At 49.2% G+C, this 106939-nt stretch overlaps 3 protein-coding genes across 19 annotated transcripts; 1 reads left to right on the top strand and 2 right to left on the bottom strand.

Annotated features, from left to right (window-relative positions):
* The first annotated feature begins 36397 nt into the window (after window positions 1-36397).
* On the top strand, window positions 36398-52145 carry ROBO3 (roundabout guidance receptor 3). 9 transcript variants are annotated; one of them, XM_049109815.1, is made up of 28 exons: window positions 36406-36675; window positions 39723-40049; window positions 40325-40482; window positions 40951-41071; window positions 41168-41306; window positions 41799-41926; window positions 42203-42327; window positions 43532-43703; window positions 44017-44225; window positions 44445-44526; window positions 44668-44833; window positions 45042-45208; window positions 45760-45881; window positions 46063-46288; window positions 46503-46624; window positions 46868-47039; window positions 47148-47333; window positions 48124-48147; window positions 48224-48266; window positions 48463-48602; window positions 48918-49112; window positions 49266-49404; window positions 49575-49787; window positions 50161-50312; window positions 50452-50559; window positions 50764-50940; window positions 51425-51621; window positions 51911-52145. In XM_049109815.1, exons 1-28 carry the CDS (start codon window positions 36516-36518, stop codon window positions 51920-51922), a joined length of 4182 nt encoding a protein of 1393 aa, XP_048965772.1. In that variant the 5' UTR covers window positions 36406-36515; the 3' UTR covers window positions 51923-52145. The 9 variants fall into 9 exon arrangements, 8 of the variants coding, with proteins under 8 accessions (XP_048965773.1, XP_048965768.1, XP_048965767.1 ...); XM_035716434.2 differs by having other exon boundaries at window positions 36408-36675; window positions 50776-50940; XM_049109816.1 differs by having other exon boundaries at window positions 36403-36675; window positions 46868-47333; window positions 50293-50312.
* Window positions 52146-54155: 2010 nt separating this feature from the next.
* Window positions 54156-68656, bottom strand: ROBO4 (roundabout guidance receptor 4). 3 transcript variants are annotated; one of them, XM_049109809.1, is made up of 18 exons: window positions 68341-68656; window positions 67388-67717; window positions 67019-67176; window positions 66717-66837; window positions 66334-66461; window positions 66005-66233; window positions 65634-65746; window positions 64780-64948; window positions 64431-64613; window positions 64276-64318; window positions 61775-61911; window positions 61404-61658; window positions 57673-57780; window positions 57364-57517; window positions 57045-57266; window positions 56546-56904; window positions 54954-55160; window positions 54156-54818 (listed from the first exon to the last, which is right to left on the bottom strand). In XM_049109809.1, the coding sequence occupies exons 2-18, from the start codon at window positions 67635-67637 to the stop codon at window positions 54808-54810; spliced, it is 2847 nt and encodes a 948-aa protein (XP_048965766.1). In that variant the 5' UTR covers window positions 67638-67717; window positions 68341-68656; the 3' UTR covers window positions 54156-54807. The 3 variants fall into 3 exon arrangements, with proteins under 3 accessions (XP_048965766.1, XP_048965764.1, XP_025320880.3); XM_049109807.1 differs by lacking the exon at window positions 68341-68656 and adding an exon at window positions 68004-68199; XM_025465095.3 differs by lacking the exon at window positions 68341-68656 and adding an exon at window positions 68004-68197 and having other exon boundaries at window positions 57364-57502.
* A 10042-nt stretch (window positions 68657-78698) lies between these two features.
* On the bottom strand, window positions 78699-94570 carry HEPACAM (hepatic and glial cell adhesion molecule). 7 transcript variants are annotated; one of them, XM_025465082.3, is made up of 7 exons: window positions 93716-94570; window positions 83594-83935; window positions 82635-82916; window positions 82251-82350; window positions 81482-81768; window positions 81269-81336; window positions 78699-80862 (listed from the first exon to the last, which is right to left on the bottom strand). In XM_025465082.3, exons 1-7 carry the CDS (start codon window positions 93798-93800, stop codon window positions 80560-80562), a joined length of 1467 nt encoding a protein of 488 aa, XP_025320867.1. In that variant the 5' UTR covers window positions 93801-94570; the 3' UTR covers window positions 78699-80559. The 7 variants fall into 7 exon arrangements, with proteins under 7 accessions (XP_025320867.1, XP_025320866.1, XP_025320871.1 ...); XM_025465081.3 differs by having other exon boundaries at window positions 81269-81339; window positions 93716-94569; XM_025465086.3 differs by having other exon boundaries at window positions 81638-81768; window positions 93716-94567.
* Window positions 94571-106939: the final 12369 nt, after the last annotated feature.

Genomic DNA, 106939 nt, shown 5'->3' with positions numbered 1-106939 from the left:
TTGGTATATTTTTTTAACACTCTTATAAATGGTATTGTTTCATAAATTTTATTTTCTAATTGTTTACAGTTACAAAAATTACAACTGATTCTTGCATGTTTATTTTCTATCTAGTAATCTTGATGGAACAGTCTTATAAAATTGTAAATATCATTGCACATCCTTCCTTTGCTAAAAACCCACCAATGGCTTCCTATTGCGAAAATATAATCCAAATTCTTTGCAATGACCATGATGATTTTAAAAACATATTCACACATTATTTGACACTCTTCCAACAAGAAATTGAGTCTGTGTTCCCTCCCCTTTGGACCCAGGTGAATCTTTGTCACGATTTCAATGAACCAAATGTGGTGGAAGTGATACTGTGTGACGTTCAAGGCTAGGTTTGGAAATACCCTGAAGTTTCTGCCTGTTTCTCTTGATGTACTTGCTCTGAAGACCTTTAGCCATCATGTAAGAAGTTGGCTAGCCTACATCCATGTAGAGAGACCTTGTACATATAGAGAGAAAACCAAGGAGTCAGAAATGTTCCAGTCTCCAGAGTTTGTCTACCTAGCCACACATGTGAATGAAGAAGCTTTGAAATAATCCTAGCCTCAGCCACCACCTGACTGCCTCCTTGTGAGATACCCTTAACCAGAGCTGCCTAGCTGACCCTAGGTACCCCCAGATTCATGAGCAAAATTCATGATTGTTGTTCTATGCCACTGATTTTTAGGGTGTTTTGTGAGGCAGTGATAGGTAATTGAAACAATGATGTTCAAGATCCTTTCACTGTAATCTCAGCCTGTCTACTGCACCAATCCCACCTCCCCCCTCAGATATGCTCCAGCCACGCTGGCCTTGTATATGTCCTATCAAACAAGTCAAGCTTATTTCTGCTTAGGGGCCTTTGGAGTTATCACAAATCCTTATCTTAGAACACTTTTAACTCTTCACGTGGCAGCCTCCTTCTTATAATCCATCCCCTCAGATGCCATCTCCCCAGAGAAGCCAACTGCCTCTCTAATCACATTACCGCCTTATTTTATCAGTGCACATTTTCCAAAATCATTTATTTATAATATTTCTTTTTCTTTCACGTATTTATTGTCTACCCTCCTCCTCTGGAATGTAAACTGTTTGAGTCCAAGTATTGTCCATTTTGTTCGCTTCTAATAGATCCAGCCCTTAGGATGGTGGCAGGCAGGTTCTCACCATCAACAAAAATGGAGTAACAGGGACTAGATATACCCTCCTATCTCAAATAACTAGAAAACCAGACAAAGCATATGAAACAATGGATTTCAAGACAATGGTACAACCACTTAACAAACCTAAACATAGTTTTTTACAGCAGTGGTGCCTGTGTGCCCACAAAAACCTGCATATGGGTGTTTGTAACTGCTTCATTCATAATTGCGCAAGGCAGGAAGCAACCAAGAAGTCCTTCAATAGGTGAATGGAAAAACAAACCGTGGTACATCCACACAAACAAATAAAGGAAATAAGCTATCAAGCCGTGAAAAGACAGAGGAATGTTTCTGAAAGTGAGAAAAGCTAGTCTGAAAAGCTACATAATGTAGCTTCAAACTACATAATGTAGGATTCAAACTACATAATGTTTTGGAAAAAGCAAAACAATGGAAACAGTACAAAAAGAAAGTGGTTGTCAGGCTGGGCAGGGGGGAAGGGAAGGATGCATAGGTGGAACACAGGATTTTTTGGGGCAGTGAAAATAATGTGTGTGATACTGGCGTACACATGGATACTTACACATTGGTCAAAACCCATACAACTGGGATCCCTGGGTGGTGCAGCGGTTTGGCGCCTGCCTTTGGCCCAGGGCGCGATCCTGGAGACCCGGGATCGAATCCCACGTCAGGCTCCCGGTGCATGGAGCCTGCTTCTCCCTCTGCCTATGTCTCTACCTCTCTCTCTCTCTCTCTCTGTATGACTATCATAAATAAATAATAAAAAAATTAAAAAAAAACCCATACAATTCTACAACATAAAGAACCCATACTAATGTGAACTATGGCCTTTAATTAATAATAATGTATCAATACCAGTTATCAGTGGTAACAAATATACCACAGGAAAGTAAGATGTTAGAAAAAGGAGAAGCAGCAGGATGGGAAGGACTCTCCAAACTTTCTGTTCAATTTTTCTACGAACCTAAAGCTGCTCTAAGAAAATATGTCTATTAATAATTTATTGGAAAATAGGCTTCCATTACAATTTATTAATTTTTAAAAGGGTTGAAATAATATGCAACAAGTTTTAATATTGGTTATATCTCAATTCTGGTTTTTGTTTTGTGGTCGATCTTTGTTTTCTCACCCAGAAATGATGGTGTTGTGATACTTGAGGAATATTTCAGTGATTTTATTTGTATTATTTTTTAAACTAATTTTTTTATTTGAGTGTAGTTGACACACAATGCTACATTAGTTTCAGATGTACAGCATAGTGATTCCACAAGTTTTAACATTATGCTGTGCTCACCATGAGTATGGCTACCATCCGTTGCCAACCAACACTGTTACAGTATGATTGACTGTATTCCTTAAGCTGTGCCTTTTATTTCCATGACTTACTCATTCCATACTTGGAAGCCTGTACCTCCCACTCCCCTTCACTCATTTTGCCCATCCTTCCACCCTACCTCCCCTCTGGCAATGATCAGTTTGTTCTCTGTGTTTACAAGTCTGATTCTGCTTTTTAAGACCCGGTTATTTTTTTTTTCATTTTTAAAAAGGATTTTATTTATTTATTCACAAGAGATAGAGGCAGAGACACAGGCAGAGGAAGAAGCAGGGTCTCCACAAGGAACCTGATACAGGACTCCATCCCAGGTTGCCGGGATCATGCTCTGAGCCAAAGGCAGCCACTCAACCACTGAGCCACCCAGGCATTCCAGATCCAGTTATTTTAAAAAGAAGTGTTGGGGTGACTGGGTGATGGGCACTGAGGTTGCCCTTGATGGGATGAGCACTGGCTATTATGCTGTATGTTGGCAAATTTAACTCCAATAAAAAAATATACAAAAAAAAAAAAGAAAGAAGTGTTGGAAGAAATAATGCAATAATCTTCCCTCTCCCACTGCTGTAGCACCTGTGGGACACTGTGACACTGAAGATGGACTGTGTCGATTTGTTCCCAAATGGGGACATAATACCTACCTCTTAGGAAAGTACAAAGCATAAATAAGATAATGATGAAGTCCCTTAATAAAAGATAGCTGATAAGGAAATTTTCCCACCCCAAGCCCTGACCCAACCCAACAGCAACAGCCTTGCCACCACTATTTGATTTGGGACTATGAGGACTAATCTCATTGTGCCCCTTCCTTGTATAAGTCACCCCACCTGCCACAGGAAGCCCCAGAATACAAAGACATCCTAAATGCATTCGAATTTAATAACCCTGGGACTCTGTAAATTCTCTTTAATGATTCCGCCACCACCCCCTTCAAACTCCCGTGTCCCTTGTGTTTGTGATCCGTGGTAAGAAAAGCTCCCTATGTCCTCAGCTCCTTCTTTAACGCTTCTCTGTGCCTTCTTGCTCTTACTCAACCTTGACTGTCCCCAGCTTCCCACTTCAGCCTGTTATCTTTCATCTGCTTGTTCCTTTCTGTCTTTGTAGCCCTTATTGGCAAAAATCACAATCCTGTTTAAATCCAACTGTCTCCCTGTGCACCCTGCGCTGTGCAACTGCTGGTGGTTGGAGGAAAACACAAATCAGGCTGACTGGTTTGCCTCTCAATCATGCTGATTGCTGACCTCAAGAGGCCCCTTGATATGGTTGAGCAGCCATTTCATTTTTCTCATTCATTCTCTCACCCTCCTCTATGACTAGACTTCAATCCTTTTGTTCATCTCATATTAAATATTTGTGAGAAAAGGGTCCAACTTTTTTTTCCTTCTTTCCCTTTTTTTGCACCTAGATATCCAGTTGTGCCAGCACTGTTTGTGGGAAAGACTATTCTTTCCCAGTCGAATTGTCTTGCTCCGCCCCCCATCAGATATCAATTGACTGTAAATGTGAGATTTATTTCTATATTCTCCATTCTATTCCACTGATCTGAATGTCTATCACTTTGACATAATCACAATGTCTTCATTACTGTAGTTTTATAGTTTTTTAAAGATTTTATTTATTTATTCATAAGAGACACACGAGAGAGAGAGAGAGAGAGAGGCAGAGACACAGGCAGAGGGAGAAACAAGCTCCATGCAGGGAGCCTGATGCGGGACTCGATTCCTGGTCTCCAGGATCAGGCCCAGCTGAAGGCGGCACTAAACCCCTGAGCCACCAGGGCTGCCCTTTATAGTAAGTTTTGAAATTGTGAAGAGCAAGTCCTCCAATTTTATTCTCATTTAAGATTGTTTCAGCTATTCTGGGTCCCATGTGAGTACATGTGAATTTTAGCATCAGCTTGTTAATTTGTGTTCCTACCCCCCCCCCCCACCAAAAAAAGCCAGCAAAGATTTGATAGGGATTGATTGGATCTGTGCATCAGCTTGCCATCTTAACAATATTAAATCTTCCAATCAATGAACATAGAATATCTTTCCATTTATTGAAGTTTTTTTTAATTCCTTTCAACAATTTTTGTGTTTTTCAGAGTAGAAGTTTCATACATTTTTTGGTTAAATATATCCCTGATAGTTTATTCTTTTGGATGCTACTCCAAATGGGATGGTTTTCTTTCTTTTTCTTTTTTTTTTTAAGGTTTTTATTTATTTGTTTGACAGAGAGAGAAGCCAGAGAGCACAAGTAGGGAGAACAGCAGAGGGAGAAGGAGAAGCAGGCTCCCTGCTGAGCAGTGGGCTCGATGTGGAGCTTGATCCCAGGACCCTGAGATTGTGACCCGAGCTGAAGGCAAACACTTAACAAACTGAGCCAACCTCGAGCTGTTAATTTTGTTTTCAGATTGTTCATTGCTAGTGTCTAAAAATTCTATTGATATATGCATTGATCCTGTAGCCTGCAACCTTGTTGAACTTGTTTATTCTGATGATCTTTTAGTGAATTCTTTATGATTTTCCATATGCAAGATCATGACATCTAAAAATAGAGATATTTGGGGTGCCTACCTGGCTCAGTCAGGGAAACATGGGGCTCTTGATCTTGGGGTTGTGAGTTCAAGCCCCACATTGGGTGCGATTATTTTTTTTTTTAACTTTTAATTTAAAAAAAATAGAGGGGGCACCTGAGTGGCTCAGTCATTGAGCATCTGTCTTTGGCTCAGGTCGTGATCTGGGGTCCTGGGATCAAGCTTCGTGTCAGGCTCTTCACAGGGGTGGGAGGTCTGCTTGAGATTCTCTTCTCCCTCTATTCCTCCTCCCACGCACTCTCTCTCTTCTCCCTCTCTCGAAAATAAGTAAATAAATATTTAAAACAAAAAGGAATGAAGTACTGTTAAATGCTACAACATGGATAAGCCTTAAAAAAGAAACTATGCTAAGTGAAAGAAGCTAGATGCAAAAGGCCACATATGTATGATTCCATTTAAATGAAATGTCCAGAATAGGTAAATCCATAAAAACAGAAAATAGGTTAATGACTTCCAGGGGATAGGAGTAGGAGGGAACTGCATTAACTACCATGAGGTATAGAGATATTAGAAATGTCCTGATATTCCTGGGATGTTAGAAATGTCCTAGAAAAAAAAAAAAAGAAATGTCCTAGAATTTGATAATGGTGATGGTTTTACAACATAGTGAATATACTAAAAAAAATCACTGAAGCATTCATTTTAAAGTAGTGAATCATATGTTATGTGAGGTATATCTCAATTTTAAATGCTATGAAAATAAAATTTAGGGATGCCTGGGTGGCTCAGTGGTTAAGTGTCTGCCTTTGGCTCAGGGCATGATCCCAGGACTGGTCCCCCATCGGGCTCCCTGCAGGGAGCCTGCTTCTCCCTCTGCCTGTGTCTCTGCCTCTCTCTGTGTGTCTCTCATAAATAAATAAATAAAATATTTAAAAAACATAAAAATAGAGATTTTTTACTTCTTCCTTTCCATTCTGAATGTCTTTTACTTTATTTTCTCACCTAATTACCTTGACTAGAACCTCCAGTACAATGTTGAAGGGAAGTGGCAAGTGTGGGTATCCTCGTCTTATATGTGATCATAAGGGGAAAAGCGTTCACTATTTCACCATTAATAATGATGTTAGGTGTGAGTTTTGGTAGATGTCCTTTATTAAGTTAAGGACATTTTGTACTATTCCTAGTCTGTTGAGTATTTTTATCATGAAGGGCTACTAGAGTATTGGATGTTGTCAAAGTACTTTTTTAAGCCTCTATTGAGATGATCATGTATAAGATTTTTGTCTTGTCTCTATTGATATAGTAAATTATAAAGATGTTTACTACTTTGCATTTGGGGAATAAATCCTACTTTATTATGAGTTATAATCCCTTCTCTATGTTGCTGGATTCAGTTTATTAGTATATATTTTTTAGGATTTTTACATCCATATTCACACTTGACAGTTAGGCTCCACTAATCGTCAGCTGACTGTTCTCTACTGTTTTCTTTCATCAAATGGGACACAAATTGTCCCGCAGTGTAAACCAGTTAAATCTGGTCTGCTTTGCAGAGGTAGTTTTTTTGTTTTTGTTTTTTTGAAAGATTTTGTTAAGTAATCTCTACATCCAGGTGCCTCTACAGCCAGGCACCCCTACAGGGAGTAGTTTTTGAGGTTTGTCCTGACCCCAGGAGTGCTGTTCTTAGCTGACTTTTTCCCCTGTTCTCTCTGGTAAACTTATTGGCCTACAGCTTAGCCTATTGTCCTCAGGAGCTACCAACTTTTCAATTGCTTACCACCAAAATCTCCATTGTTTTCAAGAGGGCCTTTAGGCTTGAACCTCCCCACAGTCTGTTCCAAATCAAGTCAGTTCCCTTGGCAAAAGCCTTGGCACTCTATGTTCTTATGGCCTACCTCTCCCTGTGGGCAAAATCTTTGCACCACTGCTTTAGAGCTGGTAGCAGGGACAGTAGTCCAAGTGTCTCAGAATGACACACCTCTCCAGGGCACAGGATGGGGGTAGTAACTATCTGGTCTTCGTGGCTTGCCTCTGGCTAAATGGAGCCTCTGTTCTGAGTGAATTGGGCTGAGAAAGATTGAGATCCCAGTATTCTAGGCCTGTTACCGCTAGGTAGAGCCTCTGACCTACAAATGAGGGTTCAGTGAAGAAAGAGACTCTAACTTCTTGGGAGCACTTCCCTATAATTTAACGTCTGCAACACAGAGTTTGGAGGTGTGGAAAATGCTGGTGGCCACACTGCACAGGGAGATAACACATCTGTGATTGGGAGGTGGGGGGAAAAGAAGCCCTGTCTTCATGGTCACTGCTACCGTGATGAATTTCTATCAAGCAGAGGTGGGAGAGTGGTCAAGAGAGGCAGTGGGTTGTGGCTGAGGTGCTACAGACTCTATCTGTTCAAACAGACCTAATAAATTTTTCTTGGATAAATATTTCTTCATTTGCTATATGCCCTTAGGACAATTTCCAGGGACTGAAAGTTTGTTTTTAAAGAAATAATTTTCACCAGTTATGGCTGTTTCACTGAAGAGAGGATCCACAGGGCTCCTCATACTACCATTCCAGAAGGGATTCTCTCTCCTTCCCTCTGGAGCAAAGCTTCTCAAAAGTGTTGTCAATGCTTCCATGTTCAATTCCTGTCTCCTTCTCTCTGACCCCTGCCAACCTCTTTCTTGAACCAACTCCAATCAGGCTTTGGTCCCCCACAAAGTCAATGAAAATACTCTTGTAAAGGTCATTGATGCTTTCCATGTTGTTAAATTCTATAGCCAGAATCTCATTTTCGTCCTCCTTGACTTGGCAGCCGTATTTGACACGATCGATCTCATCTTCATCCTTCAAATGTTTTCATCACTTTGCTTTCAGAACACTACACTCTCTTGGTTCCTAGTTTTCCTCTGACCACCTTCATTGTTCCTCCTCTATCTCCTTTGCTAGTGTCTCAGAACCAGTCCTTAGACCTCTTGTCCTTGTTATCTACACTCATTTCCTTGGTGATCTCCTTTGGTCTCACAGTTTTCAATAATTCTCCATATACTGGCTTTCAAACATCATTTCAAGCCCAATCTCTCCAGGCCAGGCCTCCCTCCCAAACTGCTCACTCATGTAATACACTGTCTACTTGATGTTTTCACATGATCTCCAAATGGGCTTCTCAAGCTGTATGTACAAAACAGCTCCTGATCTTCTCCTACAAACCTCTTCCTTCCAATCTTCTTCATCATTCCAGTTGCTCAGCCCAAGAACTGTGGTATAGTCATTGACTCTTTCTCACTCTAGGTCCAAGCTATCAGCCAGTCCTGTTAAGTCTACGTTCAAAATTATTCAGAATATGACTTCTTACAGCTCCATTGTCATTCCAAGTCACTAGTATCTCTTACCCAGATTATTTCAAGAACTGCTTGAGTGATCTTCCTGCTTCCATTTGGTTACCTCTCTGACCTCACCTCTTACTGCTGTCTCCAACCTCCAGTCACACTGACTTCCTTGCTGTTTCTTAAATATACAAAGCATGTGGATGAGTGTCTTGGATTGGCAATATTCTGCATATTACCACACATCAATGCCAGGAAGGAAACACATTCTTTTTTTTTTAAGATTCTATTTATTTATTTGAGAGAGAGAGACGATGAGTGAGAGAAAGGGCAAGCAGGAGCAGGGGGAGGGACAGAGGTGGAGGGAGAAGCAGACTCTTTACTGAGCAGGGAGTCAGACATGGGGCTCAATCCCAGGACCCTGAGACCATGCAGAAGGCAGACACTCAACTGACTGAGCCACCCAGGTGCCCCAGGAAACACATTCTTGAAGACACAAGGGGTTGCATTTGGAATCCTCTCACTTTTATTTTTTTAATTTTTTATTTTTTTCCTCTTACTTTTAGATTATGCTGTATATATCTTTTCCTCTGGCTGGCTCTAATTTGTATCCTTTTATTATAATAAAATTACAATCATAAGGCCTGAGTTCTGTGAATCATTCTAGCAAATTATTGAATGGTGGTCGTGAGAGCTCCCTAATTTGTAGCCAGCCAGTCTTAAGCAAGGATGATCCTAGGGGTTCCCAAACTTGCAGCGGGTGCCTAGAATCTAAGACACACTTGACAGCATGGAGGACTGTGCCCTTAACCAAGTTTGGCTACTCATGGTAGCCTTAGAAGAGGTTAGGCAGGAATATCTAGTATCTTGAATTCAGAAAGATTGTGGTGTCCTAAAGGCAATGATGGTTTAGATCACTGAGATTCCACATCCTGCACTGGATCCCGGATGGCATCTAGAACCTCTAGGTAAACATCATAATACCATATAGTTTTTTATCTTACCTTTGCAAATTGCTTTCCTATTTGAGCTTCAAAACAGGTAATACCACCCTCCTTTACAGGTAAAGAAACTGAAGTGAAGGGGAAGACACTTGTCCAAAATCATTAGACTCAAGCACGGGTGTCCTACTTCAATGCAGAGCTCTTCACACCAGGGCCCACTGTGGAGGTCAGTTACGACATGTAGGCAACAGATATCTTTATGATCAGTTCTCCTTTAACACCTTTTTTATTTTATTTTATTTTTTCATTCATGAGAGACAGAGAGAGAGAGATAGAGAGAGGCAGAGACACAGGCAGGAGAAGCAGGCCCCATCCAGGGAGCCTGACATGGGACTCAATCCCAGGTCTCCAGGATCAGGCCCTGGGCTGAAGGCAGCGCTAAACCACTGAGCCACCTAGGCTGCCTTCCTTTAGCACCTTTTAGGAAATTGAAGCAACTGAGTCCCTCCAGACTTAGGACTCAGGATTCTCTCCCACCATGTGATTTTCTTCCTTGGGGGGCAGTGAGATTTAGGGGAATATCTAGAAACCGGGGTCTTCTTCAGTTAGAGAACTACATATTCCTTTAGAGCTCATTGTGGTCTCCTCATGCTAATGGCCCTTCCCAACGGATAACATTTGTTACCCTCAGCAAGACCAAAATTGAGTACGTAAGGAATCTTTTAGTTCAGAGACTCAAGTGAACCTGTCCAGGGTTGGTGTCCAAGCATCCAACTATGAACATGTGCAGGTTCTCAAGGGCATTGCAAGATGATAAGTCATGCCTACAAACCAAATGGAAAATGGCAAACATATGACTTGCTGGTTTCCAGAAAAGAAAAACACAATTGGCTCTCAATAAAATATGCCCAACCTCACTCATCATGTGCAAAATACAAATGAAAAGTACAACAACCTGTCATTTTTACCTGTCAGGTTGGCAGAGAAAATAATTTGGAAAACACATTGTGGTATGAGATCTGGGGAAACCTCATCTGGCATCATATGTTGCTGGTGAGATTCAAAATCTGTATAACCTCTGGGAAGGTTGGCAGTATTTCACAAATATGTATTTGCATTTGACTCAGCAAGTTCACTTTTAGGAATTTATTCTAAAGATGTATCCACATGTTAGTGTAAAGATGTCTGTTGTAAAGATGTGCCACAATATTTCCCAACTCTTTCTGTTGAGAGATGAGTTTCTTTCCCCATCTCCTTAAATCTGGGATGGCCCTGGGATGGCGGCTTGCTACAATAAAATGTAGCAGAAGTGATGCTGTTCCAGAGTCTAACCTCAAGAGGCTTGTAACTTCCACTCTCATGCTCCCGGAATTCTGCCCTTGGACCAGTTGGTGGTTAGAGGCTGGAAAAACACCAAAGAGGCTGTTAGCAAAGCCTGGAGGAATGGTGGACAAACAGTTGCTGGAGGCTGGGAATGCACTGAGAAAATAGTTATCAGAAGCTTAAGAGAGAGGGCAACTTGTGTTATGTAGTGATGCAATAATTGGCAAAATGTCGCCTGTGAAAACTTGAAAGATAGGAAATATACCTAATAGCCTTTTTAAAAAAAATCTTATTTATTTATTCATGAGAGACACACAGAGAGAGGCAGAGACATAGGCAGAGGGAGAAGCAGGCTGATGTGGGACTCGATTCCAGGACCCCAGGTTCCCGACCCAAGCCAAAGACAGATGCTCAACCACTGAGCCACCCAGGCGCCCCTAAATTATGATTAAGGAGATTTTTAAAATATGATTAAGGAGATTTCCAGGTAGGATGTTGAAAGAGCCTTTTGGCTTCTTCTAACTGCATGATAATGGGCAGGAAGAAAAAGATGAGCAAAAGAAGAAACTTGGGAGAAGAATCTAGAGGATATCTAGAAGCCCGTAGATTTGCTAGTTTGGAAAATATAACTCTTAACCCAGTTCTCCCAGCTGGTAAACATTTCTAAAAGCTCAAAGAGTCCAAGGCCAAAACCAAATCAAGGGTATGGCTGTAAGGACCCTTGCTCAGACTCCCAAGTGATTTAAGGTAATGCCTAAAGGACAGTCTCAACTGGAGCTTCTGAGAACCTTAAGACTATCTCCAAGCCTCAAATTATTGCCCAGAAGACTGTACATATAACACAGAACACCAAGAAGTTCCCCTTTTCTGATAACAGTATGTTCATGGGATCACTTGAATACCAGAGGGGAACAAATAAACCCTAAAATGACTCAAGGGTCTACTTTATCAGTGAAGCTTTTAGGCGGCCAGTTGTCTGAAGAATGCCAGAGCATCCACACCAAGTTTGGGGACAAATGTCTTGCTTTTCCTACCACTCTGAGATACAGTACTGGTAGGCCTCTTTAGACCCTGGTGACACCAGGTACCACATTTAGGAATACCGCTCCGATCTATGTATAGAGTAATAAGTTTTCAGGGGGGCCCAGAGCAAGAATAGACTCTGCAGCAGGTTCTGACTGCAGTTTAAGTGGCCTTGCTGCTTGGGCCTCGTAGATTCTGGGGTCCTGGTTTTATTTGTAGTGGATGTCTATGCCATACAGTAAGCTCCATTAGGAAACCTGCAGTATAGACCTTTAGGGGTTCTGCTGTACATTCATTCTTTTTAATGTTCCCAGAAGCAGATCTTAACCAATGCTGGATGGAGAATTGGTAAATAAATATCCTGGGGCACCTGGGGTGGCTCAGTGGTTGAGTATCTGCCTTTGGCTCAGGTTGTCATACAGGAGTCTTGGGATTGGGTCCTGCATCGGGCTCCCCACAGGGAGCCTGCTTTTCCCTCTGCCTATGTCTCTGCCTCTCTTTCTCTGTGTCTCTCATGAATAAATACATAAAATATTTTTAAAAATTAATTTCAAAGACCAAATGTTGGTCTGAATGAGTCTGGATATTTGCCTTGATCAATAGTATCTCAGTAAAAAGTAGGGTTTTGTTTTGTTTTTAGCCTGGTTTCCTGGTATGAGAGTCAAGATGATAGGACATTCTGGAAGTGTTATGGATGGGAACACAATTTCATTTATTGGTGGCCACTAATGGCCTATAACCAGGGCATAACCTTCCAGGTAAACATTTAACTTTGGAGCATTCGTAGAAAATGATTCACTAACTTCTGAAGTTAATCTTCCCTCACATGAACACTATCCCATTAGGTTGGTAGCTTTTAAGTCCATATACTCAGATACAGGTGTGAATAAATTCACATAGATCATTTCACTGTGTGATGGTTTACATAAGACCTTCCTAGTACCAACGAGGCTGTTACCTTTGCATCTCAAATTAGTTCCTGCTAACCAAGCAACTAAAGCAAATTCCTTTGTGAAAAAAAGTTTCCAAGCATGACCTGGTAATTGCTTTAATGGATTTTCAATGAAGGGTGAAGTACCATGCTATGTGCCCTGAAGGTGTTCCATAAATATGTTTTGAGTGACTCCGTTAACCCACATAGAAAAAAAAACCCACAACAAATGTGTACTATTTAAATAATATTCATTTTATAGTCTCTATCTTTACCACCCATATCCATAAACATTGAAGGTGAACAAGGGAGCTGCCACAGTGGCAGAGAATTGGCCAATAAAGTACTCTGGGCTGGGGAGTTTTGCTTGGTTTGAGATTATCCATGTGTACCTGGGACCTGCCCACTCACTCCCAACGAGGGAGAAGGCCTATAGTTGGTCAACTGAGAGAAGCAATGACCTCTGCAGGCTGACAGGATAATATCCACCTATGTTAGAGAACCTGATAGTGGCATATACAATTTCCTCTCTTCTGTGGAAGGAACAGATCTGCTCTGACCTTGGCATTGCGGTGCACACCACTATATTCTCAGTATCTGTTGTACCCCCACCTGAGATGAGAAAGGTATATAAAACAGAAATCTTCACCTTCCCTTCTCCCAAAACTTTCCCTGAGCCCTCCTGTAAGAGATACATGCATATATTCTTCTTTTGTACGCGTGTAACTCTTGCTTTAGTTATTGTAGGATTGGGATCCTTGGGTGGCGCAGCGGTTTGGCGCCTGCGTGATCCTGGAGATCTGGGATCGAATCCCACGTCGGGCTCCCGGTGCATGGAGCCTGCTTCTCCCTCTGCCTATGTCTCTGCTTCTCTCTCTCTCTCTCTGACTATCATAAATAAATAAAAATAAAAAAAACTTAGTTATTGTAGGATTTAGGTTTTGTGGAATGTTGAGTATCATCCGAGGGGCACAAGCATTCCGGGGAGTAATAGAGACCATCCAAGTGTCCACTATATTGCAAGCTGGAATTTTGTAAGAAGGCCCCTGAGCAGACTCTAGAGTTCTAATGAAGCTTTCCTTTTTTTGTTTGAAAAGAGTTCAATATGAGCAACAGAACAAAGAACTCTTGGATGGTAGGAAATAGAGGAGTGCCGCTTCCCTGACAACGGCCGGGGAGAAAGAAGCCCAACAATGTGCCTAAAAGTGGCTGAGGGCTGCCGCATGTCTTTATGGCACCAGAAACCTCTGGTGTGAAGTTACATTCTTTGTATTTTTCTTAGTTAAGTAACCCATTTTCTTACATCTGCAAGAGGCTGTACCTCTTTTCCAGAAGGAAAAACTAGATCGTGTCATTGATCCTTTTCTGACTAATAAGGAAGCGCTGGGAATCATTCGAATACCTTGGCAGCAGTTACAAAAGTATTTATAAGCAATTGCTCTCCCTGCTTCAATTCTGGTCTTATAAGTAGAGAAACAGTCCTTTAGTCCTGGCTTTGATTTGAAAAAAGTAGAGTTTAGGTCAGGCTGCAAATGTAGGTTTATTCTCATTCCTGAGGAGAGGTCTGCCACCTGGTGGTAAGAGATAAAATACCACTTGCTTTTCTCCAATCTCCCTCCTTTCCTCCCTCCCTCTCTCCTCCTCTCTCTCAATTCAATTTTTGCAGGTTCTTCCTCAGTTTCTGACTTAAGGCTTGCTTGCTAGCCACCCGCCAAAGGCTTCTGACTGGTGACAAAGACAATGACACCTCAAAGAGAACTTTTCGGCAAATATCTGGAATTTGACCATGTTAAACCACCTTTTAATTGTTTTAGAACAGCTGGGAGAAGCGAAGAGAGAAAAGGAGGGGACTTGTAAGTGTTGGGGTTCTCCTAAAGAGAAAAAGAAAAAGCATAATTGGTTTATTCATGCACATTCATTGATTCACTACTGAGTGCCCAAAACCTATGCTAATCAGTTTGCAAACAGAAACATTTATGACAACACCCCTGCCCCTTTAGTGACAAAGAGATAAATGGATGACCAAATTAGGTTGGGAAAATTAATTAGAGTTCCTCTTGTTTCCATTCCTAAGGTGGAGGAAAGCGGAGAATTGTCACAGTCCATTAGGGGGAGTGCTGAGTCTCCGGGAAGGTCAGAGGCACTGGGCTAATTCTGGACGGTGCCCACAATTCCTTGGAGATTTAGCCCATCTACCCCTCAGAGAGAAGAGACCCAGGCACCCTTGGGAACGTGAACTGCCAATAACTATTTCCAGTACCCTATATACCATCCCTACTTACTACCGTTCCTACATATGGTACTTCAGTACTTCAGTCCCTACTTTTGCCTTCCATAGAGGCTGGGCTCAAAGTATGGTCCCAGGCATCAGCATTGTCATCACCTGGGAAACTTTTAGAAACCCAAATTGTCATACCCTACCACAAACTACTGGATCAGAAGTTGGGACTATTTTAACAAACCCTCTGGGTCATTGTGATGAAAGTGAAAGTCTGAGAACCACTAGTCTAATAAACCATAGGGGTGTGGACCAGTGAGACTGGTGAGAGTGGAAGGGGAGGGAAGGAGCGATGAATCCTACAAGCCACACGGTGTGAGCACCACAGTGTTAGAGGAGGGGGAGGGACAGCTGCAAGGAGGGACGACAGAGTCCTTGCAGAGGTTGTTGGCACCTATGTTGTGGACACTTACCCCCAACTTTACTCTAGGTCAGACTGGCCATGGTACCATGATCTTCATACTAGAAACATGGACTCAGCCTTCCATTCATGCTACTCTGGAGAGGGAGCCCAACAGTGTCCAGGCCAGGTAGGATAAACCAGGCCTGCGCCCACCTGTACTCATGCTCAGCTCCAACTCTCTCCCGGATCCACGGAAAGCCCATTGTACCCCCCCTGGCAGTGTGGTGCGGTGGTAAGCCCCCTCCAACAATAGCCCCCTCCCGCCATGAGTGTTTGGGATGCTTGGAAGAATACTCCCCCCAGGCCCTGGTGGCACTCTGCAGGCTGCTCCCTGTGTCGAATGGAGAGAATACTACTTGCTAAAGGAAATGCTGCTTAAATGTATGGTATCGCGGTGCGAATAGTAGGGCAGGCATTAGGCCTTAGGGAATAATGTGTGTGTGTGTGTGTGTGTGTGTGTGTGTGTGTGTGTTGCTATATTGTGTTGCTATATTTTCACACTCCTTCCACCACCACCCCCCTCCTGTCTGCCTGTGCCTCCCGACCTGGCATTTCTAGCACAAACTGGGCACTTGATAAAGAAGAGTGGAAAGCACAGCGAAGCTTCTGCTATTTCCCATATTTTCTTCTAGCTGCGGCCCGAGGTGCCAGCTGAGAGCCAGGGCCTCGGACTTTGCCTGTCTCTTCTGGAAAACAAAACTAAACAAAACACCCCCCCCCCCCCCGCCCCAAGCATCCTTTTTTAAAGTAGTAAGCGCACTGGGGCGCGTCCCTGACCTCGTCCCTCCCTCCTGCCCACCCGTGCGCGCACAAAGGGCAGAGCGCGGTGCGATCGGGGCGCTGGCTCCGCCGTCCCGGGTGCCCTCGGCCCCGGGTGCGTCTAACTCAGCTGCAGACTCGACGACCGGGCCTGGGAGGGGGGCGCGGAGCCCTCCCCCACCCCACCCCCACCCCCACCCCGGCTGGGTGACTGTCAGGCCGCATCTGCTCCAAATTTATAGCTGCTCCTGGGCCGCCGCGGTCCTCTCCACGGCCTCTTTACCAGGCGCAGCCCCAGCTGAGACCCCTCCCGCGGGGAGGGGGCCGGGGACACGCCCGCGCCGGCCCGGGGCTGGGGGCGGGGAGCAGGTGCGAGGCGGGGGCGGCGGCCGCGCGGTCACCCTCCAGCGCCGCGGAGACCCGGCCTCGCCCGGACCTGCACACAAAGGCGCGGGGCCCGGGGAGCGGCTGCTGGAAGCGGCGGGAGCAGGCGCGGCGGACGCGCCAGGCCCGCAAAGGGGACCCCGGCCCGGGCGCGGCGGGGAGCGACCTTCCCGGTGGCGGAGCTGGGCTCCCGGGCGGGGGGGGAGGAGCCAGGGAACAATGAGAGGCCGGCGGGCTGGGAGGACCCGAGGCCGCCCGGGCGCGCGCTCCCGGCGGGCGCCCCCCGCCCCCCGCCCTCCCGCCGCAGCCTCGGGGTCCGCTGATTGCCTATTGTCCGTCTGCCCCGCGCCCGCCTGGCGCCCCGCGTCCCCGGCCCCGCGCCCCGTGCGCTCCGCTCGCGTAATTCATCCTCGCAGCCCGCCTCTGCGCCTCTAAATGAGCAGTTAGCGCCGCAGACACGTGCCGGGGGAAGGGTCTCTACCTCCGCGCGGGGAGGGTGGGGGTGGAGGCGGTGGGGTGACCCGGAGGGACCGCGCACACACGCACGCACACGAGCTCCAAGCCTGGGTCCAACACTGACCCTCGCACCTGCCCTTGGATAAGGGGACTTGCACTCGCTCCCCACCCCCACCCCAAATGCTGGGTCACCCCACCTTGACAACTCTCTTCTCTAACCCCAACCGCTCCGAGGAGATTCCTGCTCGCTCTTTCTTTCTTTCTTTCTTTCTTTCTTTCTTTCTTTCTTTCTTTCTTTCTTCTTTCTTTCTTTCTTTCTTTTTCTTTCTTTCTCCTTCCTTCCTTTTTCTTTTCTTTCTCTTTCTTTCTTTCTTTCTTTCTTTCTTTCTTTCTTTCTTTCTTTTCTTCTTCCTTTCTTTCTTCTTCTTTCTTTCTTTCTTTCTTTCTTTCTTTCTTTCTTTCTTTCTTTCTTTCTTTCTTTCTTTCTTTCTTTCTTTCTTTCTTTCTTTCTTTCTTTCTTTCTTCTTTTTCCAGGGCAGTGGATACCTTTGTCTGGGTTCTGGAACGCGGAGGTAAAAGGTGGGAGGTCTGGCGGGGGCGGGGGGGGGGGTGTGTTGTGTGGACCTTTAAGGTGGGGATAAAAGGGAGGGATGCGGGAAGCGTGGAAGGGCGCACGCAGACGGGGGTTTCTGGAAGGCTGCTAGCTCGTGACAGCTTCTAACTTCCAGCTCCACACGCCCTAATCCTGTGTCTTCTGTCCCCAGAACTGTCCTAGGGTTTATGGCTTTCTCTAATGCTCCTCTCTGCACACCATCTCATGTTCCCTGGGAGATGGGCTCCTCTGGGGAAGGACCTGAAAAGGGACACAGAAAGGTTTGGGAAAATGAGGTCCACTAATAAAGGTTCTCACCACTAATGGTTTGGTTTATGGGCAGTTTAGAGGTGAATGAACCACAACCTGGCTGCCCATGAGCCCAATGGAGGCAACAGACATATTTTGGCCCAGAAAGTTTTTTTAAAAAAACGTTCGATTATGGGTAAGAGCATATTGTGGACAATAAACATATTCAAAATTCAAGAGAATAATAGAATGAAGCCCCATGTACCCAGCCTGAGCACTTATCATTCAAAGGCAATCTCCTGTCATCTATACCCCTACTCTCCACTCATGATTTAGGAGCAAATCTTGGAAATCGTATTTGTTCTGTAAATATTTCAATGTAGTTCCATAAAGTAAGGACTCATTAAATAGTGTAATGACAATAGCATTATCAACTTACAATATGTCATCATATATAATCAATACTCAAACCTCTCCAGTTGTCTCAAGTATTTTTCTTCATTCGTATTGTTGTTCAAATTAGAATCCAAATGAGTCTGTACAGTGCAATGACTCTTTTAACCTGATGTTCTCTGCTTAATCTTTTTTCCCCCTTGTAATTTATGTGGTGAAACTAGGTCGTTTGTTCTGTACAATTTTCCACAGTCTGGATTTTGTTGAATGTATCCCCATGGTGTCATTTAACATGTTCTTCTGCCCCTATATTTTCTGTAAATTAGTTGCTAGATATAGAAGTTAGATCAATTAATGCCTGATTTTTTTTTTGCTCAGATACTTCATAGGTAATATTGTGTGTCCTAAGAGTAATGGCTGTTTGTCTGTTTTGCTGTTGTCGTTGTTGTTGTCATCGTTGTTGTTGTTATATTAGCATCCAGCAATGATCATTGCTCGGATCCATTATTTCATTAGTGAATGCCAAATTGTGACAGTTTTTTTATTTTTTTATTTTTTAAAATATTTTATTTTATTAATTTATGATAGTCACACAGAGAGAGAGAGAGGCGGAGACACGGGCAGAGGGAGAAGCAGGCTCGATGCACCCGGAGCCCCACGTGGGATTCGATCCCGAGTCTCCAGGATCGTGCCCTGGGCCAAAGGCAGGCGCCAAACCGCTGCGCCACCCAGGGATCCCAACATTATTTTTTTTTAAAAAGATTTTTATTTATTTATTCATGAAAGAGAGAGAGAGGGAGAGAAAGGCAGACACACAGGCAGAGGGAGAAGCAGGCTCCATGCAGGGAGCCCTATGTAGGACTCAATCCCATGACTCCAGGATCACGCTCTGAGCTAAAGGCAGGCGCTAAACTGCTGAGCCACCCAGGGATCCCCAAATTGTGACAGTCTAATTCTGTGATTCCATCTTCATGTATTAGCTAGAATACTTCTTTAAAGAAAGTTGATCACTTAGTATCTATCCTCTAAAGGTGAGCAATGATTTAAAAAATCATTATGATTTCATGGATTTTGGTACATTTGATGTGGTTCACGCCAAGTATGTTTTTGATTGCATGGTGCTTGGGTATTTTTAAATGAGATATCGTATTAAGAATACTAAGCTCTGGCTTCTCCTGTAGATGATGTGGCAATCCTAAACCTCTTTCCAGCATGGCTGGAGTAGTCTGTGGTTGAAGGGCACTGCCCTCTTTAGTGGGCATTTGTTCTCGCCCTGATCTGCATAAATCTATCTATCTATCTATCTATCTATCTATCTATCTATCTATCATCTATCTATATTGCTAGGCCCCCACAGGTATGAGTTCAAAAGCCCTATCCAAGCCATGTTTCATCTTATAGATGAGAGTACTCATAAAGTAAATTACGTGGCACTAGAAGATAATCCTCCCATGAAGGGAGAGGTGGCTGGGCTCTTCCTTTCCTCCAGTTTGAGTTGAGTCACACACCTTGGAATAAACATCTCAATACCATCTCCCCCCGCCCCCCCCCCCCCGTTCCCCAAACCATCCTTTGCAGAGGAAATTTGGGAATATTTGAACCCCCCGCCCCACCCATTTCTCCTGCCAGACCCAGTCTGTCACCTAGCTTGCTAATTGGCCCCCCTGCCTCCATTCCTGTCCCCTCCAAATCATCTTCCTTGCTGGAAAAGAGGTTTTTCAAAACATGAGTCTCATCTTGTCACCTGCTGGCTTCAGACTCTGTCTGTAGCTCCTCATTACCTTTAGGTTGGATCTAATCAGCCTCCCTTGCATAGCCTAGGAGGCCCCTCTTCACCTGGGTCTTAGCACCCTGCCTCTTTACCTCCTGCTCCCTTCTGGTCAGGACCCTGTCCTCCAGCCAGATCACATCACCCACAGGGCTCTGCACACACAGTGCAGTCTACATTTTGTCCTCTGTATTCGCTATTGGCTTCTTTAGGCACCAGCTAATTCCGACTTTAGGTCCCACTTCAAGCTTCGATCCCCTTAGGAAAACCTCTTTTATTTGGCAAACCCTGAAAAGTCCCGCTCTGCACTTCTGTAGCATCCCGTGCTTTCTTTAAGAACATCACGTTGCCAGGGCTGCTTTTTGCTTTTCCAAGTTGGTTTGGTTTTTTTTGTTTTTTTTTTCCATTGGTCTCCCTCCTGGCGGGTGTGGGAACTCCCTGAAGCCACTCTGTCTCTGTCTTCCAACACCTAAAACCACAGGACACAGCAGGTAGCTCAGCAGGGGTTTGATAAGTAAATGAAATTAGACTAAAGAGATGAAGATTTGTGGACCTTTCCCAAAAGGGAAGGGACTTCATGCAGATGACACCTCCGGAGTACACTCCTTGGACAGACGACAGACGCCGCGGTGTAGACGCTAGAGCTACCTGGGGCTGATGTAGCGTCCCGGGACCCGCGCCCGGTGCCTGCTGCCCGGGCTGGGTCACCACCCAGGACCCTCCGGGGCCGGCCAGCCGCGGGCAGGTGTGTGCGCGCGCGCACGGGCGGATCGGTGGTGTGCACGGGGCCGGTGTGTGTGTGTGTGTGTGTGCCCGCGTGTGCCCCCGCGCGCTCGCCGCCCACCCCGCCTCCTCCCGCTGGGAGGATAATTAAAGCGCCAAACGGCGGAGCTGGCGGGCAGCGTTCCCGGGGGCGCATTTCATCGGGGCTGATTAATGAGGCCGGGGAGTTAATGAGGAGAAAGCTAAACGGAGGGAGCCGAGGCGCGGGAGCCGCCGCCGAGGCCCTGGAGGGGGGCCCTCCGAAGGCATCTCCCGCCCTCCTCTCGGCGGAGGCCTGGCGCGGGCCGCGGGGCCCGGGCGAGCGGAGCAGGAGCCTGCCCCGGCCGCCGCCCACGCCGCAAAGGACCTCGGAAGATCGCCCTTTTCTTTTCACCTCGAGGAGCATCGCGGGCGACGTCGCAGACCACCTGCCCATTTTACCCCCCCCCCCCCCCCCAATGAAGCAGCAGCTCGGTCCTTGCCAACCTCGTGACCTGAAGCGGAGGCCTAGTCATTGGGGCCTCAGTTGCTGCATCTGCCACCTTGGGTCCTACCCCTACCCCCCCAACCCCCCCAAAAAAGGCTAACATTGAGAGCTTGGTATATGCCAGACCTACTCAAAGCGTGTGGCGTGTGTAAGCGCATTTATTGTTCCGGGCAGACCCAGGAAGGAGGCTCTGTTACTATCATCTGTATTGCATAGATAAAGACACTGAGGCAGGAGGTGTGACACAACCTACCCGAGGTCATCCAGCTACCAAGCAGTGGAGCTGGCAAGTAAGTGTGCAGGGTGGCTCGGGAAACTGTGTCCAGAAGCTTCAAATGAGGGTGCCGGTGCACAAGGCGGGTGTAAGGAGCTAATCATATCACACACCAAAAGGACTTTGCAAACTGTAAAAACGCTAAGCAAAACTGAGAAGAAGCCATTATTATCAGTATCGATATTAATTTTTTTTCCTTCCCAGTTACAAACCCAGGGTAGAGGGGAGGCAGTGAGGGATGTAGCCCCTGCACAGAGAGAGAGTAGGCAGTATGATGGCCTCTCCAGCAATCTGGCCTTGTGTCCTAACCTATGCTGGTAGAGGAGAGCAGAAAATGACCTCTGCCGACCCCTCAGACCTAACCTGACATGCACACGCTTCTATGGTCAGACCAGGTGTTCCCTGTGTCCCCACCAAGTGTCCTCTGTGTCCCCACAAATGGCACAGGAGTAGTAGCCTCGATCTTAAAGGTTAGAGCATGGCACAAAGGGATGAGGCTGGACACAGAAGAACCATGTTCCCATGTGAATTTGCCATTGACCAGCCCTATGAAGCTGGGTGAGTTGCTCAAGGATTCCGAGCCTGCCAGTTGGAGTGATAACCACCCGGCCTAGCTCATGGGGCCCATGCAGAGGGACAGGTGCAAAGCTTTGCACTGAAGAGTGCTTGTAACCTGATGTGCTCTCTATCTGGAAATGGTTGGAAGGAGAGTCCCGGTCACTTCCCCGGGGTGTGCCAGGGGTTTCTGGCCCAAGCTCCCTAGTGAATACACCTCCCTTGCCCCAGTAATCTGACTTTGGGCTCTAACAACTCTATATTGATCTGCAGTCAAGAGATCTGATTTGAGACCAGAAGCCAATCAGTTCCAACAAAGTCTTGGCGAGTTTGAAATGAGGCAGTTTCCCCTGAATGAGTTTCTTCTGCGGAATTGGGGAAATTGAGACTGGCCCGGCTAACTGAAACCAAATCAGTCTGCCCCCTCTTGTCAGACCCGTCCACCTTCCCCACCACCCACGGGCCTCTCAAGCCCCCAGCCCTCACTAGAGCTCCACAGCCCCCCCCCACCTCCCCTCACTGTGGGAGCTGGCCAGCGCTGGCAAAAGGGGGAGCATCAGTAATTTTCTCCAAAGGAGCTCATGTCTAGAGAAACCAATATTTAACATCCCCATTTACATTGAAAGCGTGATTCTGATTATGAGATGGTAATGAGGGGATTAGCCAGAAAGAGCCCCCCTGCCTGCCGCCCCCTCCCATTCTTCTCTTCATCACCCAGCACGTGGGCTTATTCTCCGAGGAGGTGTGGGGGAGGGTGTGGGTACTCCCACTGGGAGAGCATGAGAGATGCCAGAGCAGGGCAGGGGTCCTCCAAGACCCCATCTGAGGACCCCTTGTTCATCTCTGGAATCAATTAGCCTTAGAAGGGGTGATGGGTGAGATGCGAGACACCTGACTCTGAGGGTCCTTCCTTTCTTTCCTCGCCACCCACCCCCAGCCTCTGCTGAGCTACCCGCCCCCCCCTCTGATTTTGTTTGGTATTTCAGACAGGTAAGCTTCTTATGTCACACTTTCCCTCTGAGGTAGAGGGGTGAAGTACAAAAGTCTGGGGGTAGGGGGTGAACTTTTGCTTTGGCTCCTGGCTTCTCTGACTTAATCTGAAACCCATTCTCCTCCCCTAAATTCCCTGCCTCTCTGGAATGGCACCCCCATCCCCCTTGTCCCAGACCCTGCCTTTTAACCAGGCAGCAGTTTATCTCTGGCTCTTCTTGTGGGGCGAGGGGTGGGGGATGGAGAGAACCCAAGGGGGTCACCCATCCTGAGGCCCCGTTTGTTGGTGGACAATTGCGCTCAGACGGGATAATTCAGTGTGTGATTGTGGTCACGCCCCCCCTTTTGTGCCCCTTTCAGAGCCAATCTCCCAGGCCCAGATGGGTTAATCCATAATGCAGACGAGCAAGTAATTGGCTGTCAGCCCGGCCCCCTGCACCCCCTCCCCTATTAGTGCCACTGCCCTAATGAAGCCCAGCTTGGAGAGCCCCCTTCTCAATGAGGCGCCAGCCCCAACCAAGCCAGGCACACATGTGTCTCCGCTGCTCTGCCTGAAGCCTGGCTCCCTTCAGGGACCCACAGCCCAGCCTCCCCGGGGTGACCCAGCTGCCAGGGCTGCAGCGGCCCGGGGGGAGGCTGTGATGGATGGGAGGGAGTTAGTTAATAGAGCCCAAAACACATGGGCCCTGTCCCCATACCGACCCTCCCCCTGCACACACACACACTTTTACAGCTTCCTCTGACAGCAGCCCTAGCCTTTGGAAATAGCCCCATAGAATATTTCCCACTCCCTTCTCCAACCTAAGCTGTGTCAAAATAGGACCTAAATGGGGGGCATGAAGCTGCTTCTTTGATGCTGCCTCAAGTCATTGCTGTCCACGCTAGCCCCAACCTCTGCCAACTTAGGTCTTCTTGTAGGTTTTGGGGAGAGATATCTCAAGGCGGTATTAAAAGGTGAGCTTGACCCTCAGTCTCCAATGTCTCAGCTAATATTAGAACCTTACCAAGAGATTTCTTTTCCTTGGCCCTCGGATTCCATCTCTGTTTCTTGATCCTGTATGTCTTCTGAACCACTGCCCAAACAATCGTTTAGCTAGAGCCGGAGCTAGAACTGTGGCAGATAACCACAGATAAGGGCTGTTCTCTTTGTTGGAGCTGCTGCCTCTTGTACTGGGCTTCCACGCCAGGTTTGAGCCCCTTTCTCTGGAAGGATTCAAGCCAAGACAGGATGAGATTTGTTTAAGATGTCATAGAGGGAGTTTTGGGAGAGGGTATTTGCAAAGGGACCTACCACTCTTTGATTCCCTTTATTTCCTGTTCCCACATCCTTGTCTCATCTTTTCCCCCAATGCAAAGAGTGATGGCCTTGCTGATCCTTTTTTCCAAACCAGTGGAAAAAAAGGTGAGACTGGCTGCTGCCTGGGCTTGGGCTGCTCCTGTGTGCTCACTGAAGTGACAACAGTCCTGGACACATAATCTGCCTGCCTCCTTCCTCTACTTAGCACCTTCAAAATGATAATTTTATATTTTCCACTATTAATGAACAAAATATTTTTAAATGGAGAAAAGATGGAAAAATTGTGTATATTCCCTCATACCTAACCACACATTGCTTATATTTTGGCTTATTTTTCTTTCCAATATAGGAAATCATTCAACACAATGAAAATATTTGCTACATGTCTTCTATGTGCCAAGCATGCTGCTTATAATTTTTCTACATGGATCATAACTCCAGATCCTGGTTTTCCTCTTCTCTTGCCCTACAACAGGCAAACTTCTCATCATGGAATATTTGAGAATTCTCACATTTAGAGATAGGAGTCTCAGGGCCTATCAAAGTTGGAGCCTATGAGGGGCTCCAAAGTCACAGTGGGCAATCCCTCTATGATTAAGATCATGGATAGGAAAATAAGGCCTCCATGCTGATAAGTGCAGGGCTCAGGGGGTGGAGGCAAGTGACCCTGAGAAAAGTCTAGTCCCATTTCTGATTAGATGAAAGAGTAACACTGAGCAGTGAAATATCATTCAGAGGTTGCTTCTAGGAAATGTTGAATATTTATGAGCTATGCAATCAAGACCTAGGAGGTAAGGCTTTAGAAATAAACAGGCAGCAGGTTGGGGGGAGGGAAGGATGGAAAGGGAGAGAGACATGGAGAAAGGAGAGGGCCCCATGAAAGGAAGGAAGGAAGGAAGGAAGGAAGGAAGGAAGGAAGGAAGGAAGGAAGGAAAGGCATTCTGACCATGACCATTACTGGTCAAAATAGTGACTTCTCTGCTGCTCCTAAAGTCTAGTTGAATTTCTACTCATCATGTAGATGGGGAATGAGGCTGAAGTTTTCTAGGTCAAACTGTGCTTCCTTCTGGGGGCCCACAGAGATCTCCGAGTCATTTTCACTCCAAGGAATTGAGCTCCAGGATATGTCATGAAAAGGAGCCCCTTATGGTATAGAAAATCAAGGATGGGCATAGAACAGTGAAAGGAAGCACTCCAGGCAGAGGGATCCCCATAAGTAGAGGAGATAGGTCTAGTATTCAGGGTAAATATAAACAAATCTTTGAATACACACAGGCAACCAAAGAAACATGGAAAATAAAGACTTAGTAATATAAGGTGAAAAACTGTTCACATGTATATTTAACCCAAAGTATTTCCATCTGAATGTAAATCGTGAGAGGCAAGGGACCAGTCCTCTTTAATTGAAAAATGGAACATCCTCTGTTGGATGCAGGGGGTTTCAAGATCTTAATTAGTCTCTTCCTTTGTGAATTTGATGCTCCGGTACAGATTGAGAGAGATAAAGAACAGAGTCCATTTCTGACTTCCTGAAACTATGAAACTGTCGGAAATTACAGAAATGAGCAAATACAAAGAGCAGTAGGTTTAGTAATGGTAGGTACCAGGGACTAAGGAATATAGGAACTAAAAACAAAATGGGAGAAAAGACCTGGACGTCTTAGTGGATTATACTCAACAAAGTGATGGTAGAAGTTATTCTGTTATTAGAATTATATATAAGAGTAGAATGTTGGGGGAGGAATGGAGGGAGTCTTCGACCTGCTGTCCTCAGTTGCAGGTCTTTCACAGAGATGTGGTACATGAAGCATATAGGTATAGGTTTAGCCTGAGTTTGAATACTGGATCCTCAATTTACTAACCAAGTAACTTTGGGAAAGTTACTTGACCACTCTGTACCTATGTCTCCCCCTCTGTAAAATGAGGATAATAACAGTGACTGTTTGTAGAGGTTTTTTTTTTTGTTGTTGTTGTTGTTGTTGTTGTTCGTAGAGTTTTTTTAAGAGAATTAAGTGAGTAAAGCACTTAGAACAGCCCTGGTGATCATAAGTTTACAATAAATGTTATCTGTTGTAATTCGTGTCTTCCTTAACATTAAATGAGCACTGACTATATGCTATGCATTAAGTAAGACACCAGGGGTACAAAGATAAATAAGATACATTCTACGGGGGAACTTGGAGCTTATGGGGGATGATAGGTGTAAGCAAATCATTAAAACATTTTATGTTAAATTATACAGGAGGGGAATAAAGTACATGGTGTGGGAGGATACTGCAGTCTATGTGGGAGGGTCGGGGAAGGCTTCATTAATCAGGTGACTAAAGCTGGATTGCCAGGATGAAAGGAATCCAGCAGGTGGAGAATAGAGGGGAGAGGCTTTTCGGGGAAAAGTCGGTGGGAAACACCACACCTGACAGAAATAAAGTTGCTTGGTGGTGGGGTATGGATGCCAGAGGGGTGAGGGTAAGTGGTGAGGTTGTGTAGAAGATCGTGGAAAGGCAGACAGCATCTGGACTATGGCTATACTTGGGAGCCACTTGTGTGGGGTCGATCTTGTAGGATTTAAGGGGCCATTATAATTCCTAACTGAGGGAGTGACATGGTCAGATTTGAACATTATGAACATTAGAGCTGAGCACGTAGCTCAGTACTTAGTAGGTGCTTACTAAATGGGGGATGAACAACTCTATGACAATTCCCCAAAGCAGCAGCAGTGTGGAGAATGGATTCTGGGTGGAAGACTGGAGGTAGGAAGTTAGTTTGTAACTGTTAGAATGAAACATAGTAAGGCCTACACTGGAGCTGGGCCGGAGGGGCAGAGCTGATAATACACCTCTCAGAAACTCACTGCAGTGGCATGCGCAGCTCAGAGTTTAAGGCGAATACGGAGAAGTTAGAAGTCCAAAAGAAAGATCCTGTATACATTTGTAACCCAAGAATATTAAAAATTGGAGTAAACAAATACGGGGTGTTGAAGATCTATATGATGAAAACCTTAAAATTATTAAAGGGCATAAACATGAGGCAGTCATATCACCTTGTTCCTTGCGGCCGGTTTTAGTTCTCAGTTAGCTGTCTTCCACCAACTCTTCCCCTGCTCTAATTCTTGATGGTTTTAATGACCACTTAGATGATCCATCCAATATCCTTGCTGCTTAGTGTCTTGACCTCTCCTACCACAATCTTGTCAGCTCTACCCTAGCCATTAGTGCCTGTGGTCATACCCTGGCCGACATTGTCATAACCAATAACTGAATGACTTCATGATCTTAATTTCAAGCATTTTCATTTCCAATCATCATCTTCTATTTTTTTCCTGTTCACCTCTTCTGGTATTCCAACTCCCACAAACTTTAGACCCCATCAGGACAGTCCTTTGATCAATTCTTTCCATTGATCTCGACTCCTTTTCACTGTCACTTTTTTCAGTTTATCAACTCATAGCTCTACTTCCCTTTTTACTCAACCATCAGAATCAGGTTTTTTGCGCACGTTCTCAACTTCCCTACCTCTCACTTCTTTAAGCTTGTCTGGCTCACCCACAAAGATGGGAAAATCCAACTCTCTACCTCTTCTGCACTTGCAAAAGCTGGTATGGACATGGAAAAAATGCAAACCATGTCTCACTTCTATTTTTATTTTATTCTTTGAGAGAGAGCATGCATGGGGGAGGGGCAGAAGGAGAGGGAGAGAGAGAGAATCTCTCCCCCAATGCAGCCCACAGCCTGGCTCAGTCTCACAACCCTGAGGTCATGAAGCTGAAATCAAGTCCGATGCTTAACCAACTGAGCCACTCAGGCGTAGCAGTTGTCTCACTCTTAATTCATGGTTGCTAACTTCAAGAAGGCCTCTAATCTGCCTAGCAATTACACTGTATTTTTTCAGGTGTTAAGTCTTCTGCTCCCCCACACAACTGTTACACACTCTCCTCTCTTCTCAGACCGTCAACACCTCTCCCTCTATCTTCATTCTTAGCTGATAACTTTGCTTCCTATTTCATGGGGAATCGAGAAACAATCAGAAGAGTACTCCCACTGGCTCCCGCCACATCTTATCACCTATTTGTATGTGTCCAGACATCCTACCCTTTGTTACTGTGGATGAGCCATGTTCCTAAGTGAACCTGTTCATCTATGGACTAGACTGCATCATCTCTCCTATATAAAGGACATTACTGCAGCAACTGTCCCTTCTCTTCTTTGTATCATGGATTTCCTTTCTCTATTAGATAATTTCAGTCAGCACATAAACATAAGTTTGTTTCTCCCATAGGGATATAAATATATTCTGATCCCACTTTTTTCAGCTATCTCCCTACACATCTGAAATCAAGTCATTTCTTTTGGCAAAATCAAGTCATTTCTTTCCATTTACTCTTGAATCCACTCCAATCAGATTTTGCCTCCACCAGATCCACCAAAACTACTTCTCACATGGCCAACAGCAGCATCCACATTACTAAATCCAGTGGTTGGGCAGCCCAGGTGGCTCAGCAGTTTAGCACCTGCCTTCGGCCCAGGGCCTGATCCTGGAGACCTGGGATCAAGTCCCACGTCAGGCTCCCTGCAGGGAACCTGCTTCTCCCTCTGCCTGTGTCTCTGCCTCTCTCTCTCTCTGTGTCTCATGAATGAATAAATAAAATCTTAAAAAAAAATCCACTGGTTAATCTTTGTTTTCATCCTAGATGATCTTACTCCACTTACTATGGATCCCTCCTCCATCACTTGGGTTCTCCTTCTTGATTTGGGTTCCAGGACATCATGGTCTCCCAGATTCTCTCTTATCTCTCTGACCCCTTCTTAGTTTTCTTTTTGCTTCATCTTCAACTTCCTAAATTCTAAATGTTAGAGTTCGCAGAGGCCCAGTTCTTGGGCCTGTCCATTTTATTCTATCTCCCTTGATGATCTCATCTACTTCTATGGCTTTACATACCACTTATATGATGAAGACTCTCAAATTTCTATCTCTAGTCTAGACTGCTCTTCTGAGCTTCAAGACTAATTCATCCAACTGCCCATGTGACGACACTACCAAGGTTCTTATCATCTCTCCTTTTTAAAAAAGACTTTATTTATTCATGAGACACACACACACACACACACACACACACACACACAGAGGCAGAAACACAGGCAGAGGGAGAAGCAGGCTCCATTCAGGAAGCCTGACGTGAGACTCGATCCCAGGTGTCCAGGATCAGGCCCCGGGCTGAAGGTGGTGGCGCTAAACCGCTGAGCCACCCAGGCTGCCCAGTTCTTATCATCTCAAACTTAACATGCCACAAACAGAATTTCCTAATATTATCCATTGAATCTAGGCTTCCCCATCTCAGTAAAATCTTGTAGCTCTAATTTAAAAATATATTCAGAATCTGGCTATCACTCATCACTACTGGTATCACGCTGGTCCCGTCACCATCACCACTTGTCTGTGTTACTGCAAAAGCTTTCCAACTTAAAAAAAAAAAAAAAAAAAGCTTTCCAACTGTTTTCCCTTCTCGACCCTTGCCTTATCGTCTGTCTGTTCCCATCACAGCAGCCAGAGAAATCCTATTAAAGAGAAGTCAGACTATGTCAGTCCTCTGCTCAAAAGTCTTGCTATGTGATTTTGGGGAGTTTATTTAGGTAAAATTACTTCAGTTACTATCCTTTCTTAGGCCCACTTTTCTCGTCTGAAAAATGGAGATAATAGTACCTACCTCATAAGGTTCCTGTAAGAAGTACACAAGAATATGTCTTCAACATGCTCAGACCAGATCCCTTGTCTATTTTTCTCACACAGGTTGTTCCTACCTGCAGAACTGTGTCTGGAATGTAGTTGGTACCTGGTAAACATCTGCTGGGGGGCTGAAAGAATAGAACCTCTCAATAAACATTAACTGTTCTCAGCTATTATTTACCTCTACAATTTCACTTCTAAGAATTTATCCTAGAGTTATGCATGTGTGCAAAGATATATGTATGTTTATTTGCAGCATTGCTTATTTAAAAATAAAAGATACGGGGATCCCTGGGTGGCCCAGCGGTTTAACGCCTGCCTTCAGCCCAGGGGGTGGTCCTGGAGTCCCAGGATCTAGTCCCACGTTGGGCTCCCTGCATAGAGCTTGCTTCTCCCTCTACCTGTGTCTGTCTGTCTGTCTGTCTGTCTCTCTCTCATAAATAAAATCTTTTAAAAATATAAATAAATAAAAATAAAGATACAATCCAGATTTCCATAAATAGGAGACTGATTACAAATGTATGATAAATCCATACAAGGGAATATTAGGCAGTCACCAAAGTTAAAAGAATGGAGATACATATACTGATATGAAACAATGCCCTAAAAATATTGATAAGTTAAAAAAATCAAGGTGCCAAACAGTACATACAACATGATTATATTTGTGTTTTTAAAAGGATAGATATATATATATGTTTTTTTAAAGTCTGGAAAGATACACAGGAAACCATCAGTAGACCCCAGACAAATGGGTCTATAGGATGAAGGACTTAAGAATGGTGAGGACGTTTGGAGCACCTGGGTGGCTCAGTTGGTTGAGTCTATCCAACTCTTGATTTTGGTTCAGGTCATGGTCTAGGGTCATGATATGGAGCCTGGCATCAAACTCCATGCTTGGCACAGAGTCTGCTTGAGATTCTCTCTCTCCCTCTCCCTGTGCCCCTCCCCCCCTGCCTGTGTGCTCTATAAATAAATAAAAAGTAAAATCTTAAAAATAAGAGAATGTGTGGGGACTATTCATCTTATACTCTCTTATTCTGCTTGGGTATTTTTGCATATGCATGTATTATGCCTATAATAACAAAACTATTTTCTTTTTTAAAAAATATTTTATTTATTTGAGATAGAGAGAGGTGGATCATGAACAGAGAAGAGGGGCAGAGGGAGAAGCAGATTCCCCGTGGAGCAGGGAGCTGGATATGGGACTCGATCCCAGGACCCCGGGATCACAACCTGAGCCAAAGGCAGACGCTTAACCAACTGGGCCACCCAGACATCTCCAAAACTATTTTCAAAACTAGCAAAATAGGGCCCCCAGGAGAGCATCAGGAATAATAGCAGGGGGAAGCGGGCAAGAAAAACAAGAAAAGAAGGCCTTTGTGTTGAATTGTATCCCCTCAAACTCATATCCACCTGCAACTTCAGAATGTGACCCGATTTGGAAATAGGATCTTAGGAGAATTAGTTAAGAAGAGATCACACTGGGATCCCTGGGTGGCGCAGCGGTTTGGCGCCTGCCTTTGGCCCAGGGCGCGATCCTGGAGACCCAGGATCGAATCCTACATCGGGCTCCCGGTGCATGGAGCCTGCTTCTCCCTCTGCCTGTGTCTCTGCCTCTCTCTCTCTCTCTCTCTCTGTTTGTGTGACTATCATAAATAAATAAATAAATAAATAAATAAATAAATAAATAAAGAAGAGATCACACTGTGTTGGTGTGGGCCCTAACCCAAGGACCACTGTCCTTATAAGACACACACACACACACACACACACACACACACACACACACGGAAGAATGCCATGTGAAGACAGAGGAAGGGACTGGAGTGCAAGCCGAGGAATGCCAGCACCCACGAGAGGCAGAGGCGGGAAGAGGTGAGGAAGGATTTCCCCTAAGACTTCAGACAGTGCGTAGCCCTGCCAACACACTGGCTTCAGACTTCTAGCCTCCAGAACTGTGAGGGAATACATTTCTGCTGTGTGAGGCCAACTAGTTTGTGGTGCTTTGTAACAGCAGCCCTAGGAAATGAATATAAGGAGGGTAGGGGGTAGGAAGAGAGGTTAGTGGGCTCTGAGGGGCAAGCTGTGAGGACTAACCAGATGTATTCACTAAACCAGTATTTATGGAGTGCTTGCTCTGTACCAAGTTTTACAAAAGGAACCAGGAAAGCTCTTTCTCCCCCACCCCTTGTTCCATCTGTACTGGGGTGTGGGTATTTCTACCCAGGTGCCTCCAGATTTCCGGACTTGGTAGAGTGTGTTGCAAAGTGTCTCCCCGCAGGCTCCCCCACTGGAACCCTGTGGGGAAAGGGGTACTCTTGGGTAGGGGGCCCTGGCTTATTATCTCAGCAGCTACAGGGGTTGAGCCAACAAACCCTGGCTCCTGCCGGGGCAGGCTCCTGCTGTCTGCTTTCCAGCCGGGTATCTGCTCTTTGCTCTCTGAACCCCCCTCCTGTTTGGCCCTCTGGCCCCTGCCGACAGGGTCACTGCCCCCTGGCATCCTCACTCTGAAGCCAGTAACCCTGCTGGGCCATTCACCAGCATAGCCTAGTGGGGGTGGGGGACAGATGTTCGTATCTTGCCTCCCCCCCCTTCCAAAACACACACATATGGTCAGAGTGAACCAGTGCCCTGGGAAGGGGTCCAGGCAGAGAGAGTAATGGGCGGCCACAGGCTCTAGGGGGATGTAAATGGACTGGGCGGTATGTCTGGGTGTGTGTGTGTGTGGGTGTGTGTGTCCGTGTGCACGCACTGGGGAGACAGTGACAGTAATCAGTGTGAGATGGGGGTTTGTCCTCAGACTGCCCTCCTGGGCAATTACATGCCAGCAGCTCCTTCCACTACCAGCTGGCATGCAGGCCTGGGACCACCAAGAAGCCTCCTGCACAGCCCCCAGCTTGGTCACTGAAAATTCCCACCCACATTCTCTGGCCTGTGTGCTGGCACCTGGCCAAGGGAGTTGGCTGGGGGTAACTATTCTCTCCCTCAACACACACACACACACACACACACACACACACACACACACACACTTCTTCCCCCTAGATGCCATAACCCTATCAGAACAAACTTTCCCCATCCTCCCTGCCTGCTGCTACTCTCTCTTCCTTCTGCCAACTTCCAAATCTCCTTTTCTCTTCCTCACTCTTTTAAAAATGCAGACTGTATTATTGATAAGACTCTGGAAATGATGTAGTCTCCTGAGGCAGTAGAAGAGAGGAGCCCTGAACTCAACTTTGATTCTTTTCTTCAGCCTAAGGTGGAAACTTATAAATCAATCGAATGGACCCCCAGACAAGGGCTCCCCGATTTCAGCACATACGCAGAGTATTTTAGGTGCTGCACGAGCATGTACAGTCTACAGGTAAGGAAATGGAGGTAGATGTAGGGAGTGATTTACTCTGTGCAAGAAGTAGAAGCCAGAGTTGTGTTGGTATTCTGCGGGAGGGAGGCACGGCTAGTGAGGAGACAAATAGGAGGCAAACTGCTTCTAGAATGGTCTATGGGAACAGTCCAGAGAGATGCTGGACTTGAAAATGTACAGGGCCAATTTCCAGGCTGCTCATCTGATTTTACTATATTTTTAAAAACTTATTTATTTGTTGGAGAGGTACAGAAAGAGGCAGAAACATAGGCAGAGGGAGAAGCAGGCTCCCTGCAGGGAACCGATGTGGGTCTCAATCCCAGGATCCCAGGATCACGCCCTGAGCCATAGGCAGATGTTCAACCAATGAGCCACCCAGGTGCCCCTGCCCATCTGACTTTCAATAAAGGAAAGAAGGGAAAGCCAGGGCTTCTGAAGAACCGCAAGGTGTAACCCCTGCTGGGCCTTCTCTGTCTTGTCTCTGTCCCAGTGTCTCCCAGGCCTAGCGCTCTAGGAGCCCTAGGGCAGGAGAAGGGAACTTGGGAGGTGTTTATTCTCCAGAATAGCTCTAGTTGAGTACTTGTCTTCTTTTTACATTAGGTCTGAGTTGGCTTAAAGGGAGAGTATTCTAGAGACATGACATATCTAGAGATATTCTTCTGTTCCAAGAAGGAAGGAACAGAGAAATAGGAAGAGAGGTGGGGTAGGAAAAAGAACATACCAAGGGGTGAGGTGTAGAGGAGATTCAGGCCAGGGGAGTCCCAGGAAGGAGAGTGGCCCCATTATTTGTCCAGGCTCCAAACCAGGATGACTGGGATTAGGAAGCAGCCTCGCCCATGGGCTGAATTGAAGCCTCCGCTCAGGGAACCCTGAGCAAATACGCCCTGATCCTCACATAAAGGGCCAATTAACTGCGTTGTCTCTGGGAACAAATCCGCTAACAGGGTGACAAGCCCCTAGACGCTGGCAGGCCCTGTGTTTGCTGAGAGGCCGACCGGGAGCAAATCAGGGGATTAGGATGGGGCAGGAGCCACATGGTGGGATGCAGTTTACTGTCTGCCGCAGCCCTCCGAGCCAGCAGGGGCCAGGTGCCAGGACCCCGGGTTTCTGTCCTGGCTTAGCCTCTGGTGTGATGGAAGCTGGGTGACCCCGGTCAGCGGGAAACAAAGCAGAGGGCCCCAGACCCGGAAATCTGAAGGAAATTTAAGTCCAGAGTGGTGAAGTCTTGGAACGCCTTCTGGGCTGGTCATTCATTCCTGAATGCGTTGATTTCTGGTGAGGGAAACCTATCCCGTGCGGGCTCTCTGACCTGAAGGCAGTGTGGCCCTGGAGCAAGGGACAGCGTCAAATCCCATGTTTTAGAATCCTGACTTGTCAGAGAGGATGTTCGCTAGCCCCTCGTGGTCTACCCGAACTTAGGTCAGCCTCAAGGTCTGCTCGGATTGAAGCCCTTTGTGGGGCGTCAGGCCCCAAGTTCAGCCCGGCAGACCAGGTGCTGAAAGAACAGCTCCCAGGGCTCTGCCCCCGCGCGGCTGTCTCCGCACCCCACACCCCTTCCAGCCTTACAAAGTCCAACGCAGAGCTGACTCGAGGTTGGGGGATGAGGGGTGGGTAGGGAGTTGCCTAAACATGTTGGTTAGTTTGAGGCCCCAGGGGCCCACATGTGGATTGAGGGTGGAGTTTTGGGACAAGCCATCCAGCCTTTGTGACAAAGTGTCCATCTAGTTCCCTTGAGCGCTCCCTGCCTGAATACTTCAACTCCTGAATGTGCTAACTGTGGGCTCTATGACCATGTAGCCTCCGCCTGTCTGGATCCCCTCGACCTGTTCACCTAGCCGCTCTGGGTCAGAAGCAGCCACCCCACCGAGGTGGTATCATCATGCAGAGCCCAATGACTGGGCTAGAACCCCACCACTCAGCCATCAACACGGTCTTACCCCCAGATAGGTAGGCCCAGGTCTCTCTCTCCCTTGAGCCCCCAGTGCTATCTCCAGCCTAGGAGAGTGAACAAGTGAGTGTAGTGTGCACACACACGCGCAGGTGGACAGGTGGGTAAGTGATGGGGGACTCCGAAATCTTCAGGTAAAAAGAGAAAACTCAGAAGCAGGCTGGATGGAGGAGAGGGGGTCATGGTTTCTCCCCACTGCTCCCCATTGGAAGGACAACCTTTATCATTTGAAGATTTGCAGGAGTTTTGCCTCAACCCCTTCCCTTCTCTTGCACTTGCCTTTACAGAAACTAATATTGCTCTCCTTGTCTTTGTCCCGGACTCTGCTTTCGGTCTCCTCAAGAAAGTAAAAACAATTTAATAAACCGTGTCATCGCAGGGCAACGCAAAAGTCCGCAGATAGATGCCAGAGGCATGCATATGGATGCCAATGCCGGGGTTCCTTGGGCCTTCCCCCTCCCGCGGTACCCTCCTTGCTCGGAGCTCCCGCAGGTACTGCTAGACTGGAGCGTCTGGAGCGGGACTCCCAGTCAAGGGGCAGCACCTGGTCCCATGGTCTCTCTGCTGCAAAACGGGCGACTAAAGGGGTGGACGCGCCCTGCAGTGATTCCCCACCCACCCCAGCTCCCGCTCCAAACCACCCCAGCCTCTGCACTCCGCAGCTAAGCCCCGGGACTTGGGAAGACATGCAGGCCCGGGCTTTGAGAGCTAGAGGCACGGTCTTGGTCTTAGCCTAAGGGCGCGGAAAAGAGAGACTGGATTCCTGTTTTGAAGTCAGTCTGAAGGGCAGAGTCCGACAGAGCCTCCCATCCCTCCTCTTGGCTGCTTTGAGAAAGGAGGGAAACTGTGTCCTGCCGCGTCCAGACCCCGACCCCGGACACCGGGCGCGGGGCGGGGACTGCAACTCGCGCGCTGCGCGACTCGTCTCTGGCCCTGCTAGTGGCCATCGGGGTGGGGACGGGAGGGTGGAGGGAGGCGGATTAATCCCTTAATTACGCCGTGATCGGCGTGGCACCTGCTTTCCGTCCGCCCAGCTCCCAGGGGACCCCGGCACTGGGGGGTGGAGAGAAGGACGGGGAAGGAGGAGGGCGCGCGGAGGCACGCACCGTACCCAGGCGCGCCGGCCGGAGAGCGGCACCGTGGCTGGGGCAGCGCGCAGAGGCTGCGGAGGGGCGTCCGGCTCCCGGCCCGCGGGTCCCAGACCCAGGGGCTGGGCCCCGAGCCCCCCGCCCCGGTCCCGGCTGGGTCGCGCCATGCTGCGCTACCTGCTGAAGACACTGCTGCAGATGAACTTGTTCGCGGACTCCCTGGCGGGGGACATCTCCAACTCCAGCGACCTGCTCTTCGGCTTCAACTCCTCGGTGGCGGCGCTCAACCACAGCCTGCTGCCCCCCGGCGACCCCTCTTTCAACGGTAAGACCCTGCCCCGCGGGGACGTCGGATCCGGGGACGGGGTAAGGTGGGAGGGCGGCGTGGAGGGGGAGGCCGAAGCGCTCGCGCCTCGAGATCGGGCCAAGGGGCGCCTCCCTGTGCCTCCTGGGGAGGGCGGGGACCGACCAAGGGATAATCTGGGGCTTCGAGCGCCCGAGGGGGGTTTCGGCGGAAGATCAGCCCAGCCGACCCCGACGGCCACCCCCAGCGAGGAGAACCGGCCGGTGATGGGCGAGCACGGAGCCGAGGGAGGCGGGGCCCCCGGCCCGGGGCGCGGCGGAGGCAACGCGGTCGCCGGCGGGCCCGGGCCAAGCCGCGCCACTCGTGACCCGGCCGGCCTGCAGGTTTTCCTTCGGGACCCCGCGTTTCCCAAGAACTCACTTCGGACTAGAGTGAGGAGGCTAGAGCGTGGGATGCGTTTGCGACAGGGGGCGACAGAAGCGGAGCCCGTTTTAGGGAAACTTAGAAGTTTGCCCCGCAGAGGCGGAGCTCACAGCCGGCCCACGCGGCAGAAGTGCGGCGGCGAGGTCGTTACCGCTAATTACGGTGATTAATAAATGACTGGGACAGCGCGCCCTCCCCCAGCTCCGCAGTCCCTCCCCCGCGCGCGGAGAGGCCCGATCGCGCCCCCTGCCGGCCGCGCCGGGAATCCCGCTCTCCCGGACCCCTCTGCCGTGTCCCCTCTGCTTCCTCCCGTCCCCGTCCCTTAACATCCACCCACTCGATCTAGGGACAGCACGGTCCTGGAAACTCAAAGATGACCAAAAAGGAGACCTCGGCCATGTGCACGTGTGAGGGGTAGTCCAGGTGCTGGGGAGGAGCCCCAGAGCTTCATTAGCATGATCATTAGCTATTCATTAGCTGCTGTCGGAGCATCTCCTGAGACCGGGAATGACAGGGAAGAAATTCCAGGGAAAGGGCGCCTGCAGCTGTGTCTACAGGAATTAGGGGGACCAGAAGGGTGTGGTATGTACGAGGGGGCCGGGACGGAGGAGGTGGCAAACGAGCTGGGTGTCTCCAAATTCCTGGCCCTCCTTTGGGTTCCCAGGAGATTAAGCACAGAGCCCTTCTCACCCACCGCGCAGACACACCTCTGCTCCCCCAGCGCTCAGTTTTCACCACTCACTGTCTCATTTATGCCTGAAAACGTTAAGGAGGTATTAGGGATGGCATTGATGGCCACATTTTGCAACCGAGGAGACAAATTTAGAGAATATGAAAAGTGCTCCAGTGGTCACAAAGGCAACATAAAGCTTAGCAATAATGAATCTATTTCCATCACATCCTAGGGTTATGCAATGGGGGAGAAAGGGATACTGGGGCCTGATAGAATCTGATAAGGTCAGGTGGGCTAGGGAGGAAGAGGCCCTAAGTAATCAGGGAATTACCATATTTATTGAGCCTTCCCCCAAGTGCTTTACATATATTACGGTCTTGCGACAACCCTCACTGCTCCCATATTTAAAACAAACTGAGACTCAGACGAGCTCCATAATTTGCCCAAGTTCGTACAGCCAGGAAGTGTCAGATCTGAGGTTCCCAGCCCAACCTGGTTCCAAGACAATCCCTGAGTTCTCAGTTGCTCTAGCGTCGGCTCTGCCTCAACTGGGACTGGGATGGGATTCAGGAGTGGAGACAGGTGACAAACAGAGATTTCCATTGGTAAGGAAGGAAACTGAGAAAAATCACTCCCCTCCCTAAGTGGGAGGGAAACTGATCCTGTCCCAGCCAGTTAAATAAACTCTCCCCAAGACAATGTCAGCATGGGGCACCCCTTCCAGCTTTGTCTCCATAGGAGCTTCCAAGAGTAGGGATGGGGGAATGAGGCCCAATCCCACACCGAGGCCAGGAGCTAGAGGTCCCGGAGGATTTTGGAACAGATCCAGAGGGGCGCGGGCGGGGAAGGGTAAGGCGGAGAACAGAAGCGGGGTAGTTCTGGTTAGTGCAGGAAGCCAAATTATGCGAGGCAGCAGCGGCGCCTACTGGCCGCCACCGGTTACAGACCCACTTCGGACGAAGTTGGGAGTGTCTGAGCCTAAAGGGCTCCGGGATCCTGGATTCCAAAGCAACTGAAGTAGATGAAGCCGGCAGGAGTCTGTAGGCCAAGTGAGAGGCAGGAACAGAACACTCAGGTGAACGCATCCGATGAAACAAAGGAGAGGAACCCCCTTCCTAGTTAGTGATTCTTAGTCTTTCTCGGCTAAGGCAACCCGTAGAAAATCTGTGGACAGCTCCGCACCTCTTAGAAAAGGAGCATCACTCACATTTCCATTACCATTTTCATTAATTTCTGTGACTTCATGGGTTCTTCCAAGTATGATTGCGGAGTCAGTAAGAGGGCCACCTGGCTGGCTCAGTCCACAGAGCATGAGACTCTTGATCTCTGGGTCGTGAGTTTGAGCCCAATGTTGAGCATAAAGATTATTTAATTTAAAAAATGAGATAAAAAATAAATTAAAAACAACAACAACAACAAAGAAAGGTTGTGTGTCCATTCGTGGACTCCAGGTTGAGAACCTCTCCTGGTCCCACATTCCAGTCGGATCACTCTCACCTTACCTTTCCTAAGAGACTCCGGGCTGGCCCACGCTCTCCATTTTGCTGGCCCAGCACCATGCAGAGGCCAAGGACCACGTGTTGGCTCTGGTGCACCGCTTCAGGCAGCAAGGACAATCTGCAAACCAGCCAGTGTGGGAGATTGAATACCAAGGCCTAGAGGGGTGGTCTACTTGCCCAGACAAGGCCCAGTCACTCTCCACTTAACCTTGGCCAGAGAGAAGGCTGGTGTCTCTAGGCAGCCTAGAAAGCCGGCCTAGGAGCGCACGTCCTGATTCCTCTCTCCGGATCTGTCAATCTGGAGGCATAACCTTTCCAGCCTAAGAAGGGGGAGAGGACGTCTGCTCAGAGAGAGAATGGACCCTACAGAGGGAAAGGGGTCAGGGAGGGCAGGTAGAGTTGTGTTTCTCTCTGGAGCCTCCCCTCTAACCTCCCGAGGTCTAAATGCTCTGTGCCAACCCCCCTACCCTCAGCGTCAAGGGTCGAGCCGGAGGACGCGATGCCGCGCATCGTGGAGCAGCCGCCAGATCTGCTGGTGTCCCGGGGCGAGCCGGCCACGCTGCCCTGCCGCGCCGAGGGCCGGCCCCGGCCCAACATCGAGTGGTACAAGAACGGGGCGCGGGTGGCCACTGCGCGCGAGGACCCGCGCGCGCACCGCCTGCTGCTGCCCAGCGGCGCCCTCTTCTTCCCCCGCATCGTGCACGGGCGCCGCGCGCGCCCCGACGAGGGTGTCTACACTTGCGTGGCGCGCAACTACCTGGGGGCAGCGGCCAGCAGAAATGCCTCGCTGGAAGTGGCGGGTGAGAGTCACGTTGTCCTCTGGTTGGAGGGCACCAGGTAACCCGATCTAGAACCAGCCCCCATCTTCTTTCGGGACGGTGACCTTTGGTGTCTAAGGTCGCAGGAGGAAGCGGGCCTGGTATCTTTGCACCTGGGGAAGACTTTGGGTCTGTGATGATGCACCCCTCCCCAAAAACTTTCCTGGTGTCCTAGCCCAGTTATTCGTTTAGTCTCCTGGTCATTCATTCTCATTCTCTGTGTCTCTGTCTCTGTCCCTGTTCATCCATCTCTCCAGTCCTCCGTGATGATTTCCGGCAGTCTCCTGGAAACGTGGTGGTGGCAGTGGGCGAGCCAGCGGTGATGGAATGCGTTCCCCCCCGTGGCCACCCGGAGCCTTCCGTGTCCTGGAAGAAGGACAGTGCAAGACTCAGAGAGGAGGAGGGAAGGATCACGGTCAGGAGTGGTGCCATAGCTGGGGATCTAACCGGGCCAGGGCCATCATTAGGGGGCGGGGCCATAGGGTAGGGGGTTAGGCATGTCTCAAAGGAGGAAGGAGTGAATCTAAGGGTCTTGGAGGGTCAGGAAATAATGTCTTGGATGTGATAAGGCAGGAGATTTAAGGTCAGTGCATTAGCTCATCAGAGACTGAGAGTCAGCTCTCTAGTGAGGGAAAAGGATGGATAGGATGGAACTGGTATAAAATAGGTGGGGAGCAAGGTGCACTGGGAACTCGTGGCAGGTGGGTTGGGCTGTGGGAACAAAATGTAGACCCGAGTCCCCACCTTGGGCAGATCACTTAAGGATTCTTTATCTGATAAGTGGGTCAACGTCACTAGGCTTCATTGGCTCCCTGGGAGGATCAAATAAATGAATATGCTTTGATGGTTACAACAGACCAAAGTTACCATTATTACCCTGCAGATTCGTGGAGGGAAGCTGATGATGTCACATACACTCAAGAGTGATGCGGGGATGTATGTGTGCGTGGCCTCCAACATGGCAGGAGAACGGGAGAGTGGGGCAGCTGAACTTGTGGTACTGGGTAGGCACAGGGAGCTTGGGGGTTTAGGGGGTGTGCAGCCCGGGTAGTGAGAAGCCATGCAGATCCCCTGATGGTTCACTCACTCCCGCTCCATAGAGCGACCCTCATTCCTGCGTAGACCAGTCAACCAGGTGGTCCTGGCAGATGCCCCCGTGGATTTCCCATGTGAGGTGCAGGGAGATCCCCCACCCCGTCTACGCTGGCGCAAGGAGGATGGGGAACTGCCCACCGGCAGGTGAGAATCCCCTTCCTCCTGCCTGTAAGGAGACCCAACCAGCTCAAGAGCATACCCTGCCCTCTAAAACTGGACGGCAGGGATCCCTGGGTGGCGCAGCGGTTTAGCGCCTGCCTTTGGCCCAGGGCGTGATCCTGGAGACCCGGGATCGAATCCCACGTCGGGCTCCCAGTGCGTGGAGCCTGCTTCTCCCTCTGCCTGTGTCTCTGCCTCTCTCTCTCACTGTGTGCCTATCATAAATAAATAAAATAAAAAAATTAAAAAAATAAAATAAAATAAAACTGGACGGCAGACACCCTCTCACTTGACAACACAGGGAAATCCAGACCCTACCCAGCCTCCATCTCCTTTCACGGGTCTGTGGATACCAGCTTCTGTTGCTGTTGAGGCCTGCCTTGTCTTTATGTGTCCCAATCCTGGTGTCCGTCCTGGGGGAGAGAGAAGGGGTCTGTAGCTGTGGCCAACCCAGCCTGGGGGTGGGGAGTGGAGCAGGTATGAGATCCGGAGTGACCACAGCCTTTGGATCGGCCGCGTGACTGCCGCCGACGAGGGGACCTACACCTGTGTGGCTGAGAACAGCGTGGGCCGCGCCGAAGCATCTGGCTCCCTCAGTGTTCACGGTGAGCTCCCCCCTCCCGGGACTGCCAGACCAGGAATGAGCTGAGGGCATGGAGGGTGGGGTGAAGAGGAGAACGAGGGAGAAAGGACAGAGTGGGAGGTATGGGTGGGTCGCTCGAGGCTTTTAGGAGAGAAAGGAGGAGAAAGCTGAGCAGGCTTGAACAGGAATTGGATATCTGCTCCTCCTTAAGCCAAGCTTGGGCTTCTCTCTCCTGTTCCCTCAGTCTCCCTTCTGAGTGCCCTGACTCCCTGTCCCTTTATCGCCTCCCCCTTCCCAGTCCCACCCCAGCTGGTGACCCAGCCGCAGGACCAGATGGCAGCTCCTGGAGAGAGTGTGGCTTTCCAATGCGAGACCAAAGGAAACCCCCCACCTGCCATCTTCTGGCAGAAGGAGGGAAGTCAGGTAGGTGGCCAACTCCGTGGGCCTTCCCACGAGCTTCCCCTCTGGGTCTTAGCCTCCCTCCTTCTACATTCTGCAGACTTCTCTCCGAGGTCTCGTCTGGGTACCTTTGGTCCTCCCAGAAACTGCTGCAGGTTATTTGGGAGGCTTAAATAAGATAACGAGAGTAAAAGGCCTGGGACATATTGAACACTTGGAAAGGAAATGATGCTAATAGGTTTAGGTGGAAGGAAACAGTCCTGTATGGTAATTCCCTGGAGACTCCTTCTATTTTAGGCAAGACTGTCCTGAAGATGTAGCGAATCCAGACGGACGCCTCCTCTCCCAGACACCCGGGGCTTGGGCTTTAATATGCTGCTCTGCAAAGTGTGTACTGACTGTACCAAAGCGGCTCAGGGTACAGGGAGTTGCTCATCTACTTACAAGGGACTCCCACCAGGGGGAGCGCACTGTCACCCCCTTGGCAAAAAAGTCCTGAATACCCACATGAACAGTAATGAGGTTCCAAGAAGAGTACCTCCTCCTACGGGAAGGGTGGGAATTTCACCACTAGGAAACAGGGTCAGTATAATAAAAATAAGTCTGACTGACCCTACCCCACTGGATAACCAGTTCTCCCACTGCCTCATTCCAAATCCACAGCCACAATTTTCCAATCTTCTCTAGCATCTGGGATTGCTGTATCTCAACTAGATGCTCAAATGAATAAAAATGCTGATGATAGTAGAGGATGAGAGTAGGTATGCATCAGGGGATCGGCCAGGTGCCCTTTACCTGTAACCCAAACCCCTTTCCCCACCTCCTATATATCTATGTAACATAAAACCAGAAAGAAGGGGGGAAATATTAAACCTTTATCACACAATGCATTAAAGGATTTTCATGATTACTCATTTAATCCTCATAACTGTCCCCTAAGAGTCAAATTTGGAGGGATTTGGGCCCAGGAAGGTTAAAGAGCTTGCTCAGAGTTGCCCAACTCATAAGTCACAAAGCTGGGAAGTGTACCCCCAAATCATCTAAGAGAATGTCCACATTTTTGTGAGTAGATCTAACTGGTTTACCCAAGGTCACATAACTGGCAGTTTTGGGGACAGAGTAGGAACTAGAGACTTAGGAATTCTCTGAATTCTGGGGTTGATGGGAACCTTTCTCTCTGCCAAATTCCTGCTCATTCTCTACCTTTGGTTCCTTGCTCTGTCCCCAGGTTCTACTTTTCCCCAGCCAGCCGCTTCAGCCCAAGGGGCGCTTCTCTGTGTCTCCCAGAGGCCAGCTCAACATTACGGATGTGCAGAGCGGGGATGCTGGCTACTACGTGTGTCAGGCCGTTAGTGTGGCCGGGAGCGTCCTGGCTAAGGCCCTGCTGGAGGTAAAAAGAGGTAGGTGCTCATGGAGGTGCCCGGACCCATGGCCTGGAAGGACATAATGGCTTGAAGATATCTGCTTCTCTAGGATTCTATATAAGATGTCTGCAAGGGGAGGGGTGTGTTCCTGAGACATGGCCTTGAAGTTTGGAACTCGGCTACAGAAGCCACTAGTACATGGCTGGTCCCGGGCAGAGACTACAGATGGTTATCAAGGCCCCTCCAGTCTCTGGGGGAGGAGGAATGACGGATCAGAGAAGGAAGACAAGGGGCTGGTTGCCTGGACCCAGGATCCTCTCCTGAGGTGCTGAACTTCTTCCTCTCCCAGCCTCCTCCTTGGATGGGCTGCCTCCTATCATCCTCCAGGGACCAGCCAATCAGACGCTGGCACTTGGCTCCCCTGTGTGGCTGCCATGCAGAGTGACCGGGAACCCTCAACCGAGTGTCCGATGGAAGAAGGATGGGCAGTGGCTGCAGGGGGACGACCTCCAGCTCAACCTAATGGCCAATGGTACGCTGTACATCGCCAGCGTGCAGGTGAGCCTCATCCCTGGGACCTGAGTATCTGAGAGGGGTCATACAGTCCACATGCCCAACTCGTGGACATACCCGCTGGGACTGATTCCGTTTCTACTCTGTTCTCTTAGACCACCTAAAGTGTGCCAGGCCTTCCCCATCCTTCTGAATACCCACCTCCACCCCCTCCCCCTACCTTGCTCTGCTCCCAGTTTGCCAGTCCTCTACCCTCTCCTGCAGGAGATGGACCTGGGTTTCTACAGCTGTGTGGCCAAGAGTTCCATGGGGGAGGCCACATGGAGCAGCTGGCTTAGGAGGCGGGGTGAGTAGGGGTTAGTGAACTACGTCCCCATCTTCACCATCACCACTGTCACAGCTCCATGGCTTCTCCGGGAAGGAGGCAGGTTACATGGGGGCCATCCTTTTCCCGTCCGCCTACTTAAAGATTATCTCCTCGCTGCAGAAGATTGGGGAGTATCACCAGAGCCCCCTACAGAACCCAGTACCCCTCCAGGGCCTCCCTCTCAGCCAGTGGTCACTGAGATCACCAAGAACAGCATTACCCTGACCTGGAAGCCCAACCCGCAGGCGGGGGCCACAGTCACCTCTTATGTGATAGAGGCCTTCAGGTATGGAGAAAGTTTTAAATGCAAACCTGGAAAGTCAAAAGAAGGGAATCTTATGTCCTTAGGGTCTTTGCTGTGGTGGGGAGAGTTTTGTCAATTCCCTCTCCCAAGGTGAGGAGATAGTAGGGGGCCATAGAGAATGGACGAGAGGGAGTAGACAGGTTGGGGGATCCCTGGCTCAGACAACTCTGTCACCCCATGCCTATTGCAGCCAAGCAGCTGGCAACACGTGGCGGACAGTGGCAGATGGTGTGCAGCTGGAGACACACACGGTCAGTGGTCTGCAGCCCAACACCATCTATCTGTTTCTGGTGCGAGCTGTGGGAGCCTGGGGCCTCAGTGAGCCCAGCCCCGTCTCTGAGCCCATCCGCACCCAGGGTGAGTAAGGTCAGAGTCCCTGGCTCATGGATATGACACAAAACACGGCAGAGCACCCCTTCCCCCAAACTATGGCAGCATGGCCCCTCCTTTCTGCTGTTATGGGTCTCTCCTGGTAGCCCAGCCTAGAATAGGTCATGCCTCCCCTCACTGGGAGGACAAGAAAAGAGGGGAGAGAGGGAAATTCAGTCATCTCAGTAAGCCCCCCACTTCTGAGCCTATTACCCACAGATAATGTAGCTTATTAGGACTACAAGGGACCTTGGAAGGTTCATCTTCATGTTAGAGATGAGGAACTGAGGTCTCTAAAGCGTATATATGTAGTTATGCAGGAAGTGGATTCATATTAGCTGGACACCCAGGCCCACCTCTGGAAGCTATTCCCCTGAGCAGCCCCCTGCTGATCCTGGGGTGGGCTCTGGGCTACTAAGTAGTACAGTCTGCGGGGGCAGGGGGTGCAGCGGAGGTAGGATACAAGCACACTTAGCACACTTGTGGTCTAACTCCCTGTCACTGGTGGCCCCTGCTGAGTGGGCTTTTTGGTCCAATAGACAGCAACCCATCCAGGCCAGTGGAGGACCCATGGAGAGGCCAGCGGGGGCTGGCTGAAGTGGCTGTGCATGTGCAGGAGCCCGTAGTCCTTGGGCTCCGGACCTTGCAGGTGTCCTGGACTGTGAGTGGGGCATCGGAACGAGCTTAAGGGCAGGGATGATGATAGGGGCCATAGGGACCTCCAGGAATGGGTACGGGAGAGTGGGAGGTGAGAGGCTGGGGAGGACAGGGAGGGTGGCGGAGGGCCGGGACCTGGAGGTCCCTGTCTCTCCTTCTGGTATGTTTTGTCCTGTCTACTATAGGTAGATGGCCCAGTCCAGCTGGTGCAAGGTTTCCGGGTGTCTTGGAGGGTAGCAGGTCCTGATGGGGGAAGCTGGACAGTACTGGACCTACAGTCCCCAAGCCAGCAAAGTACTGTGCTAAGAGGACTCCCCCCAGGGACCCAAATTCAGATCAAAGTGCAAGCCCAAGGCCAGGAGGGGCTGGGGCCTGAAAGTCCCTTTGTGACCAGGAGCATTCCGGAGGAAGGTAAGGGAAGTGATGCAAGAGCTGATGAGGAAACAACGGGAAAGAGGGAGTGGGGGAGGATAGAAGTTTGCATGGGAAGAGCAAGGGGGGTTGTGGGAGGAAGGGATGCCTGATACCTCAGTTCCTAAGGTGATACCTGGGAGGGGGAAGGTTGGGGCAGGAGGGGTAGCTGGCAATGACTGTCTTTCTCACCATGCTCCACCGGGGGGCCCAGCCCCCAGTGGCCCCCCCCAGGGAGTGACAGTGGCCTTGGGGGGTGAAGGCAACAGCAGTGTCACGGTGTCCTGGGAACCTCCCCTCCCCTCCCAGCAAAATGGGGTGATCAAGGAATACCAGGTACAGGGGTTGAGAAGGGACCGGAGAAGGGACAGAAGGGACGGGAGGAGGGAGGTCCTAGGGGCTAGGGTCAGGGAGGAGGGAACCTAGAACTGGCTTTGGGGCTGGAGACGAGGTTGGGGGAGAGGAGAGACGTTTCAGCGTGTTCCCTCCAGGCTGAATGATGCCTGCCTCAGCCCCCTCTACCGTTCAGAGCCTGGACCCCCTTTCAGCCTCTCTAAGCCCGGGTCTCGGCCTCCCCAGATCTGGTGCCTGGGCAATGAGAGCCGCTTCCACCTCAACCGGTCTGCGGCAGGCTGGGCACGCTCCGCCGTGCTCCGGGGACTGCTGCCCGGCCTTCTCTACCGGACCCGGGTCGCGGCGGCCACCAGCGCCGGCGTGGGCGTGGCCAGCGTCCCGGTGTCGGTGCAGCTGCGTGAGTCCCGAGCTGGGAGAGGGCGGGCCGGGCCGGGGCACCGGGGGTCTGGGCGCGCCTGGTCCCGGGCCCACGGCCCCGGCCCGCTCACCCCTCTGGCCCCCACAGCCTCCCCGCCGGAGTCGGAGCCCGGGCTCGAGGTGCGCCCGGGGCTGGCGGAGCGCCTGGCCAGGGTGCTGCGGGCGCCTGCCTTCCTGGCGGGCAGCGGGGCCGCCTGCGGGGCGCTGCTGCTCGCGCTCTGCGCCGTCCTCTACCGGCGCCGGAGGCAGCGCAAGGAGCTCAGTCACTACACGGGTGAGCGGGGCCGCGGGGGCGCCCTGGGCGCTGGGACCCCGAGAGGAGGGCCGGGGGCGGGGCCTGGAGATCCCGCCCCCCGGGAGGGAGGGGCCCGGGCGCGCGGAGAGCCGGACGGGGGGCGCCCCGCTGGGCCTGGGGGCGGGTCCGAGACGGGTCGGCCCCGCCCCCTCCCCCCCTCCCCCGAGGGACGCGCGGTGGGCATCCTCCGGCAGGGGGCGACGGGCCGGGGGGACTGGCGGGGGGACCTGAGTCAGGGGAGAGGGGCAGAATCGTCCCCTGAGATGCCCCGAGAGGCCAGCGGGCCTTGCAGTGCGTCTCAGTATAGAGGGGGCCCGGCAGGGCAGCCCGGGGGGCTCCGCGGTTTAGCGCCGCCTTCGGTCCAGGGTGTGAGCCTGGAGACCCGAGATCGAGTCCCACGAAGGGGCCCGGCCAGGATCCGGGGCGTTACACGGAGAGGCGGGGTGTGCCTGGGAAGGCTGGGGGGGGGGGGCCTGAAAAGGGGCGACTGGATTTCTTTTACTCTCCGGTAAGGGGCGTGTCTGGAGAGATTCTGAGGTCTCTTGGGTCAGGGGTTCCCCACCTGGACCACGCACAGGAATCATTTGGGGAACTTTTAGAAAAACACTGATGCTTGAGTCCCGCTCCTAGCAACTCTGATGAACTTGGTCCAGGGTACAGGCTGAGGGGTGGAATTGGGCCTGGGGCCAAGAAGGGGCCAAGAATGGGGGTATTTCTGACCCTCTCTCCATTTACCCTCCTCTTCCTCCCATGGATTCCTTTTCGGAAGCCTCCTTTGCCTACACACCGGCAGGTAAGCTATCTCCTCTCCAGTAGGGTTCAGACCCCGAGGACGGGTCCTTCTCTCAGTCTCCCCCTCGTATTCGCAGTGTCCTTCCCACACTCAGAGGGCCTCTCTGGAGCCAGTTCCAGGTAATCCTCTTAATTCATCTGCCGAGGATGACTCCCCTCCATCAAGAGATCATTCTCCTTCCTCCCCAGGCCTCACTGCCCGTCTCCCACCTGCCACCCTCAAATTCCCCATTCCTGTTCTACAACTCCCGAGTAGCCTTATATGCGCTGGCCCGTTCAGGCCCTGGGTCCCCAGCGTTCCGGTGCTTTCCCTCAGGCCACCCATGGGCCTCGGCCCCGCCCCCTACCCTTGGCTGGCCGACTCGTGGCCCCACCCATCTCGAAGCCCCTCAGCCCCGGAGCCCAGGGGGAGCTGCTGCCCCAGCAATCCTGACCCAGACGACAGATATTACAATGGTGAGGAGTTCTAATTCCCTCAGGGGCTCACCTGGCCCCCGCCACCCTTCTCTCCACCTCCTGGGGCAAACGGAAGGGAGCCGAGGATTGCCAGTCTTCCTGAGGTTGGTCAGTCCTTGGGGAGGATATGAGTTGGGGGAGCTTCTCTCATGCCTAACCTTCACCCCGGCTTGGGAAGTAAGGTTTGGGGAGGGGGGAAGAAGCTGGTCCGGTGGGATCTCCTTTGGCCCTCCATCCTCCTGTTGTCCGCTATTTCTCTGTCTCTGCCCTCTGCCCCCTGCCTCCTCCCCTGGCCTCCCTCTTTCTCCTCCTCAGAAGCAGGGATCTCCCTGTACCTGGCTCAGACGGCCCGAGGCACTGCCGCCCCTACAGATGGTCCTGTCTACAGCACCATTGACCCAGCTGGGGAGGAGCTGCAGACCTTCCACGGGGGGTTCCCCCCAAATCCCTCGGGGGACCCAGGCGCCTGGAGCCAATATGCTCCTCCAGAATGGAGCCAGGGGGACAGTGGTAGGACTCTAGTCCCTAACACCCCCATTTTCATTCTGAGCAGAGTATCCCCAAAGAATATCCCCTAGCCTTCTCCTCTGAGACTCAGCCCAACACTTCTGACATTTCTCATCTACCTCTTATCTTGGGATGTCCCCATCCTACCCTTCTCAGGAGCCAGGGGAGGCAAAGTAAAGCTTCTGGGAAAAGCTGTGCAGATGCCCTCTCTCAACTGGCCGGAAGCCCTGCCACCACCTCCCCCTTCCTGTGAACTGAGCTGCCTAGAGGGGCCTGAGGAAGATCTGGAAGGCAGGTAAGGATGTGCCCTGCTGTAGGTGCCCTGAACAGATGGCACCACCCGAGGGTCTCCTGCAGGGGGAGGGCAGAGGTGCTGGGAGAGGAGGGGAAGAGGGCAACAGGAGGCCAAGGGGAAGGTATGGAAGCTACTCACTCATCGCTACCCTCCTTCCTCTTTGTCCCCAGCTCAGAGCCAGAAGAGTGGTGCCCACCAATGTCTGAGAGGAGCCATCTGACAGAGCCCAGCTCCACTGGAGGGTGCTTGGTCCCTCCATCCCAAGGGGAAGCCCCCTCTCCCACATCTTCCTATGGACAGCAGTCCACAGCTACTCTTACCCCCTCACCTCCTGACCCTCCCCAGCCCCCCACTGACATCCCCCATCTCCACCAGATGCCCAGGTAGGGGGGCACATTATTGGCCGTAGGTGCATATCTCTTCTGTGGGGGATTGGATAAATAGATGAATGGACGGATGGATGAATCTGGGGTCCAGAGGTCTCATGGCCGTGTCAGAGTGGAAGTGTGACTTGGGAAGGAACGTGAAGGCTGACAGGGTCTCTCACTCCTTTCAGGCTGTCTCTCCATGGGAGCGGCTCTGCAGGCTTCTTGGGGCATTTCAAAGACATGGCTCTCCTCATACTTCACTAGCTTTGGAGCCTTGTGGGGGACACCCTGTGCCTTATTCATCGATGTGTCTAGCACAGTGCCTGGAACGTAGTGGGCACTTAGAATTCGTTGAGTGAACAAAAGCTGAGGCCTCATGTCATTGCAGGAGGGTGCCCCTGGGGCCAAGTTCCCCTCTCAGTGTATCCCAGCCCACTCTGAGTAGCCATGAAGGGAGGCCTGCTGGCCTGGGTGCTGGCCCCACAGCCTCCCATCACCTCAACCCCAGTCCTGTCCCTAGTACAGCCAGCAGTGCCCCAGGTGAGTCTGTGGAACACTTAACCTGTCCCTACCTCCCCTTACTGCTCTCCCTCCCCACCAAGCTTCATCCTCAAGCCCCTTTCCTGATCCTCTCTCTTACCTGCTCTGCTCCCCATCCCCTAATCCCCTAATGCTACAGGGAGAACCCGGCAGGTGCCTGGGGAGATGACCCCTCCGCTTCAAGGGCCCCGTGCCCGAATCCGGAAGCCCAAGGCTGTTCCCTACCGGCGGGAGCACAGTCCTGGCGGTGAGGGTGCCTTGGGCCTGAGAGTTGGTGACAGTAGAGGGAACAGGCAGGAAGCCAAGGATGAGCTCTGGGGGCTGGAGGAGGGAGCAGATGAACCCAAATCTTGGGCTGTTCAGTCACAGCCTCCCCACCCCTTCAATGCTGGGGAGTAGGAGTGGGAGAAAGATTGGTATCAGGAGAAGTGAGAGACTCTGCTGAAAACAGGTCTCTCCCCAGATTTGCCCCCACCACCCTTGCCGCCACCAGAGGAAGAGACGAGCTGGGCCTTAGGGCTGAGAGCAGCAGGCAGCATGTCCTCCCTGGAACGAGAGCGGGAGCGCAGTGGGGAGAGAATGGTGCAGGCTGGGCTCCTGGGGGCCCAGCGGGGTCCCCACCTGGATGGTAAGGAGGGCCAGGGCAGGCCAGACGGCCACTGCTACACAAGAAGTTGGGAGTGGAGGCCAATAGCATAGTAGAGACCTGAAACTTTCGACCCAGCTCCCCCCCACCATCAGCTGGGTTCATGCATCTGATCAAAACCTCCACCTGTCTCTGTAGTTCTCGTGGGAAGAACCCCCTGACATTCCCAAGTTGTGTAATTTCCCAGGACTGAAGCCCAGATGAGTGGGGCTGGGTGTTCTGACTCTCCTTGCCCGAGGCTCTTTCTGGGTCCCCCATGGGTTTCTGAGCCTGTGTTATGTCAAGGTCCCGTGCTGGCAAGGTCACGGGCATTCTGTCTCTCCTGAGCACCCAGGGTGGCCTGAGCCCCATGCCCGTGATCTCTTCCACCAGAGCTGGGGCTGAGGTCAGGGAGGGCAGACAGTGGCCAGGCAGTGATGTCCTGCTCTCTGCCTGGGCCCCGTGGCCCTTCTCTCTTGGGCTGCAGAAGAGGCCTGGCTCCCTTACAGCCGACCGAGCTTCCTGTCCCGGGGCCAGGGGCCCAACACCTGTTCCACAGCCGGCAGCAACTCTTCGAGAGGCTCTGGCAGCTCTCGAGGCTCCCGGGGACCTGGACGGAGCCGGAGCCGGAGCCGGAGCCAGAGCCAGAGGCCAGGACAGAAATGTGGAGAGGTGCGGGCTAGGGTATGCGAGCAACGAGCAACGGGGAGAAGGCTGGGCAGGCGAGCCGAGGAGTGGGTGCCTGGGAACAGGAAGGGCTTTCTGAGCAGGTGTCCGAAGGAGGGGACCCAGTGAGTGAGGGGGAACAGGTGACACCTGGAGAACAGGTGACAAAGAGTGAAGACAAGGTAATACATAGGGGAGCCTGGGCTCCCCAGAGGAGAGTGAGGTCAGGAGAGAAGAGGCCAGTCCCCACCCGTAGCCTGTTTGCCTTGGCTTCCGGCCTTGCAAACCAGCCTCTTCCTCTCTCTAGGAACCAAGATGACCCTGGATAAGGATACCTGGAATTCCACGGGGAAGGGCTTGGCCAAGAACCTTGGATGGGAGCCCCTCCCCCTGGCAAATGGGGGTGAGCAGAGAGGAGCAGGGGGGAGGGTCTCTTCCCTCCTGCAATGATGCTTAGAAGCCAGAGAGCCAGCTCTTCCCTTTCCATCTCTTTCTACCTGAACCATATTTGTAAAAGAGACAATAAAAGGAGTCTGATGAGAGCCCTGGAGCCCGCTTGTCTGGTTTTGTGCAGGACGCAGTGAAGAAAGGAGCTTCAAGAGAGTGTAGATCAAGGCACACAGAGTAGCTTCCACTTCCTCTTGACCCTCTATTAAAAGCACTAGATGAGGACAGGAGCCAAGGGATCCCGGCCTGTCCTGCCTCCTGAGGGAGCTGAAGCCCACCTTCTCCCAGTGAAAACCAGAGGGACTTTTGGGGCGCCTGGGTGCCTCAGTGGTTGAGCATCTGCCTTCGACTCAGGGTGTGATCCCAGCATCCTGGGGTTGAGTCCCACATCGGGGTCCCCACAGGGAGCCTGCCTCTCCCCCTGCCTATGTCTCTGCCTCTCTCTGTGTCTCTCATGAAAAAATAGATAAAATCTTAAAAAAAAAAAAGACTGAAGGACTTTCCAAATAACCAAAACAAGAAACCTGTCCCACCTTCAGACAGACAAGCCAGGCCCTCCCTTGGTGTCCTCAGGGTCTGTCTACCCTCCTATAAGCAAATCAGCCCCTCACAATAATCATAATTGTTATAGAACTTAAAGAGCGGCTCTTGGGGGGGCTCAGGCTATTAAGCACCTGACTCTTGATTCTGGCTCAGGTCACGATCTTGGGGTGCTGAGACAGAGTCCCACACCGGGCTCCCTCCCTGCTCAGCGGGGCATCCTCTTGTCCCTCTGCCTCTCCCTCTGCCCCTCCCCCATCTCTCAAATAAATTTTAAAAAATCTGCAAAAGGAATTTTTAAAATAAATAAATGAAGCAAAACTCAAAGAAAGGAGTTGACGGGGGAAACCCCAGCTAAGAAGGAAAAACAGGCTTTTTTTTTTCAGACCCCCCCCTCCCCCCCACCCCCTTGTGCACACAGACACCTCTCAGCCAGGTAGACCCAGATGTGATTGGTTTGCTGGCATACTGTTTTTTAAAAATGTGGCCCTGGATGCCACCCTGCTCCCTCATCCACCGTTTGTGCCGCTCACTGATTTCCCGGGGCTCATTTCTTTCCCACGGCTTCACCCCCAGGTGCAGTAACTGCCCTGGGCTCTCAGGGGGGACGCCCACTGTCCCCTTCCCCAAGCACTGGCTGCTGTGGCCCCTCCGGCCGCTGCGACCTAAGTGTGCACACATCCCTTTCTCTCCATCCGTCTGGCAAATGGGCTTGGAATGTTTTCAAAAGGAATTTTACCAGGAAGCCAAAAGAAAAACAAAATCCAAAAAAGGAAAAGCAGATAGAGAGGCAGGGATCAGAGTCCGGAGCACTGATTTGTCATCCTGAGGTGAAGACGCTCCGGCCGGAAGGGCCTGATGACGGCAGTTCAGGCAGCGCCGTGACCCCCAGCGCCTCCGGGTCGTGGTCCCTCGGGCCAGCCGGGCTGTGGTCCCTCGGGCCAGCCCGTTGTGAGTTCAGAGTGACCCCAGCTGGAGCTGCTTAGGTTTGGGGGATTATCATCCCCTGTCACCTCCTGCTTCCTAGTCGGCCCTCCTGAAAGCTGTCCTCCTGCGGCCCTGGTCCCGTGCAGGAGCATGGTCCCCTCTAGACGTGCCCGGCCTGCCCCTGTCTCTCCCAGCAGGTCGGAAAGATGGGGGCCCCACCTGCCCTCCCAAAGCTTTCTGGGGCTCCGGCCCTGGCCACCCCGCTCCGTTCCTCGGTTCTCTTGTTTCTTCTGAAGGGTGTTCCCTTGCCAACCATCTCAGGTGGTTCTACCTTTTCTGGAATTTAGCTACTTTGTCTATTTTAAGAAACCATCTGGTCTTAACCATCTGGGCTGGTCTCTGGGAAGGGGGGTGCTGGGCCGGCTGAAAGCGGGTCTTGTCTTCCCCGGACCGGTTGCTAAGACCAGCAGACCGGGAAAATCTGGTGGATGCGTGTAATTCTTCCCTCAGTGCCAGAGCAGAAATAAGTGATGCTCCCCGAGCACCAGTGAATGCCTGACCCCCTTCTGACTCAGAGTTCTTCCCGCATCTCCGGGCCCCCCCACAGCCTGGTGCTCTGGGAAATGATCTCACCATACTCAAGTCATCACACGTTTATGGTATCAGTTTCTTAAGCTCACAGAGTCCACATATGAGGAGGGTGTTTAGTCCCACCTTTTCTCGGATGGATCCTGGCCCCTCGGCCTGGGTACCAAGCCGGGGCGGGTGGGGGGGGGCGAGGGGGGCTGGCGCTTCACTGCTGTCTCTCCTTCCCTCCTTTCCAAGGTGTGGCTGGGGGGAGGGGAGCCTGCCCCTGTGAGAAGGAACGTTCCCCTCCTGAGAGGGGTGGTCCTGTAAAGCTCCTTCCCTGGCCGCCTGTCCCCAGCCTGCTGTTGTCCTCTGGGAAGACCTCTGGCTCCCCCCCCCCCCCCGCCCGGTTCCCATGATCCAAAGTGGGTGGGACGATCTGGAGGTAAGGCTACTTCTCAGGCCCAAGGACCTGGTGGTGGGATGGATGGAAGGAGGAGAAAGCCAGGACGAGGAGGCAGGCCATGATGACTTCGCTCCCTGAGGGCCTTGGGTCTGCTTTGTGCTTATTTTGTTTTGCTTTCATTTGTTTTCACAATCCTGGACGGAGAACTTCCCTGGACGCCCGGCAAGGGGTCCCCCAGATGCAGAGAAGCAGAGGCCAAGGCTGAGGCTCCACAGGAGGGGTGTTCTTGATTCTCTTCTAGGCAGTCCCGGCATGCTTCATGAAGAGTCTGTAGGGGAGGTTGAAGGAGAGTGGATTACCCCGCGGGTCCATATCTCCTGCCCAACCCCAGGGCTCCCCCTTGGCTCCTCCCCAGAGTCCCTCAGTCAAGGTCACCACGTTGGCTGGGCAGACAGACACTTACTGGCGGCCTTGGGCTCAGGACGGCCCAGCTGACTCCTTCTGGAAGAGCGCCGGGAATCAGGGGGCCAGGGAGGCAGCCCCCTTCCCAGCCGCTGGCTACGGTTGTTCTCCATGTCCTCCAGCCAGTCTGACCTCCACTCCCACAGGGGCAGGGAGAGGGTGGAGGTCAGGAAGAGGTCATCGCGGGGGGAAGGAGGAGAGGAGGCATCTGTCAGGGAGGGTAGATTTGTGTGTAGAGTGTTGGCCATCACTCTGAGGGACCAGTTTAGGGCAGGACGCTTAGGGCACACACTCAACCCGCAAGGTAACATAGCCCCAACTCGGCTCATCAATTCTGGAGGCCATTGGAATGAATCCACTGGTTTCTTTAGAGAGGATAGTTTGAACATTTCCTCCTAGCCCAGCTCTGGCCTTCTATCCATAATCTCACCCTTCACCTCTCCTCTCCCTGGGCACCCTTCTTCCCCCCTGTTACGGGTACCTCCTTGCTTTCCCATTTACCACAAGATTGTTTTTTTTGGGCAGGGGAAGGGTAGAGTTAGGGTTCCTAAGATGGGTATAGGGGATCTGAGAGAGGGTACGAGGCAGGGGCACAGGGAACCCCGAGCTACTGTCTCTCCGACATGGAGATAGCGGTCCCACCCCACTGGACACGTGGAGAGGTGAGCCAGCTTCTCCTCACCCCAGCCACAGATGGGGCAAGAGGAAGGACTTGTAAGAGAGAGAACAGAACCTTCCTGGTGAGGAGAATCCGAAACAGTGGGTTGGAGTAAGTAGAAGAGGTGAAGCACAACCTGTCTTGGAGACCTCTGTCTGGGTTCAGGGGAGGGACCTGGAGGCAGGGCAAGGGGCCATACAACTGGCTGCCCCTGGGCTTTAGACTTGAACATTTTGCCCTGGTTCTTGCGGGTGACCTTGGGCAAGTTAGACAACCTGTTGGATTCATAGTTCCCTCATTTGGAAAGAAAGATAAAGAATATTCCTGGGCAGCCCGGGTGGCGCAGCGGTTTAGCGCCGCCTGCAGCCAGGGCATGATCCTGGAGACCCAGGATGGAGTCCCACATCAGGCTCCCTGCATGGAGCCTACTTCTCCCTCTGCCTGTGTCTCTGCCTCTCTCTTCACTCTCTCTGAATAAATAAATAAGTAAATCTTAAAAAAAAAAAAGAATATTCCTCATAGAGTCATTAATATTGGGTGTATATAAGGCACTTAGCAGAGGGCCGGGGACCTAGTAATAATTCAGTAAAAGCTAGCTGTTTGAAGCATAACCACCAAGACAATGATTGGGAAGCCTTGCTCCTTGGTTGGGGAGGAGTTCTTTTTTTTTTTTAATTTTTATTTATTTATGATAGTCACACAGGGAGAGAGAGAGAGAGAGAGAGAGGCAGAGACACAGGCAGAGGGAGAAGCAGGCTCCATGCACCGGGAGCCCGACGAGGGATTCGATCCCAGGTCTCTAGGATCGCGCCCTGGGCCAAAGGCAGGCGCCAAACCGCTGCGCCACCCAGGGATCCCTGGGGAGGAGTTCTTACACGAGCTGTGTCTACTCCAAGGGGCGGGAGTGAGAAGTGAGGCAGGGGCATCTCACATACCCGTGAAGACGCAGTCCACGTCCCTGGGCTCCAGACCAAAGCCGAAGCTGTCCACAGCCATCGCCAGGGCCCGCGCAAAGTGAGCATCAGCAAGGAAGGAGCCATCGGAGGAGCTGACGAGGCTGGCTCGGGCACTGGGGGCATTGTCCTCGGAGGCTGAACCCCAGCCATTGGCCAGGGAGCCCTCGCTGGGGGTAGGGGTGGGGCAGGGCCGGGGCGGGCACAGCAAGCCCCTCACTTCGGATCCCACCCCTCCTCCGGCCCTGCCCATGTCTGCCAGCTCTGAGGCAGCCGGGATGCTGATGTAGCCGTAGGTGACAGGGGGTGAAGGAGCCCTTGGCATAGGAGAGACACTATTCCTAGAGAGGAGGCAAAAGGGGAGACAGGTGGGTAGGCTGGCACAGCTCCCAGTTGAGGAGGGACAGGGGCTGGGTAGAGATAAGCATACTCCTGTCCTGTGCTTACCCCTAGTCCTTTGGTCATCCCTCAGGCCACTCACCTGGGGGTCTCCTCACCCTCGCTGAGCTCCAGGCACAGGGCCACCTCCTCAGGAGTCAGCACGCTGTCCTGATCCTCCTCCAGGGATGACAGTGAAGAGCTGGACAGACGACTGGACTCTGGGCTGGGCCCGGAGAGGGAAGAAGCCTGGGGGCTAGAGGGGATCAGGATGGGGGCTGCTGGCAGTGGGTGGGAGGACGGAGCTTGGGGCTCTGCAGAGTGCCTGATTGGGGTAAGAGTGATGACAGGGTGGTTAGTGCAGCCCCTGGCCACCCTCTCCCAGCCCCCCAGCCCTGCTTCCTGACCCCGTGCCCTCTTACTGGGTCTGCTGACTCTGAGTAGGGGCTCCACGCGGAGCGAGGGGTGCTGAGGGGAGAGGGCATGAAACCATCTCATTGGAGGAGCCGAGGAGCTGCGGTCCCAGGGCCCTCCAGGCCACCAGAGCCTGGGGCACAGCTCCTGGGGAGCAAAAGCCTGGGGGTGAGAATGGTGGAACCCCCATCAGCCCCAGACCCTGCCCTGCTCCCCAGCTTCCTCTCCCCACAGCCCACCCACCCAGCTTCCTCAGGGGCTATGGACCCCTCCACCCTGCCTCACCCCTTCACTTCCCTTTTTGGGCCTCCTCTCACCTGGGCTTTGGGAAAGGTTCTTGGAGCCTCTGTTCCCCAACTCCCAGGCCCAGAGCTCCATAGGGCGGCTGGCCCGGAGGGGCGGGGAGCTATTGGCTTGTTGCAGCTCTGCAAAGGCAAGAGTCAGCGGGTGGAGGGCAAGCCGGGTGGGCCTGCAGACTCCAACCACAGCTTCTATCTTCAGCCTGTCATTCAGTTAAGCTTTAGGACCCCTGAACCCCGAGAAGGGAGGGAAAAACCTCCCTCTGTCCTCTCCACCCTCACCTTCGTGCAGGCAGCTATGATAGGGAGGAAGGTAGCACTGGGCTTGGGGTCAAAACACCTGCACTCACAGCCCAGCTCAGTTACAGAGTTACTGCGTGACCACAGGTAAATCCACCAGCTTTCCTGAGCTTTTGTTTTCTTTGGGAACACCCAGTCAAGTGATAGTTTTACCAGTTTTAATTTATTTATAAAAATGGATTGGAGCGTGCCTGGGTGGTTCAGCTGATTAAGCGTCCGCCTTTGGCTCAGGTCATGATCTCAGGGTCCTGGGATCCAGCCCTGAGTCAGGCTCCCTGCTCAGTGGGGAGCCTGCTTCTCCCTCTCCCTTTGCCCCTGCTTGTGGTCTCTCTCTGTCAAATAAATAAAATCTAAAAAAACAAAAACTAAGGCCAGATTGGAAAGTTCCTGGTGCCTTAAAGATGCATTGATTATTTTCTTTTCCTTACTGTATACACTCCAATCTTCCATTTCTCACATGACAAATATCTGACATGGTTCTGGATAACCTTGTCCTGAAAAACCTGAGTATCTCTCACTTGGGAAGAAAGGTTGGACTGTCAAGTTAAGCCAAGTGGGTAAGATAACCCCACACCACGCTGGGTGTAACAGGAGAGAGTCAGCTGAGAAGAAGAGGCCCTCTAGAATAGGAGGATGTGTTGGTCTCACTCAGGGAGGCAATGCCCGGCCCATAGATATTAGATGACATTGGTTGAATGAATGAGCAAATGGATGGATAATAGCAGAGATGTAGACGTAAATACGAGATGAGAAGAATCACAGGAGGGTGGCCACCATCTGGCTCACATGGCTGCTTAAGAGACAACGTTCTGAGTGAACTCTGACAATGGAGAACCTGAGACAACTGAAGCAACAGACCCAGCTGTGTGCAGTGACCCAAGAGCATGCTTCTTGCTCGGGCCAAAACCCAAATTGATCTAAGTTTAAACCAGAAGGGGATCAGGAAGGTAATAGAAGGAAGAGATTTCCCTAAGATCAGGAACCAGGAAAATATCAAGTAAAGGAAAAAAGAAGCAGCCTTCATTTTAGTGTCACATGATTAGAAACTGAGTTAGGAAAGGGGAAACCAGAGACCAGGGAGGACCGTTGAGTCTGATCTCAAGGATTTGGAGGCCACTACGGGCAGGTTCAGAGCAGGGATGAGATCAAGGCTACTGCATTCACCAAGACTATCTCGGCCCTGGCTATCCATGTACAGTGGCCAGAACTTCTGAGCTACTGGGATGAAAACCCACACAATGGCTAGACTTCCTCCACCAAAATTTCCTTTTGTTCGTAGGCTGCTTTGTTTTTTAATTTATTTCCTTTATTTGTTGTATGACCTAGGGAGACCTGGAGGCCAACTTCAGGTGCTCCAACTCTGCTATCAGCAGCTTTGTCTCATCTAGTGCCCGGCTTCCTGAGTAAGCTCAGAAATGGGGACATATGTTGGTCAGTTGGTTTGTGTGGACAAGGAAGAGGAAAGGCCAGTCCTAGAAAAGGCCACGTTTGTCCCAGCCCATTTTATTTCCTCTGAGGGACTCTAGTAACAAAAGCCTCCTTTCAACACACTTAAAATTACTTGGATTTTAGTTTCAGTGTTATTTGAGCAAATGACACAATAAAAATGTTATCAAGGTTAGGTCAAATCTCACTGGACATATCTGAATGGCAATAAATATTTGTTTGAATTAATTAAGTAATTAGGATATTCAATGTATGTATCTGGGAGAGGGGAACTAAGAACAATAAGAAAAAAGAATAAGCAGCTTAAGGGGAGTAGGGGGCACTGAAAGAGCTTGCCAATGTCAGAAGACAAAGAATCCTCAGTCTTTTGGACCAAGTGACAGCAGTAGAGCCAACTCTATGGCTCTGGACAAGACCATAGCACGATCTTGCTGCTGCTGAGAGCTTTGGACTGGAGGTGGGCCGAGTGTCACTTGTACAGGGGAGCCACTGTGGTTGGCCAGTGGGGCTTGGGCGAGGAGACACAGGGGAGAGTGGGGACCTAAGCTTTCTCTCAGAAGTGGAACCTGTCTTAAGAATTGACAGTAGATGGGCAGCCCCAGTGGCCCAGTGGTTTAGCGCTGCCTTCAGCCCAGGGTGTGATCCTGGAGACCCAGGATCGAGTCCCATGTCAGGTTCCCCGCATGGAGCCAGCTTCTCCCTCTGCCTGTGTCTCTGCCTCTCTCTCTCTCTCTCTGTGTCTCTCATAAATAAATAAGTAAAATCTTAAAAAAAAGAATTGACTGTAGAAAACTACTCACTCCCCCCCCAGTAGTATTAATGTTCTAAGATGGGCTTTACATCATGCCCAAGTCAAAGTAGTTCTCCATGGGAAGACTTGTTTTTAAATGAGATGTTTTCAACACCTTTTTAGCTGCTCTTTCATTACCACCGAGGATTCCAAATGCTATAGTTCCGAGGCAAAGCTGGAAATAATGCCAGCTTGGCTAATATTTAGGGTCATAAAATTCTGGATATTGGACAAGCTCTTAATTACTCTGAATCCATCTTTGTCCTAATGAAAGCTGGATTATATCCACTTTAAAAAAAAAAGAATTGGCTGTAGGACATTTGTAAGGCTTACTAATCAGCACAGAAGGCTCATGAAGACAGCAGGTGGAGTGCAGGCCAGTGTTCAGAAACAAGAGAAAATAGTCGGTGGTAGAGTAGAGTCTCTCAGGGGAGCTCCCAGAGGGTGGCCTTTGGAAGCAGACCACTCTGACTTCAAATCTGAGTTCGGCCGCTTACTGACTTGGGGGGGATTTTGAACAAGTTACTCATTTCTGATCTTCTCTCCCCATCTGCAAAATTAGAGAAAGAATACCTATCTAATAGGTTGGAGAGGGGTATCTTTAAATGAAATAATAAATAAGTAAGGCACCTAACATATAGTAGTTGCTAAAGAAACAGACATTATAGTTATTTCTCTCGGGGAAGGCAAAGCAGGTAGTAGGAAGTTAGGAGAGAAATCTCGGCAGAAAGGAATTACTCATTTTCCTCTGGGTAATGGGAGCTGGGAGTCAGTGCCTGGGGAGGCCCATGCATAGTGCACCCAGAGATGAGGCTGCGCCCTAGCACTGGTCACATGCTGCCAGGTTCTAGAGTTACTCATACGCTGGTCAGGCGCTCTCACTAGACTCTGAGCCCTCAGATGGCAAGAGCTGTCCCTCGTGTCCCCCTGGCTGGCATACAATGGTGCTTATGAAATGTTGGCCAAATTCAACTGAATACGGAAATCGGGCCTGCTACTGGTGTGGCAAGTAGCAGTAACAGCACGTCAAGAAAAGCAGAGGCCAGCACTCCTCTCTCTGAGTGCTTTGGTGATAGTGGGGAGTCCCTGTGTCTCCCCAGATAGGGAACTGGAAGCCAAGTCATCAGGCTTCCAAGTCCCAGGCCACGTCCTGCCACACTCCCAGTCCAGTTCCCTCCTGCCACCTGCTTCCACCCCAGCTCCCCATACTTACCCTGCTTCTTTTTGGCCTTCCAAGCCTCTGCAGGGGCCAGAGGAGAAGCGAGGCCCCTGCGGCTGCCGAGGCTGTCGGGACTGGGCCAGGGGCTGGAGAGCCGGGCCAGCTGGGGTGGGAGACGCCTGACAGCTGGGGTCTTGGGGCTTGGCCGGGCCGGGGGGCCGGCAGGCAGCTCAGCGATGAGGGAGCCATAAAAAGTGCTGGTGTCGGGAAGCAGGGGCACACCAGGGCTTCGGGGATCCCAGGAGATCACTGTGGCAAGAACGACAGGAAGAATTACAGTGAGTGCATCCCACCCCACAATACCCCCCCCAACTCCAGGATCCCAGCTTCACTGGCAGGGCCCTGACCCCACTGGGCATGCTCACGGGAGCGGCGACAGTCTAGTGGGTCCCGGGGGTCCACTCCCAGCCTGCTGTTGAGGCTGCTGCTGCTGCTCAGGTCCCGAGAGCCGGAGGTGGAACGCCAGGTGTCTGCCAGCCAAGGGGAGTCACTGTGATCCATCCTGGGGCAATGGAGGGTGGGGGTGGGGCAGGAGAAACGGGGTGAAGCCAGAACATAATTGGCCAGGACCTCCAGCTCAGAGGGCAGCAGAAGGGTTTGAGTGGATGGTGGCAGCAGCGTTATTCTCCCTGCCCGCTAGCCCTTCGCAGACTCCTCAAGATCTCTGACCTGGAGTCCCTAGCTCAGTGCTCCTTTCTTATCCTGGGACCAGAGGAAGTCCAAGTGGAGCGGAACTAGGAGGTGTCCAAGAGAGACAGCCCGACAGCCCTGTGCCGAGACAAAGAGAGCAGACCTGGGGGCAGACTGACCCCATCGGCCGCAGGTCTACTAGCCTCTGGAAGCCCTGCTTCTTTATCTGTAAAAGGATGACATAAAAGCCTTCCATATAAGGCTGATATTGTGAGCCCAAAGGAGGAAATGTGAGCTCACTCAGCTGGCGGGACAGAGTTGGCTCTGCGGATGCGACTTTCTCTGCCTCTAGCCTGGCTCCCTTTGAACCGGGTGCCCTGCTGGCTGCCTGAGTAATCTTTCAGGAACAGGGATGAGACTAGAGCAATTCTCTGCCCAAAACCTTCAGTGCTCCTCGTTTACCAAGATAGAGCCCAGCTGCCTAGCATGGCTAACGGGGCCTCTGGTGTCTGGCTTCCAGCTCCCTAACCTTATCCTTTACGCTCACCTGTCTTGCCCCCTATGTCCCAGCCAGACCAAATGGCTTATCTCTCCCCATGAACATAGCAGGCTACTTCTTGCTGCCCCTTTTTCCCTCTCCTTCTTACCATCAGGGTAAACGTGGACTCTCCCACCTATATTTCCCCACTCCACTCATTCCACATACCTTGTATAAGTTTCTGCACTGTTTTTTAAAAAAAGATTTATTTACTTATTTTAGAGAGAGAATGTGAGTGGGCCGAGGGGCAGAGGGAGAGGGAGAGATGGAGACTCCTCAAGCAGAATCCCTGCTGAGCACTCAAAACCATGACCTGAACGCAAATCAAGAGTTGGCCACTTAGTGGACTGAGCCACCCAGGCACCCCATGTCCCGGTACTTCTAACGCTGGATTGCACTCACATGCTAGCAAGGCTTTCTCTGCCTAGATTGAGAGTCCCTGAGGCATAGAGCCTGTGCTAAAGAAATGAATGAACAAAACAATCAGAATGGAATCCCCCCGGGGTGCCTGGGTGGCACAATTGGTTAAGCGTTTGACTCTTGGTTTCCGATGAGGTGTGACCCCAAGGTCGTGGGGTGGAGCCCTTCGTGGGGCTCTGCGCTCAGTGTGGAGTTGGCTTAAGACTCTCTCTCTCCCTCTCCTCCTTCCCCCCATCTCTCTTTCTCTCTCTCTCTCAAATAAATAAATCTTTAAAAAGGAGAATGGAATCCCCCTCAAAGACAAGGGATAAAGTCCCAGGGAATCCAGAGGATGTTCAGGACAGAACAAAGCCCAGGAAGCAACTAGAAAAAAAAGGCCAGTGAGCACAGAATAATTCAGGAGCATGGCCCCAGACAGCTTGGAACCTGGCTCTGGGCTGAGACACTGGCAGCAAAATGGTGACTCAAGGGCTGGATGTGTCTGGCGCAGAGTCGGTGCTTGATAATCTTTTGTTGAAAGATGCAGACTTGGAATGTAAAGCATTTCAGAGGAAATCCACTGAGATAAAGATCAGGAGCAGGTGGGCAGAGAGTGGAAATGGTTATTTAGTGTAAAACTCAGCCAAGAAGACAAAAAAAGGATGTTTTCTTTCTTAGCATCTTGTCTCATAACCACAGACTCGCTTTGGCAGCCCAAGACACTTAGAGCAGGTGTACCTGCCTGCTGACCCTGGTACTGAGACCGGGGACAGAGGATCGCGAAGGTAGGGGCCGAGCGCCCTCTGCTGGAGCTGTGGTGATGGTTGTGAAGGAGACACCCCTCAATAAGGGGGGTGCTCTCCTGAATGCAAAGGCCCTGCTAGGTGGACCCGGGGTATACAGAGAAAACTGGAAATCAGACCGCCCCTCCCATGCTAGTTATTCCCCACCTAGCAGAACGAGTCAGCAGGAGAGTGTAGTGTTAGTGAGAGGGGGATGCCAAGCGCACGGGATTAGGAGCTCCTAAAGCACCCCAGCTACTAGCAAGCAGTGTGGCTTTGGGCAAAATCACGTAAGTCATGAGTCTCAGTTCACTCAACTGTCAAATGGTGTCATAGGAACATTAACAAATGAGAAATTAATTCTCACTTGGAGTTCAGGAGAGATTTGAGTGGTAGGATCCCAAAGTGCCTGGCAGTAGGAGAGACAGGATTCCATTCTCCTCTCTGTCCAGACCCCACTGTCCCTCGGCCCCTCTGCCCCTCCCTCACCTCAAGCCCCTCCCCTTTCACCTCTCACCTGTGCTTTAGGATGGCATCCTCACTGGTGTACCTGTACAAACCTGCGAGAGGGCAAAAGAAAGGCTGAATCCAGAGTGTCCAGCACGTGGCCAGAGATCTAAGCCCCTGTATCGTTCTGCCTCAAACCCCCAGGAGTCCACTTCGGCCTCTCACCTGGGCCCAGGTGCACCCCAGCTCGGCGCCTGCGGTGTACACACACGGCGGTGCCCAGCAGCACCAGCCAGAGCAGGACACCCCCACCAGCAATCACTTCTGGCCGCCTCAAGGTGGCCCTCAGCTGCTCCAGAGTCCAGGGACCATCACTGAGCTCTTGGGTGGCTCGCTCCATGGTCCGCTCTGTGAGGGAATTTGAGCTCAGCGGGAGGGGCAGGTGGGTGATGTGGGGGTGGGGGCAGACCATGAACTGGAAGTGGGAGTGAGGTGGGAGGAGGGAGAGAGGGAGGAGGGAGGTGGGAAGGGGGACTCAAGGGGCATGCAGGGGGCTGGTGGGCACTGCCCTCACCTAAAAGGAGGCAGACAGGGCTACTGGGAGGCCCAGTCCCGGCGCCAGTGACTGCAGCCACTTGTACACAGTAGGAACCTGGCATTCGGGTGGCGATCTCCAGCTGGGTCTGCTCACCGGCCACGGTCCAGTTGGCTGGGGGCAGCGAGGTGTTGCCCAGGCTCCAGATCTGAGGCAGGAGTGGAGGTGAGCGCCCGTTCCCCCTGCACCAGCCCAGCAGCTGAGCCCTTCGTCTCTGAGCATGTGATCATCCTGCCCTGCTTGGGGTACCTTGGGGACATTCCCCCCACCCCCATGAAGCTGTACTTCCTATGCCCTTCTCCCTATGGAGTGAGAGACTTCTCTCTCGAGACTGACAGAAGGGGAGCAAAAGCAATCTGCTCCAAGAGATGTAAAACCATGGTTCAAACCTCACTGTGCTTTAGGGTCACAGGGAGGGTTTAAAAAGCCAGGCTGCAAGGCCCATCCCTGAGTTTCTGATTCATGTGCGTTTCTAAAAAGTTGTCAAGGGGCAGCTGGTCCAAGAACCACATTCTGATGCCGCAGCCTTAGAGATTGGGAGTCAGACACAGCCCGGTTTGATTCTTGTTCTGTTTCCTGCACCTGTGACCTTGGCCTCACTTGCCATGTCTGTAAAGTAGGGATAATAACCCGGGACAGACTGTAAGAAAAAATGAGATCATGTAGGAAAGCACTTGGCAGCGTCTGGCAAACCCTGGCTTAGCAACAGTGAGTTTCCCTTGTTTCTCGGCCCAGGGGCTGTTTCTCAGTGTCCAGGGCAAGGGCATGCAGGGCGTCAGGGAAGAGGGATGTCCTGGCACCACTAGGAAGGGGTGTGCAGGTTGTGGGAGTACCTGGTAGCCACGGATGATGCCATTGTGGTTTTCAGCAGGTGGTGGGACCCAGCTTACAAGGACACTGCCATTGCCAGGTTTTAAGGCCACCTCCTGGGGAGGGGCACTGGGCACTGCAGGGGAGGAGGAGAGGCTTTTAGGGGTGCTGAAGGGGGGGACACTAGGAAACAGAGCTGGTCTGGGGATGTGGTCACAGATTGCACTGATAAGAACCAGAGTTTCTTACAGCTCTGCTTGCCTGGCCATGGCAGGAGGGAGTCCAGGACTAGGACCCACCGTTCCCCCTGCCTGGAGTGGACCAGTCCAGGGGCCCCCAGACAAGAAGGTGCCAGAGAGTATACTGCTGAGCCCTGCGGGCACCTGTCCCTGACCTTGCTCGGGCAGCCTCAGGAGCAGCACGTTGCTGTCAGGGCCTTGAGCCCGGCCAGAGGATGGTCTCACTTTGAACTCGTAGTCTTGGCCCCAAAGGAGGCCTCCAAGCTCCGCGCTTTGCCAGCCAGCCAGCAGGGCCTCTGCCCATGGAGCTCCCGGGCCTCCTGAGGCCGTCTGGACCCTGAAGAGGGCTGTGTAGGACTGAGCAGGTGCTGCAGGGCCGCTCACCTAGAAAAGAGTTCAGAGGGAGGTGGGGGGTCAAGGAGTTTTAAGACCAGCTCTTCCTTGAGCTCTGGACTGGCACCCACCCCTGGGTCCGGGGCCTCACCTTCCAGCTGAGCCACACAGCAGGCTCAGGCTTGGCGCTCTTTGCGGGGTCTGGGTTCAGCAAGGTCACATTTTCCAGCTGAATGTGCACGGCCAGCAGCTCCAGAGGCTTCTTGTAGTCCTGGGGCTCTGTGGGGAGCATGGGGCTGGTCTGGGGCCTCTAGGCCAGAGGATGAGATTGAGGAGTGAGATATCCCCCAGGCTTGGAACAATCCAAAGTGCTAGATTTCCCAGTCTAGGGCACTCCTATTTCTATTCTAGGATGGGGGGACCTCCCTTTAAATGGGGTCCTCATCACTCTGATTCTGATCCCAGGTTGATGCCCACAGACCTTAGCCCCAGCCCAAACCAGGCCCTAACTTTCGCTGATCACCCTCGCCTTACCCTGGACAGATACCCTGGCTGCCCGGCTCTCCCGTTGTCCTGCGCTGTTGGTGGCCACGCACATATAGGTCCCTGCATCGCTCTTCTCTGCTCTTGCCATCTGCAGGGAGCCCCTGGAGACCTGTCAGGGCCAGGTGCTTTGTGAAGTCTCCCGTGTGGGGAGGGGCTCTGATTCAGGCCTCCCTGCCTTCCCTTCCTTAAACTCTGCAGGAGACACGGGGCTGGGGGGCGGGTCACTCCCTCCGGGTGTGCCCAGTTCTGCTCTGGGCCAGAGGAGGTATGGGGAAGGGGGCTACACTCACCGAGTGCCGCCCTGGCCGTAGGGCCAGGGGTTTGCCATCTTTCCACCACGAGACTGTGGGCTCTGGATGGCCCAAGGGCGGCCCACACTCCAGAATCACCTGCTCGCCCACAGTGGCCACTGTATCCTGAGGCTGGGTCTGGAAGTCCTCCCGAAGGACTACAGAGATGAGGGCAGGTCAGCAGGGACGAGTGTCCATTGCTCCCTTCCACAAGGCCCTGCCTCAGTGCCTCCGACCACCCTCACCCCATTCGGCTTTACCCACCTCTTCACCACCTATGTTCACTCTTCAGAGCCCCCTCCTCAGTTCTCCCAGCCCAGAGGTTCCCCCAGGTGTCCCCCACCTGGGGCTTCCCCTCCCAGGCCTTACCAGCCACAGACAGCCGAGCTCCTCGGCTGACTGCTGTGCCCAGCCTGTTGCTGGCCTCACACGTGTAGATGCCCAGGTCTGTGGATGGGGCCTGGTCGTCGTGGGCACGTCCCCGGGCAGGGGGCCGCAGCAGCAGGAGCGTCCCATCAGGAAGGAGGTGGTGGACGTCTGGGGGCACCATGCTCAGGGGTTGCCCATTCAGCAGCCAGCGGATGGTGGGGGGTGGCTGGCCCGAGGCTCGGCAGCTCATTTTGGCGGGGCCAGGGCCCTGGAGCAGCTGGTCCTGGGGGTGGACTAGGATCTGGGGTGGGGAGTCCTGAGCCGTGCCTCCTGGAAGGGAAAGAGGGACAGAGCCCAGTCTGACTACCAACAGGACTCCCCAAATCCCTGAATATCTTTTCTGCCTTTTCTTGCCTGAACATGACTTCCAATAACAGCCTAGCCGGGAGGGGAGGCTGTCTCTGGCTCCCACATACATCACCATCACCATCATCATCACCATCAACACCATCATCTCTACCGCAAAAGGGAAGCAAGGAGCAAGAGAGCCCTTCACCCCTTGGCCAGGCCTTGGATCAAGCAAGCAGGGGCTAGGAGAGGGGAGGGCTGCACTCACCCGTGACAAGCAGAAGCAGGAGAGGCAGGGGCCCCAGGGGCCCAAGGAGGCCTGCTCCTCCAGAGCCCATGGCTGCTCTTGGGCCTCTATCCTTGTCCCAGGCACTTTGTCCTGCTGCTCTGAGCTCACAGCGGAGGGAAGGAGGGGCGGGGTGGGGTGGTGGTGGTTGTTTGTGACTGAGACTCTGCCCCAGGAGGGAAGCAGCTTTGAGGAAACCCATGCTTCCTGCCTGGCCCTCCGTGCCTTGGAGAACTGGGAGGGGACCAGCAGAGAGAAACTCTCTGCCCTTGACCCTCTAGTCATGACCCCTGACTCCAGCTCCAGCCCTAAGGTTTACCTTGTGGTCCAGTCTGGGATTTTCTAAAGGTGATCTTGACACTGATGTGATTCCAAATGCAGCCCTCAGCCTCTGTTTAAACCTTGATGCCAGTTCTGGTCGCTTGGCTCTAAGCACTTTCTTGCTAGAGTGGAATGGAGACCCGCGGTGGAGTGTCAGGGCCCGGCATTAAGAAGCTGAGGGTAGAGAAAAGTGAGCCAAGACGGCTAGGGGGAGGGAAGCAGGGACATGTTGTCATCCCACAGCCCATCTCCCCAGGGATGGGGAGGGAGGGGGAGGTGAGCAAGGCGAAGATGGGGAGGCTTTAGGGGCTCTGGGACAAGCTGGGAGGTGCCCACAGTCAGCTTGGAGACAAATGAAATAAGCTGTGTGAGACCTTGGCCGAGTTCCTTCATCCTTGCAAATTGGTTTCCTTATCTGTAAAGTAGGAGTAATAGTAATAATCTCCACCTTGAGGGCTGGAGTCAGAATGAGATGTGTTTGTGCCTGAAATCGCTTTGAACAGTGCCTATTGCACTGTAAGTGATCAGCAAGGGTTGGCCGAGGTTGTTATTGATTTGTTTTTATGCTCATGCCATCACCTGAACTATTTGAGCATCCTCGGCAGGGATAGTCTTCAGGCTCCCGAAAGGTGGTCTTTCCAAGCCCTGGAAGCTTGTGTCTACAGCAGACAGGGAGCGTTGCAGCTTCTGAACCTGCTCACCCTGCCGCTCCTCCCCACCCCCTCCTCAGAGAGAGGCTGCTCTCCCCTCTCAGAGCCCAGCTCCTGTTTACAGGTCTCTTCCTCCCAAATCTGGAATCTCAGCCATTTCCTGGAGCTGTTCCCGGAAGGCCAAGGCCAGGCGCTGGGGCTCAGCGGAAGAGTGTCCAGCCTTTGTTCCACATTGTGCCTGGCCAGCTCCTCTGTGGGGCCCCTAAGGCAGCTGACTCCCTCTCTCCCTCCCTCCCTCCCTCCCTCCTCCCCTCCCCTTCCCAGCCTGGCCTCAGTGCCAGCCCCAGCTGCAGCCCTAGGCCTCCCTCACTCCAAGACTGATAAAGACCATCACGGGGAGAGAACACCCTAGTCTCTGCAAGCTGGGCCCTTCCAGTGGGTGAAGAATAGACAGAGTGAGAGTAACACAGTGATAGAGCTGGAAAGGATAGGAGTTGGAGTTAGAGAGCAGAGTCCGGTCGGTATTTGAGAAGTGGAGGAGCTAAGGGCAAAATCCGAGGCAGGAGCATGGGCATATGTGTGCCCAGCAGAGGGGAGTAGAATTTATGGGGCCAAGGATCTGGGAGGCCAGAGTGACGAAGGGGGGTGTTCATGGGGACACCTAAGTCATCCAAGGACAAGACAAGGAAGGATGTTGTGGGATGGATAGACTTATTGTGCCTACTGCCAACTGGGGATTTTCCCGGGTCCAGAGCCTCCAAGCCCATCTGACCCCCGACCGCCTGCTATCAGTAGTCTTTTTTTTTTTTTTTTAATGATTTTATTTATTTTTTTGACAAAGAGAGAGAGTATGCACCAGCAGGGGGAGCAGTAGGCAGAGGGAGAAGCAGGCTTCCCACCAAACAGGGAGCCCAAAGTGGGAATTTGGGGCTGGCCCTGTCCTCAGCTGAGTGGGGATGGGCAGGTCCACAGTGAGGAGAGGCACCAGTGCTGAACTGCAGGAACGGAGCCCCTGAGGGAGGCTGCAGCAGCCTAAGGAGCTGCCCCTACCCCACAGCCACATGCCTCACCTCTGGAATTGCCTTCGGCATGCCTGCCTCCCTTCCCAGACTCTGGAGAGCCAGGTGCTAAGAACTGGGCTGTTCCTGGGGGACATTAGGACTCTCCCCCTTCAGCCCAAGTGTCCAGGGCACTCAGGGATCCATGGGGTGATGGCCAAGGCGACTTCCCAACAGTAAGGTGTGTCTGGATGTCTCCTAGAGATCACAGTGCTCATTTCCAGCACTGGCCTCACAGCATCCGTATTGTCTCATTTCCACACGTTTAAGGAAAAGCCGACTGCATGAGTCATGCGGATGAGGTTAGTCAATGGGAGCTGTCTCCAGTTATTTCGAGGAAGCTCTGCTCCAGGGCCAGTGGCCAGTTTACATGGCATCTTCCCTTATCTCCCAATTTTAGAATTGTGTGTTTTTGTGAGTAATTTTTTAGTTGCTTATAAAAGGGGAGAGAGAGAAGAGGAATTCCCCCCTCCAGGGGACATGATTTTTCACTTCTGGCTTCTGGCTCCTGGCTCCTCTGGCTTCTTATTCTGTTTTCTGAAAATGCAGCCAGGGGTCCCTGCTGGGTAAGCTGGTAGGGCAAAATATATGAACTCAGGTAGGATTTGAAGTCAGTTACACTTAAGCGTAGATCCTAATTTCACCGGCAGAGATACCTTGAATAAGTCAGTCACATAACCTCTCTGACTCCACTTTCCTAATCTGTAAAATGTTTGTGTGAGGTTTATGGATAGAGGATGTGGAAGTACTTAAACGATATTAGGTGTGGGGGAGCCCGGGTGGCTCAGCGGTTTAGTGCCACCTTTGGCCTGGGGTGTGATCCTGGAGACCCCAGATGGAGTCCCACGTAGGGCTCCCTGCATGGGGCCTGCTTCTCCCTCTGCCTGTGTCTGTGCCTCTCTCTCTCTCTGTGTCTCTCATGAATAAATAAGTAAAATCTTAAAAAAAATACTAGGTGTGTATTAATTATCTCTTGAGTGCTGTGGGAATGCCATACCCCCCCTGACCAACACAGCCCCAGCTAGCCCCAGCTACCCATAGGCCACTCTTTTGGTCTTGAGATCCCACCGTTTTGGCCTTCTTGTTTTGCTTTATTTTCTCCTCTTGGCTTAAGTCCGTTTGGTCCCAATCTCCAAATTCTCATTTTTGTTGCCGGACGCCAATGGCTGGAGGGAAAAGGAGTCAGGAGAGGAGACAGTAATGGTCTCCTCTAAGCTGAATGGAAAAGTTGCTCTGATGCTACCTCACTTGCACAGCATCTGTTCCCTAGTTCTGGTCCTATCGACGTCAAGGGCAATTTCAAGGTCCATGGGGGAATCACGTTTAATACACTCAACCCTATAGTTTCTTGACCTTTTCAACACCCATCAATATGGGTCATACCAGATCAAACATTGGAGGTTGTACCAAATGGAAATTTCAAGGCTGCTAGCATCAACATTTAACCGTCTGCTCACATGTCCAAGAAGATCAGTTACTGTACTTTGTGTCCAACCTGTCAGTGCCTTCCAGCCAAAGACCACCGGGAGCATACTTGTTATTGAACGTAAGGAATTTATTACTCCTTGCAGCTAAGGAGCGTGCACACCATGGGGAACCGTACGGTGTCTCAGTAAGAGACACTTAACTCAGTAAAAAACTCACTAGGGTGTTAGAAAGAACCTATTATAGGATTTACAAAATCACTGGGTGATTTTGGGAGGGTTCTAGGAAGTAGAGCTTTGCTCTAAATTGGGTGCTGTCAGGAATCATGGACAATTCTGATTCTTTGCAGAAAAGTGTCTTTGATAATTTCTGTGCTACGTAGAAGATCAAGTGGTTCTTTTTCTTCTTCAATTATGAACAGTGCTGCCCCTAATGTTCATTTCATATGTCTCCCAGTATAACTATAAGTGTTTAAGAGTTTCCCTAGGGAATAAATAAACCTAGTAGTAGAATTTCTGGGTCTTGGGCCATACTAATATTCAACTTTAGATGGTAATGATTGTTTTCCACATCAGCTGGTTGTATCAATGTCCTTGAGCCACATCTGCAGAACAGTTGGTAAACCTCTCAATTTTTGACAATCTAGCATGGAAAATAAGATTTTATTATTGTCTTAATTTGCATTTGCCTGATTAAATAATAAAGCTGAACACCTTTTCAAGTGTTTACCCATCATTTGCATTTTCCCTTTTGGGAAGTATTTGTTTCTATCTTTTGCTCATTTTTTTTTTACTGTCTTTTTCTCAACTTTCAGAAGCTTTACATATTCTGGATAATAATTCTCTGTGGACGAGAGATGTTGCAAAAACAAGCTTGGCCTTATATTTTCTCTTTTTTAATGGTGTAACAGATGTTCTTAATTTTACTATCGATATATTCACTTTTATGTTTAGCGTATTCTTTCTATTTTTGTAGAAAACTTCTTTTACATGAAAGCCAAAAAGATATTCTCCTGTATTTTATTCTGAAAATACAAAAATCTCAAATTTAAGTCTTCAATCTATCATTAATTGGTTATTTTATATGGTTTCTGTGTATATATATTTTTTCAGGTAGTCAACAATAATCCTAGCACTACCTATCTAGTGATCATGTTATACATCAAATGTCTATATAGGTGTATCTTGTTTCATTTGTTTCAAATAGGCCTATTTGTCTATTCCTGTGTGAACATCCCATTGTCCCAATTACTAGAGCTATTTAGTAAATTTTGATATCTGGTAGGGTGAGACCCCTCACTTCTTTTTCAGAAGTGTTTTGGCTCAGGGGCACCTGGGTGGCTCAGTTGGTTAAGCATCTGCCTGCAGCTCAGATCATAATTTCCAGATCCTGGGATTGAGCCCCACACTGGGCTCTCTGCTCAGCAGGGGCCAGAGGGTGGGGGTCTGCTTCTCCGTCTCCCTCCCCACCCCCAGCTTATGCTGTCTCTGTCTCTTTTTCAAATTAATTAATTAATTAATTAATAATCTTTCAAAAAACTAAAACTAAAAAAATTTTTAAAAAGAAGCGTCTTGGCTCTACTTGGGGCTTTAGCTCGCCAAGTTCTTTGAAAACCTCCCTGGAACTGTTTGAACATGTAGGAAGAAGCAACATTTTATAACATCAAGTCTTCCTATTCATGAATGTATATACCTCTCCCTTTATTTTTTGCTCTTTCCTACTGTCTTTCAACAAAGTCTTAAATTTTGCTCTGTATAGATGTTACCTATATTTTGTTAACTTCATTTTTAGTTGACTTGTTAAGCAAAGATAGTTACAGTAATTCCTATCATCCTGTATACTTGTCCCTTTGCAATGCTTGTCACCCCTCCCACAAAAAAAGTGGAATCTTTCCCCCAACCCCTTGAACCTCTGCTGGCCTTGTGAATCGCTTTGACCAACAGAACAGTGGAAGTGATGTGATGTGTGGAACTTTCAAGTCTAAGCCTCTAGAGGGCTTGCGGCTTCTGCTCTAGACCTTTGGAAACCCCGCTCTGAGACTGCCAGGTGAAGAAGCTCGCTTTAGCCACATACAGTAGAGATGAGCTATTCTAGCTGAGGAGTCCTAAACCTACTGGCCAACAACCAGTATCAACCATCAGACATGTGGGTGAGGCCATCTTAGGCAACTAGATCCAGTTCAAGATAGCAGATGATGTGGTCACATAAGTGACCTCACATAGCAGCAGCAAGTGAGTCACCCAGCAAGTCCAGTGCAAACTGCTGACACAAAGAATTCCGATTGGATAAAATAGCTGCTCTTTTAAGTTGCTCAGTTTGGGGTGGCTCATTACAAAGCAATAAAGAATGGAGATACCTTGATATCATGTCTCATAGTTTAAAGGTTCTTTTGAATTGTCTATGTAGGAAATCATATAATCCAAATATGACATTTTTTGCTTTATATTTCCCATCTTTATCCCGTTTTGTTTTTTCTTGTGTTGCCAGGACCATGGTGACTACAGAGAGTGAGTGTGGATATCTTTGTCTCCTTCATTTTATTTTATTTGAAAGATTTTATATATGTATTCATGAGAGACACAGAAAGAGAGGCAGAGACACAGGCAGAGGGAAAAGCAGGCTCCCTGTGGGGATCCCGATAGGGACTCGATCCCAGGACCCCAGGATCACAACCTGAGTCAAAGGCATATGCTCAACCACTGAGCCACCCAGGCACTCCTGTCTCCTTCATTTTAAAAGGAACTCTTTGAATGTTTCACCATTAACATTGAGAGTCGCTGTCAGTTTTTGTAGATACTATTTATCAGGTCTCAAAGTGGTTTTTTTTTTTTAAGTGTTCTTTTATTTTTAGTTTGTTTAGAGCTTTTGATCATGATTAAGTATTAAATTCTAAAAGGGTTTTTTTTTTTTGGCATCTCTTGAGGTAGTTTGTCTCTTTTAATCCATTAATGTGGTGAATACATCTTTGAATTTTCTACTTTTTTAAAGATTTAGTTATTTATTTGAGAGAGAGTGCGGAAGGAGAGGGAGAGGGGAAGCCAACTCCCTGCTGAGTGCAGAGCCCTTCATGGGGCTTAATCTCAGGACCCTGAGATCGTGACCATGACTAGAGCCAAAAGCAAGAGTTGGATGCTTAACCGACTGAGCCACCCAAGCACCCATGACTTTTCTATTTTTAAATTATTCTTGCATTCTTAGTATTTAGCCAAAGGACCTGAAAACTTATGTCCACACAAAAATCTGCACATAGATGTTTACAGCAGCTTTATTTGTAATTGTCAAAATTTGGAAGTAACCCAGATGTCCTTCGAAGGTAAATGGATAAACTGTGGTTTATCAGAGAAGCGCACATCAAAACCACAATAACACACCACCTCATATCAAAAGACAAAGGGTGATGAGGGTATGGAGAAAAGGTAACCCCAGTGCCCTCCTGGTGGGAATGCAAATTTGTGCAGACACTATGGAAAACAGTATAAAGCTTCTTTAAAAAAAAAAAAAGATTTTATTTATTTATTCATGAGAGACAGAGAGAGAAAGAGGCAGAGACACAGGCAGAGGGAGAAGCAGGCTCCATGCAGGGAGCCTGATGTGGGACTCGATCCTGGATCGAGGAATTGCAATCCATAAATCATAAAGACACCTGCAGTCTCATATTCATTGCAGTATTATTCACAATAGCCAAGATAGAGAAACAACCTGTTTCCATATTCATTCATCAATGGGTGGATGGAAAAGAAGATGCAGGATATTGTGTGTGTATGTGTTTCATATATTTTGAAGTTAATTAATTAGATACCCAATTCAATTTTAATTTTTTTGATGAAATAAATCTTTTAATATTATGTGGTTACCCTCTGCAGCAGACACTATTGAGGCTTCATTTACAATTCTTCAGAATTTACCTCTATGCTGAAGGCCGCTTTCTGTTTGGGGACCATATCTGGACACACGTGAGGGCAAGCTGGAAGCACCAGGAGCTAAGACCCTAAAAGAAGTCCTAAACTAAGGATGCATGCAGATCAGTACCCCAGTTGCCTTGCCTCTCAGTTAGGATTATCCTGGAATCTGTTGATCTAAAATCTGATCTCAATACTGTTCTCCCAGGGTCCCAGATAGCATTGGGCTCTGGTTTCCCAAGTATTAACTGGTTTGATCACATGTCCTTTACTAACTTTGACTGCTTTCCTAATCCACTTCCTTACTATTCTATTGATCTATTTATTTCCTGAAATAAATAAATTATTTGCACTCAAATTCAAGGCACCTCACTTAGTCCTAATATTAAAGGAGGCCATCTATCTAACTGGGGTACTTTTGGGAGTCAGAGGGCATACTAGTTGCTAGGGTAATCTGAGTAAGCCAGGGCTGTCTTAGGCAAACAGGGTGTAAGGTCATCCCACTAATTAGGCTTTTTGTCCCAAAGTCCATTTGTCTTCTGTTAATAGCTATCCCAGTTTCCTCTTGCTTGCTATTTGCCTGGTATATCTTTTTCCACTACTTTTTTTTTTCTTTTTCCATTAGTTTATTTTCAGTTTTTGCAAATCTTTGTTTTGAGTGTATTTCATTTAAACAGCATATAGCTAGATTATTAAAAACATTATCTAGGGGTGCCTGGGTGGCTCAGTTGGTTAAGCAACTGCTTTTAGCTCAGATCATGACTCCAGGGTCTGTCAAATAAACAAATAAAATCCTATATATTCCAACAGATTGTATTTTAACTGATGAATTTAGGCCATTTACAATTTATTTATAATTTAGCTTTGTTTCTACCATCTTATTTTTGGCTTTCTATTGTCTCACTTTTTCTGTTTTTTCTTTTTTCTTGGTTTAGATCGTGTTTGTTTGGTTCTTTATTCTATTTTCCCTTTTATTGGTTTGGAACTTTACCAATTCTCTCAATCGTTTTAGTGGTGACCCTGATAAGATTCCCTTGAATATGTAATAAAATCTGAAGTTACTACTTTACCCATCTTCCCCTCACCAGAGAATTCAAGGGCCTTACAAAAGTTTCATTCTGATAATGCCACCCCCCAATTTTTTAAAAAGATTTTTAAATGTACTTATTTATTCATGAGAGACACAGAGAGACAGAGAGAGAGAGGCAGAGACACAGGCAGAGACACAGGCAGAGGGAGAAGCAGGCTCCATGCAGGGAGCCCGACGTGGGACTCGATCCCAGGTCCCCAGGATCAGTGGCTAAACCACTGAGCCACCAGGGCTGCCCTCCGACCTTCCAATTTACATGCTATCATTTTCCTGTATTTTATTTGTCAAGTTTTGAAAAGTATAAATTAGATACTATTACTCATTTAATAAGACACTTTATTTTTTTTTTAAATTTTATTTATTTATGATAGTCACACAGAGAGAGAGAGAGAGAGAGAGAGGCAGAGACACAGGCAGAGGGAGAAGCAGGCTCCATGCACCAGGAGCCCGACGTGGGATTCGATCCCGGGTCTCCAGGATCGCGCCCTGGGCCAAAGGCAGGCGCCAAACCGCTGCGCCACCCAGGGATCCCAGACACTATTTAGATTTGCTAACCTATTTACCCACTATTCTCTCTTGTATCTCAAATCTTGCTTTTCCCCCTTCCCAAAATGTGTCTTTTAGGAGTTCTTATCATGTTGATGAAAAACTGTAGTTTTGTTCATCTGATAATATCTTTATTTTACCCTCATATTTGAGAGATTTCTTTAAGGTAAATATTCTGGGTTAATAGTTATTTGTGCTCATAATTTTGAACCACTTTCTAATGATTTCTATTATTGTTGTCTAAACATATAAGATCTATCTTTCCCTCTCTGGATGCTTTTCATAATATTTTTTCTTTGTCTCTGGTATGCTCTGGTTTTACTACATTTTGTGTTAAGTATGGAAATTTTAAAATTTATCTTCTGTTAATAACCTTCCTATATCCATATATTTATGTTTATAACGAGGTCTACAAAAACTTCAGTCATTACTCTTAAAATATTGTCTCTCCTTTATCTTTCTATTCTTCCTTTTGAGTTCTTGACAAAATATGTGTTAGTTCTTTTCTTTGTGCGTGCCATATCCCTTACTCTCTTTCTCATATTGTTCATCTCCTTGTTGGTCTGTGCTTTACCCTGAAACATTTCTTCAGATACATCTTGCAATTGAATTAACTATTTTCAGCTCTACTTAATGTGCTGTTTAATTTTCTCATTTACAGTTTTTATTTCAATAAGTCCTATTTTTTATTTACAAAAGTTCTATTTTGTTCCTATTCAACTTTGGTCACAAAGTTTGACAGTCTCTTGTTGCTTGTTCATTTCTATAATTTTGTTTTTCATTTCTTCAAACATTTCATAGTTATTTTATATTCTATATCTGATCGTTTTAATATTTGAAGGACTTACTGGTCTAAATCTACCATTTCTGTCTTCTGACTCTCACTTATGGTATTTGTTTCCTTTTGTGCTTAATGGCCTTTTATGGTCAAGTTGTTGATCTTAATCTTTGAAAATTTTAGGAGATGCTTTTCTCCAGAGAGGATGTGCATTTTTATTTTGGGAGCTTGGGACTCCTTTCTAGGATGCCAACTCAATCCAGGAGTCTCAGGCTCTGCTCCCCCATCCTGCCGACTGGCCCAAGTCTAGTCTTCCATTACGAGGCTAAAATAAACATTTGCTCCTGGATAATCCAGATTTTCTCAGTTTCTGTATGTGCTGCTCCTGTTCCCTGGAATAGGTGTCCTTTCATCCTTTTTTTTTTTTCACCTGATTAACTAATCTAAGACTAAATTCAGATCTGTTCTCCTCCTCCAAGATACTTTTGCTGACAACCCCTAATCTAGGTTAGATGATGCTCTTACATGCTCTCTCAGAACATACTGTAGCTACTTCTGTCATGGCATTTTTCACACTGTGTTGTGATAACCTGCTTACTCATCTGTCCTCCTTCATGGGGCTGTCATCTGGGTAGGGGTCATGGCATAATCACACTGTTTCCTCGGTGTCTTGCACAGGACCAAGTCCATGGTATATTAACATGTGTTTGTAGAATAAATGAAAGCATTGCAATGAATGCATGAATGAATGAACGGGTGAGTGAGTGATGATTTTGGAGTGGACAATATGGAATTTGCAAAGAGGGTGAAGGATGATGAAGGAAGATGAAAAGAAAAGGGAAAAGGGAAATGCCTGGCATTTTTAAGCTGCTTGTTGTGTTTTCCTTGCTGAAGTACAATAAAGTTGTCATTTCATTTCATCAAAAGTTTATTGAGCATCCAGTATGTGCTAGGCACTCTGCTAGATGCTGGTAATACAAAGATGAAGATCAAAACAAACCAAAAACCAAAAGCAAAACCACTTCCTTACTTTTACCCCCCCGGATTTAAGGCAGATTTGGCTTGAGCCTGGGAAGCTGGCCCCTCAGGGATTCAGCACCAAGGCATGAAGTGTGGCATGCTCTCACTTCCCCCTCACTTCAATGCTGTCTCCCAAGGCTGAGCAGCTTGTACTCCTCCCCCAAGTCCCACACCTCATACCTGCCTGAGCAACTGTCCCCTGAAGGCATGATCTCATTCTGGATGAGGCACCTGGGAAAGTTAAGGGAACAGTTCTGGCTAGCTAAGGGAAGCTGCGAAGGCACACCTACTCAAAGGAGCCTGGAGAAGTGCATAGGGACAGGGAGCCAGGAGGGGCATGCTGTCGAGGTAATTGGCCCCTGACAGGGGGGGCCAATTAGAAATGTTGTTGCCCTTGGGGCTGGAACAAAACCTGCCCCATGTGGAGTGGTGGGGAACACAGGGATTTCTCTGTGGGATGGTGGAGAGTCAGGGCTGGAGCATAGGAGGTTGGGGAGGGGCCAGGGATGCAAGGGACTTGGATGGGCATCAGGGAAGAGAAGTTAGAACACGAGGCCCTCCTTCTCTTTCAGCTTTTTAATTGCCATCACTCCTCACACAGTAGCTTATTGTCTCTCCTGCAAACTGTTCAAGAGGCGGTGACATGGGCACGGTCTGGCGATGCCATGGCCCAACCTCTCCGTATTCTACATTTGTGTGATGAGAGAGTCTGCCCTTGTCCTGTTTCCTGGGATCTGAGCAGCTGGGAGCAGGACAGGTGGGAGTCCGGAGGCCAAGAGTTGCATCTTGTCTCCCTGCCATCCTGGGGAGCAATTAGCCGCCCCCCTCCCCTTGCCCACCATTACTCTGCAGACTTGAACCTTAGTCTCAGCTGAAGGAAGCCCAACCACCTTTCCCAGGGATAATGATTGTTTGAAAGGCTTGTTTTGTAAGGAAGCCAAGGAGAAGGCATAGGTGTGAGGGTTTAAAAAAAAAAAAAAAAAAAAAAAAAGATTCTTCACTTGATCTAGCTTTCTGGGTCAGAGGAGTGAGAACTTCCTTCTCTATTGGACTAGAGACGGAAAGAATGCTTGGTACTCCAGTGAGGGAGGTTTTGGGAGGAGGCCAAGCACGGGAAGCTTGAATCCTTTGCCCTTGCTAGGGCACAGGTCAGGGGGTCAAAAGAATGAACTTGACTCCTGCCTCACCAACCGGTAGGTACCCAGAGAAGGGTGCTCCAAGGCATGTGATTCCCGGGGTGTTCAGAATAGTCCTCTTCAAACCTAGGTTTGAAGCCGGCCTCTGACTTCCCCTAGTTTAGGACAGTTGTCCCTTTTGGGCAAGTGGCCTCTCTAAGCCGAGCTTGCCAAAAAAAAAAAAAAAAAAAAGTGTCCCGGGAACCGGGAGGGAAGGAGGGTGGGTGGAAGCGCAGAGCTCCCTAGGAAGGGCACGGGACAGTCCGGGGGGTTAGGTTACTGTTGTTAGTTTCCATAAGACCCTGGGTTGGGGGGAGGGCTGGGCCGGAAATTTAATAATCTATACGGTCCTAAGAGGGCACAACCCCCACCCACCGAGAACACAGCGGGTGGCCCGGGAGCCAGCGGGACGGTCTCCCCTCCTGAGCCCCCCCCCCCCCCCCCCGCGGTGCCCACGCTCGCCCGCCAGCCGGACCCGCGCGCCCGGACGGGGCCCTCCGCAGGTCCGCTGCGGGCGGGGGCCGCGCTCCCCCCGGCACCGGGCTCGGCCGGGCGCCCCCGGGGTGCCGAGGCGGCTCAGGCGCTGATCTCCACCGGGCTGGCCTCGTCTTGCTCGCGGAGCAGGTGCACGCCCGCAGTCCGCAGTGAGCGCGAGGCGCTGCGCGAGCGGCCGGGCGAGCCGGGGGCGCGGGGCGGCGACGTGTGCGTCCGGCCGGTGGCGGGGGAGCGCGCCGGGGAGCGCGGGTAGCGGCGGGCGGAGCGGATGGGCAGCCCGGGCGAGCGGCCGGGGACGCCCGGAGACACGGAGTAGCCGGGCGGGCCGGGCTCGGCGGCGCCCCGGGGCTCGGCGGCGGGGTTGTCCTCGGGCTCCGGGGAGTCCTGCGGGGACACGCGGCGCCGCGGTTGGCTCGGCGAGGCCTTAGCGGGGCGCCCGGCGGGGAAGGGGCGCGGGAAAAGCCGCAGCGCGCGGACTCGAGGGCCCTGCGCCCTGCCGCCCCGCTTCCCGCCTGTCCCCGACGGCCCGGCCGCCCCAGCTGTAGGACGGCGAGCGAGGAATGGCCCGATCGGTGCCCAGAGACCGAGGCTCGCATCCCCTTGTTTGACCCTGGGCGAGCCATTGCACCTCTGCCAGCCTCAGTTTTCCTATCCCTAAAGTGGGGGCGGGCGGGGGCGGGGCAGACACTTCCCAGGGCTAATCTGAGTGAAGAGGCACCGGGGTGGTGCCGCTGTCCCGCGCCAGAACGCGCCAGAACGTGGCGGGGCCCGCAGCAACCCGCTCGCTCACCTTGTCCTTGAGGATGTACAGCGCCATGGGGTTCTTCCGCTCCTGCTCGCCGCCTCGCGGGAGGGTGTCTGCTGCACAGGGCGGAGAGTGGGGTGGCTGGCCCCGTGGGGAACCCTTTCTGCCAGCCAGCGCCTACACTCTTTGCTCCCCAAGTGGCCAGTCAAGGCCCCGCCACAACCTCCACCAAAGGATCCAGAATCCCTGGGGTCCTACCTTGGCTGCACCTTTCCCTGCTCTGCAGTCTTCGTACAGTTGGTGGAGGAAGGGGCCCTGCAGAGCTGGCTTCCTGGTGGCCCAGTTCTGCCTTTTCCCAGCAGCCCACTGATCTGAGTGACGATGGGATGGGTGAGTGGGTGGCTGGGAGCTCACCTTCTGGTTTCAGACGGTCATCATTCTGATCCATATATTCCAGGGAGTTTTGCTTCTCCAGCTTCCTCTTCTTCCTGCAAATCAACCCAGCATCCTCTGAACAGAACTGTTGAGTGTGAGCCGGAGAAGGCCTGGGGGGCAGGGGCACAAGAGGAATCTGGTGTCGGTAAAAGAGGCCTTGTCACGGGAGGATGGCGCCGAGGGAGTGGCAATGGCCCGTAAGCTTTGGATTGAGTCACATTTAGGTTTGCATCCTGAGTCTGTTGGCTGGCAGCGGGGGCAAGTCGCCTAACCCATCTGAGTCTCAGTGTTATTATTATCTGTAAACTGCAGATAATCGTACTTAGAAGGTGGTTCATTAGCCACAACCAGAGTGCCCAGCCCACTGAAGGGTGCCCTGCAAGCAAAACCCCTGTTAGGGCGCTGGGGCTGTTGGGAGTTGGGAGCACAGGAGGTGATTCCGCATGCAACACATGCAGTGGTTAGATGGATCTCCTGGGAAGAGGTGCAGGGCCCTCTGCGGGGATATGCATTTAGGAGACTAAGAAAAGAATAGGGCTTGGGGTGGGATCAAAGGATTAGGGTGCTCAGGGTGTGGAACTTGGGGAGTTACCCAGACTTTTTGGAGGGTTTCCAGCAGGCACAGACTGTCACCAAGGTCACAAGAAGGAAGATGCCTCCTGTGGACAAGATGATGTAGAGGGAGCTTCTTCCTAGGGAGAGAGAGAGAGGCAGTGAGGTGGGAGAGACTTTAGAGGGGCAGCAAGTATAGTGGGGAGAGCTCTTGCAGGGAGAAGGAGGCCCAAGCAGCAGGGCTGGCCAGTGGCGGAGCTTGCTGAGCCCACTTCCCACCCTTTGCTGGCCTCCACGGAGAGGTGGCCCATCCCTGCCTGTCTCTCCCCATCTAGGGGCACTCCTTCTGGGATGTCCTCAGTCCCTTGAGGTGCCTGCCTCTTGGGATTTTGAGGCCTGAGGGTGAGCAGACAGGGAGACTCACGGTATACGGTGATCTTGATGGGCAGGCTGCGGCCCTGGCTGATGGGGTTCTCCACCACGCAGCTGTACAGGTCATCGTCCTCCATGAGCACGCGGGTGATGGTGAGCACCTTGTGGTCGGGGGACAGGAGCATTCTCGAGTCATTGAGGAGAGGCTTGCCGTCCTTCAGCCAGGTGTAGCTGGGCTTGGTGCCATTCTCGTGGGAGCAGTTGAGGGTGAAGGCCTCGCTGAGCTCCAGCACGGTGGTCGAAGCCACTAACACCTGTGGCCTCGAAATGGGCACTGAGTCCCAGGGGTGGGGGGAAGGGAGTCTGTGAGCCGTGGGCCAAGCAGCTTCTCCCCTCCCCTTCTTGACTCCCTGCCTTCCAACACAGCGCAACTCAACCTGTGGTCTGAGAAGCCCTTCAGGGATCATCCGTCCAGTCTTTCCCCATCATCCACCCATCTGTGCATTCGTTGAGCACCTACTCAGTACAGAGGATACAGTGCTGAACAAGACAGCAAGGTCCCTGCCCTTACAGACCTTCCCTTCACTCTCCTCAAATGCCCCTTCGAGATGTCTTAAACTGGCCCAGGCTGGAGCGTATTTCAGTTGGGCTCAACCTAGGTCCAAATGTCTGGGTTGAAGTATCTGCTCTGTCATGTACTAGCTGCGTGACTTTGGGCAAGTTACTCAACCTCTCTGTGCCTCAGTTTCTGCATCTACAAAATGGGGATAATCATATTAGCTAGGCCTACATTATTAGGAGCATTAAATGGGTCAGTGTAGGTGAAGCACTTAGAATAGTCTCGGGCACATAGCAAGCACTCTACAGGCGTTCTCTGTGTCCTATCTGCCGAGTTCTAATCCTGATTGTCTCACTCTCAGCTGCCAAGAGGCTTCTGTGGGGGTGTTCCGGGGCCTGGGGGCCCCAGTCCCAGGCCCCAGGCCTGCCTCCTTTCCTGCCAGAGCACTTTACCATCTACAGTGAGGTTGATGGTCTTCTCTCCAGTGAACGTGTCGTCCGTGATGGAGATCTCAACCTCGTAGGTGCCCTCGTCGGCCAGCTGCAGGTCACTGAGGAGCAGGGAGCCATTTTCGAAGAGGCGGATGCGGTCTCGGTAGTCAGGCCGTAGGGTGCCAATGACCTCTGTGCCGATGGACTGTACCACGGTCACTGGCTTGTCCCGCTTCAGCTGCCACTTCACCACGGGCTTGTCACTGCTGGTGCTGCTGTACTGCACGGAGAGCAGGGCTGACTTCCCCACCGTGCCATGGATCAGGCGCACTGGGCTGGTGATGTTCACCCCCTCCAGGGGCTCTGTGGACAGAGACCCATGGGGAGAGGGCAGTGTCAGGCCCTTGGCTTCTCACCCCTCTCCCCCATTTATGTCCTCAGATGTCTTCCTGCCTCACCCTCTGGGCTCTTCACTCCATGTCAGTCTTTCCTTCTTACCCTTCGATGCCATCTCTTCTCCTGCTATAGCTCTGGAACCTTCTGATCCACCATCACCCCTCTTACCCATCCCATTGCCCTCGGTCCTTCTTCTACATGGTCCTCTGCCTCTGGTGGTTTTCTCTGTCACCTTCCTCTTGAGGAAGACCTCCAGTTAACCTAACACTATGTGCTCCATTCACAGAAACATTTATTGAGTATTTCGCCTGTGACAAGTACTGTTCTACGTCCTTGGGATGCATCAATGAGCAAAACAGACAGACATGGACCTCAGGGTGAATTTGTCAGATTTGCTTCTTGATTGGGGATTGGGAAAGTAGGGAATGGAGCAGCATGGGAACAGAGGTTCATAAAGAAGGGAGTGTGGCACAAGGCAGTGCCAATAAAGGGGGAGTTTAGGGGCCAGGAGACAACTAGACCATTCTTCATTCACACCAAGAGTCTTCTCTTTCCTTACCCCAGCTGGATGTAGCACTTTACTAGGCCCGCCCAGGCCTGAATAGTCCTGCAGATGAGTAGTTGGTTTTGGAAATATACCCAAGATCCAGCCCAACCTGCAACCCCTAGAGAAGAGGGATTTGGGATGGACAGAACAAAGTGGTTCGAATCAAGAGGCCTTGGAAGATTGGGCTCCACCATTTACAGGCCATGTGGACCTGGGAAAGCCATCGTTCCAGGCCTCATTCTTCTCATTTAGAAAATCAGGACATGACAATTACAAGAACAACTGCCTTACCAAGCTCACGGTGGAAAAGGACAGTACTTCAGTTATCATTGTATAGTGGAAAGAACACAAGAGTGAGCATCAGAGACTTGGGCTCTTATTGTTGACTTAGGACCTAGAAGAAGTCATGTATCTGTTTGGGACTCAGATAGGTGAAATAAGTGGCAAACTGGATGTTACATCCATTTGTTCCCACCCTGCAATTCTGGGATTTTACCATCTTGTCGAATGGTTGGCCCATCTAGAGATGCATCTTGTATTTCACGAATCTTTTAGGGGCTTTAGGGGCCTGAACAGATGCCACTCACTCATGTTACAGGGCCTTGTAAAGCAATGTGACCAAATGAAGGTTTTCTGGAGAGGATGTAAGTTGGGAGCAGGGCTAAGTTTAACTAAACAGACACTTACAGGTCAGGCTTTCAGGCACTCTGCACCCCCAGCTGCTCTCTCTCATCACTGCCTCTCAAGTTCCCTCTCTCTTCTTCCCACTCTCCTACTCTGCCACTACTGCTGTTTAAATTTGGGGAAAGTGGGGCAGCCCCGGTGGCTTAGTGGTTTAGCACTGCCTTCCACCCAGGGTGTGATCCTGGAGACCCGGGATCGAGACCCATGTCAGGCTCCCTGCATGGGAGTGCAGGGAGAGTGCTTCTCCCTCTTCCTGTTTCTCTCTCTCTGTCTCTAATAAATAAATAAAAAATCATAAAATAAATAAAATAAATTTGGGGGAAGTTATGTTGTGCCCTTCCCTCCCTTATTCTTCTCCATGTGCTTATATGACCACATTGAACCAGGAGGAAATTAAACTAAGAGGTGAGTTGTGGAGATTAAATGTAATAAAACTATTCAGTCCATTTTTGGAATAAGTTCTTTGCTGTTAAGGAGTGTGGTCGTCACCTTTGGAAGGGATCAAGGAAAGGGTAATTGCTATTCTTTCACCTTTCACCTTGTACCTTTCCTCCTCTGTATCATGAGGTCATGGGACCAGATGATCACAAGGGGTCTTCTCAACTCTGACATCCTATGATCCATTATGCCAGGTATGTTAGAATCATATCTAATTGTGGAAGAAACTATTCAAATGATGAAAGCTGCCAGGTGTATGAATATGATATGCTTGTTTGTTTTTTTAAGATTTCTCTATTTTAGAGAGAGTGAGAGAGCACATGAGCCAGCAGGGGAGGGACAGAGGTAGAGAATCTCAAGCAAACTAACCCCTGAGCATGAGGTCCAGCTTGGGGCTCAATCTCACAACCCTGAGATCACAACCTGAGCTAAAACCAAGAGTTGGTTGCTTAACAGGCTGAGTCACCCAGGCACCTCTATGCTTGTTGTTGAGAGGAGTCTTGATGTAGGGGATGTAGAATGAACAAAATCAAACATTTTTAAATGTTTTTAAAATTAAAGATATATTTGTTCCCACAAAACCATGTATAAAAATGATAACACATAAAATCTAGTTCTGGCTCCCAAATTTGGTAGAAGAGGTGGTAGGGACTAGACTCCTGTCCTCCCCAATAATTGGGATGCTACTAGGAATCCCTCTGGCTCTGTGTATCAGACTGAAATCCATTTGATCAGATAATACATAAAACTTCTTCCAGCTTTCAGTTTCTGTGATTATTTAGTTGGGATTTCCTGCTTAGCAACTGCTAGGTCCCAGGCTTGGCTTGATTTAGAAAAGCAAGCTTTCAGATTTCCCCGAATAGGCAAATAGACTTCGGTATGTGTGACTTGAGGTGGCCCTGAAAAAAGTCACTGAGTTTCATTAAAGGCCATGGTGGTGATGAGCAAATGGCTGGGGAACCTCTATTCAGGACCCAGTCTGAAGCAGCGGGGTCTGTGCATGAGGGTTGTATATGCAGAACCGTCCTGGGGTTCAGCAACCCCAAGCATCAAACTTTGACAGTTCTCATTTCCTCTTTCCAGGAGGCTGGGAAGTGACAGTCCTAACCTTAAGGGGAAATGGAAGGGATTCCTCCTCCCTGGCCCTCCCTCGAGCTTCCCCTGTGTCCTATCTCTCCTATCGCATACAAGGTCCTACTGCTCCTTTTGTGATGTCTTCCTAGTTCTGGTCAGTTCTTTCTGTCAGTTTAAACTTGATTCTTCTCCATAAAAACATTGGGAAAGTGACAGCATATGGATTGCCCTAGGTTTCACCCCCCTCTAGGTGGGCACCTTCCTCACGCACAGGAATGCGGGTACGCCCACGAATCTCAAGGATGTATGTACACATGTTCAGAAGTGAATGGAGCAGTCTTTCTCAAAAGCTGACAAAGAGTATTTTGCTGAGCAAACACCATTTCCAAAAACTCTAGCCAAAATTGGAGTTGGTATTAAGTTCAGGGTTCTACAACTTTCAAGGGACACAGAGAACTGGGACAGGTGCCAAAGCAGGACACAGAAAGGAGGAAATGGCTAACAACTACGATCCATAGTGGAAATAAAAGGGACTAGGGCTATTTGACCTTGAGAAGTGATTAACTTAATCATGGTCCTTGAGTCTCTGAGGCATCATTGTGTAGGAAGTCTCTGTTCCCACAGGAGGCGGAACAAAAGGAAATTGACATCACAGCAAGATTTACCTGTCAACTTAAACTGGGCCATGGTGGTGGGTGGCCCCTCTCAAGTAGGATTTTGAACAGGAGTGACACCAAGGAATGTTAAGTTTTAAAATATGAGAATGTACGTACCAGTAGCCTTGGGTTTCCTTAATAGCCTCTCCCTTTAAGGAAACCATCACTTACTCATTTTTATGTGCTTCTTTATGCTTAGCAAAGTTTTCCTTTTGCCAGTGTTTGCCTTAAATTTTCCTTCTAAGAGTGTCAGTGAGACGGTGCCAAGCACATATTCTAGGGTTGATCTTTATACACCACGGGCTGCTGTTATATCCTTTTTTTTTTTTTTGGTCTTATTTGGGTCTGTCACCCCAAGGAGGTCCCTTCGGCCATCACAGATACCCTTCTCTGGCTTTTCTTAAATTCTATTATTTCTTTTTTGAGATGTGGTGACCAGAATTTAATCTGTGCCACAGCATGGTTTTCTAAAAGGAAAATATTTTGCTTTCTGCTTTTGGCTTTTAGTATTTTTCCTAGTGAATGATGCTCTGAGAACAACCCCCTCCTCTGCTGCTGTCCTATAGGTGCACCACTGATTGCATACATAATGAGGTTACTGTGTTGGGTTCTTTTTTTTTTCTTTTTTTTTAAAGATTTTATTTATTTATTCATGAGAGACACACAGAGAGAGAAAGAGGCAGAGACAGAGGCAGAGGGAGAAGCAGGCTCCATGCAGGGTCCCGGGTCTCCAGGATCAGGCCCTGGGTTGAAGGCGGCGCTAAACTGCTGAGCCACCTGGGCTGCCCCTGTGTTGGGTTCTTATGTTGGTGTACTCTTGAGGCCTTCAAGGGCTTCAAGAGTGTGAAATCATTTTAAATGTCAACCACTCAGGAACATAGGAGAAAGTGAGGAAGCAGAAATTGTGAAGAAGGCCCTTGGCATCCAGGAAGAGAGGTGTCTTTGTACCTTTTTATACCTACTTTTGTATCAACTTTAAAGAGTGTAGATGTTCAGTAAATGTGTATCTAGCTAATAGGTATTAAGATAGCACACAGATTTACCCTATTTTAGATCAGAACAAGCACTATTGTTTTTGTTTTGAAATTTTTATTCATTTATTTGAGAGACAGCAAGAGAGAGAGCACGAACAGGACAGAGGGAGAGGGAGAAGCAGACTCCCCACTGAGCAGGAAGCCCAATGCAGGACTCAATCCCAAGACCTTGGGATCATGACCTGAGCTGAAGGCAGACATATAACTGACTGAGCCACTCAGGCGCCCCACAGACATTATCATTAAGCTGTCAATTCACCAAAACTGACTTATAAATTTAATATAATATCAATCAAAATCCCAGGAGATTTGCTGTGTGATAGTGCACAAGAATAGACAAACAGATCAGTGCAATAAAATAGAGAGCCAAAAAATAAATTTATATATGATCACTCAACTTATGACAAAGGTGATCCTGCAGTGTTCTGGGGAAAGGATTCTTTTGGTAATAAATAGTGCCAGGCCATGGCAGGCTGTGTAGGAAAACTGGCCTTACCTTATATCTTACACAAATATTAATTCTGGATGGATTGTGGATCTAACTGTGAAAGGTAAAATACTATTTTTTAAAAAAGAAAACAAAGAGAATATCTCCACAACTTGAAAGCAGAGACATATTTCTTAAACAAGACACAAGAGTGGTACACATAAAAGAAGAAAATGATACATTGGACACAATAAAATTAAGAGCTTCTGTTCATCAAAAGGCACCATTAAGAGAGTGAAGAGGCAAGATGCAGAGTGAGAGATATTTGCAAGGCATATATACTACAAAGGACTGGTATCCAAAATATAGTTCTTAAACTCCTACAAATTAATATTTTTTTAAAAAATTTTCAGAAAGCTTAATAGAAAATGGGAAAAAAAAAAAAGACTTAGAACAAGGACTTCAGGGCAGCCCAGGTGGCTCAGTGGTTTAGCGCCACCTTTGGCCCAAGGCATGATCCTGGAGATCCGGGATTGATTCCCACATCAGGCTCCCTTCATGGAGACTGCTTCTCTCTCTGCCTGTGTCTCTGCACCTCTCTCTCTCTTTCTCTCTCAAGGTGACAGGGTCTCTCATGAATTAAAAAAAAAAAAAAAAAAAAAAAAGAACAGGGACTTCACAAATAAGGATATCCAAATGGCTAATCATGATATGAAAAAGATACAACTTCATTGATAATAATGGAAATGCAATTTTAAACCATAATTTGATACCCTTCATACTCACTAGTATGACTAAAATGAAAAAGAGAAGACACAATTGGTGAAGATGCAGAGTAACTGGAGCTGCTGGTGGGAATGCAGATTGATACAATCACTTTTGAAAATTATTTGACCATATCTACTAAAGCTAAACACACAGCTATAACTCAGCAATTCTACTCCTAGGGATATCCCCAAACAAATGTGTATATCTGTTCCCCAAAAGACAAGTACTAGAATATATTAACAACTGTATTGATAAAGCCTCAAACTAGAAACTACCAAAGTGTCTATTAAAGTTGAATAGACAAATAAATTGTAGTATATTCAGACAATGGAATACTATACAATACTGAGACCAAACAAGTTACAATTTCAATAACAACATGAATGAGTCTTACAGATTTGGTGTTCAGCAAAAGAAGCCAGATGCAAAAGAATGCATGCATATAATTCCATTTACAAAGTTCAAAGACATGCAAAATTAATCTGTATTAGAGGTTAGGATACCACTGTAACCCTGGGGGAGGGCAACAGGAAATGAAATAGTAAGGGCATGCTTCTGAAGTGCTGAAATGTTCTATTTCTTCATCTTGGAGGCTGATTACATGGGCTAATTTGTTTTTTAAAGGTTCATCAAACTGTATCCTAATGCTAAATGCATCTCTGTGCATAACTCTCTGTTAGAAGAAGAAAACAGCACCTACAATGTGGAGGTGATCTTAGAGCTAAAAGGGCAGAACCCAGGTAAGGGGCTTCTTCCTATAGGGTTCCCAGAAGATGGAATAGTTCTAGGATCCCAGAGAATGAAATTTTGCAGATTAGATTATCTAGATTTATGGCGTGCCACATTTATATCTGTATGTCAGTATCCTAGCCTCTAGAAAAACCTTGTTTGAATGTTTCATGAATGGGGCTGTGATCAATTTAGGAAAGCCTCATTTGTCCATGCTAGGGACAGAAGATTGAAGACCGAGTATTTATTCCTTGCCCCCTTTAAGTGCCTGTCTTAAAAAACTACATTTCCTAGTCTCTTTGGCACTTAGGTATGGCCATGTGACTGAGTTCCAGCCAATGGAACCAGTGGAAGTGATAGGTACTGTTTATAGGCTAGAGAAATTTTTTTTTTCTCTCTCTCCTTTTAAATTCTCTACCTGAAAGAAATGGAGAAAAACTCCAAGGTGACAGGGTGTGACTACTGGAAACACATGTCAAAGTTGATGAGAGGGATGCCTGGGTGGCTCAGTGGTTGAGCATCTGCCTTCACCTCAAGTCCTGATCCCGAGGTCCTGGGATTGAGTCCCAAATCCAGCTCCCTGCAGGGACCCTGCTTCTCCCTCTGCCTATGTCTCTGCCTCTCTCTTGTGTCTCTCATGAATAAATAAATAATTTTTTTTAAGTTGATAAAGAGCTTTATCAACTTGGTCCTTGAAAAGCTTCATGGAGTAGAGTCCTTCCTCATCCCAGGCCTAGTCTGGAACTGCATTGCACTACTACATGGTTATCACCAGGAACTTAAATTTTGGAATTTATTTGTCACAGAAGCTGGTATTTTCCTAACTAATATTGTGAGCATGGCAGAAATTCCTTATAGAATTTCAGCTCTTTATTGTTTTTGAGTCCACAGCAGTACAATGGCCCAAGCCTGCACTTACCTCTTACCCATCGTAGGTCTTAACTAATATCCTATCAACATAATTTATATTTTTTGCTGTATTTGTTGAGTTACATTTTCCCACACAGAAAATCCTTTGTCATCTTTTGTTTTTGCCTGGTCACACTGACTGACAAGATCTTTCTATATTCTTTTTCCTTACCATTCGATGACCTAAAAGAATTTAGGGACCGCGCTGACTTGTATATTGCATCATGTATTTTGTATTCCTGATTCTTAGTCTCCATACTTTTAGCTCTCTTGATTCCTTCCACTTGTTGTAATTCCCACTGAGACCACTGTCACTAAAGCTAAAAGTTACCTCTGAATTGCCATTTCCAACAAACTCTTTTAGCTGTGATGTAATAATAATAATAATAATAATAATAATAATAATATTAATAATAGAGATATAATTGGCCCTTGGTATACTGGACCTCTTTGACATATTTGATGCTGATTCTCTGGAAAACTCCCAACTCTCTTGACATTCTGGACACCACAGTCTTCTTATTCCCTCTCCATTTCTTTCACTTCCTTCTTGGCCTCCTCAGCGGACCTTTTTTCCCCTCTACCTTCCTTTACAAAACTTGGGGTTACTCAATGTTCCATGTCCAGCCCATTTTCTCCTCCTAGGTGATATTATCCATTCCCATTGTTTTATGTTTCATCTATAGGCTGAGAGTTTCTACATACCTCTCTTCAACCCTGACCTCCTTGCGCCCCACTCCTAACCTCACCCCCACTTTAGGCTATTTAACATTTTCCAACAGATGCCTCATAGGCATTTCAACCTCAATAGGGACAGTACGCATTATCACATCCCCAACCCTATCCCAGTTGTCATTTCAGATTTCACATACAAATCCTATCCCCCTCTCTAGATCCTCCCACTTTCTATCAATGACTAGGTCCTGAAATTCCCTCCAAAAAATTATCTCCCCATGTCTTGTTCCCCTTATTTTTATTCTAATTCCAGTTTATGTTATTCCTCTCTTGAACTACTGCAGTAGCCTTGTTATGTGCTCCCCACCCCCAAATTCATACGTTGTAGTCCTAACCCCCAGGACCTCAAATGTGACCTTATTTGGCAATGGGGTTATTGGCAGATGTAGTAAACTAAGATGAGGTCTGGTGTAGGATGGGGCCCTAATCTAATATGACTCATGTCCTGATAAAAAGTGGAAATTTGGACACAGACATGAGCATAGGGAGAATGTCCTGTGAAGATAGAAGCTCTGCTGCCATAAGCCAAGGAACTACGTGAAGCTATCAGAGAGACCTGGAACAGATCCTTCCTTAGAGCCTCCAAAGAAAATATGACCTTGATCTCAATCTTTTAGCGGGCAAAACTGTGAGACCATACATTTCTGTTGTTTAAACCACCCAGTCTGTGGTTCTTTGTTACAACAGCCCTAGCAAATGGATACAAGCTTCCTTTCCTATCTTATCCGCTTCCAGTTTCTTCTCCAACGCCTCGCTGCAGACCGAGCTATCTGAAGCACAGTTCTGGCCCTGCCAGTCCCCAGATGAAAAGCCATCCAATACCCATACCCCCCTTTCACAGTTTACAGATTATATCCCAGTTTCCCTAGTATGGTTTACAAGGCTCTCGCCAAATTCCCATTGGTGAGTGGCTGGGCTGCTCCCAAACACATGATGCCATCTCAAAATGTTGAAATGCCATTTCCCCAACTAAAATGCCCCTTCCCACACCTACCTATTTTTCTCATCCTTTAAAAGTTAGTGCAGACATTCCCAGGACACCTCCCCTGATATTCCTCCACCCGACCCTGTACTGCCAGAACCAGCTTTCTGGATGGGGATAGGTGACTTCTCTCTGATTCTGGGCATCCATTTCTACATTTTATTAAAATGATCTCTGAGTCTGTTTGCCTGGTCAAATTGTGAATTCTAGGCTCTCCAGAGCAGTGTGTGTCTACGCCCATCTATTTAAAGATACATCCTCTAAGGAGTTGGTAGAGTTGTCAACGGCATGGGATGAGTTATGGGCAGGTTGGTGTTAGTTCCCAAAACCAAAAGGCTCATTATCTCTAAAAGGTATTTCATCTCCCTTGCTGTGGTACACTCAGAGAAGCCAGGGTGGGGGGTGGGGAGGCACAGAACCAGATCTCCCCCACCCGTCCAAGCCCCATCATGATCCCTTGGAAAGAATGCCGGACTGGCCCACGCCAACAAGACATCCCATAAGAAATGGCTCACTGCCCTCTATCTAATGTACTGAATGCCGTGGGAGCTCCGAAGTCATGCAGCCTTTTGGGGGAGGGGCGCAGGGGCTGGGCGGGAGGCACACAGAATGAAGAAATACATTCAACACTAATGCCTGAACTCACTGAGATGCTTCCCACGGCAGCTGAGCTCTCTCCCCTCCTCCCTCCAACTCCCCCTCCCTCTCTTTTGCAAGTAACGGGTCCCCTCTCCAGACCCTTTCTTACCCTTCTGGTCACCTACCTGTCTGGATCAGAAGAAGGTAGACAAAAGGAGCGAGGCTCAGGGCACTGAAGGCTCTGGATGGGGCTCCCCTTTCTCTCTTCATTTTGGGTGGCGTTCTCCGGCTCTGGTGCAGACAATTAGCATGATTTCTCCACTCTGGGCACGTCCCTTTGTACCACTCGGAGTTTCTCTGCCCGAGCACAACCCTGCCAACTTCCCTCTGAATACACAGAGCCCTGTGTATTGCTGGACTTGTTCTTTCCTCTCTTTCAGACCTGGCATTTCTAGTTTCAAAGCCCTACATCCCCAGCTCGGAAGGGGGTATCTGCTTAGGATTTAATCTTCAATGCGGGTTCTAGCCCGATGGGTCCCATCAGTTCTCTGCCTGCCTATGCTGAGCCCCACTACCAGGGGGAGATGAGGATTTGGGCTCAATGATGGGACTGGGCTCAATGATGGGACTGAACTGGATCTTGTGTCCAAACCTATCCTGTCTCCACCTCATGCTCCTTGTTGCTGCAAAGGAGGGCGCATGCCAGGGACAGACCTCCTATGAGCTCCGGAAAGGAGGGAGGGGAGCTTTGAAATAGCCGGGGAAAGAGAGACTCCAGAGAACTGCTGAAGAAATGTAAAATCCCCCTTTCAATCCCAGGGATGACGATTGGAAAATGGCTCAAATTCTATTATTTTCATGCCTCTCCCGGTCCTGCTTGGGATTCTCTCTCCTAGCACAGAATCACGCAGATGCTGGGGACCTCTTTCCTGGAGCCACTCTGCTCATTCCCCTGCCTCTAGCCAAGTTTCTAGAACACGCCAGAGCACAGATGAAGGTAATGCTCTAACCGCCAGCATCCTGGCGGTTCTGTCAGCAGCTTGACAGCCTACTTAATCTCCTCTTGTCTCCAGGCTGTGATGAGGAGAAACACCTAGCTCCACCTGACCCCTCACTACTGTGTCAACAGCTTTCCAAAAGTACAATCAGTGCAATGTGTGCTTACCAATTGTGAGATCTTGGGACTGGCTTACAATCTCTTGCAGCCTCTAATTTCATATCTAAAAATTGGAGAAACAGTAGCTTCCTTAGAGGAATTGTTGAGAGCATCATGACAATTTTGTACAGTGGAGTGCCTTGGAAACTCTGTGTTAGATAACATTTTAAACTTTAAAAACACTGCCTCTTCTTCTTTTTCATTCCTGTAGTAATCTTTTTTTTAAAGATATTTATTTATTTATTCATGAGAGACACACAGAGAGAGGCAGAGACACAGGCAGAGGGAGAAGCAGGCTCCCTGTGGGAAACCTGACGGGGGACTCCATCCCAGGACCCTGGGATCACACCCTGAGCCAAAGGCAGACGCTCAACCACCGAGCCATCCAGGCATCCCCTGTAGCAATCTTTATATCTTGATGAGACCAAAGTTTACAGCTCCCCTCATGGTCGTCTCCAAGCCTGGTCTTACTTTTGTAAGTGCGGTAGCTACCTCTCAAAATATTCTTGTTACAGACTGCAGAAAGCCTGAGTAGGCCAAGTTTCTAGAACTGAAGACTCATTGCCTAGCTCATCTGAACCAATGATGGGGAGTAGAGGAGATCAGCATTGGTTTTGAACTTTATGGAGAAACTCCAATAAAATATTCTGAAATATGTAAAGATTCTTTTGTTTTTCTTTCTTTCTTTTTTTTTTTTTTGCATTTTGCATTTTGCATTTCTGTGCCAATGACGTTTCCCTAGACAGCTCAAGGCACCTGTCTGCCTGGTAAAGTCAGTGTGGTTTCAGCAGCCATACAATGAAAAAGAAAAAGTCAGAGATTCAGCTTCTGACATCTACAATAGTATTTTAGAGTCAGTAGCAAGGCAAAAGGCTTGTGAGCTTTTGTAGAGGACAAAAGGATATTTTAATATCCTTTAACTATCACTTCCACAGATCACAGAGCCACCTGTGGATGGGATCACAGCTTCTTCTGCTGTATAGCGCAGATAAACGGCCTCTTTTGTCTGTGATGGCCAGGCCTTGAGGCTTATTGTCTGAGGCTAAAAGGAGGATATGATGTTCAGGAAATAGAAGGTCTGGAGTCGGCCTTTTTTAGCCTGAAGGACAATGGAAAGAAAAATGTGATAGCAGGTGACCTAAGTGGGATCTAACTTCTCAACATCCTCCCTCCCCCTGCCCTAGGGGTGGATCTTAGGCTCCTCACACCTGTGCAGAAGACGCAAGTGCCCCAAGGTACCCACAAGCTCCCTTCAGGGGACTCAGATGTGCCCAGGGGCCAAAGAATTGGCAACAGCTGGGGGCCCCCCCCGCCAACTGCTATGGGGGGTCTGCATGTAGCTCAACAGGGAGAATGCCACACATGTCCACAGACACCAGCTGCCACCTAAGCCGTGCCAGGTATACTCCTCCCCCTACTGTCCTTAGAGAGGAGCTGGGTTGGGGGAGGAAACTAAACAAATTGAGCAAACAGTTGTGAGTCGTCCCAACAGTGACTGAGCCACCTCAAGAGAATGTTGAAATAGTTGGGTCAGAAGGATGGATTAATATCTAGCCTTTCTGTGCTGCCCGGGGGCCGCAGGGGTGGGCGCACAGGTGGCAGGTGTGAAGGCACTGCAGCTGCTCTGTGCGTGCGAGTGTCCACCCAGCAGTCTTGCCATCTTGCTTCAGCTCTTTCTAAGCCAAGCAGACCCAAAGAGGTTCATGTCATCTGTCTATGTGCCTTTTTTCTCTTAAAACAGTGAACACTCTGGCTGAAGGACGATGTCTTACTGGTCTCTGTGGTCCTACTGCCTACCCGGGCAGGGCGCACAGTAGGTTCTCAGTAAACAGTTGCTAAATATTGCAGGGATGAGACCCGGAGGGGGGTGCTCTTTAGGCAACAGGATACAATAAAGGATGATGGTGGAGGGCAGCTGGGCCAGAGGTATGAGTGCCAGGGAGGGCACCAAATGATGGCTGCAGATGGCAGATGGGGACATATATGAGGCACCTCTTTGTGGATTCCCAGAAATAACTGGGATTCACTTTGCGGTGGTAGAGGGGAGTTGGGGGGGTGCTGATCTGATAAGCAACTGGGTTACAGACACGTAAGGTGAACAGTCAAACCAACTTGATTGTCCATATGTAACATGACGTTTATCTCACCTGTCCTAGCTTACCCTGTTTCATCCTTCCATATGTCCTCTGTGGGTCTATCTGCCTCATCTAATTGTTTTTTTTTTTTTTTTAAGATTTTATTTATTTATTCATAGAAACAGGGAGAGAGGCAGAGACACAGGCAGAGGGAGAAGCAGGCCTCATACAGAGAGCCTGACGTGGGACTCGATCCAGGGTCTCCAGGATCACGCCCTGGGCTGCAGGCAGCGCTAAACCGCTGCGCCAGTGGGGCTGCCCTGCCTCATCTAATTGTTGAGGGTAGGCTGTTCTTTGATTTTATGGAGATAGCCTGATTATAAATGTTACATTTCTTCAACTTCAAAAGTACATCTATACATATCAGTCTGCATGTCCCACTTTGGTATCAGAAGATGTTACTGTGGCCTTTTCCTCATTAGCCCGGGAGACTCTCCAGTGCAGGGACTGTGACTCTTCATCCTTAGAAGTCTCCTCACAGGGCCCCATTCTGAACTCAGCTTCATGCGGCTGCTGAAGCAGATGATGGAGGAGGACTGCTTGGCTGACAGCAGTGATGCCCTTGCTTGGCCAAGACCTGTGCCCCTTTCTCCTCTGAGCACTTCACAGATGCATTTCTAAGGGCACTGTCCTCTTCTGAGCAGCATGGCCCAGTCCTCTTGGCTCTGCTGCACACAGTTGCTTCCGGCCACTCTTCACTTGGCACCGTCTCTGGGGCTTCTGACTCCTCACCTCAGCACTTATGGCAGGCCTGGCCTGCTGTACTCAGACCTCGGTGCTGAGCACCCAGATAGTGCCCCTGAGGCTCAGAATGGAGCCCCCAAGAGACACATGCACGCATGCACACACATACACACACACATACACACAACCTGCCAGCTTAAGCTCGCAAGTGTTCCATCCCCAGGGCAGGAGGCAGTTATACTTAGTGATCTTGAATAAGTCACCACACTCTGCAGACCATTATGGGAAATGGAGGCAGGGGGAGAGCTGGCTGGGGAATCATAAAAATGAGCTCAGTCTTCAAAGAACCAAAGGTCTAGCAGGAACGGCAAAACAGTAGATTCATTCCACAGCAAGAGACATCTGAGATGACCTTGTCTCATTTCTTCATTTCTTAGGTGAGGGGATTGATAGAGAAGTTAAGTAACTTGCCCAGAGTTAAACTGTTATATAATGATCAACCCAGGACTCCTGAAATTTCTTTATAGTAGAGGCAAGAAGAGGTAACACACACACACACACACACAAAATGGTAGCTAAGTACCAATTTTAATAACTCAGTCATTAGATTTAAGAACATCTCCACCCACCTGCCCTGTTTCTTTGTCTCCAGGCTCTAGCAAGAATGTGCTGCCTCTGATGGTACTGCGGGAGGGGTTCTGGCCTTATGGATACCACCATGACATCAGTGGTGATTTTTATAGTTAGCACTTTCCTCTTTCTCTCCATTCACTTCCTGGTATTGAGTCATAGCTGTTCTTCCACTAGCTTGTAAATCATCTTTGGTAGCAGAACGAAAAAAAGTCTTCCAACAAATGGCACCAAAATCCCTCTTCGAGAGGGAATTGTCTTTAGCCAGAAAAGAACTGAAATACATTACAGGGAGCTGGAGGTAAGGTCTTAAGCATAAAAAGTCAAGGAACAAAAAGGTAAACTGCAGGCTTTAGAGATAGGAATTTGGGGAGGGTGACATGCATAGAGGAAAGAAATCAATAGGAAGAGAGACTAAGAAAGGCACGTGGTGGGGGAGCTGAAGAAAATCGAAAGACACAGCTGTGCTGTGAAACCCTTCCTCCTCTGACTTCTTTGAAACTTCCAGAAAAGTTTACTACATGAAATGCAGAATGTGTGTGCTAGCTGATGGAATATGGTGAAGGTGATAGGACAGCCACTCCCTTGACTAGGTTATATCATAGAAGACTGGGCTCAGCAGGCCAGAAAGAGCTTCTCGTCCTACTGGCTTTGAAGATGTAAACTGTATGACGGCAAGTGCCAAGTGGAAAGGAACTGCCATTGGCATCTCGGCACCAAGGGCAACACTCGGCCAACAGCTGGCAAGGAACTAGGGACCTCAGCCCTGCAATCACAAGGACCTGAATTCTCCCAATGACCAAGTAGCCTTCAAGGGCACCCCGAGCTTTGGAGAGGAATGCTGACCAGTCAACACCTTAATTGAAGTCTGGTGAGACCCTATGCAGCCTGGAAAACTAATATAGGCCAGCGCATGTGTGTGTGTGTGTCGGCGTGTGTGTGTGTGTGTTTGTGTGTGTACAAACACACAAAGCTACTCCTCACTTTGTCAGGCACTTTATATCCATTTGTTCATTTAATTCTCCTAATATCCCTTTCAGGTAGGCATTATAACCCCACCCAACAAGCAAGAAAATTTCAAATTCCAGGAAGTTAGCAACTTGCTAAGATCCTGTATCTACTCGGTGGCAGAACTTGGATTAGAAATGCAGGCTGGGGGCACCTGGGTGGCTCAGTTGGTTTAGCATCTGCCTTAGGCCTAGGTCATGATCCCAGGGTCCTGGGATAGAGCGTCAGGGTCCCTGCTCAGTGGGGAGTCTGCTTCTCCCTCTCCCTCTGCCACTCTCCTTGCTTGTGCACTCTTGCTCTATCTCTCTGTCAAATAAATAAATTAAAAATATTTTATAAATAAATAAATAAATAAACAAATAAATAAATAAATAAATGCAGGCTGATCATCAATAAAGCTTGGGCTTCTGACTACCTCCCTAACTCAGCAATAGGAATCCACCTCCTGTGTGCAAGTCTTGGTCATGGTCTAGTCTTTTATTCCCAGCACCAACTCTCTGACTAGGCTCCAGAATGTTAAGGGATCCTCTCTGCCCACCCCTAAAGCCCCCCTATTATTGCTGAAGCTGTTTTCAATTCTTGGTTCCATAAAGCTGTACGTGAATGGTACTTTCATAAGTTCAATTTGCCAGAACGGAGAGAGAGGGCGGAATCAGGATGCCAACATCAGCCAGAGAATTTGTAGAGCTGCAGCTCATTGCCCGGGAAACGAGGAATTTGTGTGAGGCTTTGTGTTGAAAGGAGGCAGGGCCTAGCTGCTCCAGCAGCCACTGAACAAGAGATAGATTAGCTCTCTTTGGAACAAAACAAGCTTTTTTTGGTGGGGGGGTGGGAGGACTGGACAGAGAGGAATGGCCCTCCCAAAGGACATTTTGTCTTTCCTTTTCCTTTTTAAATTACTCCTAGGTAGCTTTACTCCAGAGTACTTCTGAGAAACATCAAACAAAGAGTGGAGATGGGTAGAAAGGCCCCTCCTGCCCTTCCCAGGGAGCTTCGTCCTGAACTGTCGGGTTTGCTGCCTGCCAATTGATTTCTGTAAATATGAGGAGTCACTCAGCGGAAGAGCCTTCTGCAGACATATGGTATCTCAAGAAAGCGTGGGGTGTGTTTGGGAGAAGCATGGGATCTTGGGACATGGCAAGGGGTACTGGGTGAATTTCAGTAAGGTGGAGAGGAGGTGCTCCCATTTACTGAAAACCACCAAAGCCTATTATGCTGAGAGTAAATATTTGACTTCTGAATAGAATTCCCGCCCCCTCAGAAATGAGGAGGAACTCAGGCTTGTGTCCCTGGTGGCTGAAGGCGTCCTATTCAGCAACTCTCCAGAAGAACAGAGGGGAAATGAATTGGTGTTAAAGTGTTGGAAAGATCACGATTTTGCTGGCTTAGGATGTAGTGAGTAGAGGACATCTCTGGAGTTCTGTTCTCGTAAAATGCCAGTACTCAAATGAAAACAGGTTGAAAAATCCTGGGGAAGCCACTACCCCCAATTCATGAAAGACTTCATTGTTTCCCTTCTTCTGGATCCTCAAATGATGTCCTCCCACCAACTGCGTCCCAGGGAGAGGATTTGCTGTCCCCCTTCCTCTGCCTTCCCTCCCCTTCTCCCCTCCCCCCAGTGAGGGAGGCACAGAAATGGAAATTAGCCAGCATCTAATAATTCCCCACTGTATGAAGAGCACTCTGTGTTCCAGAGGTTGATAAAAGGAGGGGGGATGTGGGAAAGGGGACAGGTGGCATGTTCAAAAGGAAGAGAAGGTGCAGATCCTGTCTAGGTGCTTAAATATAGTTGGGAGAGGTATATTTTAATCTGTAAGCAAGTATAATTGCTAATACATTTGCATTGCTGTGTACACATTGCCTTTTTTTATTTTTTATTTTTTTGAGGTTATGAATGCATTTATTGACCATCAGTTCCCAGAGATGACTTTTTTTTGACTCTCAAAAGCTGAATTTATTATGGACTTCTGAAATGTCTATTTCCAATTGCATGCTTTGATTTTGCCCTGTGATTTTTTTTATAAATTTATTTTTTATTGGTGTTCAATTTGCCAACATATAGAATAACACACAGTGCTCATCCCGTCAAGTGCCCCCCTCAGTGCCCGTCACCCAGTCCCCCCCACCCCCCTTCCACCTCCCCTAGTTCATTTCCCAGAGTTAGGAGTCTTTCATGTTCTGTCTCCCTTTCTGATATTTCCCACTCATTTTTTCTCCTTTCCCCTTTATTCCCTTTCACTGTTTTTTATATTCCCTAAATGAATGAGACCATATAATGTTTGTCCTTCTCTGATTGACTTATTTCACTCAGCATAATACCCTCCAGTTCCATCCACGTCGAAGCAAATGGTGGGTATTTGTCGTTTCTGATGGCTGAGGAATATTCCATTGTATATATGACAACATCCTCTCTATCCATTCATCTTTCGATGGACACCGAGGCTCCTTCCACAGTTTGGCTATTGTGGACATTGCTGCTAGAAACATCGGGGTGCAGGTGTCCCGGTGTTTCATTGCATCTGTGTCTTTGGGGCACATTGCCCTTTAAATTATTATTTTATTTAATCTTCTATCAACTCTATGTGGTAGAATTTTTTGTTTGTTTTCCAAAAGCAATCGTGAAGCCCAGAGAGGTTAAGTAACCTATTCAAAGCCCAGCATTAGCACAGTCCAGACTCAGCTTGTGCTTCATGGTTTGTAGTTTATATACTACACTCCAGAAAGACATTGCCTTCAGTCAGGCCCAGATGTAAAACTTCTGTAGAATACAGCAAAGCTCTGAAACAAGATGTGAAACAAAGAATGGTAAGCTGGACAAGAGGACCTAAAACAAAGCCTAATCAGCAAGAGAATGATCGGGTCCCCATAATGAGCCCCGGGACACTAATAAGATAGATTTGTGATACACAAGACCCAACAGGGAGAGAAACAGGGTTTCTTTTTCTTTCTTTTCTTTCTTTCTTTCTTTCTTTCTTTCTTTCTTTCTTTCTTCTTTCTTTCTTTCTTTCTTCTTTCTTTCTTTCTTTCTTTCTTTCTTTCTTTCTTTCCTTGTTTCTTTCTTTCTTTCTCTTTTTTTAAAGATTTTACTTATTTATTTGAGAGAGAGAGCATGAGCAGGGAGAGGGGCAGAGGGAAAGAGAGTAGCAGACTCCCCACTGAGCATGGAGCTCCACGTAGGGCTCCATCTTCCTAGGACCTGAAGATCATGATCTGAGCTGAAGTCAGACACTTAACCAACTGAGCCACTCGGGTGCTCCAGAAGCAAAGTTTCTTAAAAGAAAACCCCATGTAGGGAAGGTGGCCTTGAAAACAGGCCAAAGTTTTCAGCCCTTGTCACAGTATTTCTAGGGTCCAGCTTTGTCTAGTATAGAGATCTTTGCCAGAGTTAGCCCCCCAGGATTCTGTATCTGATTTGTTGCCCAACAAATTAAGGAGTGGGATCTGTCAAGACATTTTGGTTTTGATAGAAGTTCAATGTGAATGACTTGAAGCAAAAAAAGGAGAGATTTCTTGTACCGTATAACAAAATTTTAGAGGGAGCTCAGATAATTGGAATTAAGATGCTTAAAATCCATGTTGGCTACTACTCACCTCTTGTTTAGCTTTTGGTGTCAGCTTAATTTTCTCAAACCTTCTTATACGTTTTGATGGGGATTATGGTTGCCAGATGATGCAGATTATCATTATTGTCCAATGTAACTTCCTGTGGTGAGGAAAATGTTCTATATCTGTGTTGTCAAGTGGTCATATCTGGTGGTCATATGTCACATGTGGCTATTGAGTATTTTAAATGTGGCTAGTGGGACTAAGGATAGGAATTATGAATTTTATCTAATTTTAAATCATTTAAAATTAAATAGCCACATGCAGCTATGGATTAACATACTCGACAGTGCTTCTTGACATCCAGAGAGCAGACTTTTGATGAAGCTAGTTAAAAAAATCTTGGTGAAGGACTTTTGTTGGCCTACCATATATGACATGCACAGTTCTCCATCATTATAATCAGAATAGAATACCATTCCAGGCTGGGCCATGTGCCTAACCCCACAGTCACAGGTGGGTCAGTTTATTACCCCCCCCCCAGCCCCAACATAGAAGGGACTCTGGGCAGACAAATTAAAATCTTCTAAATGTAGAAGAGATAACTTCTATCCTAATTCCTTAAAAAAATTAGCGAGCATTTATTGAAAACCTATTTACATATGATGCATTTCATATATATTACCTTAATTCTCACAGAAAAGTCCTGAAAGGTCAATTATTGCTCCTATTTTACTGATGAAGAAACAAAGACTCATATTATGTGATTTGACCACAGACAGTAAATCGCAGAGCTAGAATATAAATCCAAGTTTGTTTCCAAAGCTCTGTTCTCTGCACTATTAATATGCAGTCCCTAGAAGTTTGGGATGTAGAAACTGTGACTATTAATAGCAGATTATTATTACAATTATAACAATAACAACAGCAGATTATTATAAAATAATGACTTAGTTTTCTCCAGATAGTTACGTTGAATGCCTTCCTACTTATTCTATAAAAGATTTTTTTAAATTCCTCTTTTGACATTGCTTTAAAAACCTGCACCATATTTTAAAGTATCTTTAATGATGTCAACTTTTATATTTTAGGAGTATGTTTCCAGAAACAGTCAAAAGTATGGTGAATCATATAGATAACAACTATAGACAGATAAAATCATTTTGACCAAACTTGCTTTATGTTAAGACAAAGTCAAGATTCTTTGGCTTCACAGAACAGATATCCCAGTGAAGTTACCATCAAAGGAGAGGCACAATTGCATGGGTCTGGAGTAGGAGAGCCCAAACACTGGGGAAGCTCCCAGAATCAATTTTTGTAGGTAATTCTGAATCTTCCTGCTTCTCTGCACCATTCTCCTCTTTTGACCAATTGACTCTATTTTGTGTATCTCAGGGCTCTTTATGTTACAAACAGTATAAAACCTAATGCAAGTTGACATTAACTCTAAACAGCTTCAGGGGGGCTTGGGTGGTTCAGTCAGTTAAGCATATGCCTTCAGCTCAGGTCATGATCCCAGAGTCCTGGGATGGAGCCCCACATCGGGCTCCCTGCTCAGTGGGGGTCTGCTTCTCCCGCCCCTTCTGTGCTCTCTCTCTCTCTCAACAAAATCTTAAAACAATAAGGAGCTTTCATTAGCTCACCTATTTACAAAGTCTGGAGAGTAGGTAGCCTTGAGAGCTTAATCCAGAGGCAGAGTTTTGAAACTGTCAACAGGAATAAAAATAAGGACATTAACTTATGGTTAGGCCATATCCTTGAAATATGCAGGTGTCTCTGATGGAAAGGAAGAGAATAATGATCAGGAGTCAATGGCTTTTGACATTAGGACTCATATGGCCTGAGCACTGCCAGTGCTTTGGTCTCTGAACTCTTAACAATCCTCAAAGGGTGTGGTAGTTGGGCTCTCCAGGAAGCAGGTTCTGCAACAAAATTTCATGTCTAGGATGTTGATCAAGGATGTATTTGAGATTGACACCTGTGGAAAGAAGGAAGCAGGAGTAGGTAGATGGAGAAGCTGAGCTCTGATGCAGGCCAGACAGCTCCAGCTGACCCCATAGAGAGCTCTGAAGCTGAAATGATGGCTCATTAGTTGTTCCAAATTAGGCAGAAACCACTGGGCCTTTATATCTCATATCCATCAGTCACTGGATGTGGCTGCTCCTCAAAGGGAAGGGAAGGCAGCAATCTGAAGCTGAGGCAGTCCCTGAAGGAGCTGACAGCTGGAAAAACAACAAGGCTTCCAAAAGCTAGGCTGAGTCCTTTGCAAAAACCTAGTCTGCATAGACAAACAGAAGGACCCTCACCAATGATTTCAGTTAGAAAGTTTATTTGGAAAGGTGGCTAAGCAGGAAGATCAAAGAAAGACAGTGCTATGGTCTATCTCAGGAAATAGTCTAGAAAATTGGTTAGTCCTGGGAAATCCAACTCAAGTTTGGGGAAGAGAATGAAAGTAGGTACGACTCAGCTGCCTGGGGTTGAGTTCCCAACATCTAGATCCCATGAGAACAGAATAGGAGGTTTCCCAACTCTACAGAAGTTCTCCTTGGTGTCAGCCCTTTGGATTAACTGGTGGCCAAGTTTTCTGATTTGTTACCAGGATGGGTCAGTCAGCCACAAATAGGATGCTGGTGAGCAAACAGCAAATTGCCCCCTGCTGCTCCTCAAACAATCAGTTCTGTGTGGAGTGGACTGCTGCCAAGGACCCAGTGACTCAGGGCTTTGTGCAGAGATGGCCAGGGATCTCCCAGGCACACACAACAGAGATAATCCAGCTCTGATGAGGAGTTTTGTGGTACAGGATCTGAAGACTCTCATGCCAAAAACACGCATTTTTTTTTCTTTTAAGTTTCTAAGGAAAACAGACATTCCTGAGCAAACTGTTCCCTGCTGAGAAACTAACTCTGGCCAAAGAGAAGATAAACTGCATGCAAGGTCAGAAAATAGGAAAAGAGCCCAAGATGTGAGCTTCCTGGATTTAACAAGAGTATAGATTCATATGAGACCACTGGTGCAGCTACCGGTGAAATGCAAAGATCTTGAGGTAGAGAAAGCAAGGAGCTAATCATACTTCTCCCCAGTGTTGAGGGCCATGTGTGTGTGTGTGTGTGTGTGTGTGTGTGTGTGTGTGTGCGCGCGCGCGCGCGCGCGCGCGCGCGCATGTGTTTGGAGGTGTGCAATTCAATCTCCCTCCAGCCTCTCAAGGGTGGCTGTTTTCTGCTCCCTACCCCTCTGGGTGGGGGTGGGGGAGGGGGTGGGATGGGTTACCTTCTCGCTCACTCCTATCTATAGACCATTCTCTCTCCCTTTTCTTGGCTTCATCCATCGCTTTGAATCTAATGTTGTTAGACAGTACCACTCACTGCTTTCCAAGTTAATATCCTCTACCAACCTCCAGGTCTCTTTCTCAAAACTCCTTGAAGACTATTATTGTTCCTGGTTCTCACCAACACTATTCTGGTCATATATTTTGGTGATTTTTTTTTAAAGATTTTATTTATTTATTCATGAGAGACACAGAAAGAGAGAGAGAGGCAGAGACACAGGCAGAGGGAGAAGCAGGCTCCATGCAGGAAGCCCGACGTGGGACTCGATCCCAGGACTCCAGGATCATGCCCTGGGCTGAAGGCAGGCACTAAACCACTGAGCTACTCAGGGATCCCCCATTTTGGTGATTTTTTAAAAAAAATATTTGTTTATCTATTTATGAGAGAGAGAGAGAGAGAGAGAGAGAGAGGCAGAGACACAGGCAGAGGGAGAAGCAGGCTCCATGCACCGGGAGCCCGACGTGGGATTCGATCCCTGGTCTCCAGGATTGCGCCCTGGGCCAAAGGCAGGCGCCAAACCGCTGCGCCACCCAGGAATCCCCCTTGTTTTTTATTCTATATCAGCATTCCCTCCCCTGGCCTTACCATGGACTTTGACAGTACCATTATAGGCAGTCCTTCCACACCCTCAGTTTCAAGCATCCCACTCTTGGATCCCCACCTCTTATCTTTTTCAGGGCACTCTTTCAATTATCCTGCTTCAACAAACCTGAGACCTCCCTGGAACCTTCAATCTCTTAATCTTACAAACCTTACAATGTTGCTTACATCCCACTTGTCCTCCCTTTCCTTATTACTTATTTTAAGTTTCATGGTCATTTAATTGCTCCCTTGCAGTCATCTTCAACTCTCTTCAACTCCCTAAATTTTCATTTCTTGCTTGAGAGTAATATTTTGGTAAAGCCTCAACCCTGATTAAAATAAATT

The sequence above is a fragment of the Canis lupus genome, chromosome 5 (assembly GCF_003254725.2).
Source record: "Canis lupus dingo isolate Sandy chromosome 5, ASM325472v2, whole genome shotgun sequence".
In the NCBI taxonomy this organism is placed as follows: domain Eukaryota; kingdom Metazoa; phylum Chordata; class Mammalia; order Carnivora; family Canidae; genus Canis; species Canis lupus.
The sequence above is the reverse complement of the archived record's forward strand: the minus strand, read 5'-3'. Positions and strand labels throughout refer to the sequence as shown.

What these genes read in the sequence shown, in the direction of transcription:
- ROBO3 (XM_049109810.1), top strand. Translation starts at nt 36,516, where the DNA reads ATGCTGCGCTACCTGCTGAAGACACTGCTGCAGATGAACTTGTTCGCG. An exon ending in CAGGAGCATTCCGGAGGAAG is followed by an intron (nt 46,289 to 46,502) that starts GTAAGGGAAGTG and finishes CGGGGGGCCCAG; the next exon opens with CCCCCAGTGGCCCCCCCCAG. An exon ending in ATGGAGCCAGGGGGACAGTG is followed by an intron (nt 49,113 to 49,265) that starts GTAGGACTCTAG and finishes TACCCTTCTCAG; the next exon opens with GAGCCAGGGGAGGCAAAGTA.
- ROBO4 (XM_049109807.1), bottom strand. Translation starts at nt 68,073, where the DNA reads ATGGGCTCTGGAGGAGCAGGCCTCCTTGGGCCCCTGGGGCCCCTGCCT. An exon ending in CCTGAGGCTGCCCGAGCAAG is followed by an intron (nt 65,747 to 66,004) that starts GTCAGGGACAGG and finishes CCTCCCCTGCAG; the next exon opens with TGCCCAGTGCCCCTCCCCAG. An exon ending in GATGCCATCCTAAAGCACAG is followed by an intron (nt 61,912 to 64,275) that starts GTGAGAGGTGAA and finishes CCATTGCCCCAG; the next exon opens with GATGGATCACAGTGACTCCC.
- HEPACAM (XM_025465081.3), bottom strand. Translation starts at nt 93,800, where the DNA reads ATGAAGAGAGAAAGGGGAGCCCCATCCAGAGCCTTCAGTGCCCTGAGC. An exon ending in CATCAACCTCACTGTAGATG is followed by an intron (nt 82,917 to 83,593) that starts GTAAAGTGCTCT and finishes CCTGGGACTCAG; the next exon opens with TGCCCATTTCGAGGCCACAG. An exon ending in TGTACATCCTCAAGGACAAG is followed by an intron (nt 80,863 to 81,268) that starts GTGAGCGAGCGG and finishes GTGTCCCCGCAG; the next exon opens with GACTCCCCGGAGCCCGAGGA.